The 140672-nt window shown below is 43.1% G+C and overlaps 11 protein-coding genes, 1 long non-coding RNA gene and 1 pseudogene across 23 annotated transcripts; 5 read left to right on the top strand and 8 right to left on the bottom strand.

Moving 5' to 3' along the window:
• Window positions 1–2602: 2602 nt before the first annotated feature.
• Window positions 2603–7318, bottom strand: LOC121560021 (keratinocyte differentiation factor 1). 3 transcript variants are annotated; one of them, XM_041873082.2, is made up of 4 exons: window positions 7247–7318; window positions 5392–6506; window positions 4945–5022; window positions 2603–3592 (listed from the first exon to the last, which is right to left on the bottom strand). In XM_041873082.2, the coding sequence occupies exons 2-4, from the start codon at window positions 6485–6487 to the stop codon at window positions 3501–3503; spliced, it is 1266 nt and encodes a 421-aa protein (XP_041729016.2). In that variant the 5' UTR covers window positions 6488–6506; window positions 7247–7318; the 3' UTR covers window positions 2603–3500. The 3 variants fall into 3 exon arrangements, with proteins under 3 accessions (XP_041729016.2, XP_041729014.2, XP_041729015.2); XM_041873080.2 differs by lacking the exon at window positions 7247–7318 and adding an exon at window positions 7045–7240; XM_041873081.2 differs by lacking the exon at window positions 7247–7318 and adding an exon at window positions 7066–7240.
• A 9112-nt stretch (window positions 7319–16430) lies between these two features.
• Window positions 16431–18386, bottom strand: LOC121560963 (trophoblast glycoprotein-like). The gene is made up of 2 exons (XM_041873717.2): window positions 18148–18386; window positions 16431–17445 (listed from the first exon to the last, which is right to left on the bottom strand). Exons 1-2 carry the CDS (start codon window positions 18384–18386, stop codon window positions 16431–16433), a joined length of 1254 nt encoding a protein of 417 aa, XP_041729651.2.
• Window positions 18387–19539: 1153 nt separating this feature from the next.
• Window positions 19540–22866, bottom strand: LOC121560612 (annotated as a pseudogene).
• A 4791-nt stretch (window positions 22867–27657) lies between these two features.
• On the bottom strand, window positions 27658–38528 carry LOC121560599 (WD and tetratricopeptide repeats protein 1). Of its 2 annotated transcripts, none has more exons than XM_045215357.1 (16): window positions 38208–38528; window positions 37661–37796; window positions 37297–37380; window positions 37153–37199; window positions 36941–37052; window positions 36646–36833; window positions 35631–35813; window positions 35187–35281; window positions 34828–34943; window positions 34507–34579; window positions 33991–34084; window positions 33645–33815; window positions 33129–33364; window positions 32695–32863; window positions 31356–31548; window positions 27658–29239 (listed from the first exon to the last, which is right to left on the bottom strand). In XM_045215357.1, exons 2-16 carry the CDS (start codon window positions 37724–37726, stop codon window positions 29036–29038), a joined length of 2031 nt encoding a protein of 676 aa, XP_045071292.1. In that variant the 5' UTR covers window positions 37727–37796; window positions 38208–38528; the 3' UTR covers window positions 27658–29035. The 2 variants fall into 2 exon arrangements, with proteins under 2 accessions (XP_045071292.1, XP_045071293.1); XM_045215358.1 differs by having other exon boundaries at window positions 37661–37736.
• Window positions 38529–41644: 3116 nt separating this feature from the next.
• LOC121560600 (centrosomal protein of 85 kDa-like) lies at window positions 41645–52947 on the top strand. Of its 5 annotated transcripts, none has more exons than XM_041873545.2 (13): window positions 41645–41775; window positions 42599–42715; window positions 45615–46426; window positions 47433–47566; window positions 47967–48084; window positions 48221–48406; window positions 48604–48756; window positions 49147–49301; window positions 49539–49656; window positions 49803–49853; window positions 49985–50092; window positions 50610–50853; window positions 51372–52947. In XM_041873545.2, the coding sequence occupies exons 2-13, from the start codon at window positions 42613–42615 to the stop codon at window positions 51533–51535; spliced, it is 2346 nt and encodes a 781-aa protein (XP_041729479.2). In that variant the 5' UTR covers window positions 41645–41775; window positions 42599–42612; the 3' UTR covers window positions 51536–52947. The 5 variants fall into 5 exon arrangements, with proteins under 5 accessions (XP_041729479.2, XP_041729477.2, XP_041729478.2 ...); XM_041873543.2 differs by having other exon boundaries at window positions 41645–41826; XM_041873544.2 differs by lacking the exon at window positions 41645–41775 and adding an exon at window positions 41989–42098.
• Window positions 52948–53175: 228 nt separating this feature from the next.
• Window positions 53176–68378, bottom strand: LOC121560610 (UBX domain-containing protein 11-like). Of its 4 annotated transcripts, none has more exons than XM_045215352.1 (15): window positions 68056–68378; window positions 67717–67807; window positions 67559–67606; window positions 66950–67072; window positions 66458–66558; window positions 59561–59615; window positions 59240–59319; window positions 58798–58923; window positions 58136–58356; window positions 57737–57814; window positions 57469–57616; window positions 57051–57154; window positions 56886–56959; window positions 56606–56740; window positions 53176–53793 (listed from the first exon to the last, which is right to left on the bottom strand). In XM_045215352.1, the coding sequence occupies exons 7-15, from the start codon at window positions 59274–59276 to the stop codon at window positions 53679–53681; spliced, it is 1038 nt and encodes a 345-aa protein (XP_045071287.1). In that variant the 5' UTR covers window positions 59277–59319; window positions 59561–59615; window positions 66458–66558; window positions 66950–67072; window positions 67559–67606; window positions 67717–67807; window positions 68056–68378; the 3' UTR covers window positions 53176–53678. The 4 variants fall into 4 exon arrangements, with proteins under 4 accessions (XP_045071287.1, XP_045071286.1, XP_045071288.1 ...); XM_045215351.1 differs by having other exon boundaries at window positions 67572–67606; XM_045215353.1 differs by lacking the exon at window positions 66950–67072 and having other exon boundaries at window positions 67572–67606.
• A 254-nt stretch (window positions 68379–68632) lies between these two features.
• On the top strand, window positions 68633–70444 carry LOC121560607. The gene is made up of 3 exons (XR_005999031.1): window positions 68633–68740; window positions 68945–68971; window positions 70142–70444. It is a non-coding gene; the product is annotated as an uncharacterized LOC121560607 (long non-coding RNA).
• A 4351-nt stretch (window positions 70445–74795) lies between these two features.
• On the top strand, window positions 74796–90392 carry LOC121560601 (lissencephaly-1 homolog). Its single transcript, XM_041873548.2, is given in 14 exon segments — window positions 74796–75158; window positions 76378–76496; window positions 77144–77388; window positions 81347–81470; window positions 81798–81919; window positions 82854–82940; window positions 84674–84763; window positions 85418–85506; window positions 86876–86912; window positions 86915–87094; window positions 87224–87346; window positions 87525–87690; window positions 89455–89543; window positions 90156–90392. Coding segments are annotated over 14 exon segments (1656 nt in total). The 5' UTR covers window positions 74796–75062; the 3' UTR covers window positions 90245–90392.
• Window positions 90387–96695, top strand: LOC121560603 (PILR alpha-associated neural protein-like). Of its 2 annotated transcripts, XM_041873552.2 has the most exons (6): window positions 90387–91015; window positions 91498–91556; window positions 91897–92312; window positions 92941–93019; window positions 95058–95201; window positions 95999–96695. In XM_041873552.2, exons 2-6 carry the CDS (start codon window positions 91546–91548, stop codon window positions 96018–96020), a joined length of 672 nt encoding a protein of 223 aa, XP_041729486.1. In that variant the 5' UTR covers window positions 90387–91015; window positions 91498–91545; the 3' UTR covers window positions 96021–96695. The 2 variants fall into 2 exon arrangements, with proteins under 2 accessions (XP_041729486.1, XP_041729487.1); XM_041873553.2 differs by lacking the exon at window positions 95058–95201 and having other exon boundaries at window positions 90387–91556.
• Window positions 96696–99462: 2767 nt separating this feature from the next.
• LOC121560602 (COP9 signalosome complex subunit 7a) lies at window positions 99463–112560 on the bottom strand. The gene is made up of 8 exons (XM_041873549.2): window positions 112453–112560; window positions 110777–110899; window positions 110528–110603; window positions 109448–109536; window positions 104134–104336; window positions 103596–103701; window positions 102605–102774; window positions 99463–100034 (listed from the first exon to the last, which is right to left on the bottom strand). Exons 2-8 carry the CDS (start codon window positions 110897–110899, stop codon window positions 99995–99997), a joined length of 807 nt encoding a protein of 268 aa, XP_041729483.1. The 5' UTR covers window positions 112453–112560; the 3' UTR covers window positions 99463–99994.
• A 4117-nt stretch (window positions 112561–116677) lies between these two features.
• LOC121560608 (C-type lectin domain family 4 member E-like) lies at window positions 116678–124007 on the bottom strand. The gene is made up of 7 exons (XM_045215348.1): window positions 123682–124007; window positions 120194–120203; window positions 119651–119743; window positions 118962–119093; window positions 118178–118329; window positions 117908–118029; window positions 116678–117515 (listed from the first exon to the last, which is right to left on the bottom strand). Exons 1-7 carry the CDS (start codon window positions 123775–123777, stop codon window positions 117359–117361), a joined length of 762 nt encoding a protein of 253 aa, XP_045071283.1. The 5' UTR covers window positions 123778–124007; the 3' UTR covers window positions 116678–117358.
• Window positions 124008–128910: 4903 nt separating this feature from the next.
• LOC121560604 (C-type lectin domain family 4 member E) lies at window positions 128911–131856 on the top strand. The gene is given in 5 exon segments (XM_045215356.1): window positions 128911–129014; window positions 129740–129985; window positions 130707–130858; window positions 130933–131054; window positions 131261–131856. Coding segments are annotated over 5 exon segments (714 nt in total). The 5' UTR covers window positions 128911–128989; the 3' UTR covers window positions 131430–131856.
• Window positions 131857–132763: 907 nt separating this feature from the next.
• On the bottom strand, window positions 132764–137642 carry LOC121560605. Its single transcript, XM_045215355.1, has 9 exons — window positions 137563–137642; window positions 137042–137194; window positions 136513–136665; window positions 135904–136167; window positions 135317–135715; window positions 134354–134611; window positions 133778–133884; window positions 133595–133644; window positions 132764–133145 (listed from the first exon to the last, which is right to left on the bottom strand). The coding sequence occupies exons 1-9, from the start codon at window positions 137618–137620 to the stop codon at window positions 133115–133117; spliced, it is 1473 nt and encodes a 490-aa protein (XP_045071290.1). The 5' UTR covers window positions 137621–137642; the 3' UTR covers window positions 132764–133114.
• Between the last annotated feature and the right edge of the window lie 3030 nt (window positions 137643–140672).

Below are 140672 nucleotides of genomic sequence, written 5' to 3'. Positions count from 1 at the left end.
CCCTGGCGTTACAAGTGCCATGCTCTACCAATTGAGCTACAGAGGACCACTCAGTTTCAAGGTTTCAGCTTAGAGAAGAAGCCTCGTGAGGTATTGGTCTGTCACATGCATGACCCAGTATTGGTCGGTCACATGAATGAAGCAAACGTTAATGAATTAATTATGAATAAGCTAAACCATGCAAATATGACTTGTCTGCAGTATATAAGAGAACTAACGGGACTGCCCCGAGAGAGCTCCTAACAGACGTTCACTATGGTGCATCAAGTTTGTTGGAACCTCTCCAGTTAACTGTTAATAAACAATGATTCATTTAAGATTTACTTCGAGTGTCCCTGTGTAAGAATTTCCACGACAGTACAGTGAAATCCTTAAGTGCCGAGCTCCAACAGTGCAGGTCAAAAAGAGAAGTGAATGAAACAATAATACAAATAATAATCATATATACACTGAGTATACCAAACATTAGGAACACCTTCCTAATATTGAGTTGCACTGAGTTGTGTCAGATATTACTGCCATTTGTATTTGTATTTATTATGGATCCCCATTAGTTCCTGCCAAAGCAGCAGATACTTTTCCTGGGGTCCATCAAAATTAAGGCAGTTATATACAATTAAAAACATTACATTATATTTCACAACACATTGGTAATAGAAGTGACTATGTGTGTATGTGTTCACCGAAACATGTATGGAGCCAGCACATGGAGACTTCCAAGATGAGTCCAGACTGACATACATGTACGGGCGAGACCTGGCACTCTGCATAAACATTTTACTAGACACAACTTTTAATTGTAGTCTTTTTTTATTATTGAATTTAATGGTATCAGTCAATATGGGGAGGGAGAAACCCTGTGTGTTCTGCACCAGGATCAGGAAACTCCTGTTGTATATGGAATACCACACAGGAAGATATAACCACTCCGACATGTTTGCCAAGGTAGCCCCATTACCACCACACAGAATTGTCGATAGGCACAGTACCAGTATCGGTTGGGAATGACAATGAAAGGTGCACATTGTTATATTAGCAGAACACTGCTTCTATGGTATTATGTAAAGGGTTGTTTATTCTACATGGACCTGTTACTACATTTGAAAGTTATCAAAACACATAGTTTAGAATATCTACATAAATTCAGCAATTGCATTCTTCTCATATTGCTCTGTAGGCTACTGACCTATTATTTAAAGCTTCCTCCGGCATCTTACCATACATCTGCCTGTAGTTATTAAACTCAACCTGCAGGAGGTTTGTTTGTGATTGAGTGGGGAGAAACAGCTGCGGGCAAGGTTCTGACAGATAGGTGTGTCTTGGTGTGTCAAGGACACACCCAAGAAACACCCATAATCAAACCACACACCCAAGCCAACCCAAAAACAAGGCCAAATCAGCAGGTGCAGTTCCCCTTTAAGCTGGAGCAGGTCAACAATTTTCAGTTATTGTGGTACGCTGCTCCCTCCTGTGGTCATTTAAACTGACACCAGGGCAAGAAGGGTTTGGATGTAACCTGCATTAGGTTAACGTTTTTAACACAATTCAATCCTTCCAAACATAATCATACATACATGAATCGAGACCATAAACTCAATGACACGTAAATCTGTTATCCACAGCAAACTTGGGGTCTTTGTATGCTTATTGAAATATGTCAACATCCAAGGAGAGAAGAGACATTCTCTGTGCCATTCGGTTTAGAGAAGGCATGTATACGGTCATGTGACCTCGCATGAGGTGTCAGTTGTGAAATAACTATAATTTACATGACACCTCACACAGGTAGAACTGGAATGGAGAGGGGGCAGATAGCCAGGGAAAACAGAAACGAACCACAACAGAGCTTCGGGACACATTTCTTCATAGTGCACCCCTCCTTTGCGATGAACTACTCAGGACAAACAGCATGATTTTATCTCCTCTTGTCAAAACCAGTCAAACGAGTTACTCCTTTTTCACTGAGGGCGGAAATAGACTGACGACACACTGACCTGGGGGGAGAAGGCTGACAACACAGTAATTTGAGAGACGGGGAGAAATACAGAGAGTGCTGAAAAAGTAGCCCAACAACATTGCACAAACATGTTGCTGTGACAGGGAGAGCAGGCAAAACAAGAATGCAGGAGTAGTTAGTGTTGAAAGAATATACAGCGATGCCCGTTAACACATTACATGGGAAGGAAAGAGTGAAATCTTGACAATAAAATACCAGTACAGGCTTCTTAGAAATGTAGTAGCCTACATTAGATCTTTCTTCTGCTGCATAGCTGACCGTTAACATACATCTGATCGAATGACAAATTAGAGACTAACCCAACATCAAATACACAAACTCCCAAGTCTTCCCCAATAATACATATCTGTGCATAAACAGAGTAATTCTCAAGACTCAATGGACTGAATCCATCCTTGAGATCTGTGTTTAACTCAAGTCAAGCATTGGTGTCAATGGAAATCTCATGAACAGATCTCAAGTTAGGATGCAGTCCAATGTGCATACCGAAACAATAAGCATACTCTATTAGATTTAAGTTAACTATAATATATATATATAAATAAATTATAGAACAGTTTATTAAACAGTAGCAAGATGGCATAAACAGGCAAGGGGATTCATTCCTTTTTTTATTTGGATAAAAATGTAACTATACATTGACTTTTCTTTTTTTTTAATTGATCCAATGCCCCATTTCCAAAATAGATGTTTAGACAAACCAAGAAGCAAAGTTTACTTGGAAAAAAGTTTTGTAAAAAAAGAACTCCTTTAGACACTGAATGTAAAGTATGAAGCTAAGCCTGCTACTGGGTCCAAATGGCAGGGTGTCAATCTGCCCTAACGCACTGTCACACACAGTCACGCACGCACACAGTCACGCACGCACACACAGTCACGCACGCACACACAGTCACACACACTAAAACAGGGACGGTTACGCATTATGGTCAGTCACTTTACTGAGGACTGAGTTAAAATGGCATGGAGTGATTTTAGTGTCTCTGCTTGGAGTGGCAAGGCAACAACATAACTGGTATAAAAACAACTTGCAACATAGCACGCAAATACACAATAAAAGTCCATCGTTTTCTTCCCCTGTAAAAAAAATAAAATAATCCCTTGTTTTTCCGATGTTCAGATATGTGCCAATTGGGCACCCGTAGAGTGGTGCCACCATTTCTCCCTTCCCCCTTGTAAGCAGGCCTGAGTCCCACTCACGGATGGTTCCATGGTGTGGAAGGACATGCTGATTCCACACCAGAGTGAGGAGATGGCTTCAATAGTCCAACACTTAAGATCCTCTCTGTCACTCTGTCCTTATATTACAGTTCCAGGGAAGCATGACAGTGTTGGAGGAATGACAGGAAAGCATGACAGTGTTGGAGGAACAATAGGCTGATGAACAAACATTTCCCACTATCACACAACAGCCAGCCCCAGTTCGGTTGAGGCCCTTGATAAATGTTGTGCCCTGGACGTTGTGTTGACCTTGTCATGACGTTCAGAGGACGTGCAGCAGTGGGGCCCCTGACGAGTCGGTCTCTGTGTCATGCTGGTTGGGAGAGTAGGCTGTAGCTGAGCTGGAGGAGTAGGCTAGGAGGCCAAGAATAGAGAGACATGTACCAGCCAGTATTGGAATGACAGGCAGACAGACTACAAGGTATAACAATATTTGAAGTCACCACTTTAAAATGATAACTGATTACTGACCCACACTATACCATATGGACCGGTTTCCTGGACACAGATTAATCCCAGTCCTGGATTTAAAAGCCATTTCAACAGATTCTCCATTGAGCAGTTTTAGATCCAGGACTAGGTTTAATCTGTGTCCAGGAAACCAGCCCTTTATCAAATAAAGATAGAAAATGACATTCTGACAGCTGCTTCTGATATCCTGGCACACTCCCACAGTGTGAAAACACCAATGTTCCTCCATTCAAAAGGCACTGTAACAAGACTCCCTTTCACCTTCCATTCTCACCACTGTACAACTAAAAAAAGCTGTAATCGGTGTTACTCCCCTTATTACATAATAAACCGTCGACCATTATGTGGCAGGTATTTAATGTGACCTGATACACTGCCGGAGGGGGGCGGTATGCACCCACACTACCACCTACCCTGAGCAAATAGGGAACCTGAGATGGGATGCAAGGGGTGTATAGGGTGGCAGAGGAGGAGGAGGAGGAGGAGGAGTAATAGCCAGGAGAAAACAGCACACAGAAAAAGAAGGAATGCGAAGGCTTTTATTCTCCAGGAGTCACATCAAAGCATGGTATGCCACTGGAGAACAGAGAAGCGGTTAGAAAACGCCTGCAGCTGCGTTGAACATAGAGCCCCTCAGCTACCATGACTTACAGGAACAGTCAGTCAGCCCAGAGGTTAAGCCTACTACCTCTGCTGCCCCATAGAACCCAGGGTTGTGTTCATTAGGGCACGCAGCTAGAAATGTTTTAAAACCTTTTTTTTTTTTTTAAGTCTAGCTAGTCCTTCCCTGTTCGTCAGTTTTCTTCCATTTGATGCCTAAATGAACATTGCCCAGGACAAGTAAATGTAACCATTCCATGAGCCACAACAAGGAAACAATGTGTTATTATTTGGAAAACATGTTTTATCGGATCAGATATGATAGAGTATTTCCAGCGTAGAACAATTACACAAATGCTACAGAACCCGCCATACTGTAAAGGCAATACTGTATATAGATGCTGGCTCAGATTCAATATATATCTTATACAGTATAACATATATGGTATGGGGAAGTACAGGGTCTTGATATAGTAGTAGAGACTAGGGCACGTTTTGAAAAAGCATCTCAGAGGAGTACTGATCTAGGATCAGGTACCATATAATCTCATTCATTATGATATAAAATACTAAACTGATCCTATATCAGCACTCGTACTGTGAGACTTTGTGAATTCAAGTCCAGAAGTACTTACTTCTTCCACTGTAGTGCCTCATCTTCCTGGCTAGTTCGTCCGACTGGGTCAGCTCCGACACTTTCACCTCAGGCTCCACTGTGGTAAAAACACAATGTAGAGTTACTCAAACATAGATGTATATGAATGAATAGAAAATGGAGACTCAATGATATCGAAGAGGTGAGACAACGAACACTAGCGAACCAAAAGCATTTCAGCAGAGTCATCTATGGGGATGTGACTGACTATATCATTTTGGTATGCAACAGAAACATGTGAAGCAAGAATAGGGGGGGAAGTGTGTGGTTAAAGGGGAAAGTCATGAGGAATAAAATTCATTGTTGGATTTTCTCACTTAAATTGAAAGACAAAACTTTGTGTCACCCTTATTCTAGCAAGACCCTCAATACCTGAAATGCACTAGTTATGTTGAATGTATACATGAATGTAGTAACCCTCTCTTACTCTCACTGCTGTTAAATGTGTATGTCATTGTTTCATTGCCACTGTCAGGAAGGAGGGTCCCTCTGTCGTTCCTCCCGTTTGCTCGCGGCTGCTGGTGCACTGGCTCCTGGGAGTTGGAGTTTTTGTTCTTCTTGGCTTTGCGTGTGCTGATGCGGATCACACCATGCACCAGCCTGCACTCTGCCTCCTGCTGCTCCAGGTTGTAGTCCTGAGCAATGCTGCTGATCAGCTCGCTGATCTCATTGGTCTTCCTTGAGAACGACGAGTCAGATGTGCACTTGGCCAGTTGGTCGATCTGGTGCAGCGCGTAGAGCTCTAGAAGTTTCTTAGTGATGAGCGAGTCGATGTCCGTGCCGCTGTCGCTCAGGTCGTCCAGATCCAGGTCCTCCCGGGAGTAGATGGTGCTGGTGTTGCTGACAGGACGCTGGCTGTCGCCCTTGCCGCCCGTACGCGTCCGTTTGGGGCCCGACAACGAGGTGGGATAGACCACCGTCTGGCCCCCGATGCGGACGTCCTTGTAGCGGAAGCTGTCACTGGGAGGCAGCTTGGAGGGCTGCTTGGAAGGCTTGATGCTGGGCTCCAGAGGGATGCCGCAGGTGGGGTTGGACACGGACATGCCGTTAGGGGGGTGGGGCTGCTCAGCATCGGCCTTGCTGGGGTGGTCCGTGGAGCTCTCGTTGTTGACAGGCAGACAGGGATCCTGGCTGCCATATAAGCCACAGGTGAAGATACAGCAGAGGAGAGTCTTGCAGCCGCTCCAGCCCATAGAGGCACAGGAGCCACATGCATTTGTGCTCTGGGGAGAGTCTGCTGAGCCAGGGATGAAGCCCAGTGTCTCTGACCCCCGCCCGTTGACGTGTCGTGTTGGGGGGGCTCCTCTGCGGCCTTGCTGGCCCTCAGAGTGACGGGAGTGGTCTCCATGGTACTGTTCCCTTGTGTTGTGGTCGGCATGGGGGTCCTTGTAGGACTCTTGGCTTGCGGTACTGTCTCTAGAGATGGTGCGGCCCTGCTTATAGCCGTCAGCCCTGGTGCTGTGTCCGCTGTGTTGTTTGTCGTGGCGGGACTTCTGGGGAGCCCCTGTGCTGTGGCCAGGCATGGCTCAAAGCGCCTGGGACCTTTCAATGTGATGGGAACAATGGAATATGAACACTTTATAATAGTCATATCTAAACACAGTAATTATGCTTACTAATCATCTCTCTTTTGTCAGTCACAGTCACATGAAACATTTCCTGTTGCAACAAGTAGACTATTGACGTCAAACATTGAACTAATACTGTATTTTGAGATACATCCCATAGTTTGTTATTGTAGGCTACTTTGCAGATAGATGTTTTAACAATTATGCAATGTGAGAGAATGCAATATGAAAATGTAATCCAATTCTGATAACTTTCAAGTGGAATTGTCACAATGACTTTGTTTTGGATACATTTTCCGTGCGTGCGGCCGGCCTATTTTGATCAGGTAGGCTACCTTTGTAGGGTAATAAAGACATTTGGAAGTTTGTTAAATATTAGTGTTTATAGAATATTTACAGAAAACACAAATAACATGTCGCCTATAAGATCATTTTATGTCGGGGTAGAGTCAAGCTTGTTCGAAATTAGGATAAGCTTATTCATACGGTGAACATTTGAGAAGTTAATTTACCGCATAAATCGCTTGGGTTACCTTTGGTAACTCTTGACGCCGATAAAATTACGGAAGTCCGTACGGAAAACGTTTTCTTTGGGTCGAGTTTGTGTGTATCGGTTTCTCAACTCTCCAAATGTGTTTTCTTCACAACAAAGTATACAGATTTCAAGACAAATAGCTCGCTACCGACCCTACCCACTGATGACTAAACTCTTACTGGTAAATTCCACAGTGTTATGTTCCTTCGTCTCCCCGTGTAGGTTATTACCTGCGGCTACAGGTAAATCCTAATTCTGCAACACCCACCCACAGGTAAAACGTAACCATCAGAAATGTTCAAAATAAAAGTCCCCCACTTAATAGTAGAAAAGTGTCAATAGCCTGTATTTAATCATAATATATGAAAAATAATTGTCAAAACATGAACAATATTCATATTTGTTCATATTTAAGTGTCATGTTCAATACATGTGGGTTTTAAAACATGTTCCAAGGTCAAAGAAATACCCCCAATGCAAATCACTGTATATTAAATATTATTGGTGTATAGAGCAAAAACTATTCTAGGTGCCACAGTAAAAAATAATGTAGGGAGTACTCAGTAGGGTCTGTAGAATGTATATTTGGTGTCATTTCATTGGGCTCTGAATAATACGGAGTGTTACTGGACTTTTACTCCACCCATTCTATTGCCCACAATGCGAATCACTCAAGCCCTTCAAACTCAACTCTGGACCTCGAAGCCAGTGCCACTGCTAGTTTTTATTGTTCCCCTCTAATCAGGGACCGATTTAGACCTGGCACAACAGGTGGGTGCAATTAATTATCAGGTAGAACAGAAAACCAGCAGGCTCCGGACCTCGTAGGGTAAGAGTTGAATACCCCTGAATGGAATACATATTGGCTTATAGAGCAAAAACTATTCTAGGTGTTGCAGTAAAAGTCTTGTAGGGAATATTTAGTAGGGTCGGTAGAATCAATATATGGTGTAATTTCATGGGCACAGGTGTTATGTATAATATGGAGTGTTGCTGACCTTTTACTCCACCAATTACATTGGCCACAATGCAAATCACCATATATGCATTACATAAGGGCTCATAGAGAAAAAAATGATTATTTGTGCCAATTTAAAAGTGGGGTGGGGAATACTCAGTAGGGTCTGTATAATCGATATATGGTGTCATTTCATGGGGCACTGAATAATATGGAGTGTTGCTGGACTTTTACTGTAGTCAAACATTTTAAAATGGGTTGCCTGGACACTACACGGTACAAATATATTATTTGTGCTGATGTTTCATTCTTAAGTTTTTCTTTCAGTAATTGTAATGACTTGATTCCACCAGAATGCATTGTTTAGATGTTATTTTTCTCAACACTGGTGTATCTACCACTTCTGTTCTGAGCGGCCAAACAGCGGAGGTCGGCATTGGCTATTAATTCCTTGTGCACCTTATATGCAGCAGTATTATGCAATGACAATGCAAGTTGCTCCCTCTCTGGAGCTAAAAAAAAAAAATGATATCCTTTTCTGAGTGACTAAAAATGTAAGATATCGAAAATGTACTACACAGTAAGGATTGTACTCTTTAATCTTTCCTGCAAATAGGCCTACCCATGAGAACGTTTTGAAATACCTACCACTTCTCTCCGAATGGACCCTCTCCCATTCATCACAAGTCAATATAAACACAACATTATCTGGAGTGGTATGCCTGAACCCTACAAAATTTGCCTCATCTGACAAAACACATTTCAGTGTATCCTCGCTTATTTCTAACGTCAACCTCTCCAGTTACATGCTGCTCATCTAATTATGTTTTGCCACAGAGCTTACAATTTCCTAATTTGATCAACCTCTACCACAACTTTCTGTCTCTAAGTGGTACTATCCATTCCCAATATCTTGGGTGTCTGAGATTTGATTGAGCTGCTCCACTGACACTTCCTCATACGAATTCGTGGCTACATCCGGATGAAAATCAGAAGCAAGTTCTTTATCTTCAAAAGTCTGTACACTTTGCATAGTAAGTTGGCTGTCTGAGGGTCTTCTCTGAGCAGTTGACATTCCCTCATTTAAACTCTCCACAGACAATAGGTTTTGAACCTGAGTCTCATTTACATTCTCTGTTTTTACCATTTTGTTTAATCTCACCTTGTTGTCACTAGCAATTGAATGTATAAATGTGTCACAGTTATACAGGTATGACAGCCCATTATTGTTGCAGTCTTTGAAGCAGTTGTCTTCTTAACTAATCACCTGCTAATAATCAGTATTTGGCACCACCATTAGTGCAAGGCAAGAGTGCATGAAAGTCATGAATGGAATGGTGTTTTATTTCACACTAGGGTAAGCAACAAAAAAAGTGTTAAGGGTTTTGTTTTTCCAACTGATATTCAACACAAAAAAAGTCAATTCATGTATTGTTTTGGAATTAATTTAACATGCAGGATTCAATATAGGCATTACAAGAAATACAGAGTAATAACCAGCAGGCTGTTTAACACAGCCCCCTGAAAAACAGAACATATTTGGTTAGTAGAACCCCAACTGAGTATTTTCCACCCCAGTTAATTCGAGACAGGTAGGAATGTTTTCTCTTTACCAGTGTGTGGTCTTACAATGACTAAAATATGAAATCACATTAATATGCTTTTGGGCCACATATTTGGCTGAAAGTGGCAACATAACGTTCTAAAAGGGTAGCTGTCCATGGTTCTGATATGCGTCTCACTGTTCAAATGTCAACATAAAGCTTCCTGTGACCTAGCTTTTAGTTCCAACTCACCTGTTTTGTATTCTAGGGACTCTAGTGAGTAGACTGGACCCTGGTTTTATGGTCACACAATCAATCATTTTTCCTGTACAGTGCTATATTTGTACCGTATAGTGTCCAGGCAATCCACTTTAAGCTGTTTGACCACAGTAAAAGTCCAGTAACACTCCGTATTATTCAGAGCTCATGAAATGTCACCATATATAGATTCTACTGACCCTGCTGAGTATTCCCTAAAGTGCTTTTACTGTGGCACCTAGAATAGTTTTTGCTCTATAAGCCAATATGTATTTCATGTACAGTGATTTGCATTGTGGCCAATGGACCAATCAATCGTTTTTTCTGTACAGTGCAATTTGTTTGTGCAATACAACAAAAATACAGTGACGTTTCTTAAACATCACATTTCAAAATTGCATTCTTCAACAATAGCACTAGTAAATAAACAAGAATCATACAATCAAAATTATGATATATTTATTTTTACCAGTTATTATGTTCTTGACAATAATTTACTTAAGCGCCAACCATTTCTCAAAGTGCTCCACCTTATAGTTTTCTTTATCTTATATAAAGTAGTAATTCTCTTTAGTTTAGATTTTCTCCCATGTAGTTATAATTTTAACATTATGCACAATGCAAAGCTGCAAAAAATATTGATTTCGTATCATAGCGTTTTACCGTGGACTTTTATTTTGAAAGCAAAATCCAAAAACCGGAAGTCTAAATGTGGATAGGCTCCAGCTAGTTTTGCTGCCATGACTCTAGTCACAGAGTTTCTAAACCCAGAGGTGCAACATCGCCAGACTACCGGGAACGTCTGCGAAACAGACCAAACAGACCAGGCCATTTGTGAAGTTAATGAGCGAAGTGAAAAATTATTCCTTAGTTTCTTGCAATCTAATGGCACAACCTAGATTCGAGCCAATGTTTGCAATAGTTGGACATGTTATTACTCCAACCTCGTGAAAGTGGCAAACTGACACGTTTGGATTTTTGTCAAAAACTACTTTATATTGTATCGTTCGGTGCCAGATGACCGTTAGACCGGATGACGTGTCTCTATGCATGAGCTTAGCTAGCCAACATTGCCATGACGTCGCCTACAAGTGTGATCAGAGATTTATATTGGAGAAGCAGTTTTAGCCTATCTTCATACTGTACTGTCTTTGCGCTAATGAGGTGAAGTCCACATTATGAGTCATAATACCCACAACACCTAGCGGTCAAACAGGGAAATGGTTTCAATTGTTTAGGAGGTTCTCACCCAAGATTTGACGGTACATGGCCCCATCCATCGGCCCTTTGATGCGGTGAAGTTGTCCTGTCCCCTTAGCAGAAAAACACCCCCAAAGCATAATGTTTCCACCTCCATGTTTGACGGTGGGGATGGTGTTCTTGGGGTCATAGGCAGTATTCCTCCTCCTCCAAACACGGCGAGTTGAGTTGATGCCAAAGAGCTCCATTTTGGTCTCATCTGACCACAACACTTTCACCCAGTTCTCCTCTGAATCATTCAGATGTTCATTGGCAAACTTCAGACAGCAATGTATATGTGCTTTCTTGAGCAGGGGGACCTTGCAGGTGCTGCAGGATTTCAGTCATTCACGGCGTAGTGTGTTACCAATAGTTTTCTTGGTGACTATGGTCCCAGCTACCTTGAGATCATTGACAAGATACTCCCGTGTAGTTCTAGGCTGATTCCTCACCGTTCTCATGATCATTGCAACTCGACGAGGTGAGATCTCGCATGGAGCCCCAGGCCGAGGGAGATTGACAGTTATTTTGTGTTTCTTCCATTTGCGAATAATCGCACCAACTGTTGTCACCTTCTCACCAAGCTGCTTGGCGATGGTCTTGTAGCCCATTCCAGCCTTGTGTAGGTCTACAATCTTGTCCCTGACATCCTTGGAGAGCTCTTTGGTCTTGGCCATGGTGGAGAGTTTGGAATTTGATTGATTGATTGCTTCTGTGTACAGGTGTCTTTTATACAGGTAACAAACTGAGATTAGGAGCACTCCCTTTAAGAGTGTGCTCCTAATCTCAGCTCGTTACCTGTATAAAAGACACCTGGGAGCCAGAAATCTTTCTGATTGAGAGGGGGTCAAATACTTATTTCCCTCATTAAAATGCAAATCAATTTATAACATTTTTGACATGCGTTTTTCTGGATTTTTTTGTTGTTATTCTGTCTCTCACTGTTCAAATAAACCTACCATTACAATTATAGACTGATCATTTCTTTGTCAGTGGGCAAACGTACAAAATCAGCAGGGGATCAAATACTTTTTTCCTTCACTGTAAACAAAGCTTTTTGTGCATATGGAACATTTCTGGGATCTTTTATTTCATCTCATGAAACATGGGACCAACCACTTTACATGTTGCGTTTATATTTTTGATACACTAAGTTGGACATACCTTGTTCACCCCCAAAATGCATTCCTATTAGATACGATGGAGTATCTGCAGCACTAGACACATTTTCCACAACAACTTTGCTCCCATTTTCATTCTTTTGGACAAAAGTCCACTCATCCTTTTTTCCACCGCCCTCGGATTCAAGCTCCACATCCGTTTCTGCCATTTCGCAATGTCTCGGCCACCAGGCGGATATGTATCCATATGATATCTTTATCATCGGCGCAATTTACAAAGTATCTGACCAGAGATCTACTGATATAAATAGCATCAGAGATATGGAATGCCCAGTGTCACTTGAAATAAATACCAGTCAATAAATAGAAATTGCAACGCATAAATAAATAAATAAATTCAGGAATATATATGGAAATAGATGGTTCAGTCATTGTATTAATGAGGTTTTCCTTAAACTATTCCAGTCATAATGCCTCAAACTATTTTAGTTTTTATAAGTAATTTAAAACCTAAAAAATGTAGCACACAAGTTAATGCAAACAAAAAGTATATTTTATTAGCAAAAGTTGTATTCAAAAATGTCAAATAAGAATTAATGATGCCCCATATTGGCAATCTGGATAAAACACTGTCTAGTATAAAAGGTCTTGAAATGCTGACCCTCAAAATCTAAGGGTTGTCAATCATCAGTAGGTTGGTGAGTGCCTCCCCTTCTTTGTAGAGCCCCTCTTCTTTGTGGAGCAATGGGAGGTTGATGCTGGTTTGACTTTCCACTCCCACTCAACTCTCTTCTGCTTCTCCTGTCCATCAAACTCTGACACATCCAATATCTTAAGAAGGGAAGAAAACGCATGGCTTATGTCTTGGTAGAAAACAAAGCTATATATAAAGTGCAGTTTTTCATTCATCTTGTTGCCTTCCCACTGGGCTCAGACGTCAATTCAATGTTGGTTCAACATAATCTCATTGAAATGACGTGGAAACAATGTTGATTCCACCAGTGTGTCCCCAGTGGGTTGCTACCAAAGTATTGTGCTATCTTATAGCCTTTCGAAGACTTCCTCATACCTCCAGTGCCCTTCACATCACTGTACCTGTAGAAGGCATCTGAAGCTGGTCAGGCCTATGCCACCCAACACACAGAAGCTCTGCCCAAGCGTATGAACAGAGAGGAACAGAGAGGCCCAAAATAACCATGTTTCAGCCTCCTTCCTTCTTTCAGCACTCCCATTGACCTCTCCAACCTTCCTCCTCAAGACAGGTCCGCTCGATCCTGCTCTCTCCCCACTCCCAAGCTCAGTTAGTCGGGTAAGAGGTTCTCCAAACATGGCTCCAAACCTGGGTGTATTAGCATCTCTGATGGTATGGTGAGATCTGTGTCCGGTGGTGGCCTGTGTCATTGTCCAGTGTTGGTAGAGATTTCTCAGAACTGTCTGTGTGTCTATGTTGATAGGAGGGGTGCTGGCCCATTGCTTCGGGATCAAGGGGGGCATCAGGGTATCTATCACAAACTGCCTCAACATCTGGAAGTCCAGTGTGTAAAGCAAAATCACCCACCCAGATATCAATTGTGACAAACTTTAATTTCAGAGTCAAACTTCAAATTCAAATGCAACCTTCCCTCAGGCAATTTGTGATGCTCGTTATGTTTGATTGGACTCTTGGAATTAGGTTGTTGTGGTACTGCAATACAGTGGCCTATGGTGTCACAGGAGGCAACATGTCATCCCTTTGTTAGATATGACCATAGAATTAGAGTGACCTACTTCTATGGTCATTTCTAACAGAGACAGTAGGCTCATGCCAGTAGAGGGCACCCTCACACATTTGACTGATTTGACCCAAATGGGTTGGTTCCCTGAAGAGTACATTTTTTAAACCCTGGCCTAAACCCCCTATAGGACCCAGTCACACAATAATAGCAATACCTCAGCCTAAAAGTGACATAACTTCTATATATTTTTCACTTTACTGCATGAAATGACTGATGTGAGTGGAGCTTGCTGGTGTAAAACAGCTGCCTGGCAAATGCAGTTGGTGTGGTGAGGTGATCTTATTCCTTGGTAAAAGGGTGAAAAGGAACTATTTAAACACATTCAATGTCTAAATCATAGATTTCTGTTTCCAATCAAAAGAAAGGTGCAATGCGCCTTCAGTAGCTGAAAAATTATAGGGCAAAACATGGGCTCATCAATCACGTAAAACCATTGAAACGCTTCCAGGTGTCGTTTGCTTCGAGCTTACAAACCTTTTACCTCCTCTCCTTTTTTGTGATGACTTTCTGTAGGTTACGCCCCATACTTCAGAGTTCCCCTCTCTTTCAACAAATAATGAGTGAGCCGGGAGGAATGCGCGGCCTCTGCTGCACCAAGTGCATGTAATTAGAGGACTGGCTTTGACCTTACTCAGTGCACGGGGAATCCCAGCCCATTTACTGTCTTCAGTAGATTGCATGTAGACCTTGCTGGGATTATTGATGATAGGCAGCGTTTCCAGGTGTTTTAGAAATCCTGCCAGTGCGTACCACTTCCTCCTTACACCTCCATCATTTTGACATCAACTGAGGCCTGTGTCACTAGTGTATCAGTGCAATACGTCACTTACCTTGGGTGACTTAGCATATGTACTTTTAGCTGAAGATGCCACTTAATGACAAATTGAAATATGGACTTGACAATCAATCTTTAAAACGATTTGCACTTTACATTACTGCAACAACATACCAGACATCATTTAGTGCTATATCATATAATAAGATCACTCAAATATGCATACTGAATAGATAAACTCACACACACCAGAGCCAGTAGCATTGTGATGGAGATTAACATCTACTGGCAGTGCTGCTTTGATCAATAGCGATCATTAGTTACAAAGTCCTGCAAATAAACTCACACACAGGATAGAGAGATGCACCACTATCTGCAGAGCCAGCAGGTGCAACTCTGACAGCATCCTTCATCTTGTCCCACTTTCCCCCTACAGACACACTTAATCATCCCCCTGTCCCCATCTGCGTTAAACAGGAGAATCACACTAGCCCTACACATAGTAACAGAAGAGGGCAATGGAGCAGTGTAATTTCAAGAGTTTCCTGTAGAGTTGTAAAGTTAATTTAAGACTAAATGGAAACTTACAGCAAATGTGATTTTGATTAACATTTTGAACATTTGTTTTATTGAGCAGCACAAACTGGTTTTTACGATTGTTTAATTTAAATGATCTTACATCCAACTGGTAACTTATGTACATGAGTTTATACACCACACCATATCATGCTTCATCCCTTCAATACCATATCACTTCTGCACTCTGAAAATATGTGCCCTTTCTTTCTTGCCCTGTCACGTCTGGTTACAAAGTCAGTTAAGGACAAAAAGATGACTTAGTGCAGTGTGGAATCATACAATCTTCTCAAAAGAGTAGACATTCAAGGTTAGTTTTGCAGTCAAGACCCTTCAGATATGCTATATTGCTTTGGTTCCATCTAGATGTGTCAATAAGACCCACGAAGTATAATATAATATTACATACAACACCAAAGACAGATAGCAACTTGGTTAAATCTATGCAAGTCAGTAAAAATGTGGCCACAGTAAGAGAGGCATGAAGGCTACATGCAGGTACAACGAGCCGGCTGTTCACACTTAAAATAGGCCCTCCATTAAATAGCATAATTACATCACTTATGTGAGCATAAACTGTAGAACTGTTCTACAGTTTTATGCTTACATAAGTGATGTAATTATATTCAACATAGTGCACAGAAATGTATGATACAGGTATGTCCCTAACAAATGTGAGCAGGGTTGGGCAGAAACTGATTACATGTAATCTGATTACCAAAAAAAACTGTAATTGTAATCGGATTACAGATGCTTTTGAAAAACTAGATTACTTCTTGGATTACTTTCAAATTCAGAAAGGATGTTTGCTGTTTTCTCAATGACATTTAATTCAGCATTGATAAAAGCACAGGTTTAAGTTTTTTCCACCTGAGTGAGTCTGACCACAAGTCAGAGACCACTATCATGACACACCAAATGTGTTCTATGGATCATTTTTGTCTACTTCTAATACCTCTTAAGGGGAAAGTTATAGTTTGGGTAATCCAAAAGTTACGTTACTGATTACAGTTTTGGACAGGTAACTAGTAACTGTAACAGATTACATTTAGAAAGTAACCTACCCAACCCTGAATGCAAGTTCACTCAGTCCAGTTCCATTCCAGGGAATGAGGAATCACAAATCCACCAAGAAGGAGCCTGGTTTGAGCTGTGTGTCTGAGGGGATCTGAACTAAACAGGTTTCAGTGGGTAGCTGTGATAAGCGGTTATCTGAGGGAGCCTGTCCAAAACGACCGTTTGTCGGTGGCTTCTCTTTGACTCTGACGTCTTTTGAAAGGTATTCCCGGCGTGGGTCAGTGTCGATCTCATAGCGGTGGTGATACCCCTCCAACACGTCATGGCAGGCATCTCGCCTCTCCACCACCCACTTTTTAATACCTTGCCGGTTGAGGTAGAGCACAAAGAGGAAGATAATGCCCACAAAGCCCAGCACCAGACCCAGGAGGACGTAGGAGGTCTGCAGGGAGAGGTCGCCCACCTCGTCTCTGATTCCGACCAGAGGTGGTGAAGTGACATGGCATCCGATAACTTGGACCCCGAGCCCCCGCAGGGGCCTGTTCTGAAACTCCCAGGGTGAGGCGCAGGTCAGGGCTTCTGCATCCCACACCTGAGCCTGGGAGCTCTTGAGCCACACGGCAAAGTCTCGGATCTCACATGTGCAGACATAGGGGTTGTGGCTCAGCAGGATGCGGGGGGCTTGCCCCAGCCTCTCCAGCTCCCCCAGAGCATCGCCTCGGAACGCCCTGAAAGAGTTGTGGGTCAGGTCAAGCAGCTCCAGGCGGAGCAGGCCAATGAAGGTGCCGTTGTAGACCGATGCTAGGGAGTTGTTACCCAGGAGGAGGTGCTGCAGGCTGGGGAGGTGGGAGAACATCCCTGGGGGTAGGAAGACCAGGCGGTTCCCGGAGAGGTCTAGGCTGAGCAGCCCTCCTAGGCCTCCCCAGCGCAGTGCGTTGGTGAGATCAGTCAGGGAGGTGTAATTATAGAGGGAGCGGCTGAGGTTGAGCTCCTTTAGAGGACTCCCTGGGATGTTGAGTGCTTCAGGGTGGATGAGAGCCAGATGGTTGCAGCTCATGTCCAGGGAGCGCAGGTAAGAAAGGGTAGAGAAACTGTGGGACGCAACCTCTGTGATCCTGGGAAGACAGATGGACCATGTTTACAGTCCCCAAACCACTTATTGGACTCGGAAGTAATGTTTGCTGAATGATTGTTATGCTCAAATAGGGTCTCTAAATATTTCATAAGTTGGTGTGATGGCATTCATGGAATAATCAGTTTGTTGTAGTTTAGAATCATAACTCAAAAAATATTCATTAATGTATAGGCTAGTAAATACACATGCATATGTCTCAATGGTTGAAAATGTGGAATCTCTGCAATGGCAAGAACACAATTCTCTTTAATTAAAAAAAATATATATATATATATATATATATATATATATATATTTGACTTTTTACCCCTTTTTCTCCCCAATTCCGTGATATCCAATTGGTAGTTACAGTCTTGTCCCATCGCTGCAACTCCCATACGGACTCGGGAGAGGCGAAGGTCGAGAGCCATGCATCCTCCAAAACACGACCCTGCCAAGCCGCACTGCTTCTTGACACACTGCTCGCTTAACCCGGAAGCCAGCCGCACGAGTGTGTCGGAGGAAACACCATACAACTGGCGGCCGAAGTCAGCTTGCAGGCGCCAGGCCCGCCACAAGGAGTCGCTAGAGCGCGATGGGACAAGGACATCCCAGCAGGCCAAACCCTCCCCTAACCCGGACAACGCTGGGCCAATTGTGACACCTCAGAACACAATTCTCTTTAATGAGAATATTAACTCACCTATTGTTGCTCAAAATGATGTTGGTGACATTTTTCAGTTCTTGAAATGTCTCTGATCCAATTCTGAATATATTATTTCCTGTGATGATCACATTCTTTGTGTATCCTGGAATATCTTGTGGTATGGCGCAAAGGTCCTTGGAAACACATTTCACTGTGCGCGTGTCAGCAAAGCATTGGCAGCCTGATGGGCACTCCAAACACTGGCGGGGCGCACAGAGTAGCGCACCAAAAAGCATAAGTATCACTAAATGATGCATAACTCAACAGAAAAGTTCTAAACTGACAAATACCAGAGTATACAGAAGGAGCAGGTGATAGTGAGTCCCATTACGCCGTATCATGCACATCAATGATGATATAACGGTATAATGAGGTGTTAGCCTTTCTTTGTAGCCCAATGGTTTGTGTCTGCATTGAGTGAGAGTGAGACGGATGTTTCATCTGCTGAGCAACAGGACCGGCGAATTGTTGGCTTGAGTTGAAATACCAGCGCAGAATCAAGGAGAGGAATAACAGTGAACGTTTTTTAAAGGCACAGACACGCATAATATTCTACTATCCACGCAGTACACAGTACAGTAGACCTCTGTGGTGTCTTTGTGTGATATGATTTAACAGTTTATAAACAGTGAACAAGTAGGCCATGCATATTATGTAAATTAATTTCCATTTCTTCAAATAAATAACAACAAAAAACATAAGTATTGCCTTTCCAATAAATAACAACAAAAAACAAAAGGTTGTCTGCACGGCCCAGTACATTTAATAATTTGGGCGGTGCTTATATTTGTCCTGTTACACACAAGTGTGTAATGGATGTTTTTGTTTTTGTTTTTTTTGCATATCCCAACTCCCCTGAGACACCTGCAGGGAGTGGGGTCACGGCCAGGGTCACCATTGTACAGAGCCCCTGGAGCAATTAGGGTTAAGTGCCTTGCTCAAAGGCACAGTGACAGATTTGTTTTTCACCTTGTGGCTCCGGTATTCGAACCCAACGCTCTAACCTCGAGGCTACGTGCTGCCCTCACTTGGGTCGAGCTCCCTGCCATCCAGGACCTCAATAACAGGTGTTTAAAGACTCCAGTCATCCAAGTCATAGATTGTTCTCTCTGCTACCATACGGCAAGCAGTACTGATGCACCAAGTCTGGAACCAACAGGACCCTGAACAGCTTCTACCCCCAAGCCATAAGACAGTTAAATAGTTTAGTTAAATAGTTAACCAAATAACTATCCAGACTATCTGCATTGACCCTTTTTGCACTAACTTTTTTGACTCATCACATACGCTGCTGCTACGGTTGATTTATCCTGTTGCCTAGTCACTTTATTCCTAGTTATATGTACATATCTACCTCAATTACCTCGTACCCCTGCACATCGACTCGGTACTGGTACCCCATGTATATATAGCAAGGTTAGCGTTACTCTGTGTATTTATTATTACTTTTCTATTATATCTCTATTTTCCTTCTCTCTTCATTGATGGGAAGCATCTCACTGTTAGTCTACACCAGTTTACGAAGCATGACAAATACAATTTGATTTGACTTTCCTAGCCTATATGGTATAGCCTATTTCCCACAATTTCTGTAATTCTATCGAATGCGTGGTCATGATTATGTACTACTGTACAGTATATTACCATTCCCAAGCATGTTGCTTCAGAGAACTTATTGCATGAAAAACGAATACTGTCTGATAAAATACAGTAAACAATTACAAAGTAAAATGATGAGCTGGTATTAGCTGGGGCATTTAGGATGAAGGTGACGAGGGCTCCAGTCAGCATGAGGAAGGGCAGCCAGGTCTTGAGGAACGCCACACAGCTGGGGAAGGACAGCGGGAGAGAGAGAGAGAGCAGTGAGAGTGGTAACCGCAGTCATTAAATCCTCACATTTCAGCAGTTGGTCAAAAACACATTCAAAAACACATACTCTAAGACATTTGTCATCTATACTGCCCTACAAAGGCAAAACACAGTAACTACACATTTTTGGTCAAAATTGAATTAAGACTGAAATCAGGCTTTGTAGTATCAGTTTTATCTTGTGACAAAGTGACCTGGTTCAATTATGTTCCGTTTCAGAGAAAGTTTGAGTTTGAAATTTGCAGCAACTACAAAATCCAAGTAAAAACCCAAGAAAACAGTAGTAACTGAAGTTACTGCACTTTGGCTTTGTTCCACCATGTTTTGACTGCAGTTACCAGCTCTGCAATATAAAGAGCAGTAACTATGCCAAAAAATGGCTTTTAAGTTTATTTGCTGTCCAGCCAAATATGTTGTAGGTAGATAAGTGATAATGCACTGATTTATTATCTTATTAGGAAGTAATGTTATATGCATATCAACAATGACCACTGATTTGACCAATGTCAAATAAATGACCATACAAAGTCAAACAGAAAAACAACAAGAGTGTTGGATAAACACATTTAGATTGTAGATTCTGCACAAAGTCAAGAAAATGTTTTTAGGTATAAACATTCTACGTGATGAAACAGTCCTTAGTTTATGGCGATAAAATGCTTGAGGGTTACCTTTGCCTTTGTAGGGCAGTACATAGGGACCGGTAAGGACGTGCAGTGGGTAAAATTTCCCCGAAGCCAGGGTAATTTACACAGGGCACTGAGGGCAGACCAACTCCCTTATCTCCCAGAGGTTTACCCAACTCCCTCCCCCTCACTCCCTCCACCCTCTCCTCCACCCCTGTCCCCCCCTGATCCAGTAGTGAGAGCCCCAGCAGAGAGTTGATGTGGTGATGAGGGGGCCACATCTGGCAATGATTAATTACATGGCGCCCCACTGTTTAAGGACGTGGTGCCCTCGGACGATAATGTGGAGGCTGCACAAAGCAGTGACGCCAGCTCCCTATGTGGGTCGGGGGAGAATAATGAGGGGGTTTCTCCACAGCATATATTTCCCAGTGTCTGGATCTCCTCTGTCCCTCCTGCAGGGGTGCATGCGTGCTTGTTCAGACTCAGTGATGCTTTGTTTTGTAATGCAGACAGGTGTTGAATAGTTTGCTTCTGCCCATTTCATCAGCATGTCTGATTCTAGTCCTTCCACACCAGTTAGTCAAATGATCCAGAGAAAACGCACATACACATAGAGGGATCGGTCAGTCAGAATAATAATATGCCATTTAGCAGACGCTTTTATCCAAAGCGACATACAGTCATGCGTGCATACATGTTTTGTGTATGGGTGGTCCCGGGGATCGAACCCACTACCTTGGCGTTACAAGTGCCGTGCTCTACCAGCTGAGCTACAGAGGACCAAGTATTGTTGTATAGAAGGTCCAGTGTTCGTGCCTAGGTTAGGACAGGAATGAGCATACTCTGTTACGTACAGTAGAGTACCTCTTCATTGCATGGTATCTCACCTGACATGCTTGCCATGGATAAGGGACTGCAGGCATAGGTTGACCATGTTCCAGGACGTTCTGTTGTCATAACGCATGAGGTTGAGGGCCAGGGCCACGTGGGAGTGGCAGTTATCACAGCAGAGGTTGTGCTACAAGAGACAGAGGAAGAAGGCTAGTCAGGTCTAACTCTAGGTGTTTTTGTCAATATCGCTACAATGGGCCTTTACAATCATTGTACGAAACATGTACATATAAATACCTTTACCCTTTACAATAGGCCTTTCCTGAAAACGTTCAATAGGTCTTTTTTGAAGGTGTTCAATAAACCTTTTTGATGGTGTTCAATAGGCCTGTTTTGAAGATGTTAAATAGGCCTTTTTTGAAGATGTTCAATAGGCCTTTTTTTTTAGATGTTCAATAGAACCTAGGATGGAAATATAATTCCACTACTAGACCCTCCTGTCTGTCTCATTATGACACTGTCAATGTTCATACCGGCCTGAATTTGTACCCCTCTGATGCATCGTGCACAGCCTTGTCCCAGGCAGCTGAGCCAGTGCCACGCACCTTATCAACATCAAGCTTCCAGTACCTGTTAAGAGACAAGCAATGTTGCAAATACCTTACTACATAACTGCAATGCCTGCATTTCAATTTTGAGCACTATATGCCAGGCCTAGCTCCAAGCATTGAACGAACAAAGCCAACTTACTTTGTTGGTCTTCCAAAGGCCATATTATCTTCCTGAAAGGAAATATGGGAAATGTTGAGGAACTATCACGAAACAGATGGTCCAATAATAACATTAGGCTTATGCACATAAAGCTGTAGGCCTACTGTCATAAATCAAGATCTGCATATACTCACAGACACAAAGTATGATCCAGCGAAGTCTCTTATCACGCCTGCAGAAGTACAGATCCCCATGTGACCAATGAAGGGGAGCAACCACCTGAACAAAACAGAGGTACAGCACTCTATTGGGGGGTCCTGGGAATAAAGAGTGCGCGCATATTATAGGGCATCTAACGGTATGGGCATTTTTAATTCCAGCCACATAGTATTTGGAAATTCACTAGTTATAATGCAAGCTAGTGATTTAAATGTCCACAAGATGTAATAGCCTACATGACCATTGATGTTTATCAACATGATCTGTCACGTAAATAGTGTCTCCATTTCAGATGATGAGCAAAAGAAAACAACCGGAAAAGTGGCGGTAAAACTCACGACAGTATTGGAATAGGTGTCCAAAGGATAACGGCTGTTTTTCCGGTCTATTTTTTCGTATCCCACGTTATAATTAATAATTATGTCTATTTCATCCGCCATCAGTAATTTTGACACTGTGACGCCGCCTATGGGCTGCTAAACTAACAGCGCAAAACTGCGTAGGCGCGTATGGCGGCCGCGTTCCAGACCGTCTGCAAAGCAGTCACGCATCAAATCTCAGAAGCCAGCCTGGATATTAATTAAAGGCCCAATGCAGCCGTTTTTTATCAATATCAAATAATTTCTGGTTAACAATTAAGTACCTTCGATTTCCATTAAAATGGGAAAATAGCTTTTTAGCAAAAAACGATTTATCAAAGGTCCAATGTGAAGAAGCCGGATGTGGTGGTCCTGGGCTGTCATGGTTACACATGGTCTACGGTTGTAAGGCCGGTTGGACATACTGCCAAATTCTCTAAAACGATGTTGGAGGCAGTTTATGGTAGCGAAATGAACATTCCAGAAGTCTGCATGCCAACTGCATGTTCCCTTAAAATTTTAGACATCCGTGGCATTGTGTTGTGTGACAGAACTGCACATTTTAGTTGCCTTTTATTGTCCCCAGCACAAGGTGGACCTGTGTAATGATCATGCTATTTAATCAGCTTCTTGATATGCCACACCTATCAGGTGAATGGATTATCTTGGCAAAGGAGAAATGCTCACTAACAGGGATGTAAACAAATTTGTGCACAACATTTGAGATAAATAATAGTGTTGTGCTTACGGAACATTTCTGGGATTATGAAACATGGCACCAACACTTTACATGTTGCGTTTATATTTTTGTTCAGTGTATCTAGGTCACCCTCATTAGTTTATGTAAGACAGGTGTTTCCAACACCCCTCTAACTCCCACCTCTCCTTGGCAGATGATGTATTATGCACATATTAAAAAGTCAGCAAAAGGTGAAACGCTAAAAGACATTTTTAAATGACAGGAAAGCTCCACTTTGTTCATCATATTGGAGTAGCCTAGATATTCAGGGACCTCACCTGCATCTTGCCAGGAGCAGAGATACTGAATGGATAGTTGTGGATCTGTGTGTAGCCTAGGAGTGTGCAGGTGGAAAACATTAGTAATACAATCCAAATCATCATTACCCTGGTTAAATACAGGTCGGAGGTGAAACACAAATTCGAGACAAGTGGTTCAACAATATTAGTCCTCTTTTATTTTTCTCTTGCAGCAAACTGTCATTGGATTTTTCCCAAAGAAAAATAAACAAATAAAACATTTCTTAAATTATTTTTTAACAAAGAAATTACACATGGAAGCCTAGTGTTCGAGGACTCCATCCTTAAGTTTTCTTTGAACCCACCTGTCATCAGTGAGCTGGAGGTTTGCTGGCCGGCCAGAGGACCGAGAGGCTCATTGTCCAAATTTGCCCTTTACAATCTCATATAACCTCATAAGCAGAACTCCAACTGCAGCAGAGGACTCATGCTGGGTCCAAAGCTACAGGAAGGGAAAAATCCCTATCCCAATCTTCCCCCAAAAAGGATCTCAAGAAGATATTTTCTGGGGAAAGCTGAAAGTGCTCGTGTGGGGACCCTGATCCCCAAAAGCCACCAAATGGATGGCCTCTATGCCATGCATGAGTGATATTAGGACTGGTGGTATTGCCCTAGGGTAGTGTAATACCCTTCTCTCTCCATCACTTTACCTCTCTCTGTTCAGAGCGTCAGTCCAACATAGGTTAACGTTCCCATAATTCCCAGGTTCCCAGAAATGCTGGTTGGAAGATTCCCGATTTCATGCTTATTCCATCCAGATCCCGGTAATCTACCAACCGGGATTTCTGGAAAAACTGGGAATTTTGTGGAAATTACCAGAATTTTGCAACCTTAGTACAACAAAGTTCGACAGATTTTCCGACCAATCAACACCTGACTATCAATGAAATCAAACCCCCTAAACTTAACCCCACAACCCTCCTTTAGAATTATCCGTCTCTACATCGTTATCAACAAATGACAGAGGAGCAAATGTCTAAGTGTTGGAGAAAATGTGAGGAGCTACTGCTTCAGTTTGACAGCTTTGTCTTAACCTACATAATAAAAGTAAAAGGGAAACATTTTGCATACCTGTCAATAAAATAGGCATATATAGCCACATGAATAACTTCTCAACGATAACAGACAAAGCAAATGCAACATGAATCCTTGGCCATTTTTACTTTCAAAACTTTTAACAAATGAAAAATCGAACAAGAGAAAAACTTGTTTTTTTGCCAAACCGTGTTTAAAAGAAACAAGGTGCACAATCCTATCAACACATTTAATTTGAGTTGGAGAAACACTTCAAGACTGGGTAACACTTAAAGGCAAGACTTCTTGTGCTCTCTTCCTGTTGACCAATATTCCAACGACTTTAAAAAATGATTGTAAATCGAAAACTTTAGGTAGAGACTTTCAGAGCTGGAGAGGGGCTGAGAGATACTCCATTTGAAAAGCCCACTAGAGATGAAACAAAGCAACTTCCTGTGGCCTCAAGTCTCATCCTCCAATGAGGACACTGACTATTGGGGCCTCGCTTTGACCTCGAACCTCTGAGCCGTCTGCAGGCTACACTACCAGAGGCCTGGGGCTTCTGCTTGTAGTGTTTCCCTCCAACGTGCTCCTTCTTGAAGAGGGTTTCGAAGTGGTTGACTCCTAGCTCATAGTGAGAGATTGGGGAGTGATGGAGTGCTCTCCTCTTCTTTACCGTATAGGCCCAGTCCCCCAGGCTTGGAGCAACGGAGGGAGAGGCCGAGGTGATGTCGTTGGTGTTCTTAAAGGGGTTAAAGGTCGTTGTTGTCACCCTCGTGGAATCCCCTCGCCAAACTGGTTTCCTCCAATCCTGTCTCGGGATGTGAAGGAGGAGGGCGGTGCATAGCGCAGAGCTGTGACATGACATTCACTCGATGTTGCCTTCGCTTTAGAGGGGTGAATGAAACATTGACAAACAGAATATCTATGGTGCTTTTTTCCCCTCCTCACAGACACACACACAGACGTACACACAGACAGCCTCAGGGTTTGGGAGGGGGTAGGGGAGGAGTGCCTTGCGTCCTGCTGCCTCCATATTGTATGCGGTGTTGGGCCTGCTAGTCTAGCTGGGCCGGCACTGCACCTGGCCGTCTGAGCTGTCCTCATCGTCTGAGCCCTCTGGCCCGCGGCCACTGAGGCCCGTGATGCGGTAACCCATGTTGAGCAGCATGACCTCCAGGGGGTCGGCGTTCATACGCCGCTGGTTGGCTGCAGCCGCGCCCTCCATGTCCTCCACCACGCGCCCGTTCCCACTCTCACTCTCCGTCTCATTTCTGCAAAGCAGTCACGCATCAAATCTCAGAAGCCAGCCTGGATATTAATTAAAGGCCCAATGCAGCCGTTTTTTATCAATATCAAATAATTTCTGGTTAACAATTAAGTACCTTCGATTTCCATTAAAATGGGAAAATAGCTTTTTAGCAAAAAACGATTTATCAAAGGTCCAATGTGAAGAAGCCGGATGTGGTGGTCCTGGGCTGTCATGGTTACACATGGTCTACGGTTGTAAGGCCGGTTGGACATACTGCCAAATTCTCTAAAACGATGTTGGAGGCAGTTTATGGTAGCGAAATGAACATTCCAGAAGTCTGCATGCCAACTGCATGTTCCCTTAAAATTTTAGACATCCGTGGCATTGTGTTGTGTGACAGAACTGCACATTTTAGTTGCCTTTTATTGTCCCCAGCACAAGGTGGACCTGTGTAATGATCATGCTATTTAATCAGCTTCTTGATATGCCACACCTATCAGGTGAATGGATTATCTTGGCAAAGGAGAAATGCTCACTAACAGGGATGTAAACAAATTTGTGCACAACATTTGAGATAAATAATAGTGTTGTGCTTACGGAACATTTCTGGGATTATGAAACATGGCACCAACACTTTACATGTTGCGTTTATATTTTTGTTCAGTGTATCTAGGTCACCCTCATTAGTTTATGTAAGACAGGTGTTTCCAACACCCCTCTAACTCCCACCTCTCCTTGGCAGATGATGTATTATGCACATATTAAAAAGTCAGCAAAAGGTGAAACGCTAAAAGACATTTTTAAATGACAGGAAAGCTCCACTTTGTTCATCATATTGGAGTAGCCTAGATATTCAGGGACCTCACCTGCATCTTGCCAGGAGCAGAGATACTGAATGGATAGTTGTGGATCTGTGTGTAGCCTAGGAGTGTGCAGGTGGAAAACATTAGTAATACAATCCAAATCATCATTACCCTGGTTAAATACAGGTCGGAGGTGAAACACAAATTCGAGACAAGTGGTTCAACAATATTAGTCCTCTTTTATTTTTCTCTTGCAGCAAACTGTCATTGGATTTTTCCCAAAGAAAAATAAACAAATAAAACATTTCTTAAATTATTTTTTAACAAAGAAATTACACATGGAAGCCTAGTGTTCGAGGACTCCATCCTTAAGTTTTCTTTGAACCCACCTGTCATCAGTGAGCTGGAGGTTTGCTGGCCGGCCAGAGGACCGAGAGGCTCATTGTCCAAATTTGCCCTTTACAATCTCATATAACCTCATAAGCAGAACTCCAACTGCAGCAGAGGACTCATGCTGGGTCCAAAGCTACAGGAAGGGAAAAATCCCTATCCCAATCTTCCCCCAAAAAGGATCTCAAGAAGATATTTTCTGGGGAAAGCTGAAAGTGCTCGTGTGGGGACCCTGATCCCCAAAAAGCCACCAAATGGATGGCCTCTATGCCATGCATGAGTGATATTAGGACTGGTGGTATTGCCCTAGGGTAGTGTAATACCCTTCTCTCTCCATCACTTTACCTCTCTCTGTTCAGAGCGTCAGTCCAACATAGGTTAACGTTCCATAATTCCCAGGTTCCCAGAAATGCTGGTTGGAAGATTCCCGATTTCATGCTTATTCCATCCAGATCCCGGTAATCTACCAACCGGGATTTCTGGAAAAACTGGGAATTTTGTGGAAATTACCAGAATTTTGCAACCTTAGTACAACAAAGTTCGACAGATTTTCCGACCAATCAACACCTGACTATCAATGAAATCAAACCCCCTAAACTTAACCCCACAACCCTCCTTTAGAATTATCCGTCTCTACATCGTTATCAACAAATGACAGAGGAGCAAATGTCTAAGTGTTGGAGAAAATGTGAGGAGCTACTGCTTCAGTTTGACAGCTTTGTCTTAACCTACATAATAAAAGTAAAAGGGAAACATTTTGCATACCTGTCAATAAAATAGGCATATATAGCCACATGAATAACTTCTCAACGATAACAGACAAAGCAAATGCAACATGAATCCTTGGCCATTTTTACTTTCAAAACTTTTAACAAATGAAAAATCGAACAAGAGAAAAACTTGTTTTTTTGCCAAACCGTGTTTAAAAGAAACAAGGTGCACAATCCTATCAACACATTTAATTTGAGTTGGAGAAACACTTCAAGACTGGGTAACACTTAAAGGCAAGACTTCTTGTGCTCTCTTCCTGTTGACCAATATTCCAACGACTTTAAAAAATGATTGTAAATCGAAAACTTTAGGTAGAGACTTTCAGAGCTGGAGAGGGGCTGAGAGATACTCCATTTGAAAAGCCCACTAGAGATGAAACAAAGCAACTTCCTGTGGCCTCAAGTCTCATCCTCCAATGAGGACACTGACTATTGGGGCCTCGCTTTGACCTCGAACCTCTGAGCCGTCTGCAGGCTACACTACCAGAGGCCTGGGGCTTCTGCTTGTAGTGTTTCCCTCCAACGTGCTCCTTCTTGAAGAGGGTTTCGAAGTGGTTGACTCCTAGCTCATAGTGAGAGATTGGGGAGTGATGGAGTGCTCTCCTCTTCTTTACCGTATAGGCCCAGTCCCCCAGGCTTGGAGCAACGGAGGGAGAGGCCGAGGTGATGTCGTTGGTGTTCTTAAAGGGGTTAAAGGTCGTTGTTGTCACCCTCGTGGAATCCCCTCGCCAAACTGGTTTCCTCCAATCCTGTCTCGGGATGTGAAGGAGGAGGGCGGTGCATAGCGCAGAGCTGTGACATGACATTCACTCGATGTTGCCTTCGCTTTAGAGGGTGAATGAAACATTGACAAACAGAATATCTATGGTGCTTTTTTCCCCTCCTCACAGACACACACACAGACGTACACACAGACAGCCTCAGGGTTTGGGAGGGGGTAGGGGAGGAGTGCCTTGCGTCCTGCTGCCTCCATATTGTATGCGGTGTTGGGCCTGCTAGTCTAGCTGGGCCGGCACTGCACCTGGCCGTCTGAGCTGTCCTCATCGTCTGAGCCCTCTGGCCCGCGGCCACTGAGGCCCGTGATGCGGTAACCCATGTTGAGCAGCATGACCTCCAGGGGGTCGGCGTTCATACGCCGCTGGTTGGCTGCAGCCGCGCCCTCCATGTCCTCCACCACGCGCCCGTTCCCACTCTCACTCTCCGTCTGGATGGAGGGAAAAGGATGGAGAGAAAGAAAGGTAAGAAAAGGGTTTACTTCTGGTGTATTGTAAAGTCAGCCTTTTTTACATCAGACTACTACAAAGGAGGCCATAGGAAAGGATAGATCATAGTGCAGCCTTAATTGTGACAATCCAATAATCAGATGTACTATTGTGTTTATTTATTTATTGCGCAATCCTTGATCATTTTTAATGCATGTATTGGCAGTTCTTGGCTGTAAATGTATTTTTTTTATCATCAAATACATTCTATCAAAGAATCAATCATGTTGGTGATTGAATGGATTGCTTTTTAAATGCATCTACTCTATACAGTGGCTTGCGAAAGTATTCACCCCCCTTGGCATTTTTCCTGTTTGTTGCCTTACATCCTGGAATTAAAATTGATTTTTTGGGGGGTTTGTATCATTTGATTTACACAACATGCCTACCACTTTGAGGATCCAAAATATTTTTTATTGTGAAACAAACAAGAAATAAGACAAAGAAAACAGAAAACTTGAGCGTGCATTACTAGTCACCCCCCCAAAGTCAATACTTTGTAGAGCCACCTTTTGCAGCCATTACAGCTGCAAGTCTCTTGGGGTATGTCTCTATAAGCTTGGCACATCTAGCCACTGGGATTTTTGCCCATTCTTCAAGGCAAAACTGCTCCAGCTCCTTCAAGTTGGATGGGTTCTGCTGGTGTACAGCAATCTTTAAGTCATACCACAGATTCTCAATTGGATTGAGGTATGGGCTTTGACTAGGCCATTCCAAAACATTGAAATGTTTCCCCTTAAACCACTCAAGTGTTGCTTTAGCAGTATGCTTAGGGTCATTGTCCTGCTGGAAGGTGAACCTCCGTCCCAGTCTCAAATCTCTGGAAGACTGAAACAGGTTTCCCTCAAGAATTTCCCTGTATTTAGCGCCATCCATCATTCCTTCAATTCTGACCAGTTTCCCAGTCCCTGCCGATGAAAAACATCCCCACAGCATGATGCTGCCACCACCATGCTTCACTGTGGGGATGGTGTTCTCGGGGTGATGAGAGGTGTTGGGTTTGCGCCAGACATAGCGTTTTCCTTGATGGCCAAATAGCTCAATTTTAGTCTCATCTGACCAGAGTGCCTTCTTCCATATGTTTGGGGAGTCTCCCACATGCCTTTTGGCGAACACCAAACGTGTTTGCTTAAAGAAAAAAATAAGCTATGGCTTTTTTCTGGCCACACTTCCGTAAAGCCCAGCTCTGTGGAGTGTACGGCTTAAAGTGGTCCTATGGACAGATACTCCAATCTCCGCTGTGGAGCTTTGCAGCTCCTTTAGGGTTATTTTTGGTCTCTTTGTTGCCTCTGATTAATGCCCTCCTTGCCTGGTCCGTGAGTTTTGTTGGGCGGCCCTCTCTTGGCAGGTTTGTTGTGGTGCCATATTCTTTCCATTTTTTAATAATGGATTTAATGGTGCTCCGTGGGATGTTCAAAGTTTCTGATATTTTTTTATAACCCAACCCTGATCTGTACTTCTCCACAACTTTGTCGCTGACCTGTTTGGAGAGCTCCTTGGTCTTCATGGTGCCGCTTGCTTGGTGGTGCCCCTTGCTTAGTGGTGTTGCAGACTCTGGGGCCTTTCAGAACAGGTGTATATATATACTGAGATCCTGTGACACTTCGATTGCAAACAGATGGACTTTATTTAACTAATTATGTGACTTCTGAAGGTAATTGGTTGCACCAGATCTTATTTAGGGGCTTCATAGCAAAGGGGGTGAATACATACGCACACAGCACTTTTCCATTATTTATATTTTAGACTTTTTTGAAACAAGTCATTTTTTTCATTTCACTTCACCAATTTGGACTATTTTGTGTATGTCCATTACATGAAAGCCAAATAAAAATCCATTTAAATTACAAGTTGTAATGCAACAAAATAGGAAAAATGCCAAGGGGGATGAATACTTTTTGCAAGGCACTGTATATAGTGTCCTTGGTGCTGATGTGTTTTATACATCCCGTATCTTGCTGTATGTAGCCTACCATTCCACACAAAATAAGTTTGCTCATGGGGGAAATTAAATTATTTGAATTTAATTTAATATAATTGAATAATGTTGTTAATGACCTCTGGCCTTGGGTTCCAGAGCCGCACCACAGGGTCGATGCCGCTGGTAGCCAGGAAGCAGTAACTGGGGTGAGGCTGCAGGCAGTTGACTATGGATTCGTCCCCCTGGAGGATCCGCACCAGGTTAGCAGTCTCCTTCTCCCAGATGAAGAAGGAGCCGTCGTCGGAGCCGCTCACAATGTACTGGCCTTTACTGGGGGGTGACGAGAGATTATATATACACCAAACAGAAATAAAACGCAACATGTAACTATTTCAAAGATTTTACTGAGTTACAGTTCATATAAGGAAAATCAGTCAATTTAAATAAATAAATTAGGCCCTTATCTATAGATTTCAAATGACTGGGAATACAGATATGCATCTGTTGGTCACAGATCAATTTTTTTTAAAGTAGGGGCGTGGATCAGAAAAACAGTCAGTATCTGGTGTGACCACCATTTGCCTCATGCAGTGGTACACATCTCCTTCGTATAGAGTTGATCAGGCTGTTGATTGTGGCCTGTGGAATGTTGTCCCACTCTGTTCACAACATTGACATCAGCAGCTGTGGTCTGCGGCTGTGAGGCGGCTTATGGTAGAGAAATTAACATTCAATTCTCAGGCAACAGCTCTGGTGGACATTCCTGCAGTCAGCATGCCAATTGCATGCTCCCTCAAAACTTGAGACATCTGTGGCATTGTGTTGTGACAAAACTGCACATTTTAGAGCAGCCTTTTACAGCACAATGATCATCCTGTTTAATCAGATTCTTGATATGCCACACCTGTCAGATGGATGGATTATCTTGGCAAAGGAGAAATGCTCACTAACAGGGATGTAAACAAATTTGGGATCTTTTATTTCAGCTCATGAAACATAGGACCAACACTTTACATGTTGCGTTTATATTTTTTTTGAGCGAGAGAACTGTTAGACCTTGTCATTGTTTGACACGGCACACAGGTGGCAGAGACATTTCGGACTTCATAATGCATTCTTGATCAAAACAAGGCATTCAAAACAAGGCATTCATAAGCAGTACATGAGCATTATTTCATTCTTATGTCAACTACCGCAATTTGATAACTTATGAACTGCTCATGAATCCGTTATGAAGTTCTTAAGGAGGCAACGAAGTTTCTATAGAACAGCATCATGTGTTTCTTTTTTAAAAGGGCTGAAAATAATGTTGCACACTATTATATATGTTCCCAAAAATTGAATTAGTAAACATAACGTTAGTCAGCACCTCTACAAAAAATGTGTGCGTCAGCGCATGCTTCTTACTTTTCTTTACATGTCAACAACTAATATTAACATATAGAGTGGTTTTAGTGTCTAAAATGCTCCACTGACCTGCCAAAGAAGTTGGCCTCCTTGATGTCTGTGGTGGTGTTGCAATGACCACAGTAGCGGTGTTTGTAGTCGTAGCTGCGCTCTCTCAAGACGACCTCGTCTTCCGGGATGGGCTCCTTCCTGCTAAACGTGTGGAAACGGATCGAGCTGTTGCCCTTTTTGTCCTCAGCTATGAACAGACACGACATGGAAATAAACAAAAACAAACAAATAAACAACGCATTATATCAAATCAAATCCGTACACTAACTAACACTGTATTAATTTGCACAATTGCCTTTGTGGTATACATAAGGTATTTTGAATTGAAGCAACATATCAACACATAAAAAAACATATTGTAAGTCAATGTGGGAAAGGTCAGCCAAAATCACACTTTATTTGTGGGGGGAAATGATTACCCAACCCAGCATCACCATTTAACCCCTTCTCACCAGAGTCCATCTTGGAGAAGAGGGCGGCCTTGATGTCCTTATCCAGGGCGTCGCAGGCGCTGCTGTGGGCTTGCTCGGGGAACTTGCCCTTGAAGTCATCCAGGCACTCCAGAGCCTCAGCCACGTACTTCAGCTCAAAGAGGCAGCGCGCCAGCCGGAAGTGGGCCTTCAGGTGCCCAGGGTTGAGGGACAGGGCCTTCAGACAATCCCTCAGCGCATCGTAGTGGTCACCGTCCCTGGGGGGAGAGAGAGAACACATCACACACACACAACTGTAAATACCACACAGTCACACACACAATGTGTGTACCAGCATAGTGGTAAACCGTTTTAAACGTGGTGAAACAGGGACGTTATACCTGAACTCATCATTTTTTGGGGGGGTTTTACGTTGTAAAACATTTCGCTACAGTATGCCCTACTGAACATGACCATGTTCTGTAATAGGAGAAACACAGAAGGAGAGTAGATGAGGCTAGGGGTCAGCTAGGGGTCAAGATTGAAAAAGCCTCCTACCACTTGCGCTTCATGTAGGCGGCAGCACGGTTCCCGTACAGCATGGCGTTGTGGCTGGCCTCGTGGATGCCCAGACTGTACAGCTGGATGGCCTGAGTCCACTGCTGCCGCGCAAACGCGTCGTTGGCTTGCTGCTTTATCCGCTCCAAGTGAGGCGGCAGATCACCAGAACTAGGGAAGAAAGATGAGAGGAGGACGAGATGAGAGAGTGATAAGAGAGAAACTAGGGATGTCACCTCCCATAGCGTAGTGTTTCTATAAATACACTAGGGCTAAGCTATCTGTTGCTGAATGTAATATGTGGGTGAAAATTAAAGATTAAAATCAAACGTGAGAAAAAGGTTACCCAGAGAAGACTTTGCTTTCTGCGAATCGAAGTCGGCTGGCTGGCAAGTGAATTCCATTTGACACACCGTTGGTTGTCTTTCCATTCTGAACATCTGTTGGGATATCAAGATTTTAGAAATCCCCATATAGTTCTGGGCATTACAAAGTTACAAAGTACTGCAGCACAGTAAAGAACATTTGCCGCAAAGTAACTGCACTGTCAGGGACATTTTTAAAAATGCATTTCATTCCATGGGTTATTGTCAAGTGATTGATAATGACCTTGGTGGTTGTCACCCTGCGAGAGAGTAGTTTGTCACATTGACAATGTACCTTGACATACATTGCTGCTGCAAGGCATTTTGAAGAATTCACTTTTTAATGCCCAGATCTGTATATAAACTATGGGCAGACCTTCAGCGAGCAACTACACCCCTCCATATAACTCATTGGTCATAAATAATGCATACTGTAGATGTCATTTTAATGGCCAAATACTGTAGTAAGCTTTGGGCTATTTCCATAGTCATAATACCTGTTAATTGGCACTTTTTCGGAAGCAGATAGGTGTACGGTTTCTGTTTGAACGTCAAGTCAAATAGATACACCTGCAGACAAGAGAAAATACATTCCCGGCAAAGTTACCCTTCTGACCCAACCACATGTAAATCAACAAATTGAATGATTTGGTTTGAGAGTTAAAGTAGTATGCTTGTTGGAATTCAAACCTGACAATCTGAGAAAGAGATGGATTTTTGCCTAGTGGGCTGACCTGGAGGTTTGACCTGAAATAAGAGTTTAACTTCTAGGACGTTTCCTATTCTAGGATGTTTCCACTTCTAGGAAGCAGCCTTACCTGTTCTCCTCCCATGTTAACTAGCAGCTCGGTGCCGTCGGGGCTGAAGGTGACGTAGGTGGCCACCAGGACCCTCAGGCGGTTATTGTAGTCAGGGAGCTTCACTGGCAGGTGCCCTGAGGTGATGGAACAAGGAGAAGAAGTTGGGTGAGAGGCATACAGAATCACTTTACCTGTCACACTAGTTTAATTCCATATATTGCAAATGACTGAGTTATAACTCACACATTGAACATGTGTTTTTTTACTGTTTATAATGCATTGTAGATACTGTATGGGCTTCATAGAAAGTGTTCACAGCTGTTTTTTATTAATACATTTTGTGCAATAAGCCAAACCATACGATCACACACACACACCTGCGACATAATACTGCCCCGCTCCGTCTGGGATGGGCTTCTGCCTGTCGCAGAATGTGTGCACTCCTGCCGATGTGCTCTGACTCGCAGACTTCCTGTGAATGGGAGTGGAGAAACATAAATGATTACCAAATCATGCTCCATCTGTGTATATAAAAACTCTCAAAGCTGAGAAAAGAACATTGGTATGACTGATGATAGCCCAGAGTAGTAGGGAGACATATTAAACGTTCTATCCAATAGTCGTGCATATTCCTTATGAGATATGAAATTTAAAACTATTCAATTAAAAACTCAAATTTGACAGTCAAGCAGTGAGAGCTAAATCCTAACTTCAGATATGAGATGACTTGGACTTTCACGTAAATTATGTATTGATTTCAATGGAAACTTGAGTCACATGCATCGATCTCAAGTTAGGATTCGGGCCTGTCTACTCCTCACCTGTGGTTGTGGATCATGCGCATGTCGTAGAGGCGTACAAAGGGCCCGTTGGCGCCCACTGCTAGGTAGTTATTATTTTGCGGGTTGACAGCCAAACACTTAGCCTCCACCAGCTGACCACAGTATTCCGTCAGGTCGATGAGCACCTCCGAACGCTTACTGCTCTCCCTCAGGTCATATTGCCTAAAGTATTAGTAGAAGAAAGCACATCATGATGACATCAATCATCTCCAGAGAGTCAGAGCTAAGCTCTTTAAAAATATTGTTTGTTTTGAATTCTATCAAATACTAGACTTTTGCAAGGTTTAAATTGCATGTAAGTTGTTGCAAAACCGCAATTTGTGTCCAAAGCCAGCTTGCTCAAAAACAAACAACTAACTACTATACTCTGTACGTGGGAGCCATATTTTGAGGTTGTAGACTACTGATTGGGTTAGTCAAAAAACAAAAACATAAGCCATCATTGCAACATTGGCCCTTTGAGTCATAAGCAAGGGGGCAGACAGGCAGTGAAGTACAGGGGAAAGTCAGGCAGTGATGTACTGTAGACACAGTAGGATACTAAAGCCCCCCCCCATCATTCACTACCTGTGTCTGAGCTGACCCCCCTATGGGAACCATAGCCTGAAGCCAACCACGCATCTGCAGTAGTCCACAATGCCAACTGCACACCTGAGCTTTCAAGGATACTTAAAGGGTATTGTCTGGAGATACATTAATCTCCAAGACAGTGTGTGATGGAAGTGCTGCTGGAGGCATGTGGCCACAGAGTCCCAGAGAAGTCCCTGGGAGAGCCAAGGAACTGGTAGGGAACGGCTTGAGGTAAGGAAGGGGCCCACGGCATAACACTTCCATTCCAACCTTACTGTTTCATGTCATCTTTGCACCTTCGACATTCTACTACAAGCCAGTAGAAATAACATGATGCATCCGACAATTTATCTGACACAGTGTCACCTTAACCAATGAACATATTTGGATGCTCCAATGGTTAGCTAGCTACAGGGGCTCTGACCTGATGATGCCGTCCTCCGCAGCGCTCCAGAAGGTGTTAGGCCACATGGGGGCCGTAGCGATGCGCTTGACACGGTTGGTGTGGTCGGAGAACATGTGGATGGTCTCCTTGACTGACACATCATGCACGTGAACCTTGGTGTCTGCTGCACCCGTCACTAGGATACGGTCACCTGAGTGAGGGAGAAACTGCAAAGGGGGGGACGGGAAAAAAACGAGAATAAAATAAGAAACAATAAGAAAGAAGCTTCATTTCTACACACAGACTTTCCCCATCAAGCAGTTTATGTTTTTACCTTCACAGAGAAGATGTTTGCTGCATGCCCTGTGTGCATAGTGGTGAGCTTCTTGTGTTTGAAGGGGTCCCAGATTATGCAATGTTGGTCATCTGAGCCCGATGCCAGCAGACTGCATAGAACAAGAGCAAACATTACAGATAGGCCAACATAAATGTAGACGTGGTAAATATGGTCAGTAAATAGAACCCTGGTTTCAGCTCAGGACCTACTCTCCCCGTTCATTCCATTCTAGGCAGTTGACACACCCAGTGTGGCCCTGTTGACACAACAGATACAGTCAGATTGGCAAAGATGTTAATGCTGAATGTGTGCAGAAACACACACACACACACACACACACACAAACAAATCACCTGCAGCTCTGCCTCCAGTCCAAGTCTATTGATGAAGGGGTCCGTGACATGATACTGCCTTTGGAAGCCCAATGCTCTCTTGTCCTGCAGACATTAAGGCAAAACATCACCTGTCTCCCCCCAAAATCTCCTGTCTCACTCTGTCCAACATAATTAAAGCATTTCAGTGTACTAGTGTTCATTACTGAATAGATTGCAATGCAGATTGCATTTGAGGGTTGTTGATTTTTTTATCCAGAAAACGAAATATGAAAATTCAGGTCAAAGTCAAATTTTAAATTCTGTGGGAATTAGCTAGGTCGGTTTGTTTGGGTAAAATAGTACAGTATTTCATAAAAACAGGGGCTTAAAACGTTGGACTCACCCTGATCTGCCTGTGCAGGATGTCTCTGGTGATGTTCACAGCAGACATGGCCTCACAGCAAGTCATTGAGCACGGACTAGAGGTGCAGTGTCAAAGGTCAGATGGCATCTGCACAGTCTCTAGGAATGGGCTGCAACTTGAGAAATTGAATAGAACGGACATCAATGGACACTGGAGTAATTTACACCTCCTAAATAGATGAGGGGTTCCCAAGTGTTTTGAGGTTTAAATACTGAAACATAACTGTTAGCTAACTAGAACGTCAACTGGTTATATCTCAGCTAGCCAAGTGGCGGTCTTCAGATAGCTATGTACACACAATTCCTTCCTAATACTAGCCATTGCGACTGATGTTTACATTAGCCAACTAACGGTAGCTAGCTGGATTAGCTGCTGGGAGGCTAGCTACCAATAGGCAATAATAACAAGCCGTAAACGCACACAATGACAGCAGGCTGGGTTGGCCTCCCAAAAACACAGACATACAGATACAGCCCCGTCACCGTAACTAGATATTTCTGGCATTCCCTAAAAAAAAGCGTTGTACCTGTGTCGTCTGGCCTTCACCTCGAAATCGTTCCCAATCTTTGCCCAAGTTTCCAGATAACGATAGAGCCAGCTATCCAGCCAGCTAAGTTCCTGAGCTACAGTAGCTAGCTAGCTAAGCTAACGTGAGATGATTTACGGGGAATTCTCAATGCACTAGTTCTCTATCTATCTAGCACTTTAGCTACTCCTTACCAATGAAAGTCAAACTGTAGCAAGAGCGCTTCATATTCAATATTTTGCTAAGAATTTACAAGTGTTGACTGTCACTACTTACATTGGTTTCTCAACTGACTGAACCCTCCCACTACCCTTACGTGAACAAGCTGACGTGAACTATGCTTTGTATACGAAGTTTAGGAAGAAAATTATGAGTACACCACTCTGTGAATTGCACCGCTGTTTTCTTTTTCGTCGCACGACTGTACTGTTGAGTGACAGGTCAATTCCACAAATGAAAAAGTTGCAAAGATCCTTCGCATGTTTTTATTTTATTTTTCCAGTGGTGTAAAGTATTTAAATAAAAATACTTTAAAGTACTACTTAAGTATTTTTTGGGGGATATCTGTACTTTACTTTAATATTTATATTTTTGACAGCTTTTACTTTTACTTCACTACATTCCTAAAGAAAATTATGTACTTTTTACTCGATACATTTTCCCTGTCAAGCAAAAGTACTCGTTACATTTTGAATGCTTAGCAGGACAGAAAAACATCCCTGGTCATCCCTACTGCCTCTGATCTGGCAGACTCGCTAAACACAAATGCTTAATTTGTAAATTATGTCTAAGTGTTTGAGTGCCCCTGTCTATCCGTAAAGAAAAAAATAATGAACATTATACGTCTGATTTGCTTAATATAAGGAATTTGACATTATTTATGATTAAGTATATTTTAGCAATTACATTTACTTTTGATACTTAAGTATATTTAAAACCAAATACTTTTAGACTTTTACTCAAGTAGTATTTTACTGGGTGACATACTTTTTAATAGAGTAATTTTCTATGAAGGTATCTTTACTTTTACTCAAGTATGAAAATGTGATACTTTTTCCACATCTATATTTTTCAACTTATTAACCTAATGCAATATGAGATCAGCAATGGCATTCAGCACTGTTTTCCTGTTGAGATGTATGAAGGAGTGTGGCTTGTGGGACAAAATAACGAATTAATAATAAATAATAATAATAATAAATGAATCCTGAAATCATTTATAAAATAATAGATATATCCTGATACATATGTAAATGGTCTTCCATTACTCTTAATCATGATTTTACTGCATGTCAGTGAGACTGGCCAGTGGCATGGACAATCGTCTCAAAAAGTAGAAAGCACCTGTAGACATTCACCAGTGCTCACCGTTGTATCTACATTATGATATCAGATCAGTGCAGATGAGGAGAGGAAGCTGCTTTAGAGTATTGACTTTTTTAAATAGAGAAGCACAGAACTCAGCTCAGTGGAAGTCACAGGTGAACCTTGCTGCTGTGCAATTAACATAACAACCAAAGAGGTAGTGCTGAATTTCCCCAAACTTCATTGCAGCTTCTATTTATTACAACTGGTGGTCTGTCTTGGTGAGGCAAAGGGTTCAGTTCACAAGCTGGAGACAGGCATCTAAGGGTAAGCACCCATTCTATGGATGCTCAACTTCTTTCTTAGAGAAATTCTGAATGTGTTATTTAACCCTTGGCAAAGCTTGGCACAGAGGCTTCTTCTACACACTCTGAAGAAGGCATAGCAGCCGAAACACGTACGCATGTGGTTTTAATTATCCTTGTGGACATGACAAGATCATAAAGGCATTAATTTGCAACAAAAATGAAGAGTGACATGGTATTTCTTCAAATATGAACATTTTATCATTAATCATACAAAGACCACCTTCAAAATGTTTTGTACTCCTGTTTTCACACAGGCAGCTCTCCTGCCTCTGCCTCTAATTCTAATTCTATGATCGATTTGTTGTGCCATAAACTGAAACTAAGTATGCTTTTTTTTCTTCTTCTGTGTATGTCAGGAAGTCAATGCCATGGTTCTGGAGATTGTGTGGAGACTATTGTCACCAGTGCAGTGGAGTCTGTGTCTTTTATCCCTTCTCCTGCTTCCCATAGTAACAATTATATGTGCGATCCGTTCAAAAAGGTAATACTTATTCCTGTATTATGGCCCTTTATAAGCATTTTTTAGGTATTGCTGACATCCTGTCTGCATTTTTCCATTAGTAGAAAGACGTCCAGGTTGTCATTGGCCGAAATGGGACAGATCTCTGGTGAAAGGGTCAGTGTACAAAATTACCTGGGAATGTACCATTCACCTTACCAATTCATTTACATTACCATTGACTGTTGTTTGTGGATGTCCTGCTCCAGAAAATAGTACAACTTAATGTAAAGCTGGCATTCAAATGCATGGAATAATACTTATATATATGATTGCTCACTGCAGCGCCCAGATTCAATTGAGGTCACGACCTCAGAACTAAGGAAGAACATCATTGGACCAGCATCCTCAAAAAGAAAGTCAACCCAGTCCCAAAGAGAACACAGAGGTCAGAGTCAGTTGTGCATCACACTTGCAGTTGGACATGTTTCCCCACATCACACTCAGCTCACTGTTTATGTGTTTATGTTTCACTCTGTGCAGGGTCTTTCCCAGGGCAGGACACCCCAAGGCCGGTGAAGGCTTTGAGGCAGTTGCCTCCCTTACCTGAGCTGGAGAAGAGCAGTGTCCGACGACACAGCAGCTACACTGGGTCAGTAGTGTACGACGTTGTGGCCACAGAGGTCGGTAATCCATGGCCCACTACAGACAACAAGGCTTCTCAACAACAGGCAGCAGACGGCAGCAACCACCTGGAGGAGGTAGATGAAAAGGGTGAAGTGCCGTTCCCGGTCTATGCCAAAGTCAAGAAAACCAAAGACTGCTCCAACTCATCAAGACGTTCACCACTGTATGCCAAAGTGAACAAGACTAGCTCCCGGACTGTGAAATCTGAACTACTGTACTGCAGTGACTGATAATAAGTCAACACTGTGACTGACTTCTTCCTCCAAATGCTAAATAGTCTACAATGTTTTATGACAAAAGCTTATTTGAGATCATTGCTTCAAATGCCAATCTGATTTGTGTAAACGTAATCCAATAGGTAGCAAGAGTAAAAAGTTAAACTCACAAACAAGCATTAAGTTGTTTTATTCTTTCTTAAATGTTTATATGCGTATGTATTCATGTTGTTTCTCAGGCCCACAATGCTACAAAAGACACAGAAATATGGACTTCTGTTGTAATTTACTTGAGTCTCAAGACAACAAATTAAGTTTGTTTGCTCTATGTTAATTCATTCTACTGCACAATCTACCAATTATATCATAATCAGATCAGAGGACTAGGCCAGACAAATGGAACGTTCCCATGTTTCCCTTTGTTTTAAAATGGGCGGGACTCTGAAGTTGCTAAAAGCTTGTAGTGTTGTTTGAGTCAAATCAGAAACGGTTAGCTAGCTAAATTCTACAACGGGCGGAGGAGAACGAATTATTGAGAGCGACCGAAATTACAGGTGCTAATCTCGGCATACTCAAAGAGTTAATTTGCAAGTATTGCAGAAAAGGTAGGTTTAGGTGAATACATTCTGTTACGCTGTCCCAATTTGTTGCTAACGTTTCTGATAGCTATGTCAACAACGCAACTTTGTTACCTAGCTACGTTAGCTAGCTAACGTTGTTGTTCTTTGTATTGAGCTAGCTAGCTAATAGGTAGGCAGCCGACTAGTTTAGTAAGCTAGCAAACTAGCTAACAAAGTTAAATAGCTAGGTTGTTTAATAAAAAGCTAACAAACACAATTGACATGTAGCTAGCCATCGACTTTATATTATAGTTACGGTAGGTAGCTAGTTAGCTAACGTTAACTATCAAGCTAGTTCAAGTTAGGGTCCGAGCTATTCTTTCCCCCCCATATTGAAGTTAACATTTAAAATGGTTAAGATAAGGGTTAGGGTAGGGGTTACTAGGGTTTAGTATAGGCACGTCCCAAGGATCCCGGATAGCACTGATGGTGTAGATAACCAATAGACCAATAGCTAACGTTAACTGGCATAAGTTATATCTAGGTAGAAAGAAAGCGAGATCTGTGTAGCTAACTAACTTAATCAGAGCGAGAATCATCGGTTTTCCAGTCCTTTGGACTAACTTCTACTGGAATATGGGACCTTCAGCTGATGTTGACATTGAGTGTTTCTGAGACAACTGTGTAACATTCCCCTTGCCCCTTGGCTCTTAAATTCAGCTTAGACTCTCTCACAGCCCTCCATTAAAGTGAAGCGTTATTAGTGTCACCTTGTGGATGTTGGCTGTGCTTTTCACACATCATGTATGCGTTTCAGCTGGGTTTCCTGACATGGAGTGGCAGACGCCAGCTGTGTCTGAGAAGTTCCAGAGCCACTTTGGCCGCCGGCCTGGGACAACAGACAGTGGGGACACAGAGCTAGGCAGCACAGAAGGTGAGAACGTTCCCCCTGCTCTGACTTCCTGTACTACCACAACACCCATGCTTATTCTGCAACATGTCATATAGCTCAGTTCTGAAACACATTTACATTACATTTTAGTCATTTAGCAGACGCTCTTATCCAGAGCGACTTACAGTTAGTGAGTGCATATAGATTGTTTTTTTCTTTTCTTCCATTGTTCTTTTTCTTTTTTTCATACTGGCCCCCCCGTGGGAAACGAGCCCACAACCCTGGCATTGCATGCGCAATGCTCTACCAACTGAGCAACACGGGACCAAACACCCTCCACACAGCTGTACACACTGTTCTCTATGTTCACCGTGGTGAATAATGTTAGTTACAATGCTGATGGCTGACTAGCTCACATGTTAAAATCTCAAGGTATGTGTGACTCGCTGGACTTACATTTGTCATTTAGCAGACGCTCTTATCCAGAGCGATTTACAGGAACAATTTGGCTGGGGGATTCGAACCAGTGACCTTCAGGTTACTGGCCCAACGCTCTTAACTGCTAGGCTACCTGACGCCCTACCTACCTTATCGACTTGAGAGCAGTCGATGTGAATGAAAGGAGAAATCCACAGCAGCTTGCTGTTTCTCTCTGCGACTATGTTTGGAACAAGGGGTTGGAGGTCAGCATCCTCTGTTGTTGAATACAGCCTATTTATAGGCAGGGTGATGTGCTCATGATCCTTGGATGCTCAGGAGATTTACAGGGGTAGTTTATATTCCCTACCGGTGGCTCGGCCTACCTAATTGGGGGGTGGATTGCTTGGACTGGACAGCTAAATGGAAACTCTGAACCCTTGCCCCCTTCTTCTTTGCTGAGTGATGCATGTAATGCTCACAGATTAGATGCACCCGATGGGGTTTAAATGAGAACATCATTTGGGAAGTACTAGGACTGGAGGTGTATGTACTATCCGTATGCCCTGCTGAAGGTGAGACTGGAGTGCTTTAGTATTAGTAGTCTGTGTGTTTGCCTGTGGTAAGCCTATTTGTGATTCTATCGTTTTTTCTAGTAGTTGGGTGTGAGTCCATTGAAAATCATTGTAATCGCGCCATGCCATCTGCATTCACAATTGAAGACTAAAAGGAGAATTGCAGTTAACGAGACACTTCTATTTGGGCCCAACTGTCAAGCAAGCTAGTGCCACTGATACACCGGCGCTGTAACTGATAATAGTGCTTAGCAACATGAGTCCTGACTCCTTCAACTCCCTTACTCCAGTCTAAACTGTCAAAGGCGAGGGTCAGGGTGGACATGGTGTAGTGTCAGAGAGTTCAAAGGTCAGTCTGACAGGTCATCCTTCATAGGCACTGATGTGTTGTTGTTTTTGGGGCCCTGGATGAAGTTGTTTGGTCTTTGAACACACCTTATTGTATCCTACTTTCCAATTGTGTATTTTTATTTGTGATATATTTATGTTTCGGTCACAGTTAGTCTGGTACTGCTGGAGTAGCATTTTATATTACATCTTTGCCAAATTAGGTTTTGAGTGAGCTTACAAACCATTACCTGCTGGAGAATTAACTCTTAACTTCAATTCCACATAAGCCTAGTTTGTTCTCCCTCAGAGCATCAGAGCAGTTTGGACTTGTCCTAGCCAAACATACTCATGAATCAGTTGAGCCTCAAGGTCACCTGAACATTTAATTTGAAGAATGTTTTCACTGGAAGAGCCTCTGTCTTTGCCAGTTCCTTCCTGTTGTGTGCTCACTAATTCTTAGTTTCCCCTGCCGTTGCTAAGCACGGCTCTGTCCAAAATAGACGTCTCATTTTGGCGGAGGTTTTTAGTCTCGCTTTTGGGGTGTACGCGTGTGACGTGCGCGGGACTGTGGGAGAGGGCTAGGTGTTTAAATAAGCAGCCGGCACAGATCACTCTGTAACCTGAGTGGGGCTATAAATACCCCTACCCTTTCCTGCCTGTGTCTGTCTGTGTGTGGTTGCTCCGAGCGCTGTACAGGGCGGCCTGGCTTGGTTATTCTCTAGGACAATACTCCCTGCTGTACAAGGCCTTCTTGTCCGCGACACTACACTGCTGTCAGCCTAGAACCTTCGAGCCTCCAGAAAAATGCATTGGAAGGAATTCGGCATCAGCATTAAACATCTTGCTGCTGCAGCTCACCCCTTCCGCTGGGCTGTTAAAAAATGTCACGGCTAATAACACGTTTCTCCCAGTGTCGGAGTGAGTGCCAGGTGAGCAGGGCTCTGTCTGTTTCTCTTTAAATAGCTGTTATGAAATAGGGCTTGTGTATGGGGTCTGCTGTTAGCTGTCACACAGGCCTAGTTGTTGTTTTTACTAGTTTCCAGTGCTTTAAACGCAGAGGTTTCTTCATTTGAAAACTGATGTGTCTAACTGTTTCCATTTCAAAATATAGCTTAGTAGCCATTATGACACAATCAAAATGGGGTGCTTCTTTGGTGTGTAGTCTCATGATTTGAGGTTAGTCTATTTGCCTGTCTGTTCTTGCATGTGTTAAGGGTTTCTTGGTCTGTGAATGAATGGTCTTTCTGTTGGAAATGAATAAAAGCACTTACTAGGTCAGTCAGTACTAGTGGTGTTACCTGACAGGCAAAGTGGGCCACCCACTGACCCCAGTCATGGTGTGTGGTATGCTTCACATCACCACCTGAAAATAGTGTGGATGGTAGTGTGGTACGTACAGCATACCAACTCTCTGTAAAGGAATCTTAAGCCAGAGATTGTTTGGAGAAAGGAAGAGTTATACTCTGTTTTCAAGGCCATTCACTGAATTCAATGCCACCCGAGTGGCAGTTTTGTTCACCACTTCCCAGTGAAAGCAAAGTATATTTTATTGTTACTCAATGGATGCTGCTTCAAATTCTTACCCAAATCTAACGGTTCCTTTCTCTTACCCCCTCCAGATTTCTGCAGTTCCAGCAGCAGCCCCATGTTCCAGCCCATCCGCAGTCAGATTCCCATCCCCACTGCCCATGTCATGCCGTCCACGGCCGGACCACCGGCCTCCAAGCCCCAGCCCCGTTCCCAAGACGATTCCCAGGCTTCTGCCGAGGCACACAGGCCGCCCTCGGGCTCCCGAACCTCCAGTGGAACCTCCAGCTCTAAATCGTCCTCCCTCTCCAAGTCAGCCTCTTCCCCCAACCTGGACATGGCACAAGGCGGCATGGGGGGAGCCGACCCCGCCGGGCCCAAGACAGACTGCCTGAGCCGCTACCGCAGCCTCGTGAACGGACTAGACCATTCGCTGTTCCCCTCTGGGGACCAGTCTTGCATGGATGAGGGCCAGAGGTTCGACATGCCCACCATGGAGCCCACAATGAACCAATCTGCTCTGCTAGCGGGCTACTGCCCCGACGTCCGACTCAGGCTCCAGATGACCAGCCTGGGGGAGACTCCCGAGTGCAGCGGGGAGGCCTACAGGGTAGCCATGGCAGCCATGGAGCACTCGTACAAGGCTCTCCCCGAGGCCAGGCCGGGGGTCCCCGGAGCTCCAGACCCCTATAGCCAGAGGAGCAGCCAGCCCGGTGGAACTGGGGCTGGGTCAGCCGGTGTGTACCCCAGCTCTCTGTATCTGCAGACCCAGGCTCTGTTGAGGGAGGCCAAGGCCTATGAGCCCATGCTGCAGGAGAGATGCAGAGAGCTGCCCAGCTGGCAGCAGCAACAGCAGCACAAGCAGCAGCTGGAGAGTCTCCGCATGCAAGTGGAGCAGATGCAGGTGAGCTGAGCATTTAGACCTGAGAACAGCTAGCGTAAGACTGACCCATTTTATACACATGTATACTGAATAAAAATATAAACGCAACAATTTCAACGGTTTTACTGAGTTACAGTTCATATAAGGAAATCAGTCAATTTAAATTAATTAATTAGGCCCTAATCTATGGATTTCACATGACTGGGCAGGGGCGCAGCCATGGGTGGGCCTGGGAGGGCATAGGCCCACCCACTTGGGAGCCAGGCTCAGCCAATCGGAATGAGTTTTCCCCCACAAAAGGGCTTTATTACAGACAGAAATACTCCTCAGTTTCATCAGCTGTCCGGGTGGCTGGTCTCAGGTGAAGAAGCCGGATGTGGAGGTCCTGGGCTGGCGTGGTTACACTTTGTCTGCGGTTGTGAGGCCGGTTGGACATACTCCCAAATTCTCTAAAATTACGTTGTGGTAGAGAAATGAACATACAATTCTCTGCCAAAAGCTCTGGTGGACATTCCTGCAGTCAGCATGCCAATTGCCCACTCCCTCAAAACTTGAGACATCTGTGGCATTGTGTTGTATGACAAAACTGCACATTTTAGTGGCCTTTTATTGTCCCCAACACAAGGTGTACCTGTGTAATGATCATGGCGTTTTAATCAGCTTCTTGATATGCCACACCTGTCAGGTGGATGGATTATCTTGTATAGGAGAAATGCTCACTAACAGGGATGTAAACACATTTTTGCCCAACATTTGAGAGAAATTAGCTTTCTGTGCATATGGAACATTTCTGGGATCTTTTATTTCAGCTCATGAAACATGGGACCAACACTTTATATGTTGCGTTTATATTTTTGTTCAGTATAGTTCTCAAAATGCCCATATTAGGACAACAAATGTTTTTGAGTGAGGAAAGTGGTTGCCAAAGTTAGAGAAGATGGCCTCTTTGGTTATAAGGCTGTTAGGTATTCTTTATAGTTGAGTCAGACATGTCCAATACGTCCTCTGTGTGTGTGTGTGTATGCAGATGATTACTGCTGGAGTGGGCCAGTACTCCGCTCTCTACTCCACCCCCTCCATGCCACCAGAGACCAGTAAATGGGACGCGGTGATCAAAGCCAACGAGAGCATTCTGAAGGAGAAGGAGCTCGTCATAGAGAGGTACACAGCTATTACTTCAGATTGAAAGGCTAACCAAACTCAACAAAAAAAAATCTGGTGATCGACTGAGGGATAATCCCAAAAAAAACGTATCCTTGTGACTATCCAGGAATATAAGGAAAAAGGAGTACCCAGTGCCTGCATAGATCTGTGTTTCTTTGGGACAAACAGGCTTACGTTCTGGCATAGCACGCCTTTATCAGAGCCTTGGCTAGGCTGAAAATAAACTCTGATCCATGCAGACACTGAGTGTTCCTTTAAAGTGTCCTGGGGTAAGGAATATCTATTGCCCTACCTGAAAAACAAAATCTTCTCTATACGCTTATAGCAGGATGTATTAGGGGAAGTGTGTGGTATCTGACCTTGTCACTGGTGTTTACTCTGGGTTGTATTGTTGTAGACAGAAGCAGCAGATGTCTCAGCTGGAGCAGCGGCTGCGGGAGAGCGAGCTGCAGGTCCACGGAGCCCTGCTCGGCCGCGGTGCTCCGTACGGCGACGTGTGTCTGCTCCGGCTGCAGGTGAGCTGGACACGCTCGCACATTCTTTCACATTTGTCATTTAGCAGACTCTCTTATCCAGAGCCACACACCCACTCGATGAGCTGAAACTGCACGACCACGGATGACGTCGAAGTCTTTCCCGTGTGTCTTCCAGGAGGCTCAGAGGGAGAATGCCTTCCTGCGGGCCCAGTTTGCAGAGCGCGGTGACTGCGCCGCCCAGGAGAAGGCGGAGGCAGAGCGCCGCCTCGGTGCCGTGGAGGCGGAGACGCGGCGTCTGAACGATACGCTGAGGGAGACCAGCGAGAGGCACGCCGAGGAGATGAAGAAGCAGGAGGAGAGGGTGAGAAGCTGAGCGTCGGGCCGTCTGCCACAACATCACACTGCTACATTGATAGTCCAGTTGCTAATTATATAAACTGATTCACTTTTCGAATGACATAAAGTGACAGTTATTTCACGTGATTGGCGTTGCAGTCAGGAATTTTTCTATTCATAAAAAGTGACCGTTATTCCATACTTAACGTTGTGTGTGTGTAGATTCGCAGCCGGGACAAGCACATCAACAGCCTGAAGAAGAAGTGCCAGAAGGAGGCAGAGCAGAACCGAGAGAAGCAGCAGCGCATCGAGACTCTGGAGCGCTACCTAGCTGACCTGCCCACTATGGACGACTACCAGGGCCAGAGCAAACAGGTCAAAACCAGCACAGACTGCATTACACACACACACCTTACCCAAGTGAAACTGTCTTGGGATCAGTGTCCAGGGGCAACTGTATCGAGTGAGATTCTTAATTCTGTAAGTATATATTGAATATATTCACGGATCGTGGTTTATATATAGAATTAAGTGTAATCTCACTCAATACAACTACGTCCTACCTCATCAAAATGACTCTGGGTGTTACTATGGTCACGTTCCAGGCAGTCTTTTTATTGCTGTCTGGTGATGTGTTTGTTCACTCTCTCAGGAATCACATTAATAAGATGTATACATCTTCTGATATGCGCAGCGCCACCACAAATGCGACACACGAGCGGGCCCTGAGTTTAGTGCTGACGTACGTGTGTTGTGTGTTTTTAGCTGTTGGAGGTGGAGCAGCGGGCGTCCCAGCTGCAGGGCCGGGTCCGAGAGCTGGAGGTGTGTCTGCAGGAGGCTCGCTCACTCACCAGGGAGAAGGACACCCAGCTGGAGGAGCAGAGACGCAGGGAGAGGGAGCTGCTCACCACTGTCACCAGGTACACACACACCAATCAAAGCTCGACGCTGTGGTTAGAAAAGAGCAGATGCTCTGAGCTATCCAACCAGGACCAATTATTTTACTACTACACACACACAGCTATACACTCATTCTGACATGATCGCATACCAGGTGTGCACGCGCACACACAGTCATTTTAACATGCATGCATACTCGTATAACCTATATTGTTTGTGTAATGACCTGTTTGTTAATTAGTTTTGTTGTGTGTCAGTTTACAAGAGCGGGTGCAGGAGGGCCTGGAGGACGGGGCAAGGTTACCCTCCCTGGATGTGGAGAAACTCAGAGGGGAGAACAGCAGCCTGAGAGAGGAACAACAGAGACTGAAAAAGGTCAGTCTTTTCATCTTGTTCCGTTCTTGGCCTACTTCAGCTTTTACATTGACATTTCACCTGTACATTCCATTCTGGAATGTTGCTCTGCTTTTTGTCGTCTAGTGCTGGTTCTAAAACGTTCCGCTCTTGTCTTTTTTCTCCAGGTCGTGGAGAAGCAACTGAGGATGATGGAGCAACTGGGCACCCAGATCGGGGTACGTGATACTTATTTAATCTGTTTACACCTTGGATGATATCTCTGAGGAACCTATATGGACTTACTAGCCATGCCTAACCCATATCCAACCTCTGACCTGTGTGTATTTGTGTTTCTCTCTGTGTGTAGACCCTGGAGGAGCAGGTGTCTCAGGAGGAGAGCAGCTCCCATGCTCTGAGAGAGGAAGTGTGTTCTAAAGAGCAGGGGCTGCTACAGCTCCGCACAGCAATGAAGGAGGTGAGATGGTAGGACAGGACAACACCACTACTGGAAATAATGCTCTGTTCCATGTTCTGATAGGAGTCATCTTGAGAACCTCAGAGCTCATGTTCTGTCCTAATGCATAAAATGACGAACTGGACAGCAGGTTACATTTCAATACTTATTCATTAACCATGCACATACGTATTGAAATTGTGCTGTAACTGTCCATTTTCTTTTACATGGAGTATCTATGAGGCGGCAGGTAGCTTAGTGGTTAAGAGCGTTGTGCCAGTAACCGAAAGGTCGCTGGTTCTAATCCCCGAGCCGACTAGGTGAAAAACCTGTCGATGTGCCCTTGAGCAAGGCACTTAACCCTAATTGCTCCTGTAAGTCGCTCTGGATAAGAGCGTCTGCTAAATGACCAATTTATTATTATTTATTATGACTATTCTCCACCACCCAACTATTTTAGTTGTAGAAGAACTTTGAGTTGAATATGTTGTCTATTATTTCTGTAATTCCTAATGGTGTGTTTTCTGTGTATTCCCAGCTGTCGGCCCAGAACCAGGAACTAATGGAGCAGAACTTGACCCTCCATGAGCGTCTGGAGGACTCGGAGAGGGTGAACCTGGACCGGACGTCGTCCTCGCTGCGGCCTGCAGGGGCCCGCCTCACCCAGCATCTCCACGGGGAGATGGCCTCATGCCTCTGCGACCTGCGCTCCCTCTGCAACGTCCTGACCCAGCGGTCACAGGGCCGAGACCCCAACCTCTCGCTGCTGCTTGGCATTACATGTGAGGGATGACCACTGCCGCTACAGGATTTAGTAGCATTAGCATAAAGGCTGCTGCAATTTTTCACTTCATCCTGAAACACTTTTAGAATCAGTTATAGCTTGAGTGATGGTAAAAGTCAAAGATGAATGTTTGATCAATTGAAGTGTTGTAGCCACAGAATACTTCCATCTATATACAAGTGTTGTAATACGTTGTCGTCATACTTCCAGGTCCTGTCACCTAATCCTTTGAATGAGCTTGACGATTATGTCATCAAATTCCTGAAAATGTTGGGTTATTTAAGATGTGTGTGTGTGTGTATATATACATATATATATATATATATATATATATAATTTTTTTGTGGATGAATTTACTTCTGCCAGATGCCTTTTTATGTTTTTGTGCTGAAAACCATTTGCGCTACATTTTAGCCCATTGAACTTTTGTAGGCTTTTTGAATGGTCTTCAAAAACGACAAGGCTACAAAAATCACTTTCATAGTGTGTAGTAACTGTGTTTCTTCTTCTCCCCAGCTCCCCCACCCATGGCAGAGCAGGTGGAGGACTGGCTGAGTCCTGAGGTCCTCCAGAGGAAGTTGACTGAAGCCCAGCAGCTGCGTCGTGACGTGGAGGAGCTCCGCACCACCGTCTCAGACCGCTACGCCCAGGACATGGGAGAGAACTGCATTACCCAGTAGCCCCAGCTGCTAGCCTCTCTAAAACAGACTGAACCTGAGACCGACTCGTCATTGGTCAAGCAGTAACCCCATCAGGCTAATGGGGGTAAGGCTTCCATATTGGCCTTGCTTCTTCCACTCTCTCCATTGAGTATGAACTGGAATCTCATGTTGAATCTCATGTTGGCCCGTTGGGGAAGGAATCCTTGATCGGGTCATGCATTTCAGTCAAAGGGCTTACGGTGAAAGAACTGTTCTTAAGCCAGTGTGTATTTTGTTTTTATAAATGTTTTACTGATACATTTGTGTGTCAGAGGCCCTCCCCTCTTTTTATGACACATGGATGGGGTTGTGTTATCTTTTTTTCAATAAATAACATTCTTATTATTTAAATCTTCCCTCTGGGGAAAAATGTTGGATGTGGTTGACAATCAACTGAAAATATTTCAATCTGTTTTTGAGTGATTCAACCGGGAATGTTACTAACCCACCATTATTTAAAATGGTACATTTGTAGCATTGGACTCTAGCGTGTGGGTGGCTTTTAACAGTGGTAGGGCTAATACTGAAAATATATTCTGTCAGCATTATAACTGAGATATTATTCACAGAGACATCCGTCCCGTCTGTACAATTGCACAGTTAAAAAACATTTTTTGCAGATATTTCTCTCAGGTAGTGGGCTTGCTTTGATGTTCAATTGTGCCTTTCTGTGCTTTTGCTGTCGTCACCACGCAAGCCAATATACTACCAGGCACATTTTCTAGTGGCTTTCTTTCTCAACTTTAACTCTTTTGTTGTTTCAGCCAACAGAGCAACTCCATACATTCCTTAAACATTGCTTCATGGGTTGTCCTCTAAGAAGACGATATGTCAGTCACAGCTAGTTATGGGATAACGGTCTGTGACGATGTGAACTGAAGCCATTTTACACACTCCTTAACTGTATTTGTGGGACTGGTTGTTGTAAAGGGTCTGTTCAGTCTTGCAGAGCAACATACTGTAATCTAACATGCGAGTCCCTGTGCCTACTTTGTCCTTAACATGTGTGTACTAGCAAAATGTCTCTGCCATCTGTATTGATAGTATTATTTTCTTTCCATCCTCTAATAGCAAGACATGTTTGGTTTCAAATTAATAACTCATGGATGTCAGTATTTTGTCATTTAAAAATGTGCGACATGACGACACTAACTTTAATTTTTTTATTTTCAGTGTTTGAAGAGCAAAAAACTGGTTTAATTTATTGATGGATGTCACATCAAATGCTATCCTTCAGTTGATGAACATCATGACACTAAGTGGGGACAGACATTTGGATGTCTAACATTGTCTAGATGAGACTAATGTGAGTCCTCATTTGAGCTTTAACAAAGTTAGACAAACTTGCCTTATGTCAAATCCTTTGCGAAAATTAAAATGTTTATTTAATATATTTGTATCCTTAATTGTGTTTACATATTTTTTTCCCCCATATGTTGAATTGTAATTTACTTTGTTTGAAAAAACAGACATAGCTGCACAAAGCAAACCGCATAGTGCAGGGTTCTTCAATTCCGGTCCTGGAGGGCCGAAACACCTCTTTCATCCTCTCCTTCTAATCAGGGGCTAATTCAGACCTGGGACACCAGGTGAGTGCAATTAACTACCAGGTAGAAATAAAAAACAGAAGTGTTTCGGCCCTCCAGGACCGGAATTGAAGAACCCTGGCATAGTGGGTCAATGTTCCGCAACAGCTAAGAGCATTGAAGCGCGAGGCTAAACGGCTCTGCTGTTTTGGTCCCTTGGCTACCACGTTGTAAGAGCGTGAAGCGAACCCGTGCCCATGTGCAGATACTGAGTGTGACTGAGACCAAGTCTTTCTCATCGCAATATCTGCGGTGCTGCTCATGCAACGTTATTTTGCTAACTCTACCTTTTTAAGCAGTCATGGTTCAAGGTGAATTGTCTGCATCAGCATCAATAATTATGCAAGTTATTGTATTCCAATGGAATTTAGGATTTTCCAATGTCATGATGATCCTGAAAAAAAGTTTTGTAAGTGTTGGCGCCCTCCAGTGCCACATCCCTATCAGATCTGAATATACATGTTTATGAAAGTAAATATTTTATAACCATGAGGAGCGTGACAAGGCGATTGTTCTCTCATTGAGGTGGGCTTGGCCTAGTCCTGAGCAGCATTGGGAGTGAGCCCGCAGGAGAGGAGTGTCTGGGAATCCTCACTGTAGCAGCGCTGTGGGAACGCACTGATGATGTCATATGCTGGGGCATTTGTCCATCTGAAATTGAGAGGGAGGGAGAGAGAGTTGATAGGGATGGCATTGCACAGGACTGGGCTTTCATTACATGTCAACAGACTGGGATGCGGCTTTGTTCTGGTACGCAGATTTTTCGTCACTGATCATTTGGACAAATCATGATTCCGCAGATAGGATCATTTGGCCCATAGACTTGCCCAAAACTAACAGAGTTTCCATTTAGAGGAGTGGACACTTGGCTAGTCTCGTTAGTACATTTTCTAGCACGTCTCCCCCCAGAACTTAATTGAGCATGAGGCAATTATGCCAGATTATTATTTATTTAAAAAATAGGGGGGTGGATCAGCTTTAATATTGCATAAAGATTGTGGCTCCTATCAATGTAATTGTCTGCATCACTTCCAATCCCCCATATATATTTTATATGAATGTATATTATCTTAGGTTTGGACACACCTACTCATTCAAGGATTTTTCTTGATTTTTTTATCGCTGCAGAATGCTGTGGTAGCCATGCTGGTTAAGTGTACCTTGAATTCTAACTAAATCACAGACGGTGTCACCAGCAAAGCACCCACACACCATACACCTCCTCCATGCTTTACGGTGGAAAATACACATGCACATGTCTCTCAAAGACACAGCGGTTGAAACCAAAAATCTCAAATTTGAACTCGTGATTCTTGGCCCAAGCAAGTCTTCTTATTATTGGTGTCCTTTAGTAGTGGTTTCTTTGCAGCAATTCGACCATGAAGGCCTGATTCACAGTTGATGTTGAGATGTGTCTGTTACTTGAACTCTGTGAAGCATTTATTTGGACTGCAATTTCTGAGGCTGGTAACTCTAATGAACTTATCCTCTGCAGCAGAGGTAACTCTGGGTCTTCCATTCCTGTGGCGGTCCTCATGAGAGCCAGTTTCATTATAGCGCTTGATGGTTTTTGTGACCCCCCTACCTTGTCACAACAACTGATTGGCTCAAACACATTAAGAAGGAAAGAAATTCCACAAATTAACTTTTAAGAAGGCACACCTGTTAATTTAACTTGGGTCAAACATTTCGGGTAGCCTTCCACAAGCTTACTACAATAAGTTGGGTGAATTTTGGCCCATTCCTCCTGACAGAGCTGGTGTAACTGAGTCAGGTTTGTAGGCCTCCTTGCTCGCATACGCTTTTTCAGTTCTGCCCACAAATGTTCTATAGGATTGAGGTCAGGGCTTTGTGATGGCCACTCCAATACCTTGACTTTGTCGTTTAGCCATTTTGCCACAACTTTGGAAATATGCTTGGGGTCATTGTCCATTTGGAAGACCCATTTGCGACCAAGCTTTAACTTCCTGACTGATGTCTTGAGATTTCGCTTTTGATATATCCACATAATCTTCCTTCTTCATGATGCCATCTATTTTTTGAAGTGCACCAGTCCCTCCTGCAGCAAAGCACCCCCACAGCATGATGCTGCCACCCCCGTGCTTCACAGTTGGGATGGTGTTCTTCGGCTTGCAAGCCACCCCCTTTTTCCTCCATACATAACGATGGTCATTATGGCCAACCAGTTATATTTTTGTTTCATCAGACCAGAGTACATTTCTCCAAAAAGTACGATCTTTGTCCCCATGTGCAGTTGCAAACCGTAGTCTGGCTTTTTTTATGGCGGTTTTGGAGCAATGGCTTCTTCCTTGCTGAGCGGCCTTTCAGGTTGTCGATATAGGACTTGTTTTACTGTGTATATAGATACTTTTGTACCTGTTTCCTCCAGCATCTTCACAAGGTCCTTTGCTGTTGTTCTGGGATTGATTTGCACTTTTTGCACCAAAGTACGTTCATCTCTAGGAGACAGAACGCGTCTCCTTCCTGAGCGGTATGACGGCTGCGTGGTCCCATGGTGTTTATACTTGCGTACTATTGTTTGTACTGATGAACGTGGTACCTTCAGGCTTTTGGAAATTGCTCCCAAGGATGAACCAGACTTATGGAGGTCTACAATTTTTTTTCTGAGGTCTTGGCTGATTTCTTTTGATTTTCCCATGATGTCAAGCAAAGAGGCACTGAGTTTGAAGGTAGGCCTTGAAATACATCCAATTGACTCAAATGATGTCAATTAGCCTATCAGAAGCTTCTAAAGCCATGACATCATTTTCTGGAATTGTCCAAGCTGTTTAAAGGCACAGTCAACTTAGTGTATGTAAACTTCTGACCCACTGGAATTGTGATACAGTGAAATAATCCGTCTAAACAATTGTTGGAAAAATTACTTGTGTCATGCACAAAGTAGATGTCATAACTTACTTGCCAAAACTATAGTTTGTTAACAAGAAATTTGTGGAGTGCTTGAAAAACAAGTTTTAATGACTCCAACCTAAGTGTATGTAAACTTCCGACTTCAACTGTATATATAACATACTGTTAGTTGCAAGAATTTTGTATAATAATTTAAATGATAAAAGTTTTGAATCTGGCGTTTTGTCTATCAGTTCATAAACCATGTGCCATGGAATCGGTACATTGAGAATTTCTTCCCAACTATTTTGCAATCTGTATGGCACAGCTGTCACTTTTTTGGTCTTTAAATGAAACTAGTATACTTTTCTATTTATCACAATTTTCTTTAAACAATTTTGGTCTTGAATGCAGGGCTGACAGACAAGATCCTTATTTTCTCCCCCTTCCACTTGCCTCTTCCATTTTTGCAGTATGCAAGATTTTAGTTCTGGGTGTCCGAGATTAACATGACCCAAAAGTCACTGTGACTGAGATTAAGTACTGTGAACCTGATGGACTTCCTGGGCAAAATACTCTGCACAGCATTTTGTGGTAATGGCTCCCAACCCACCTGTGCTTGTCCAGATACTGGCGCAGGTGACCTATGGTCTCAGAGAAGCGCATTTTCATGATGTAGGTGTGCTCGCCATCCTCTGACTTCACCCTCAGTGTGGTGACATCACGGGCCGTCTCATGCCACTCCAACCTGAGTTAGAGAACAGGTTAATAACCCACATTGGCAAATGTGTGTCCCTCTTCCTGGGTCTCCTCTGTCACCAGGGCCCACAAGGCCCCCTAGTGGTGGAAGTGAAAGAGTTTTGTGAATAGTTCTAGATAGTGTACCTGCATACCTCTCTTTCATGGCCTGTAGCACTGGTGTGTCTATGAGGGTCACAGCATGGCTGTTTGGAGCATCAGAAGAGCCCTAAACTCAAGACACAGACATTTACTAACATATAGTACTCATGTCCATCATCTTCAGGTACAAGCAGAAACATGCAAAAGATCGGTCTCACCTGTAGACTGGCTTTCAGTGAGTCCCTGATGTCAATCACTCTACCAGCCTTCACTACCACCTTGGGAAGCCTGTTCAGGAACTGGTCCATTGTCAGTTTTCTGTCTGTGGGCAAATCAATGTTCAAATCAGAGCAAAGGAGGCTTGGGGTGAATCTCAAGTGATACACGTATAGTTGAACCAACTTCAAATGTGAATTTCAATTGTATTTCTTTGATTCCTTGTGTTCTCTCTCCTCAAAACACATTGGAGAAGATCCAAGGTTCCTCGCCATCTCATGCATTTTCAGGAGGAGGAGAGAGGACTCGAGGAATCCAATAAATACTATTGAGATTCCACCTTTGAAGTTGGTTCAACTAGTTTGTGAAGTGTAGCACATGTTTTGGGGAACAAATTGAAGTGATACTGAGAGGACCGACCGGGTATCTGAGAGAGTGTACAGTAGGCGTGTCCTAAGCTCTCTGTTGATTTCTCCCCCTCTGTGCCTCCAACAACAGCCTGCCCCTTCCCAGGGAACTCTGCCCACGGTCGCCTCTCTTTGAACTCCTCCTCTCGCCTGTCATGAACCTGTGAACACCAAAAGAGGAAGTCCCACTACTCACCACAAAACAAACAGGAAATATGTTGTCCATGTCGTCAGTTTTCTTACCGTAAGCACATTTGAAATTCACGCATGCACACACACACCTGAAAGGGCACCCCATCTGCAAACCTGTCCTGTAGCTCAGAAGGGAAGTATTCGTCCATCAGGTCTTGCATGCACTGCTGTTAAAGTCATTAGCGGCTGGGTGTCAGACACATTGGACAGATACAAACTGAGCTTTCTGTTCATAGTTATTCTGTCTGCTACAATCTGAGAGAGAGTCAATATATGGAAACATTGAAATCAAATAATCTTCAGTGAATATGTATCTAAAGTCATGCCTGGTTTAAATATCTAGTCTAAGTTTCAGTGCCTGGTCTAGGTGTGTTGTACTCTCTCGTAATAGCCTTAACAGTAGCTGATTTGGTTCTGGGTGCTGAGATTATGTACTGACTAGCCAGTCAGAGTGTAGCGAGTATTCCCTATATAGTCTCTGTCTGTACCTGTGTGCTGGCTTCCTGGTAAGAGCGGAAGGGCCCATTGAACATGAAGATGCCATTGCTGTAGAGCTGTAGTGGGATGAGGTGCTGCTGGGCCAGCTGTGCCCCTCTGGACGTGGCCCTGATGTAGGACTCTCCTTCTCCAGCCAGGATGTTCAACTGCTGGATGTTCTGGAGCACCAGGTCAAAGTTCATCTGGAAGTTCCTCCTGGCCACAGAGGTCTCTGCAAAAACACAGGTCACCATAATAAGTGAATGCATAATTAAAGATTTTCTGTTTGAAAACTATCCAGGCATCACATGAGCACAGCTCTTTGAAACTTTACTGGTGCATTGAAACAACAAAGTCATGAAAGAAACCTCTTCTTTGTTGTTTGGCAGCTGCTTTGTACTGTTGGAAATGACAGTTTGAAAATGTGATTTGATTAGGTTTTACTTCAAGTGTAAATTGAAAGTCAGGCCTATGGTGAGGATTAGAGGGTCACTGAATACTGGGGCTACCTGTTAAGGAAGGTGTACTGTTACAGCATGTTCAGATAGAAATGTATCATGTAGAAAGAATATGATTGTCTGTCAGATAGAATAGGGAATCTTAGCAGCTCTATTAATAATATTTATATCTGCAACATAAGGTTCAGCACTTAATACCTCCCTGGTTCCTTTACCTGGCTGCCACACCCCTCTCTCGGAGCTCTGGGTCTGCTCAGCTTCCTCTACTTCCTGTTGACTGGCTGTGTCGCACTCCTCTCTACGTTCCCCACCCAGATCATGCCGTAGTAGTTCAGAAACCGCTGTGTGGTTAAAAAAACCCCACAGAGTTTAAAGAAGAAAAACTTTGCAGTGACATTAGTTAAAGAGGTGAACTAAACTATTTAGAACAGACTTAGAGATGACTCAACCACCACAACTCAACTTCTCTGTTGTACTGTATGTAGTAAAGTTCAAGTCTAAATTGGACATGCACTGACTTCATAAGATATATTGTAAATCACACAGTGCGGTCCATCCATGTCTGTGCAATGTACCAAAATGATAGCCGAGGACCCAAAAAAAACATTGCAACAAAAACATTGCACCGTTGTATCACCATGGTGATGATGGTCTTACCTCCATCTCCAATACCTGGCCCTGAAGCCTGTGGCATGTTCTTATGAGATCATCCTCTCTGCTCCTATCACTGTTTTTCTCTAAAAACCACAGAAACAGAATGGTCTTGGTTAACCAAACACGACTTGTTCCATACTCTTAATATATTTTATTTTCACTTAACAGAGATGAGAGGGAGATGACAGAGAGGTAGAGTACACTGTATAGGCCTATATGGGGCTGTATTTCTATAAAGACATGAATACTAGGCCTACATGTGTTGTGACTGGAGCTCTGTGGTTCCAGAGCTGTATGAGATGTACGGTAGGCTGAAATAACTACCTTTTGACTTCTGAAGAAGCTTCACTTTCTCCTCCAGAACTGTAATAATTTTCTCCTTCAAATAGAAAATAACTAAATTAACAAAGATATGTTGTCAAGTCAAGAGCTTGGTCTGGATGTATATCAATGTTTGGGCATGTACTTCATGGATAGAATACTAGTCGGATGTGTATAGACCACTACTGCCTTTAGTCTCTGTTTTCAGTGTTGGGGAAGCTACTATGAAAATATAGTTTACCAAGCTACCAATTACTTCACACTGGATGAATTTGAGCTACAGCAAAGCTACCCTTAAGAGAAATATAGTTTGTTTAACTAAAGCTACTTTGAAAAAGTAGTTCACCACATCAAAACTGCCTTGTAAAAAGGTATTATATCTAAGTCTGAAAAGTCATAAATTGTACTGGTTTTAAAAATATATACAGTGCATGCGGAAAGTATTCAGTCACCTTGCCTTTTCCACATTTTGTAACGTTACAGCCTTATTCTAAATTTGATTTAATTGTTTTTCCCCCCATCAAACTACATACAATACCCCATAATAATAAATCAAAAACAGGTTTTTAGAAATTGTAGAAAATTTATGAAAAATACAAAAACTGAAATATCACATTTACATAAGTATTCAGACCCTTTACTCAGTACGTTGTTGAAGCACCTTTGGCAGCGATTACAGCCTCAAGTCTTCTTGGGTATGACACTACAAGCTTGGCACACCTGTATTTGGGGAGTTTCTCCCATTCTTCTCTGCAGATCCTCTCAAGCTCTGTCAGGTTGGATGGGGAGCGTCGCTGCACAGCTATTTTCAGGTCTCTCCAGAGATGTTCGATCGGGTTCAAGTCCGGGCGCTCAAGGACATTCAGAGACTTGTCCCGAAGCCACTCCTGCGTTGTCTTGGCTGTGTGCTTAGAGTTGTTGTCCTGTTGGAAGGTGAACCTTTGCCCCAGTTTGAGGTCCTGAGCGCTCTGGAGCAGGTTTTCATCCAGGATCTCTCTGCACTTTGCTCCATTCATCTATCCCTCGATCCTGTCTAGTCACCCAGTCACTGCCGCTGAAAAACATCCCCACAATATGATGCTGCCATCACCGTGGTTCACCGTAGGGATGGTGCCAGGTTTCCTCCAGACGTGACGCTTGGCATTCAGGCCAAAGAGTCTTGTTTCTCATGGTCTGAGAGTCCTTTAGGTGCCTTTTGGCAAACTCCAAGCGGGCTGTCATGTGCCTTTTACTGAGGAGTGGCTTCCGTCTGGCCACTCTGCCATAAAGGCCTGATTGGTGGAGTGCTGCAGCGATGGTTGTCCTTCTGGAAGGTTCTCCCATCTCCACAGAGGAACTCTGGAGCTCTGTCAGAGTGATCATAGGGTTCTTGGTCAGCTCCCTGACCAAGGCACTTCTCCCCCGATTGCTCAGTTTGGCCGGGCGGCCAGCTCTAGGAAGAGTCTTTGTGGTTCCAAACTTCTTCCATTTAAGAATAATGGAGGCCACTGTGTTCTTGGGGACCTTCAATGCTGCAGACATTTTTTGGTACCCTTCCCCAGATCTGTGCCTCGAAACAATCCTGTCTCTGAGTTCTAAGGACAATTCCTTCAACCTCATGACTTGGTTTTTGCTCTGACATGCACTGTCAACTGTGGGACCTTATATAGACAGGTGTGTGAAATTCCAAATCATGTCCAATCAATTGAATTTACCACAGGTGGACTCCAATCAAGTTGTAGAAACATCTCAAGGATGATCAATGGAAACAGGATGCACCTGAGCTCAACTTCGAGTCTCATAGCAAAGGGTCTGAATACTTACAGTACCAGTCAAAAGTTTGGACACACCTACTCATTCAAGGGTTTTTCTTTATTTTTACTATTTTCTACATTGTAGAATAATAGTGACAATATCAAAACTATGAATATATATATATATATAATATATTTTATATTTGAGATTCTTCAAACAGCCACCCTTTGCCTTGATGACAGCTTTGCATTCTCTCAACCAGCTTCACCTGTAATGCTTTTCCAACAGTCTTGAAGGAGTTCCCACATATGCTGAGCACCTGTTGGCTGCTTTTCCTTCACTCTGCGGTCCGACTCGTCCCAAACCATCTCAATTGGGTTGAGGTCGGACGATTGTGGAGCCCAGGTCATCTGATGCAGCACTCCATCACTCTCCTTCTTGGTAAAATAGCCCTTACACAGCCTGGAGGTGTGTTGGGTCAATGTCCTGTTGAAAAACAAATGATAGTCCCACTAAGTCCAAACCAGATGGGATGGCGTATCGCTGCAGAATGCTTTGGTAGCCATGCTGGTTAAGTGTGCCTTGAATTCTAAATAAATCACAGACAGTGTCACCAGCAAAGCACCCCCACACCATAACACCTCCTCCTCCATGCTTTACGGTGGGAACTACACAAGCGGAGATCATCCGTTCACCCACACCGCACAAAGACACGGCAGTTGGAACCAAAAATCCAAACGACACATTTCCACCGGTCTAATGTCCATTGCTCGTCTTTCTTGGCCCAAGCAGGTCTCTTCTTCTTATTGGTGTCCTTTAGTAGTGGTTTCTTTGCAGCAATTCGACCATGAAGGCCTGATTCCCCTCTGAACAGTTGATGTTGAGATGTGTCTGTGACTTGAACTCTGTGAAGCATTTATTTGGGCTGCAATTTCTGAGGCTGGTAACTCTAATGAACTTATCCTCTGCAGCAGAGGTAACCCTGGGTCTTCCATTCCTGGGGTGGTCCTCATGAAAGCCAGTTTCATCATAGCGCTTGATGGTTTTTGCGCCCCCCCCCCCACTATCATTTGATTTACACAACATGCCTACCACTTTGAAGATGCAAAATATTTTTTATTGTGACACAAACAAGAAATAAGACAAAAAAACAGAACTTGAGCGTGCATAACTATTCATCCCCCCAAAGTCAATACTTTGTAGAGATACCTTTTGCTGCAATTACAGCTGCAAGTCTCTTGGAGTATGTCTCTATAAGCTTAGCACATCTAGCCACTGGGATTTTTGCCCATTCAAGGCAAAACTGCTCCAGCTCCTTCAAGTTGGATGGGTTCTGCTGGTGTACAGCAATCTTTAAGTCATACCACATCTTCTCAATTGGATTGAGGTCTGGGCTTTGACTAGGCCATTCCAAGACATTTAAATGTTTCCCCTTAAACCACTCGAGTGTTGCTTTAGCAGTATGCTTAGGGTCATTGTCCTGCTGGAAGGTGAATCTCCGTCCCAGTCTCAAATCTCTGGAAGACTGAAACAGTATCTGCCTGTATTTAGCGCCATCCATCATTCCTTCAATTCTGACCAGTTTCCCAGTCCCTGCCGATGAAAAACATCCCCACAGCATGATGCTGCCACCACCATGCTTCACTGTGGGGATGGTGTTCTCGGGGTGATGAGAGGTGTTGGGTTTGCGCCAGACATAGCGTTTTCCTTGATTGCCAAAAAGCTAAATTTTAGTCTCATCTGACCAGAGTACCTTCTCCCACATGCCTTTTGGACAGATACTCCAATCTCCGCTGTGGAGCTTTGCAGCTCCTTTAGAGTTATCTTTGGTCTCTTTGTTGCCTCTGATTAATGCCCTCCTTGCCTGGTCCGTGAGTTTTGGTGGGCAGCCCTCTCTTGGCAGGTTTGTTGTGGTGCCATATTATTTCCATTTTTTAATAATGGATTTAATGGTGCTCCGTGGGATGTTCAAAGTTTTGGATATTTTTTTATAACCCAACCCTGATCTGTACTTCTCCACAACTTTGTCCCTGACCTGTTTGGAGAGCTCCTTGGTCTTCATGGTGCCGCTTGCTTGGTGGTGCCCCTTGCTTGGTGGTGCCCCTTGCTTAGTGGTGTTGTAGACTCTTGGGCCTTTCAGAACAGGTGTATATACAGCTGTGGAAAAAATTAAGAGACCACTGCAAATTTTTCTTAAATCAGCACCTCTACATGTATGACAGCCATTCCATTCCAGTGTCTGTTGAATTCCAACACAGGCACACCACATTCTACTGAATTAGGTACTGATTAGGTAATCACATTAACCAAATCTTATTTAACGAGGAAAAATATAAAAACCACTGCTGTGGTCATCACTATCCTCTTGCAATAGGACCAACTGGATGGCAAAAACAGTGCTAATAGTACCTCAAAAGTAATATTAATCTAAAAATAACTATTGACCATGCCAAAAGAGTTAAAAAGGAAAGTTTTGAGTGAGGAAAAGAAGGGTTCAATTCTGGCTTTACTGGCAGAGGGATACAGTGAGCGTCAGGTTGCTTCCATCATTAAAATTTCAAAGACGGCAGTTCATAAGAACAAGGTCAAGCAGCAGACATTGGGGACAACAAAGCTACAGACCGGCAGAGGGCGAAAACGACTCTCTACTGACCGGGATGACCGCCAACTCATTCGAATTTCACTCAACAACTGTAGGATGACATCAAGTGACCTACAAAAATAATGGCAAACGGCAGCTGGGGTGAAGTGCACGGCGAGGACGGTTCGAAACAGGCTCCTAGGGGCAGGGCTGAAGTTGTGCAAAGCTAGAAAAAAGCCCTTAATCAATGAGAAGCAAAGAAGAGCCAGGCTGAGGTTTGCAAAAGACCATAAGGATTGGACCGTAGAGGACTGGAGTAAGGTCATCTTCTCTGATGAGTCCAATTTTCAGCTTTTCCCAACACCTGGTTGTCTAATGGTTAGACGGAGACCTGGAGAGGCCTACAAGCCACAGTGTCTCGCACCCACTGTGAAATTTGGTGGAGGATCGGTGATGATCTGGGGGTGCTTCAGCAAGGCATGAATCAAGCCACGTACAAGGTTGTCCTGGATGAAAACTTGCTTCCTTTTGCTCTGACATTGTTCCCCAACTCTGAGGATTGGTTTTTCCAGCAGGACAATGTGCCATGCCACACAGCCAGGTCAATCAAGGTGTGGATGGAGGACCACCAGATCAAGACCCTGTCATGGCCAGCCCAATCTCCAGACCTGAGCCCCATTGAAAACTTCTGGAATGTGATCAAGAGGAAGATGGATGGTCACAAGCCATCAAACAAAGACGAGCTGCTTGAATTTTTGGGCCAGGAGTGGCATAAAGTCACCCAACATCAATGTGAAAGACTGGTGGAGAGCATACCAAGATGCATGAAAGCTGTGATTGAAAATCAGGGTTATTCCACCAAATATTGATTTCTGAACTCTTCCTAAGTTAAAACATTACTATTGTGTTGTTTAAAAATGAACATGAACTTATTTTCTTTGCATTATTCGAGGTCTGACAACACTGCATATTTTTTGTTATTTTGACCAGTTGTCATTTTCTGCAAATAAATGCTCTAAATGACAATATTTTTATTTGGAATTTGGGAGAAATGTCAGTAGTTTATAGAATAAAACAAAAATGTTATTTTTACCCAAATACATACCTATAAATAGTAAAACCAGAGAAACTGATAATTTTGCAGTGGTCTCTTATTTTTTTCCGCAGCTGTATACTGAGATCATGTGACAGATCATGTGACACTTAGATTGCACACAGGTGGACTTTATTTAACTAATTATGTGACTTCTGAAGGTAATTGGTTGCACCAGATCTTATTTAGGGGCTTCATAGCAAAGGGGGTGAATACATATGCACGCACCACTTTTCCATAATTTATTTTTAAATTTTTTTGAAACAAGTTATTTTTTTAATTTCACTTCACCAATTTGGACTATTTTGTGTATGTCCATTACATGAAATCCAAATAAAAATCAATTTAAATTACAACAAAATAGGAAAAACTCCAAGGGGGATTAATACTTTGCAAGGCAAAAAAAGTAATTAACTACTGAAAAACCTATGAAGATTTGAATTTCAGTAAACTACCACCAAGCTACTGCAAAATGTAGGTATATTACTATTTCAATTACATAGTGGAACTACTCCCAAACACTGTCTGTTTTCAACTCGACAGCACAACTTTGGAAAATATGTTGCTGCTTGAGGAGGTCTCTTATTACCTCATCATACAAACTATAATAAGTGTCTTGTCATACAAAATAAGAGAAGTGTCTTATACAAACTATAGTATAAGGAGTTTCTTGTCATACAAATAAGGAGTCTATTGTCATGCACACTATAAAGAAACAAAGGTCAACTACAGAATACTGGTGCAACATTCACACATTTGTGCAGACTTAACACTTGTGTGACAGGCATCCTGTTTGTGCAACTTCATCAGCATTCTGTGGCTGAGCATTCCTTTAAAATACATGCTTTTGATTGGGTGTTGCGGAGGATCACAGAGGTGGATGTGGTTGAGGTCGATTTCAGATCTAACCAAAACACTGTCTTGCTGGAGGTGTTCACAGAAACTAGATGCAGAGTTGTTAACAGTTTTTCCATTGATTGCACTGGAAGTCGCTCTGGATAAGTGTGTGCTAAATGACTCAAATGTAATGTACAATGTAATTTATTTGTTGTCACGACTTCCGCCGAGGCTGCCTCCCCTGCTTGTTCAGGCAGGTTTCGGTGTTCGGCGTCACCGGCTTACTAGCTACTGCCGATTCATTTATCATCACTCCATTTGTCTTGTCTTCAATCACACACACCTGGTCCTTATTCCCTCATTAATCATTGTATAAGTGTTCCCTCTGCTTCCTCGTCTGTGTGGGTGATTGTTTATTGTGGAGGTTAGTGAAGCTCGGTGGAGCTCGTGTATTTTGTATCGACGGGAGTATTTCCCGTGTGCTTTATATTTTCCAGTGCGCCTGTTTTGTGCCCTGGAGTGTGTTTGACGCATTTCTGCGTAAACCTGTACTTTGTGGATTAAAGCCTGTTATTCTGTGATTTACCTTCCTGCGCCTGACTCCTTCAACACCACCTCATCACATTTGTCTGAAGGTGTGTGGTCCTTGGCTCACCTTGTGGTCAATGTCCAGGGCTTGGGTCTTCACCTTGGTCTCCAGCAGGTTCAGCCTCTGCATCATGGAGGACATCAGCTCAAAATCACTAGGGGGTGCACCTGTGGGGTTCAGTCAGCGTTCACTAGATCAGGAAGGGCAATACCTTTATAATAAAGGCTACTGTATGACACTCAGCAGACGCTTTTGTCCAAAGCGTCTTACGGTACAGTGATGCATACATTTTTACTGATTCTGATAACCCTCTGTTCCAATGTTACAGAATATCATCAGAAAACCAAACCCACATTTTTATGACCATAGTGCTGTATTAGGTAATTGAGACACTAATTTGTGGTCAATGCACACCACAAACTAATCTAACAACCGTACAGTGTTGTCGAAAATTGTATGTGTTCACAGCACTTATTTTGAACATGACAGATGTGACGTTGGTTGTGGTTGTGGATATTTCAGCACAGGGCAAGTTGCAAGGACATCAAACAAACATACAACAGCTGTTGCTTTTCCTTTGTGTGCCCTTTGATTTGGAAGGACAGGCAATATCAGTGGCTTGAGCTTGAGGCGTAGGGTGATTCAAAGTAGATACATCATTCAGCAGAGTAGCTTCATATTCTAAAGAAAAATATGGAAAAAACACAACCAGAATGACCCCAGGTTTTTAAAGAGCTAAATTCAGAGGCAGTACAGGTTTCAAATAATGTGATATATCATAGTTAGACAACAGCAGGGTTTCCCCAACTGGCAGCCCCCCTCCCAAATTTGGCCCTTGGGTGATTTTATTTGGCCATCCATGTTTTATGAGCAAAAAATAATACTAAAAAGTTTTAATTTTTTATTGTTGGTCGTAAAAGACTGTAAAAACACCAGCAAATCAGCTCCAAGTTATTTTAATTTTGGAAATCTGTTCCAAAGTATTCCCACGCACACTTGAGAGATTTGTGATCATATACAAATGCACGCAATGTTTGAAATTATAATGATTTAGTTAAATATTATATATATTTGGGCTTCTTGTGGTCAATTTGCAGTCTACAAATTACTTGTAATTATGTTCTGCCCCCTGACCATCTGCTCAATAAAAAATTGGCTTTGAAATACCTTAATTCCATACCTGCAAATGGATTCTCCTTCAAAGGCACTCTTCTCCTATTTGAGCAAAATTGGCAATCATTAGTAATGCAAATGAATGGGAAATCCATCTAATTGCAATACTTCTTGTCTAGGAAAAGATCAACTTTGTTTTCTCTTGAACATACCCTTGCTGGTTCATGGGCCCAGGAAGATGAACCCGTCGGTTTTTCCCCAACATTGAAAGTGGTGAGCTCATCTCCTCACATTCATAAAACACTTGGGGTCGATAGGATGCACAAATGATTAGCAGAGTAGTGTACAGAGGTAATTTTGTGATTAAACAATGAATGTAAAAAATACAATATTTATGAGCACCTGGCTGACATTGACATGGTTGACATGCAAGCACATAGCAGCTAAAAACGCTAAATAAATGTCCTGAAAGTCTACACTTGGTTCAATTATTAGGCTTAGTAACAAAAGTAACTTTTATTTGTCATGCTATGAATTTATATATTACTTACAAGCGAATGACTCTAGATTCTGTAGGTTCGAATATTATGCTTGCTCTTCTTTTACATACAGAGGACTGTTTGGAGTTCGTTGCCATTGGTAACGTGGATCGTGACATTTCATTGGCTCGTTGCTGGTTCCAGAATTCAATACACCCTCCTTCCCACGGTGAAGAACCTGCCAAAGGTATACGTTGTAATCATCCATCGACAAACCTTGATATAAATTGAATGATGTACCCAAACACTAGTCTACTTTTATTTCAAAAGTTGTCACACACCTAGCCCTAGATCAGAACACATACCATGCATGCTATACAAAACATAACAATACAATACAATGCAATACAATACAATGCAAATAATCTGTAGGCCCTATTAAAGTTAATTTACACTGCTCATGACTGTAAAACAGATGTATGTATGAAAAATGGATGCACTCACTAACTGTAAGTCGCTCTGGATAAGAGCGTCTGCTAAATGACTAAAATGTAAAATGTCGGTCCTTGCGCACATGCGGTCATGGTGCACACACCCCTTTCAGACCCACCCTCTTCTAGCTGAAATAGACACAGATACACTTTTGCTGTTCAGAGACTCAACCCTCTTCAACATGAACAAAACTCTGGTCTGTGCTGTCTTCATCCTGCTGGTGCTTTCTGTGTTCATAGAGGCCAAGGTGGGCATAGAGGCCAAGGTAAGAACCAACATATCAGTATTAGTAAAGTATTAAGTAGAGATTAACCATATTAATTGTAGAGTTCAGCAATGTAGAGGTCAGCAATTGTAGACATATCATCAATAGCACTTAGTTGTGGTGATTCGTTTCCAGGTATTGTGGTAATGTTCAAGTAACAGCCTAAAGTGTTGTGAAAATGTTCCTATTTCCTTTGTCTTTCAGAATAATGGAACCAAAACCTCAAACAAGGTATTTTTTATAAATTGATTGAGCTAATCAATGAATTGGAGATTGTAAACCCTAGATGACTTAGAAAGAAGAAAGTGTCTATAGGCCTGCCACAAGGGTTCTTGAATTGCAGTGGCATTTGAGCGTGGCATTTTGGAAAAAATTAACTTAATTTTTCTCAATTTCTTTTAATTAAAATGCATTGGGTACATCTTCCCATTCTAAATTAACTAATATGGTAGCTTAATTACTTTAAATAGTGTTTTACTATTATGATAACATTGTGCCACCAGCAGGAGTAGTTACACCAATGATTGTAACTCCAATGACAACATTTTGGTAATTGAGGGTTTTCTTAAATGGAGGACACAGATGCTCGAATCTAAGGTCATTAACCCTTTAAAAATAATTTACTAAAGTGATATGATTCATAATTGTGCTCACAGTGTAATTTCCCTTCATTTAAAATATGTAACACCAATGACACTATTTAGACACACCAAATGATCAATGGAATCCTCAAATGTATGAGATACTAAAATGGTGTGATTAGCTAATCATTGTATTTAATATAGACACCTCCAGTGCAACAGTTTGCCACTGGAGGGAATGCGAGGTCCTTGTATGTCTTTTTATTTTTATTTTTTTTATTTTTTTTGTAATGAGTGATTTTCAAGATGGTTACACCAACGGCAAAAAACATGTCACTACAACTGTACTGGGTCACTACTGGGACAAGCCAATTTGCTTGGCCTAAGTACTTTAAACAATGCATAAACATAACGTTTTGCAGTATAAAACACTTGCAGTCTATTTTATGATTGATAAACAGTTCAATTTAAACAAAAAACATGTATGATGTGTAACAATTTGTCATTTTGAAGTGTTTTTCGTGGATGTAAATCCCACCACAAGAATGACCCATAAAGGGTTATTCGGCTGTCTGTCCCAGAGAACCCTGTTTGGTTCCAGGTAGAATCTTATCACCAAAGGGTTCTTAAATGGTTATACGATGGTTAGTTGGGTAAGTTGGGTTCTACATCTGTTCTACGTGGAGCCAAAAAGGGTTCTCGGGGACAGCAGAAGAACCCTTGATGGTTCTAGGTTGCCCCTTTTCTAAGAGTGTAGAAATTCAGTTATCTCTCTCTGTCTCTCTCTCTCTCTCTCTCTCTCTCTCTCTCTTCTCTGTAGGCATCAGGGGCAAGCACCCTGACTCTTCCGTTTCTGCTGCAGTTGGGACTGATGGTTGCACCTGCCTTACTTCAAACTCTGCTGTAGCACTTGCTATGCTCTCATTGCACAAGACTCTGCAGAACTTCTGCAACAATGGTCGCCGCAACTTAACAATAGCTTCAATGACTAGGCCTACTATATTTACCTGTACTGTATTGTAGACCTAGCTGACCCATTTCCATGATTGAACACCATGAAAGACTTAACCCAAATGATCTTGTAATACTCATACGGATACAGAAATAAAGTTGTGTATATATACTCTTCTTGATATTTTCTTTCTCTGTCTGATAGATGGAGCCACATGCAGACTATGCCTATGACATATTGTGGGCTAGAGATAAGCTAGCCATTAGCCTAGGAAAAATTACAAAACGTTGATTGTGCTGGAAAACGCACAGCAGGACATAGAAGAGACAAGATGTCGAATGAAAAGCAATACCTCCAACTGGTTTAAAAAATGCTTTCACACATACAATGCCTATAGAAAGTCTATACCCCCTTGACATTTTTTGCCATTGATCTACACAAAATACTCCATGATGTCAAAGTGAAAAGAAAATTCTACACATTTGTACAACTTAATTAAAAAATGTATAACTAAACTATAGTTGTCGCATAAGTATTTACCCCCTTTGTTTAGGCAATCCTAAATTAGTTTAGAAGTCAAATGTGGGTCTACTCCCGAGAGCGCAGTGGTCTAAGGCACTGCATCGCAGTGCTTGAGGCATCACTACAGACCCGGGTTTGATCCCAGGCTGTGTCACAACCGGCCGTGAACTGGAGTCCCATAGGGCGGCGCACATTTGGCCCAGCGTTGTCCGGGTTAGGGGAGGGTTTGGCCGGGGGGCTTTACTTGGCTCATTGCACTCTAGCGACTTCTTGTGGTGGGCCGGGCGCTTGCAGGCTGACTTCGGTCACCAGTTGAACGGTGTTTCCTCTGACACATTGGTACGGCTGGCTTCTGGGTTAAGCAGGCGGGTGTTAAGGAGCACGGTTTGGCGGGTCATGTTTCAGAGGACACATGACTTGACCTTCGCCTCTCCCGAGCCCATTGGGGAGTTGCAATGATGAGATAAGATTGTAATTGGATATGACGAAATTGGGGAGAAAAGGGTGGGTAAAATACAAAAAGATGAAGTAAAAATTTAACAAATCACATAAGTTATATGGACTCACTCTGTGTGAAATAATAGGGGTTGACATAATTTTTGTATGACTACCCCTTCCTCTGTCCCCCATACATACAACATCTATAAGGTCCCTCAGTCAAGTATTGAATTTCAAGCACAGATTTAACTAAAAAGACCAGGGAGCTTTTCGAAAGCCTCATAAAGAAGAGCAGTGATTGGTAGATGGGTAACAATAACAAATCAGACAGTAAATATATCTTTAAGCATGGTCCAGTTAATAATTATGCTGTGGATGATGTATTAAACCACTTAGACACATCAAAGATGCAGTCTTCCTTCTGAACTAAGCTATAGGAAAGGAAATAAACTGCTTAGGGATGTCACTATGAGGCCATTGGTGACTTTAAAACAGCTACAGAGTTCAATGGCTGTGATGGTAGAAAACTGAGGATGGATCAACACCATTGTAGTGACCTAAATGTCAGAGTGAAAATAATAATACAAATATACAGAAAAAAATTACTAAAGTAATACTGGAAGAAAAAAAACACTGCAAAGGAATAAACATTTTGGCCTAAATGCAAAGCCTTATGTTGGAGGTAAATCCAACACAACACATCACTCAGTAACTGCCTCCTTATTTTCAAGCATGGTGGTGGCTGCATCATGGTATGTGTATGCTTGACATCGGCAAAGACTGGATAGTTTTTCAGAATGAAAATAAATGTGATGGAGCTAAACACAGGCAAACTCCTAGAGAAAAACCTGCTTCAGTCTGCTTTACACCAGACTGGGAAAGTAATTCACCTTTCAACAGGACAATAACCTTCAACACAATGCCAAATCTACACTGGAGTTGCTTACCAAGAAGACAGTGAATGTTCCTGAGTGGCCAAGTTACAGTTTGGACTTAAATCTGCTTGGCAAGACTTGAAAATTGCTGTCTAGCTATGATCTCCAACACCTTAACTAAGCTTGAAGAATTTTGAAAAGAATAATGGCCAAATATTTCACAATACAGGTGTGCAAAGCTCTTATGAGACTTACCTAAGAAGACTCACAGCTGTAATAGCTGCCAAAGGTGTTTCTAACATGCATTGACTCTGGGGGGTGAATACTTACAGTGAGGGAAAAAGGTATTTGATCCCCTGCTGATTTTGTACATTTGCCCACTGACAAAGAAATGATCAGTCTATAATTTTAATGGTAGGTTTATTTGAAAAGTGAGAGACAGAATAACAACAACAAAATCCAGAAAAACACATGTCAAAAATGTTATAAATTGATTTGCATTTTAATGAGGGAAATAAGTATTTGACCCCCTCTCAGTCAGAAAGATTTCTGGCTCCCAGGTGTCTTTTATACAGGTAACGAGCTGAGATTAGGAACACACTTAAAGGGAGTGCTCCTAATCTCAGCTTGTTACCTGTATAAAAGACAACTGTCCACAGAAGCAATCAATCAGATTCCAAACTCTCCACCATGGCCAAGACCAAAGAGCTCTCCAAGGATGTCAGGGACAAGATTGTAGACCTACACAAGGCTGGAATGGGCTACAAGACCATCGCCAAGCAGCTTGGTGAGAAGGTGACAACAGTTGGTGTGATTATTCGCAAATGGAAGAAACACAAAAGACTGTCAATCTCCCTCGGCCTGGGGCTCCATGCAAGATCTCACCTCGTGGAGTTGCAATGATCATGAGAACGGTGAGGAATCAACCCAGAACTACACGGGAGGATCTTGTCAATGATCTCAAGGCAGCTGGGACCATAGTCACCAAGAAAACAATTGGTAACACACTACGCCGTGAAGGACTGAAATCCTGCGGCGCCCGCAAGGTCCCCCTGCTCAAGAAAGCACATATACAGGCTTGTCTGAAGTTTGCCAATGAACATCTGAATGATTCAGAGGAGAACTGGGTGAAAGTGTTGTGGTCAGATGAGACCAAAATCGAGCTCTTTGGCATCAACTCAACTCGCTGTGTTTGGAGGAGGAGGAATGCTGCCTATGACCCCAAGAACACCATCCCCACCATCAAACATGGAGGTGGAAACATTATGCTTTGGGGATGTTTTTCTGGGCATTGAAAATGGGTCGTGGATGTGTATTCCAGTATGACAATGCCCCAAAACACACGGCCAAGGCAACAAAGGAGTGGCTCAAGAAGAAGCACATTAAGGTCCTGGAGTGGCCTAGCCAGTCTCCAGACCTTAATGCCAGAGAAAATCTGTGGAGGGAGCTGAAGGTTTGAGTTGCCAAACGTCAGCCTCGAAACCTTAATGACTTGGAGAAGATCTGCAAAGAGGAGTGGGACAAAATTCCTCCTGAGATGTGTGCAAACCTGGTGGCCAACTACAAGAAACGTCTGACCTCTGTGATTGCCAACAAGGGTTTTGCCACCAAGTACTAAGTCATGTTTTGCAGAGGGGTCAAATACTTATTTCCCTCATTAAAATGCAAATCAATTTATAACATTTTTGACATGAGTTTTTCTGGATTTGTTTGTTGTTATTCTGTCTCTCACTGTTCAAATAAACCTACCATTAAAATTATAGACTGATCATTTCTTTGTCAGTGGGCAAACGTACAAAATCAGCAGGGGATCAAATACTTTTTTCCCTCACTGTATCTAATCGAGGTATATTAGTGTTTTATTTTTCATTCATCTTAAAAAATATATCACATTTTTCTTACTCTTTCACATTATAGAGTATTTCATGTAGATAGTTGACAAAAAATGACAACTAGCCTAAATCTATTTTAATCCTACTTTGTAACACAATAAATGTGAAGAAATCCAAGTCGGGTGTAGACTTTCTATAGGCACTAGACATATAAATCATTTTTACTATGGAAGTTTAAAGTTATTACAACTTATTATAACAAAAGGTGCGTTATGATTGAGCACTTATTTGTTATTGAATTAAATGGCTATTTAAATGCTTTATTACATTTACATTTTAGTCATTTAGCAGACGCTCTTATCCAGAGCGACTTACAGTTAGTGAGTGCATACATTTTATTTTTTTTATACTGGAATCGAACCCACACTCCTGGCATTACAAATGCCATGCTCTACCAACTGAGCTACATATCTCACAAACTGAATTATTGAAGACCAAGTCCCATTCGCATACACTGAATATAAATAATTATTAAGTTATAACACCAAACATTGTTAGGCTATAACAAAAGGCACATATTGGCACAAAAATGCAATCTTATCAAATCAGGTAGTGGAGGGGAGAAGTGAACGAGGGCAGAAATGAGGGAGCACATTTTATTCAAATTAAACGCTGCCTTGGTTTTTGGATTTAGTCAATTAAGTTCCTCTCCCTTCCACCTAGTGTCACTGTAAACCAGAGCAATGGATGTAACTGTCCGGAAGACCAGAGAAGAAGTTACTAAAGCGCCTGTGTTTGAGATCTACTACATTGCAGTCGGACTGCGCAGAATCACTGATCTACACAAATCTCCTTGTGTTCGAAAAACTACTCATTGCTTGATGAAGATTAGCGAATCTGCGCACATCCTTGGTCAAATGTATCCCCTCGAACAGGCTATCCACCATTGTTGCCATCAGCGATGAGACACGTCTATGGAAACAATTGACTGTAAAGAGAGCGGACAGAAAACTAGTGAAACGGTAGAAACACTTGAATGCTGCATGGCCCACACGCCTAGTGAAACGTTGTATACAGAATAATCTGGAACAGTTGTTGGTGCTTGTAGAATAGGGGTTTCAGATGGGGGAGGTGAGAAAGCTCCAGAAGAAACTGAGACAGATTGAGAATCTGGAGATCAAAATTTCTCAATCTCTCACTCCAGAAGAAAGAGTAAAGGTACAGAACACGACTTCACTTCTAATCTTCATCCATAGTTTTAATATCAGTCGTGTCATGAGCGCACCGGCGCTTATTCCACAATCCTGAATATATTTCCCTTGGTACTAATACTCCCGGATATGACTGTACTCACTCCCAGGAGAGATCTTGATGTAGCACCTTAATCCTCCAATACAATCTTGCAGGTTACATTTTACATTATTACACTCTCGATGGCGAGGGAGTTCAATTGAGGCCACCCTCAAACACTGCAACCTAGCTGGACCACAGAACAGCTGATCATTAAATCATTTCACCCATGTGAGATAGAGAATTGGCTCGCTAGATCATAATCTTTAGAAATATAGAGGTAAACAACTTGCATTCTCATTGGGTTTTGACAGAGTTTTAGATGTGGTTTTAGATCAACCTCATCTACACTGGCACTAATTGAATATATCAAATGTAAGCATAACATGATACCCTGCTCTTGTGTCTAAATGTATCACGCCTTTATCATCTTGATTTGCGTTTATGAACCCTGGATTGCTGATGCTATGAGAGGCTTTGAAGCCACCGGTCGGCCATATTGGCACTCCCTAGCAGGAGACCTCCATTAAAAGGAATGGAATTCTACAGTATTTTAATTAAGGACAACATTACATGTATTTAAGTATTTTTGTTGTAGTGGGGACAATAACATTAGTACTCGCAAAAAAAAATACTTTGTAGATCTTTTCAATTTTAAAATGTTTATGTTAAGCTCACATAATATAATTTGAAAGTATACATTAAGGTGCCTGTAATATAATAAACATGTCAAAAACGAATGTAGACATTAACAAATGCATTTCTATAGCTTCCAAAATATTATTTACAATCGAGGAGGAGTACCAAGATGGCTGCGCGGTGGCTTCAATACAGCGCCCCCTGTCAGCCATTCAGGGTTTATACACATCGTTGGGGGGCACATATCAATAGTCTACAGTGGTAATTTTGTCTCCTTTCCTTAAACTGCTCTGATCTGGAAACATTGGACAGGTGACAGTACTATAATGGATGGATGTCTACTCACTGTCTTTTATCAGTCCATCTCTTCTCAGATCAGTGCAGATGAAGGAGGAGCGACGTTAGACTATTGAGACGGACCCAGGGAGATTTCTACAGTCATCCATGTTTTGTTAACCTAAATGATGTTCAAACAAACAAATCTCCCCCCACACACACACATCTTCAGATCTCCAGGAAGGCGGAGCTCCGCACCAGATTGGCTGAACTTCTGCTGCAGCTTTCTGGCCCCGAGCAAACTCCGGGGATTGTGGGAGAAGGAAAACAGGAGAAGATGAAAAGACAGGTGTAAGGAGAGATAGAGAGAGGGGAGGGAGGGAGAGAGAGAGGGGGGAGGGAGGGAGGGAGAGAGAGAGAGAGAGAGAGAGAGAGAGAGGGAGGGAGGGAGAGAGAGAGAGAGAGAGAGAGAGGGAGGGAGGGAGGGAGGGAGAGAGAGAGAGAGGGGAGGGAGGGAGGGAGAGAGAGAGAGAGAGAGAGAGGAGGGAGGGAGAGAGAGAGAGAGAGAGAGAGGAGATAAACATCCCTGTTCACAAGCTGTAACATTCACTTTTATGCTTTTGATCTGGCGTGAGTCTAGCCGACATAGGTCAAAGTCAGTCAGTCATTCTTTCAAGGCATCCTAATGTATTGGCGTAGTAGAGGGGATAGTACGTCATGTAGCCATCACTTAGGGATTCCTTCCACAGAGTCACAACTGGGCACACTCTCCCAGGGAACACCAGGGGAAATGTATTTATCACAAAGTAATATAAAGACATGATGAGATTATACTAGAATTTAAGAAATTCTTATCATTATTTGTAAGCTTGCTTGTGTGTCTATGGCTTAGCCTATGTACTGTACTGTATGTCTGTGCACATAATGTTTTCCTATATGTGACTGCACTGTCAATTCACTCTCTTGGTATTTTTTTATTTTTTTTTGCTCGGGTACAGTGAAGCCACCTCTGAGGTGCTTCCATCACACAGCCCCTCTGCTACCAAGATCCCCAAAATCCCTAAGGGAGAAGCAGAGCTGACAGGCCGACAGAAGAAGACAGACAGTCAGAAGGAGACGGTAACGAGGGGAGAGACAGGAAGAAAGGAGGAGACGGGAGGACGGAGAGAGACAGGAGCAGGGGGAGAGCAGTCAGAGACATGTCTAGCTGTGACCGACACGAGCCCCAAGGACAACCAGGAAGGTGGGGTTATCTGTGAACTAGGGTTTTGTAGTTTGATAGATTATGTAGACACATTCTCATACTCATTGGTATCTCACAAATGTACTGTGATTGAAGGAAAGAAAATGTATGCACACTGCTTGGTAGGCTCCCAGAAATTATATCTTAAATAGTCAACGTTTTGATCTGTCCTTCCCACCTGGGTTGTGTTCATTAGGGTCCACTGTGGGCACACTGTAGCAAACCGCTTTACAACGACAAACCAAAACAACCATTTCATAAATTCAGATCGTACCTACCTGAACACGAGCTGATCTGTCTGTACTGTTTGTTTCCTAGAAACAGAATTAGTTGCATGCTCTAGAGCTGACAAATACGTGTATAGTAATTATTGATCAATTAAGGTTAGAGAAGTGATGAGTCAACCATGGCTATTATAGTCACTCCCAACATCCATTATCAGGCCGGAGGCCTGTCTCACAATAGGAGTGCTGATCTAGGATTAGTTTAACCTTTTAGGTCATACTGAATAAGATTGTATGGACAGATCCTAGATCAGCACCTACTCTGAGACGCTTTGTGGATACTTGCCCAGGTCCCTCCCTGTCTTATACATTATGATCTTAAAGGCAAAACGGATCCTAGATCAGCACTCCTACTCTGAGACTCTTTGGGGGGAATTCCGACCCAAGAATAAGTGTGCGTAAATGGAACGTAAATCTCTTTTTATGCACTTTTCTCTCTACACGTATTCTGACCTTAAACTTAAGCATGAGAATACCATGCTATTCACTCGCTATTCGTTTGGGGTGGAGATTAAATAAATTAAGGTGTGGTGGAGGTGTGTCTACCTTGACTTAATTCCCTCATAATTCCACCACCTTCACGCGCGATGAAACGATGAATAAGGTCGAGCAACCTGTCAGTTCCAATTGGAACAACATCTTCTTTATTTTTTCCGATAGAAATAACACCATTCTCCGTGCACTGTAATTTACAAATTGATAAGAGCTATTGATAAGCTCTAGGTAAAGTAAGCCATTTGGATAAGGGGATTGTAAATATGAATGACAATTGTTTTAGATCTATTTTAACTTATGATCGCTGGAGACAAATGTGAAACCAGTCATATGGCAGCACAATACAGCATATCAACATATCAACTTTCCCACAGTCACGTTTATAATATACAGTAATAATATATATATATATATAATAGCCTTATAACTTGCAAGGATGACATTTGGAGACCCAAGCTTCTGTAGCCATGCGCAAATTAGAGTATAGCGCCAAACCTAGAGAGTTGATTTATGGTTTCTAGAATGTTTTAATTATATGCACAGACTTTTCACTGTATTCTGTACAATTTGTATCGTGTTAAATATTAGCCACTGTCAGTTATACCCACATACATTTATAACGGTCACTTTAGTGTTCGTTTCCTTACATTTTGCATCATTCCATTCCATAGTTAGTTTACCTTTCTTTCCTCTGTCACGTTCATGTGGTGGTCCTGAGGATTGCTAGCAATAGTGGATCATATTAGGCTAACGTATTACAAGTTGTGCAATAATTTGCGACATGTAGCCTATTTGAATCATTATGGACTGCAGACCATACATACAGTGCCTTGCAAAAGTATTCATCCCCCTTGGCGTTTTTCCTATTTTGTTGTTTTACAACCTGTAATTTAAGTAGATTTTTATTTGGATTTAATGTAATGGACATACACAAAATAGTCCAAATTGGTGAAGTGGAATTAAAAAAATGACTTGTTTCAAAAAATTCTAGAAAATAAATAACGGAAAAGTGGTACGTGCATATGTATTCACCCCCTTTGCTATGAAGTCCCTAAATAAGATATGGTGCAACCAATTACCTTCAGAAGTCACATAATTAGTTAAATAAAGTCCACCTGTGTGCAATCTAAGTGTTGCGTGATCTCAGTATATATACACCTGTTCTGAAAGGCCCCAGAGTCTGCAACACTACTAAGCAAGGGGCACCACCAAGCAAGCGGCACCATGAAGACCAAGGAGCTCTACAAACAGTTCAGGGACAAAGTTGTGGAGAAGTATAGATCAGGGTTGGGTTATAAAAAAATATCAGAAACTTTGAACAGCCCACGGAGCACCATTCAATCCATTATAAAAAAATGGAAAGAATATGGCACCACAACAAACCTGCCAAGAGAGGGCCGCCCACCAAAACCCACAGACCAGGCAAGGAGGGCATTAATCAGAGAGGCAACAAAGAGACCAAAGATAACCCTGAAGGAGCTGCAAAGCTCCACAGTGGAGATTGGAGTATCTGTCCATAGGACCACTTTAAGATGTAGACTCCACAGAGCTGGGCTTTACGGAAGAGTGGCCAGAAAAAAGCCATTGCTTAAAGACAAAAATAAGCAAACACATTTGGTGTTCGCCAAAAGGCATGTGGGAGACTCCCCAAACATATGGAAGAAGGTACTCTGGTCAGATGAGACAAAAATTTAGCTTTTTGGCAATCAAGGAAAACGCTATGTCTGGCGCAAACCCAACACCTCTCATCACCCCGAGAACACCATCCCCACAATGAAGCATGGTGGTGGCAGCATCATGCTATGGGGATATTTTTCATCGGCAGGGACTGTGAAACTGGTCAGAATTGAAGGAATGATGAATGGCGCTAAATACAGGGAAATTCTTGAGGGAAACCTGTTTCAGTCTTCCAGAGATTTGAGACTGGGACAGAGGTTCACCTTCCAGCAGGACAATGACCCTAAGCATACTGCTAAAGCAACACTCGAGTGGTTTAAGGGGAAACATTTAAATGTCTTGGAGTGGCCTAGTCAAAGCCCAGACCTCAATCCAATTGAGAATCTGTGGTATGACATAAAGATTGCTGTACACCAGCGGAACCCATCCAACTTGGAAGGAGCTGGAGCAGTTTTGCCTTGACTGGCATAAGCTTGGCTAGATGTGCCAAGCTTATAGAGACATACCCCAAGAGACTTGTAGCTGTAACTTCTGCAAAAGGTGGCATACAAAGTATTGATTTTTGGGGGGGTGAATAGTTATGCATGCTCAAGTTTTCTGTTTTTTTGTCTTATTTCTTGTTTGTTTCACCCAACAACAAAAAAATTAGCATCTTCAAAGTGGTAGGCATGTTGTGTAAATCAAATCATACAAACCCCACAAAAATTCAAATCAATTTTAATTCCAGGTTGTAAGGCAACAAAATAGGAAAAATTCCAAGGGGGGTGAATACTTTCGCAAGCCACTGTAGTAGTTTAAACCTGGAGCCTGGCACACGGTTCACGACGACTGTACCGTTGTCATCACTATTCCATGATTAGTGAGGATTATTAGGGTAGATTTATAGGACTACTGTTCAACCCCTATTGTACACTTTTCTCACCTTTCAATATTTCATGGATTTATTAATTGAATATGGAAATGTTCAGGATGAATCAAACAACTATATTTTTGATTCACCAATATATTTTGTGCGTAAAGGCTCTCCAAACCTGTTTTTTTATTATTCATAAATGCTTTCCTAACCCTAAAAAGATCAGAGTATTTTTAAATCGACCAATAGGTGCTGAAAAGGAGACGAATATGTGTGTATTTACATGGCTTTCTTTAATTGATCCCTAATATTCTGAACCACTCTCCATATATTCTAATTAAAGGAACACCACATTTAAAGGGATGGCTTTAGATAAATGTACTAAAAACCCTATTGAATGATAACTCCAGGGGAAATATTTTGGCCATCAAGTGGAAGGGTTTTCAGCGGTTGAATTAAATGTATTCAGCACACGCAAGGGAACCACGCCTGCAAACCCCGTTACGCACCTGCACAAAGCCTGAATACCAACTACTGAGATGTGCATAGGAAAGGCGTACAGTCTGAATCGGGCCCTTTGTAAAGAAGTTCACGCAAGACTTGGGTTCTGTGTTCATGGTGATTATGATGGGTCCCTTTTTTTTTTCAGATGCAGAGTTTACATCTCTCAAAGCATCATGGGGGAAAGCCAAGTTTCGCTTGACGTCACTGGAGGGTCACAGTGACATCATCACCTGTGTGGTTGCCGTTGACAACCTGGTGATCTCCGGCAGGTAAGTGAGTCATTCTCTGATTTAATAATAGATCTCATAACTGTGAATAATTCAATTAATTTCTCTCTTTCTTTCTCTCTTTTTTCTTTCTTTTTTTCTTTTTTTCTCTTTCATTCATTCTTTCTTTCTTTCTCCCTCCTCCTCTCTCTGTAACCCTGACATGCTAACTTTCTCCTCCTACACCAAGAGAGCCATTCTCGACTGAGCAGTGTTAGCAGTGTTATTCAAGTACTTGAACCGTGTCTGCTCTCACACTCTCTGTCTCACACTGACTTAATCTCTCTCTGTTGTTCTCTCCGTCTCTCTCTCTATTTCTCTCTCTCTCAGTCGAGACACAACAGTAAAGGTGTGGCACGTTCCTACGGCAACAGAGCAGCGGAATCTGGGAGGTCACACTGGTGGGGTCACCTGTCTGTCTGCCCTGCCGCCTGAATACTGTAGGGGACTAGGTAGGGAATGGACACGCACACACGCACACACACACACACACACACACACACACACACAGCTATGTCTTACTATACTAACCCTAACCCTAACCCCTAACCCGAATCCTAACCCCTAATTCTAACCCTAACTCCTAACCCTAAACCCTACCCCTAATTCTAACTCTAAACCTAACCACTAACCCCTAATTCTAACCCTAACCCTAAACCTAACCCCTAAGCCTAAAATAGACTTTATACAAGTGAGGACAGGTTTACTATTCGTGTGAAGACTTCTGGTACCTACAAGTATAGTAAAACGTGTACACGCGCGCGCACGCACACACACACACACACACACACACACACACACACCCCTACACCCTTATTCTCAGTCAGGCATCCTGATTTCAGGCAGTGTAATTATAGTTTTAGTTCATCAGGTCAAATCCATGGAGAGAACTAGCAGCAGCAGTCACTCTGGGTTACCTCATACTGACTGAAGGAGGGATCGTTACACTGCTTGAACTTCTCTGCCCTTTCTGTCTCCTCCCACGCTCCCCCTCTCCATATCTCTATCTCTCTCTCCAGGTTTTTTCTCTGATTCCATGAGCTTCTTTGGCATAAGTCAGGCTTACATTGCCAAGACGAGAACTCTGGAATATATCATATTAAATCAATAACATCATGGATGATAATTATATGCATACTGACTATGAACTGTACAATGATAACAAATAATTATAAGTTTCTCCCCCACACTTCTCTCCATCTCTTTCTTCCGTTCAACCCTCACTTGTCTCTTCCCCTCCATTCCCCCCTCTACTCCCTACTGTAAATCTCTCTCTCTCTCTCTCTCTCTCTCTCTCTCTCTCTCTCTCTCTCTCTCTCTCTCTCTCTCTCTCTCTCTCTCTCTCTCTCTCTCTTTCTCTCTTTCTCTCTCTCTCTCTTTCTCTAGCCTGGGATCTGTCTCTGGGAGACAAGGAGAAGTTCATCCTGAGTGGCTCAGCAGACTGCTGTGTGAGGATCTGGGCTTTAAGCACTGGTGAGTTCACTACACACAGACACACACAAAAGTATTCATCCCTCTTGGCGTTTTTCCTATTTTGTTGCATTACAACCTGTAATTTAAATGGATTTTTATTTGGATTTCATGTAATGGACATACACAAAATAGTCCAAATTGGTGAAGTGAAATGAAAAAAATAACTTGTTTCAAGAAATCCAATAATAAATAACGGAAAAGTGGTGCGTGCATATGTATTCACCCCCTTTGCTATGAAGCCCCTAAATAAGATCTGATGCAACCAATTACCTTCAGAAGTCAAGATAAAGTCCACCTGTGTGCAATCTAAGTGTCACATGATCTGTCACATGATCTCAGAATATATACACCTGTTCTAAAAGGTCCCAGAGTCTGCAACACCACTAAGCAAGGGGCACCACCAAGCAAGCGGCACCATGAAGACCAAGGAGCTCTCCAAACAGGTCAGGGACAAAGTTGTGGAGAAGTACAGATCAGGGTTGGGTTATTAAAAAATATCCGAAACTTTGAACATCACACGGAGCACCATTAAATCCATTATTAAACATTTTAAAGAATATGGCATCACAACAAACCTGCCAAGAGAGGGCCGCCCACCAAAACTCATGGACCAGGCAAGGAGGGCATTAATCAGAGAGGCAACAAAGAGACCAATGATAACCCTGAAGGAGCTGCAAAGCTCCACAGTGGAGATTGGAGTATCTGTCCATAGGACCACTTTAAGCCGTACACTCCACAGAGCTGGGCTTTACGTAAGAGTGGCCAGAAAAAGCCATTGCTTAAAGAATAAAATAAGCAAACACGTTTGGTGTTCCCCAAAAGGCATGTGGGAGACTCCCCAAACATATGGAAGAAGGTACTCTGGTCAGATGAGACTAAAATTGAGCTTTTTGGCCATCAAGGAAAATGTCTGGCGCAAACCCAACACCTCTCATCACCCCGAGAACCCCGAGAACACCATCATGCTGTGGGGATGTTTTTCATCGGCAGTGGTGGGAAACTGGTCAGAATTGAAGGAATGATGAATGCCTCTAAATACAGGTCTTCCAGAGATTTGAGACTGGGACGGAGGTTCACCTTCCAGCAGGACAATGAGCCTTAGCATACTGCTAAAGCAACACTCGAGTGGTTTAAGGGGAAACATTTAAATGTCTTGGAATGGCTTAGTCAAAGCCCAGACCTCAATCCAATTGAGAATCTGTGGTATGACTTAAAGATTGATGTACACCAGCGGAACCCATCCAACTTGAAGGAGCTGGAGCAGTTTTGCATTGAAGAATGTGCAAGAATCCCAGTGGCTAGATGTGCCAAGTTTATAGAGACATACCCCAAGAGACTTGCAGCTGTAATTGCTGCAAAAGGTGGCTCTACAAAGTATTGACTTTGGGGGGGTAAATAGTTATGCACGCTCAAGTTGTCTGTTTTTTTGTCTTATTTCTTGTTTGTTTCACAATAAAAAATATTTTGCATTTTCAAAGTGGTAGGCATGTTGTGTAAATCAAATGATACAAACCCCCAAAAATCAATTTTAATTCCAGGTTGTAAGGCAACTAAATAGGAAAAATGCCAAGGGGGGTGAATACTTTCGCAAGCCACTGTACACACACAGTCTGAGCCCTACAGCTTTGTCTGGGTGAGTTCTTGTGTGCGTCTATGTGGTGTGTTTGCGTGTGCCTGCGCAATTGCATGTGGGTGTTGTGGACAATTAAATCAGTGTTCCCCTCTCCATCCAGGCCAGTGTGTAAAGTCCATCTACACCTTTAATGCGGTGACTGCTCTCTGCTTCGTGCCTGAAGGTGATGGCTACATCATCACTGGATCAGGTCTGTGTGGATGCAGTTTCTGTGGGTGTGTGTGTATTTATGTTTGTGTGTCTGTGACTGTCTATGAGAGACTCAGTAGACCAGGGGTAGGCAACCCTGTTCCTGGGGTGCCGCAGGATTGTGTTCCAACTAGGCACCACACCTGACCAACTGAGCTAATTGGTCAGTTCAGTGATTGCCAAAATTCAACACACCTGGTCTTCCAGGTTGGTTAAATCAAAAACATGAAGTGCCTGCGGCACTCCAGGACCAGGGTTGCCTACCCCTGCAGTAGACAGTAAGTGTAGTCAGACTGATAGAGGCAGACAAGTGAGGAGACTCAGGCTCACAGGTATTTATGCAAGCCATCAGTAATATCTGCCAGCAATTGTCAGGCCTAGTTAACCTCTCGTTCTCTCCCTGTCTCTCTCTTTCTCTCTCTCTCTTTCTTGCTCTTTACCATCCCTCCCCTCTCTCTTTTCCTGTACTCTCTCTCTCCATCCATCTCTCTCTCTCTCTCTCTCTCTCTCTTCTCCCATCCATCTCTCTCTCTCTCTCTCTCTCTCTCTCTCTCTCTCCTTCTCCCTTCACCCCCTCTCTCTCTCTCTTTCTATCTACCTCTCTCCCGCTCCCTCACTCTGTATTTATCCCCTCCCTCTCTCCCTCTGTCTGCAGATGGGGGTAAAGTTCAGGCCTGGAGCTGGCAAACCATGGACAACTGTCAATCAATCAATGCCCATGAGGAGGCTGTCACCTCCCTACAGGTGGCTGCCATAATCAAGAGCCAATAGTGTCACATTCTAGACTTTTAAGCTATAGTGTTCAAACTGAAGAAAATGGACTGAAACTGGTCCAATAACAAACAATCATTTTCGTTTTCTGTTGTGCGCCCTAATGAACATGAACTTGTGTTTTCATCAAGGCCTTGCTGAAATTAAAGCAAATATTTCTGCACCATTGCCAGGTCTGTGTGTGCTTTAGCCAACTTAGTTGTTGTTGCCATGCCAGACAAATTGGCTGAGGCAGAAACAAAAATGGCTGCCTGAAGGACCGAATATCTTATAGGCTACACACTTGTAGGCAGTGTGGAAATATATTATTATTTAAGATAAATTATTAAGAAGATATATAGATTCCAAAGAGGTTCAAAAGAGTATTCAGTGCTCTTTTCCTCGTTTTTTGTTACTTTAAAAAATAAAGAAGTTATATTTGCTAGGAGTATAGAGCAGCGTTTCTCCAACTTTTCCAGCTCGAGGCCCAAATCGTCCTCCAACGACCCAAATTAAGAAGAAATAGTGTGTGATTATAGATGTGTTCTTATAACTCGGGACCCAACTCTGTCATGCCCAGGGCCCACTTTGGGTCCCGACCCGTAGAGTAAGAAACCCTGGTATAGAGGATCAGAAATGGACTATACATGTTTGGCTAAAAGACTTTGTAAGGTTCCTTGGGGGCGTAAGCTGTTCAAATACATAGTTTAAAGGTCCAATGTAGCTGTTTTGATCTCAATATCAAATATTTCTTGGGAACAATTAAGTACCTCACTGTGATTGTTTTCAATTAAAATGGTCAAAGAGAAATAGAAATTGCTTCTTAGCAAAGAGCCAATTCTGTCAGGGAGTGTTCTGAGTGGGGAGGGGAAAACTGAAAACTAGCTGTTATTGGCAGAGAGGTTTGGAACTGTCTTTCTTATTGGTCTATAAACTAATTTGTCACCAGGCAGGCCGAAACGATAATCCCACCAAAACAGGCTGATATTTTCAGCGGCCTTTTCAAACAGCTCTTACACTAAAAGGGCATTATTATAATTTTTGCAATTTCAAAATATTATTCCAACATCATAGTGTGGAAATATATATAAAACACAAGAAAATCAAGTTTTTGATTGCACTGGGCCTTTAAGACTTACATTCATGTAGCGTTACATGCTCAACACATTTAAGCCAAAGCAGTGAAAGCACCATCCCCACCTTCTTTGTTAATTAATCATGCAAAGCCATGTGAGACCACGCACACAAGTATGCATGCACGCACAGACAAATACATGCACACACACACACCTTTATCCATGCATTGTATTCAGCCGCTGCATTCAGTCTCCATGACAACTGCCCCCTTCTCTATCTTCCACAGTCCCAGGGTCCCCTTGTGTTCAGCAGCTCAGCAGAGGGGGGGTTTCTGTGTGGGAGGGGCTCTGCACCAACCGTGACCCCCTGCGGCTGTTACATCACTGGGATGCCAAGGTAACAGGCTGCGGGAGTCAGGGAGGTCGTCTGACCCTCAGTCCTCGTGGCGACAGGCTCTTCGTTGCCTATGGCAGAGCCAACCTCAGGATCCTCAACTGGAGGACAGGTGAGAAGCAGTGTGTGTGAGTGAATGCGTGCACGATATAGAAGAGCCAGCTTTAATACGGTGCATTGCTAGACCTTACCGATCTGTGTACTATCTGATGTTTACCCTTCCTCTCTCCAATCACCACAGGCACCGTGTGCAGGCTAACCAATCACAGCAGCATCGCTGGAGTAACAGATTGTGTACATCAGACAGGGGGACTCCTCATTGGCTCATGCTACGATTTGGCGAATGGGGAAAGCACCCTGAACTGTGAGTAAAGCTAACACAACTAGTTGTTCATTGAATATTATGGTACTATTGCCAACTTATAGAGCCACGCTGTTCATAGAATGCATTGTTACCGCAATCTATTTTGGTTTTCATCAACTTTTTCTCTCTCCTTCTCCCCCTCTCTCTCTCCCTCCTATTCTCCTTCCATCTCTCCCAGTGTTCTCTCTACCTCAGTGCAGGTACCTGGCCTCGCTGACCTGTGCGAATGCTCCGAGAATCCTTTGCTTTGCGGCGTGGCTCACGGGCAGTGGGGGTCACCGCTGGGTCACCGGGGGTCGTGACCTTACGGTGTGGGAGCAGCTCCCCAGCTCCGGGAAGCAGAGGTGGGCTCAACACCTTTCTGTCAGTACTCATCTAGATCAATGAATACTGATCTGATGATTTAATGATTAGTTTAATAGAACTCAGAAGTTCTTTATGGGTGCACCTGACAAAAAGTTAACTATTACTCATATGTCCCTATCCTCAGTTCTTCATGTGCTCTACACTAAACCAATGTCAGTTGGATAATATTTGTTTTTATTTTTTGTAAAGGAGAGGGGTCTCCCTTCTCTTGTTTTATTTTAATTTTTGTACATATAGGACAGTGTAGAATGACAGGGAAGAGAGAAGAGAGTTTCTTCCGAACTAGCGATGGAACTGGGACTTGATCCCATGCATGTAGGCTACTGACATATGAGGACCACAATGGAAATAAGCCTTCAGGCTTTATTGTGTTTTAATCTGGCATAATGTTTTATGTACAGTGCATTTGGAAAATATTCAGAGCCATTGACTTTTTCCACATTTTGTTACGTTACAGCCTTATTCTAAAATTGATTAAATTGTTTTTTTCCCTCATCAATCTACACACAATACCCCATAATGACAAAGCATTTTCTTTGGGTGCAAATTATTATTTTTAAACAGAAATAAAACATTTACATAAGTATTCAGACCCTTTGTTGAAGCACCTTTGGCAGCGATTAAAGCCTTGATTCTTCTTGGGTATGACGCTATAAGCTTGGCACACCTGAGCTGGTCGCCCGGCCAAACTGAGCAATCGGGGGAGAAGGGTCTTGGTCAGGGAGGTGACCAAGAACCCGATAGTCACTCAAACAGAGCTCCAGAGTTCCTCTGTGGAGATGGGAGAACCTTCCAGAAGGACAACCATCTCTGCAGCACTCCACCAATCAGGCTTTTATGGTAGAGTGGCCAGACGGAAGCCTCCTCAGTAAAAGGTACATGACAGCCCGCTTGGAGTTTGCCAAAAGGCACCTAAAGACTCTCAGACCATGAGAAACAAGATTCCTGGTCTGATGAAACCAAGATTGAACTCTTTGGCCTGAATGCCAAGTGTCACGTCTGGAGGAAACCTGGCACCATCCCTACGGTGAAGCATGGTGGTGGCAGCATCATGCTGTGGGGATGTTTTTCAGCGGCAGGGACTCGGAAACTAGTCAGGATCGAGGGAAAGATGAACGGAGCAAAGTACAGAGATATCCTTGATGAAAACCTGCTCCAGAGTGCTCAGAACCTCAGACTGGGGCGAAGGTTCACCTTCCAGCAGGACAACGACCCTAAGCACACAGTCAAGACAATGCAGGAGTGGCTTCGGGACAAGTCTCTGAATGTCCTTGAGTGGCCCAGCCAGGACCCAATCGAACATCTCTGGAGAGACCTGAAAATAGCTGTGCAGCGACGCTCCCCATCCAACCTGACAAAGCTTGAGAGGATCTGCAGAGAAGAATGGAAGAAACTCCCCAAATACAGTTGTGCCAAACTTGTAGCGTCATACCCAAGAAGACTCAAGGCTGTAATCACTGCCAAAGGTGCTTCAACAAAGTACGGAGTAAAGGGTCTGAATACTTGTGTAAATGTGATATTTCCGGGGGGCTTTGTAATACATTTGCTACAATTTCTAAAAACCTGTTTTTGCTTTGTCATTATGGAGTATTGTGTGTAGATTGGTGAGGGGGATTTTTTATTTTTTTACGTGTAACGTAACAAAATGTGGAAAAAGTCAAGGAGTCTGAATACTTTCCGAATGCACACAGTATAACAAGAACAATATGGACTGTCGGTGTCTAATGGTGATGTTGTCACAGGGGTGATGTCACAACGAAGCGAGACAGTCGATTGGACGCCTCCCTGATGGAATCAGAGGGAGATTCCGAGGACGAGGAGGACGGTGATGGTGAGGAGGGGGGTAACAGCAGGCTAAAACACACACACCAATAATATACATAGATCAGAAAAACTCAAAGCAACACGTCGCAAAGTGTTTCTACGGCAAGAAGCCATTTGTTCAAAGTGTCTTCTTTAGCTCCAGCTGTAGACAAATCTATATAAATCACATCCAAAAAAGTAGCTGTAAGAATATATCTTAAGTAACTTCAAGATTGATAGCTTTGATAAAGACTATGGGCTCGATTCAATCCGTAGCGCTGAAGACCTGCGCTACAGAGCGGTATAAACTTTAAAGCAGAACATTGCGTTCGCGGAGAATGCATTCACGGCAAACGCTGCATATGTCGGCTCAATCGGAAATGACCTACAGCGAAGATCATCAGCGCTACGGTTTGAATCGAGCCCTAAAGCGCATTTACTGAAAAATGATAGTTTTGGTCCATTGTTGGCTGTTGCTGTTTTCTTTTCTCTAAGGAAATAATCACTATCAACAGGTTCCTACTGTATTCCTAATAATCTATATCAATTTATATCTATATAAATCACAAATCCATTATTCATCCACTATTACATCCACTATTAGACACACGTTGAACTATGACTCCCGACGTTACTGTAGATTACGATGATGACAAAGAAGAGGACTACACATCCCAAGACGCATCAGAGTCTGGCTCGACATCGTGGCTTCGCTGTGTTCTCCAGTGAGAGCCAGTTTCACGCCACCCGCCGCCACCAAGCCCAAGACGCTGCGCCTCACAGCATGAAGAGCAACTAAGGCGAGAGGGAGGGAGTGAGGGGGACAGAGGAGAAGGAGAGAGAGGGGGGGAGTGAAGTGTGACAGATTGAGAGAGTGGCGGAGGTGGAGATAGAGCATACGGAGAGAGAGAGAGAGAGCGTGAGTGAGTGCGAGCGAGCGAGAGACAGATCATTTTCTATGTAAATTTTGTTGTTTCATGTATGCAATAAAGCTGTCACACTGTGACCTTCCTGCCTCCAAATATTTTTCCTACATATTGTGTACCCCTGCGGTGTCCCTGTTTATTATGAACACCAGTTATTCTGTTCATCACCCCACTCAACCCTGTCCTAGTGTAAATTAATGTATATTGATTTTCCTCCACCTCTCCGTCTCACCACTCTCTCTCCCTCTGGCTTGTCTCAGTTTTTTCTAAACATAACAGAATACTTTTTTCTTCTGCCCCCAAAATTAGAATATTATTATCTGTATCTTCATTATTTCCGTCTTCAAATCCATTTCATTTTTTTGCTGTCCATTTAATTGAACGAGTTAAAAGCATAATTAATATTTCAATCTCTTTCCTACAGTCTCCCTCCATCCTCCTCCCTCCCTCTCTCTCTCTTTCTCTCAGACTCTACATGTCTCTGTCGCTAAGGCAACCAATGCCTTTTCCCACTTGCTCTCTATATCTCCCCCTTTCTCGCTGTCTCTCTCATTCCCTCTCTCTTCAGCCAGAGGTAGGCATGTTAACTGATATCTGTCTGAGTGAATGTGGTGTGCGTGCTTGTGTGACAGTGAGTTGTCTGCTTGTGTGTGTGTGTGTGTTAGGGTGTGTGTGAGGGGGAGAGAGAGCGCGATAGAGAGTGTGTGCCAGCGGTAGTAGATATGAAGTCAATCTTTCTAGAGCTAAAAGTAGCACCATGTGGGATATTGGCTCCATGCATGCGTATGATGAATGTTTTGTGCACAGGTGTGTGTGTGTGTGTGTGTGCGTGCGTGTCTGATGCGCGAACTGTATAAGCATGTGGCATAATTAAGCGCTCATTTTGGACAGCCAGGAGTGCCACTGCCCAGGAGAGAGAGGGATGTGTGTATTCCTGTACTGCTGTCTATGAGTGTCTGTTTACATTTTCAATATCAGTCTGTCAGAAGAGCAGTGAACCCTGCCTCTCTCTCTCTTTCGCTCTTCCTCTCTTTTCTTTTTCTTCTTTCCTCTCAGAGAGAGAGATGATCGGAGGAGTGGGGGCTCAGTGAACAGAACGAAGCGATGGAGAGATGGTAAGATGGAGAGAGTGAAAGGATGTTTAGACAGACACAGAGTCAGACCATCTGGTTGTATGCATGTTGCATGAGGAGTCCAGTTAGACAGTGGACAATGCATTTGTAATGTTAATCGTGCTCTAATTCTCTTTCTGTCTCCCTCCTTTTCTCTCCCACCTCTTTCTGCTTCTCTTTATTTCTCCCTCCGTCTCTCTCTTCTTTTCTCTCTCCTTCCTTCCTTCCTTCCTTCCTTCCTTCCTTCCTTCCTTCCTTCCTTCCTTCCTTCCTTCCTTCCTTCCTTCCTTCCTTCCTTCCTTCCTTCCTTCCTTCCTTCCTTCCCTCTATCTCTCTCTCTCAGCTCCATCTCTCCTGTCAAACGACTGACCGCCCTCCGCTGCCTTTTCTTCCTCCTGGTTGCCGCGGTGACGCGACCCTCAACCTGTAACCGTGACGACGAGGGCGAGGGGCAGGTGGAGGCCCTCTCGGCCCAGCTGTCCGTCGCAGGACAGGTCACACCCACCCCTATTTGGTCTGTGGACTGGGGCCCCACACTGCCCCTGGAGGACGAGACGCATCACATCCTGTCCAGCCAGGAAGCGGACCTGCATCACCATGGGCATGAAGTCCCCACGACAACCGTCGAGGCCTGGCCGCATCATCAGAGTGCACCGGGCAGCGCTTTGCCCCAGGAGCCCCTGGACCTGCTGGAGGCCCCGGACGCAGAGGGAGTGGAAGATGGAAGAAGTGAGGCGGAGGAGAGAGAGCCTGAGGAAGGTGGGCACCGTAGAAATTAGTAAAGGTTTTAAAAATAAAGGATTTGTATTGGTGGGCATGAGAACAGAGTGTTTTGGAACAAAGACATCAGAAGAACTCGGGCATCAGGGAGTAACTTCAATTCCCACTGGGCTGGCTTTGTGTGGATGGATGGCTGCGTCTTGGTGGTGGAGAATACTTAATAGAGTTTTCTGAACTCACAAAAACACACATAAAGGAAATGGGTGACATCACACACCAAGCGATGGAATGGATGACTTCATCGGCTCATTCTCTTTTGAGTTGCTGTACTGACAGTATGGGCACTCTCTAAAAGCAGAGTTGTGATTTTTTTCTTGCATCATTGCAGTTGACCTGGGTTATTCATAAGGCTCCAAACGGAAGAAAAATGACTGAAACAGGGACGGTCTACCTGGTCCAATAAGAAACGCTCATTTTTGTTTTCAGTTGCAAAACATTTCAAAGCATTTTCCATTGCATGCTATAATGCACATGACCCTGGTTTTCTTCTATTGTGCTGATTTGATTGTTCCTTCTATTGTGCTGATTTCCAACCATGTGAAAGGTAACTCCTCTGTGTGTGTGTGTGTGTGTGTGTGTGTGTGTGTGTGTGTGTGTCCTCCTCCAGTGGACCCTCAGTTCTACGTCACTGTGACCATCTCCTCTCTGCTCATCCTGACTGCTGTCATCATTACAGCCAAACTCTGGTAAGAATCCTCCCCCCCCCCTTCTTTCTCTTTCTACCCCTTCTCTGAAACATATTTTTTATGTACATCAGGGCACTTCAACAGTGTTATTTGTTTGAACATGGGAATGGTAAAACTCGGCTCTAGATAGCGGATGAAAATACCTTCCCAATGTTTAGAGGCTTTCAGAGGTTTAAGGTGGCGCAATTTCAACCACTTCGGGTCTTGATATCCATGACGCTGTGTTGCTACATGCTGGTAAGCATCTAAACAGTTTGTGGGTTTTCTCTTTTGCTTTCATATGATGTTTGATGTACCGTTCACCTTTAAAATCAGCTGGGTGTGTGTTGTGCGTACTCAAATGAAGACTGGTCTCTGGAATGTAGAGCAGGGCTCGTGCTAATCGCTTCATTTATTTGGAGGCCTCTTTTTTTCCCACCTACTCTCACTATTTCACTCTCTTTCACTCCTATTCTCCCATTTGTCTCTCAATCGCTCTTTTTCTCTCTTTCCCCTGCTCAATTTTTCTTACCTTCTGTCACTCTGTGGTCCTCTGTAGCTCAGCTGGTAGAGCACGGCGCTTGTAACGCCAAGGTAGTGGGTTCGATCCCCGGGACCACCCATACACAAAAATGTATGCACGCATGACTGTAAGTCGCTTTGGATAAAAGCGTCTGCTAAATGGCATATTATTATTATTATTATTATTATTATTATTATTATTACTCTTAATTTCTCTCCCCTCTCTCTTTTCAACCCCCCCTCTCTCTTTCTCTCTCGTTCGCACTCTCTTTCTCATCCCCATTCTTCATCCTTTACTTTAATTTAGCTTCATCACCTTTCAGTAATACTGGGTTCTGGTTGATCCTTGATCATCACATAGTATTCTTATCTTCTTCCCTCCCAGCGCTGCCCGGGCCAGCTCCAGATCGTCAGATAATCCCTCTGCTCACTGTGTGCCGATATACGATCAACTCCATCTCTCTCTGTCTCGCTCTCTCGCTCTCTCTGAAACCTGCTCTAAGTGTTTCTGTGTTCAGCTAACTTAATTATCCTCCACTGTAGGCTGGTTGAAAGTGCGTGTGCTGACTTTACAGTGTGTGTGCTGGAAACAAGTGTTGTTGGTGTGCTTAATTGGAGCAACAGTATCTCTCTCTCTCTGTGTTGTGTATGTGTGGGCTTATGTTGCAGTTTCAGTATGACTGTAAATATACCTAGGGGGTAAATTGTGGTGAGGAATGGAGGGCAGGTTTTTGATGGGTAACAGTAGAGGATTGAATAGAGGAGAGACAGTATAGCATTGAATATAATTAAATTGAATAGAATTCTGTTGATTGTGATAATCGAAAAGCAATCGATGTTGGAGAACGTTTCACCATCTGGTATGAATCCTGGTGAATATCTTGTGTGTGTGTGTGTGTGTGTGTGTGTGTGTGTGTGTGTGTATATACATGTAATGTGGATAGTTTGCCTGACTGAAACTGCGTGTCTGTGATCTACAGTGTGTGACTGTGAAAAAGGCTTTGTTGTGTGTGAGTGCTCTAAAGAGCTGTGTATATACTGTACCTGTGACTCTCACTGTGCCAACAACATCATAACTCATACACGTAATTGGAATAATGTTTCCCCACATCAGCCCTGTATCCCCTTCCTCTCTCTCTCGTTTCATCTCTCTCCCTCTCCCCTTTCTCTATTTCTTTTCATTTCTCCCCCTCTCTTTACCTTCTCTCACACCCTCTGTTTCCTTCACCTCTTTACCCTCTTTCTTTCTTTCTTTCTTTCTTTCTTTCTTTCTTTCTTTCTTTCTTTCTACCCGCTATTTCAACCTCGACCACCACACTCCCTTTCTCTCTCTCCCTCCCTTTCTCTCAACCTCTCTGCTCTTCTCCCTCTCCTCTGATAGTGCTTTAATGAGTCAAATGAGTGCATTAACTCTCTCTTAGAGGCAGTGTAATGTGTTCGCCGCTGCTAAATGGCTCTGTCATTCCCTCTTTTCCTCTCACTCAGTCTCGCTCTCCGTCTCTCTCTCTTACTCCGTCTCTCTCTCTCTCTCTGCCAGTTACGACCGCAGCTGTTCCCAGCACCCACCCCCGCTTTCCCGTGGCGTGGCCCCCCCCCTCTCTCTCGCCCTCCCTCGTTCTCTGGCTCTGGAGGACAGCCGGCAGACGCTGCACGGCACCCCCTCCTTTACCGACAGGGAGAGGTAATGAGTCGCCTCACCAGCTCACTGGAGAGAGAGGGAGAGTGTGTATTTGTGTGGAGTTGTTAGTACATTGATTTGTGTGTGTGTGTGCGCGCGTTTGTGTCTGACTCTGAATCAATTTATGTCTGCGAATGTCTGCATGCGTGGATGCATGTGTGTGTTTGTTTGTCAGTGAGTGGATGGTGTGTCAAGGAATGGTTGGTCCCTCTCCCTGTGTGGTGTATGAGCATCATAACAGTACATGTGCATAGTTAGGCAATAGTGTACACAGGCCTGAAGTGTTAGGGCTATGAGATGTATGTGTGTTTTAGAACTTCCTCTCCTATGAGTCATACAGCTCTGGAAGCAATGAGCGCACAATCCATGAAATGATGCTTTTATAGCCGGGGATTTAAAGTTAATTTCAATCAGGATAATTGGACTCTACTCCAGTTCTCCTAGTTTCTCCTCTCCTCCTCCCCCCATCAAGTTCTCCTTCTTGTCCTTTCTATCCCCCCCCTCTTCCTTTCCCCTACTCTAGTTTTCATACTTTTCTTTCACCTACTCCAAATTCTCCCTACTCTAGTGTTATATAATACTAATAACGTATTATGTTCTAATTCTCTAAGTGTTCTTTTCCCCCTCTCCCCTTTTCCAGTTCTATCCTTCTCCTGTACCTTAACCCTTTTCCTCTGCCCATCTCTATCTCTATTCCCCTTCTTCTAGTTCGGCTCATCTCATCTCATCTCATCTCTCTCTCTATTCCCCTTACTCTAGTTCGGCACATACGATATCATCTCTCTCTCTCTCTCCGTCAGGATCCCCGTGGTGAACCTCTAAGGCGACCGTTTTCGATTTGATACTCATTTCTACGGGATGCGACGGAGAACATCAACACCGCCAGAGGGTGTGCCCACCGCGGCCCACCGCCGTCTTCTATTTATCTTTGACTGTGAAAATGAAAATCAGGAAACCAGGTATCCAGCCATGGCAAACCCTATTTTTCCCCCCATCCCTTCCTCCCGAAGGAGGTCTAGAAAAGCCCAATCACATCCCTTCCTTCCTGCTGCCATCCTCCTGTGCCTCTGTGCTTTGCTGTTAAATCTCTTTTCTCCAGTTTTCTATGGCTCTCTGTCTCTGTAGACTGACCAAACCATCCGCTGTTTTATATTCCTCTGTCTGTACTGCCCCAGGCTGTAGCAGCAACACACGTACAGCTCCCTCCGCTTTACCTAATTCACAAGCAAACAGTGTTAGATATCGATAGAACGTTTTATTCCCGCTGGTGCCAAAACCGCATTGCTATATGGGGCTATTTGTAATATTTCATACAGCTATATTGTGTAGCTGAACCTTGTAATATGACTAAATAGTGGACTTGGTTGTTGAAACTTGGTTGAAAGTGAAATATGTGTGTTATCTGAAACTGAAATATAGGTGTTCGGCAGGTAGTTTAGTGGTTAAGAGCGTTGTGCCAGTAACTGAAAGGTCGCTGGTTCTAATCCCCGAGCCGACTAGGTGAAAAATCTGTCGATGTGCCCTTGAGCAAGGCACTTAACCCTAATTGCTCCTGTAAGTCGCTCTGGATAAGAGCGTCTGCTAAATGACTAAAATGTAAATATGTTCAGCTAGCTGGTGAAGGGTTAAAACAATCCCTGTTTCCTAGGACTGAAGGGGGTATTTCACAAAGCTGTTTGGCAAGGTTGTCGCCAGCAGCCAATGTACTTAACACGACACGGTCCAAAAATCGCTGTTTACTCCCGCTTGGAAGCTTGGAATGCAAATAGACCCACTGCAGCTACCACATTCGCAATGTATTTTCTGGGTGTTTTTTTATTCCCTAAATTATTCTCTTCATTTGTTCCTTTAATTTTCTCACTTCTTTGCCGCCTGTCTTTGTTGTGCCTTTGTGAGCAAGTTATTTTCTCTCTGGAGTATGGGGATGAGCTGGGTTTATATAATACTGTTCTATATAGGGTTGTGAAATTCTGTAATTTTCCCAAGAGTCCCGGGTTTTCCAGAAATCCCAGTTGGAAGATTCCTGGAATTAGGAGGGAAGGAAATACAGGAATGTTCCAACAGGGATTTCTGGAAAACCACGGAATTTGTGGAAAGTTAACCTTGTTGTATATGAAAAGAGTGGTGCAAACAGAGTGCAATACATTTGCATATATTGCAATCAGTACAATCAAACGATACATGTGGTACAATCAATGGTGGTGGCAGGTAAACACAATGGGTATAAATGATACAGTCCAGAGTTGAGTCATTTTACCATCACCTGTTGTTTCTATTGAAATTCTGCTCCGACGTCAAAGCTTACACTAGTGTGTACTGTAGGATATTAGGGTAATGTACCTGTCCAACTCTTCCACCAGCTTTGAGAAATGACCCTCTGGACTTCCACTACACTAGTACAGATAGTGTTGTGACATCATACGTGACTCGTGTCGTTCTGCAGTCTAGTGTTCCTTGGTTCTCAGTAGCATTCCTGTAGACGTGTGGTTCCACTGTATGATGGAAAAACAATAAAAACTCAACACTGGTGTTTTAGCACTGTATCTGACTGGACTTTACTGGCCAGTGGCCTTGGGACAAGATATAGAATTGATCATGTGCGACGGCCAGCCTTACAGGAGAACAGTGGATGTATCTCAACTGTCTAAACTGGCCTGAGTTGCCTCCTTTCCTTCATCCGTCCTAGGTTGAAGATACCCAGGTTAGGACAACCTAATCATTCCATGAGGAAGCTTTTGAAAATGAACAGATTCATGGGACCAGTGCTGTTTCTAACTAGCATCGCTGGTCCCTTTGTTTAGAATTCTTCCTCATTTATGCAAAGACATATGGGATATTATCATTATTTTGTCTTAACCTTTATCTCCAACCTAGCATCTGTCCTAAACTTTAGGATGAGAAGGAGAAGAGAGATGATGTCATAAAAGAGAGCAGGAAATACACATGGGAGCCATGTGTTCTAATTGTGTCATTCAAATCCATTAACTGAGAGGTCCATTTGGCTTCTAGTGCAGATCAGAGCCATATATTTAGATAATATCAGAGCCATGTATTAAAATATAAATATGGCTCTGGTGCAAATATACTTCCTGATTATGACATCATCCGTCTTCTCCTTCTCTGTCATCCTAGGTCAGGTGATGCTCGTCAGGTCAACACTACATCATCCTAAACGTTAATGTGTTTTCATATCTGTAATAAGATACAGGAGAGGAAACCACTTTTAGACTATTGAGACGTACCCATAGAAAATCCTAAATTTACTGGAAGTATTAGAAGCTGCGGTGTGAGAGACACCAGACAGAGAAAGACAGTGTCTGCTGTTGCTTTTTTATTTCCTCTGGGCATTTTAATGATCAATCAAAGTAATTGATTGGCTGAAGTCCACTCCAAAGTTAACTACTGGCTGATTGTGAGTCCAACCAGCAGACACTGTAGCACTCCATAGTCTGTGTGTTCAAGGAAGGACACACACACACACAGTTAGGTATACACATACAAAGTCACATCTGAAGTTTTACGCACACACCTAGGTGTACAGCTGCTAGAATTCACAGCTCCCATCTGGTAGGAACAGAGCAAATTGAGAAACTGTAAAGCTCAATCACACTGACTGAAATTAACACGCCTATTTATAGAGGGGGAGAACGAGAGACAGAAAGGGGGAGAAAATAGGTGGGAAGAGGGAGGAAATTGGGTTAAAACGGAATAGGATAATTTCCCTGTCTCTCTATCCCTTTTCTCTCTCTCTGTGGGTGCCATGGGAGTTAATAGCTACCATTAACGTCATGCAGGATAGGGGGAGAGGGTTTTTAGAGAAAACAGAGGGAGACTGAGGAGAGAGAATGAAAGAGTGAGCGAGCAAGAGAGATGGAAAGGATGAACGTGAAAAAGGAAATTTGGAGCGTGTGATTGTGGGGGGACGAGGGAGGGAGTGCAGACAATTCCGACAGGCAATTTTAACGGTGAAATAGAAGCTTTGGCCAAAATATACCAATATCAAATATGAATGCCCTGTGTGTGTCTGTCTAATGTGTGTATGTGACACAGAAAATGAAGTGTGTGTATGTGTATATAACCAAGCCGACTGATCACAGGGTAGTTCCAGTGCTCTAATATATTAGTCTCTTTGGGAATAACCTAATTAAGGGTCTGACCTAACACATATAGCCCCCTTCTGTGAGTTAACATTTAGCTAGTAATGCAACCTCGAGTTGCACTTTGAAGTATGCACAAAAAAACAGTAAGAGAGACAGAGACTAAATTGATAGAGGGGTTCAATTTAATACCAACAATTAATTAATATCCTGATTTTATACATGTCTTAACTCAATCCTCAGCAGAAAAAAATATAAACAAACAAAAAGTGTAACACAATAAAATACACACATTCGGTTTCACTGCTTGTGGCTCTGCTTCTCCTGACAAGACCGACAGCAGCAAAGCTTTGCCCAGTGCAGATTATACTCTGTCTCTGTGTACATGTTAGAATGGGTTTGGGTCTGTGTATATATACACAGTGCAGATAGTCCGTCTGTCTGTCTGGTTGTGTGTGTACACACACCTATCAGAATGGGTGTCAGTCTGTCTGACTCAGTGTATATATTTGTGTGTGTGTGTTTGCGTGCATGTGTGAATGTACACGATGTGTGTAAATATGAGTGTCTGTCTGTCTGTGCATTGATCACATTATCAGTCTGTGTGAGTCTACGTGTCTGTCAACCTGTGTGTCAGTCCGTCCATCTGTCAGTGGATCAGTGGGGGTGTTCCGGGTCTCTCTCTCTGCGTCTCTGCCTTCAGTTGGACTTGGACCAGATCTTCCCACTTCCGCGGAGCCTTAGACAGAAAACAAACAACAGTTATTACATGACCCTAAAAAGATGTCTCCAACAAGCGTCCGTCTCTTATAAAGGGCGGGTTTAGCTTCACATTGTAGCAAATAAACGCCGGTATCTAACAGACGGGTATCAAAGTGTAATTTCTCGTGAAGGCAGATTGGCGCTCTGCTCCGAGGTAATTTCACACTCTGCACCTCGCGCTAGATCAGTGTTTCCCAAACTCATCAGTAAGCGTTGATTATTTGAATCAGCTGTGTAGTGCTAGGGCAAAAACCAAAACATGCACCCTTTGGGAGTCCCCAGGACCGAGCTTGGGAAACAATGTGCTAGATGATTGATCCCTGCATGTCAAGTGAGAATGTCAATGTGAGAAAAAAAAGGCCCCTAAAGGGCAGGTAGACAAAAATTAATCACAAAATATTTTTCTGCAAATATGTGTGCCTGAGGCTGGTCTAGTGTGTAAGGCCACTGCCTGCAGCACACATATACCAACCCCACGTGGGTATGAATCCCGACTCCACCGTTAATCTTAATCTCCTCCCCGTCTCTGTATCCCCACTCATTTCATGCTGTCTGAATAAAATGAAAATATTTTTTTTAATAAATAGATCTACAGGTAGGAGCAGATCAGCATATTATATACGAGGTAATGCATGTCCACACTTCAAACGACATTAAAGGCTTAAATCCAATACACGCCTGTCTTCAATAAACAGAAGAGGGGTTTGAGGAAGAAACGTCAGTCAACTGTTAGCATCCTGTTCATGTCGCACTTCGCTAGTCGAACGGCAAACTCTTCACTAAGACAATGCTGAAACATTCATCCATGGGCGAGTCAGTGTCTCACTTTCCTTTGTGCCGAAATCAGAATGAAAGAAAAGTTATCTTGCAAATTCAGCAGGCTATGGTGTGAAACAGGCTGTTAGAAGTGCCGTCTTTCTTTTATTACGTATCGTAATGCCATCTTTGGCGTGCCTATCAATGCACAAGCACCTTTTAACCACTACTATCGATAACATTCCAAATGTTTTACTGTGCGTGAAGTTTCAAATGCATTCTGTCATTACTAAATGTGTAAAAGGTATTTTAGCATTTTTTTAAATGTACACAAAAAATACATTTGATTAATAAAGTATTGAATCAGTTGTCTTTCTCAAATGAAGGGGATGATGACAGTCTTTGCGAGGGAGGGAATATGATTTAATTGGTCCTCAACTTGCGGCTCAGACACTTCATTCAGAATAAAAAGAGTTAGCCCTGAGTTAGTCTGCCCCAGAGCAGGTTAGTTCTGAAGGATTCTTTGCTATAGAAATATAGCCACATTCGTGTCACCGGTTATCCCGAGTTGAACTCAGAGTTGACCAAAGTTAACTCGCTAATTCCTCAAACCAGATTCATAGTATAGGGCTCTGGATTAATGGGTTAGCCAGCTAACTTGCCTAAATATTCTGAAAAAGAAAGCTGGCTTTAGCTGGCTAGCTCATTGCTCCTGCTTTGTAGTATACCCCCCTGGGCAATTTCTCAATTCAAGCAAATAAGTTCCTGTCTGTTTAGTTCAAGTTTTACGATAGTTATAACACAGTTATGAACAAGGTCTGTTTATGATGGCTTTTGTCACCTTTGGTCCAACTCATTACGCCACATATTATTGTAGGGATGTTATGATTACAATGTTGGCAAACAAATTACTATATTACTGTATTACTCCTACCATGAGAAGGTGGTTTACAGTAAATACTATGAATGCTTTTCATGTGAGGCAATCCAAATCTCCAGTAAATAAAGTCCCATGCCACCGAGTATGTTAAATCATCTCTACATTTTTCTTTCACTGCCAAAATGTCACCCAGTAAGTGAATTATAATCACTCCTTTAACTGGAACAGAAAAACTCATCCTGTCATGTAATAAAAAATAAATAAACATTTCCTTTCAGCACCTGAAGCTATTTTTTTAAATTAACTTTACTGACATTTTTTTAAAACCGATGACAGATGAGGAATTGGTGTTGTAATTGGCCAAGAAGAGAGAGAGGGCCCCAGGTAGCCCTGTGAGTACCGCCACAAAGCACAGCCTCTCTGGCTAATGAAGATACACTATGCAGACACACACACAGTCACTATTTCCACTTCCACTGGCAGCTGGCGTTTAAATGGATGTTTGTTGTACAAACAACCAAAATATTACTGTGTTCGAGTGGAAGACGCTGCAAAATGACATGAAACACAGTGGCTGCATAATCTATTCCGTGCCGTTTGAATTCTTCTGAAGCTATTGGAATGTTTTTGCGACACACAAATGTTTCTTCTAGCCTCGGCTTGAACCACATCTCTGCCGTGACCCTGGAAGGACGAGGTCATGTTCATAAGGCACCTAGGACAAACAGCTATTACCTGGACTTATTTTTCTTGTTTGTTGCGAAATGTTTAAAAATGGTTTCTGTTGCTTGCCCTAATGAACATGACGCTGAGGATAGCCACCAACACCAAATGGTAACCCCTATAAAAAAATAACAGATACACAAACAATGAAAATATGGAATTGACCTAAGGAACATCTCCTTACTTACCCCTTGACCTTTGAACTCTTCTTGCCCGGTTGCCGTGGTTCCTGAGAGGAGGCGGGGTCTCGTGGCTCTGCCGGCTGGTCTGCATCCTGATTGGATGCGGCTCCCGCGGCGGCGGGGCCGGACGACGGGGAGGCGGAGCTGGCCTTTAGCGTTTTCTGGAGGTTTGACACCTGAGAGAGAGGGATGGAGAGAGAGAGAAGGAAAGGTAAACTAATGAAGTTTAGGACAGAACAGAAGTGCCTGATTCAAACTAAGGCCGATTCAGAATGTACTGGGCTGGCTCTGATATTTTTCTCCTCACAAAGTCCTTTCCAGCAGCTATGGTGGATGCGTAACCAGGCCAGCCCAATACAGCTTGGCACTGGTTTGGCTCAGTAGTGTGAAAAGCTTATGGTGTTGTTATTATTTCTACATTTCTAATAAGAAGAGGTTAGAGAGTAACTTCTACCTCAAGCTGGAGAAGACTCAGAGGACAGAAAAGCCACATGTGGCCTACAGCCTAAATAAAGGCACTGGACAGAGCTCTAAATTGGACACTGAATTAGGTCATTGAGTAATGAGTATAAGTTTTGCTTATGGTTTCACCTCTACCAGAGAGGAAGAGGAGAAGCGAGAGGGTTTACTCTGGCCAAAACATGTCCACGAAAATAAGACCAAAAAGTGAGGAATTTTTGTATTGAGGTTAATGAGTGTCAAATTTGGTCAACAAAACATTGAATTGCTAATTTGCTATCGTAATGGTTAAGTTGTTATGAATGCACTGATATAAGTGGATGCACGTGGCATTTTGACACGTGGCAAAACGACTTTATAACGGAGTTGTGCCTGTTGTTGATACTCGTATCTGCCCTCTCATTAGCTAGAATGGACCCACCTGCCTTCCATCTTTGAGGACATGGATTTCCATTGTTAGAGCAGTCACTCGACTATCTTGTCAATATAATAGATAATCTTTGACTCTACCCAGAGAAAAGTGGCTACTGGTACTAACCTCTGTCTCCACCTGAACTTTGATCTTCAGCTGGCTCTCTCTGTATTGATTGGCTCTGGTTACCTGCTCCTCGATCCCACACAGGACCGCCTCACACCCTGCACACCTGAGAGAGAGAGAGACAGATAATTATTTAGACACTGATATGACTGATCATACTATCTATTTCATCCCATTCTTATTTATTGTATCTATCATGTCCACTGTTATTTTATTGTTTTACTATTTTTGTCTCATTTAGAAAGCGTATTGTGCATTATTATGCATCCACTGTAACGAACGTGTTCTATAAATAAAGTTTGATTTGATTTGATGACTGCAGGGCGGCACAGTAACCAAACATTGAGGACCTCATAACCTCATCCTACACACCAGGGTTGGGGTCACTTCCATTTAATTCATGAAGTAAACTGAAATTGCAATTTCATTTCCATATTTGAGGGAGGGGGGGTTCAGTTTACTTCCTGAATTTAAATGGAATTGACTCAAAACCCTGGCACATGCACGGCTCTCTCTCACACACATATCACCAACTCACCACTCCTGCAGTGTGTTGGCTATGTTGGGCAGCTCGTTGGGCCCCAGGTCTCGGCCCACGCTGCAGTCCACCTCCACCTGCTGGTTCCTCTGGTCCAGCTTGCCCTGAATGATGTCACAGTAGACCGCCTCGATCAGCAGGTCCTCCAGCTCCCGCACGTTCTTCAGCTCCAGCTGCTGCAGGAGCAGGGAGTAGGGCAGGCACTGGGGGAAGAGGGAGACAGAGAATGTCAAATTCTATTATGTTGGGTCAACAGAAGTTACCTGGCACAGACAGGGAGAGAGAAAGATGTTGAATTTGAGATGCTCTTTATTACTTCAGTGAGGAGATAGAAGAGATGATGTAAGAGTGAGGAATGGAAAGGTAAGAGCGAGGGGTAGAGGAAGGGAGGGTCAATATAAATGTACAAAACCATTCCATCAAAATAGCTACCAGAGAGAGAGGAGGGGAGTTTGGAGTTTTAAAGCGGCAGTGCAGTAAAACATTGGATGTAACTTTTTATTTATTTATATATTTTCACACTATGAGGTCAGAAATTCAGAAATTGTGAAAATTATGATAATGCCCTTTTTGTGTAAAAGCTGTTTGAAAAAAATGCCTGGAATTTCAGCCTGTTCAGGTGTGGTGGAACTTTTGGCCAACATGATGTCACAATGTGATATGATTATAATAGACCAATGACTGTTCATCTGGGTAAGGGTTGGGCTTTAGACCATCCTATCAGCCAATCAGGGCTGTTTATGTAAATATCTTAAAATGTGTTCCCTAACGTCCACACAATAAAACTGAGCATTTCTAGGGCCAAAGGAGGCTCGGGGAAATAAATTATACAAATATATATTTTGTAGTTATTTTCATTAAATAAACAGTGATTTATTAGACATACAGTGATGATTTAAAAATAAAATTACAAAGACTGCATGGGGGCTTTAACAAGTCTTTATTAGCCAATTGCAGTGCCTTGAAAAAGTATTCATCCCCCTTCGCGTTTTTCCTAGTTTGTTGCATTACAACCTGTAATTTAAATGGATTTTTATTTGGATTTCATGTAATGGACACACACAAAATAGTCAAAATTGGTGAAGTGAAAAAAATAACTTGCTTCAAAGAATTCTAAAAAATAAATAACGGAAAAGTGGTGCGTGCATATGTATTCACCCCCTTTGCTATGAAGCCCCTAAATAAGATCTGGTGCAACCAATTACCTTCAGAAGTCACATAATTAGTTACATTGCACACAGGTGGACTATATTTAAGTGTCTCATGATCTCAGTATATACAGTTGAAGTCGGAAGTTTACATACACCTTAGCCAAATACATTTAAACTCGGTTTTTCACAATTCCTGACATTTAATCCTAGTAAAAATTCCCTGTTTTAGGGCAGTTAGGATCACCACTTTATTTTAAGAATGTGAAATGTCAGAATAATAGTAGATAATTATTTATTTCAGCTTTTATTATTTCATCACATCCCCAGTGGGTCAGGAGTTTACATACACTCAATTAGTATTTGGTAGCATTGCCTTTAAAATTGTTTAACTTGGGTCAAACGTTTCGGGTATCCTTCCACAAGCTTCCCACAATAAGTTGGGTGAATTTTGGCCCATTCCTCCTGACAGAGCTGGTGTAACTGAGTCAGGTTTGTAGGCCTCCTTGCTCGCACACACTTTTTCAGTTCTGCCCACACATTTTCTATAGGATTGAGGTCAGGGCTTTGTGATGCCCACTCCAATACCTTGACTTTATTGTCCTTAAGCCATTTTGCCACAACTTTGGAAGTATGCTTGGGGTCATTGTCCATTTGGAAGACCCATTTGCGACCAAGCTTTAACTTCCTGACTGATGTCTTGAGATGTTGCTTTAATATATCCACATAATTTTCCTTCCTCATGATGCCATCTATTTTGTGAAGTGCACCAGTCCCTCCTGCAGCAAAGCACCCCCACAGCATGATGCTGCCACCCCCGTGCTTCACAGTTGGGATGGTGATCTTCAGCTTGCAAGCCACCCCCTTTTTCCTCCAAACATAACAGTGGTCATAATGGACAAACATTTATATTTTTGTTTCATCAGACCAGAGGACATTTCTCCAAAAAGTACGATCTTTGTCCCCATGTGCAGTTGCAAACCGTAGTCTGGCTTTTTTTATGGCGGTTTTGGAGCAGTGGCTTCTTCCTTGCTGAGTGGCCTTTCAGGTTATGTCGATATAGGACTCGTTTTACTGTGGATATAGATACTTTTGTACCTGTTTCCTCCAGCATCTTCACAAGATCCTTTGCTGTTGTTCTGGGATTGATTTGCACTTTTCGTACCAAAGTACGTTCATCTCTAGGAGACAGAACGCGTCTCCTTCCTGAGCGGTATGACGGTTGCGTGGTCCCATGGTGTTTATACTTGCGTACTATTGTTTGTACAGATGAACGTGGTACCTTCAGGCGTTTGGAAATTGCTCCCAAGGATGAACCAGACTTGTGGAGGTCTACAATTGTTTTTCTGAGGTCTTGGCTGATTTCTTTTGATTTTCCCATGATGTCAAGCAAAGAGGCACTGAGTTTGAAGGTAAGCCTTGAAATACATCCACAGGTACACCTCCAATTGACTCAAATGATGTCAATTAGCCTATCAGAAGCTTCTAAAGCCATGACATCATTTTCTGGAATTTTCCAAGCTGTTTAAAGGCACAATCAACTTAGTGTATGTAAACTTCTGACCCACTGGAATTGTGATACAGTGAATTATAAGTGAAATAATGTATCTAAACGATTGTTGGAAAAATTACTTGTGTCATGCACAAAGTAGATGTCCTAACCGACTTGCCAAAACTATAGTTTGTTAACAAGAAATTTGTGGAGTGGTTGAAAAACAAGTTTTAATGACTCCAACCTAAGTGTATGTAAACGTCTGACTTCAACTGTATACACCTGTTCTGAAAGGCCCAAGAGTCTGCAACACCACTAAGCAAGGGGCACCACCAAGCAAGTGGCACCATGAAGACCAAGGAGCTCTCCAAACAAGTCAAGGATAAAGTTGTGGAGAAGTACAGATCAGGGTTGGGTTATAAAACAATATCAGAAACTTTGAACATCCCACGGAGCACCATTAAATCCATTCTTAAAAAATTGAAAGAATATGACACCACATCAAACCTGCCAAGAGAGGGCCGCCCACCAAAACTCAAAGACCAGGCAAGGAGGGTATTAATCAGAGGCAACAAAGAGACCAAAGATAACCATGAAGGAGCTGCAAAGCTCCACAGCAGAGATTGGAGTATCTGTCCATAGGACCCCTTTAAGCCGTACACTCCACAGAGCTGGGCTTTACGGAACAGTGGCCAGAAAAAAGCCATTGCTTAAAGAAAAAATAAGCAAACACATTTGGTGTTCGCCAAAAGGCATGTGGGAGACTCCCCAAACATATGGAAGAAGGTAGTCTGGTCAGATGAGACTAAAATTGAGCTTTTTGGCCATCAAGGAAAACGCTATGGCTGGCGCAAACCCAACAACTATCATCACCATCCCCACAGTGAAGCATGGTGGTGGCAGCATCATGCTGTGGGGATGTTTTTCCATCGGCAGGGACTGGGAAACTGGTCAGAATTTCAAGGAATTATGGATGGCCCTAATACAGGGAAATTCTTGAGGGAAACCTGTTTCAGTCTTCCAGAGATTTGAGACTGGGAAGGAGGTTCACCTTCCAGCAGGACAATGACCCTAAGCATACTGCTAAAGCAACACTCGAGTGGTTTATGGGGAAACATTTAAATGTCTTGGAATGGCCTAGTCAAAGCTCAGACCTCAATCAAATTGAGAATCTGTGGTATGACTTAAAGATTGCTGTACACCAGCGGAACCCATCCAACTTGAAGGAGCTGGAGCAGTTTTGCCTTGAAGAATGGGCAAAAATCCCAGTGGCTAGATGTGCTAAGCTTATAGAGACATACCCCAAGAGACTTGCAGCTGTAATTGCTGCAAACGGTGGCTCTACAAAGTATTGACTTTGGAGGGATGAATAGTTATGCACGCTCAAGTTCAGTTTTTTCGTCTTATTTCTTGTTTGTTTCACACATTTTTTTATTTTGCATCTTCAAAGTGGTAGGCATGTTGTGTAAATCAAATTATACAAACCCCATTTTAATTCCTGGTTGTAAGGCAACAAAATAGGAAAAATGCCAAGGGGGGTGAATACTTTCACAAGCCACTAAAGGATAGCGTCACCCATTTTGAATGTTTTTGTGCATCTCTGAGCGATGTTCTGTCGATTCCAGGGGTCCTTTCATGTTTTCATGTGTATCTGAGTTATTCGCCATTAAAGCAGGCAGAAATACAGCCAGCCAGCCAATAGCCCAGATACACATGAAAACATGAAATGACCCCGGGAATCGATAGAACATTGCTCAGAGATATAACAATATAACATTCAAAATGGGTGAATCTTTGCATTAAGGTGTCCCATACAGATTCAATGCGGCATACTTATTCTATGAAAATATAAGAAATAAGACGGGAAGAAAAAGACGAGAAATGGGGGAGGGAGGGAGATTAATAGAGAAAGGGAGAAATGAATGAATCAATTATTTATTGGGGAGAGTGGATAGAATGAGAGATGGATGAAAGCAAGTAAAGAAAGAGAGATAGGAGAGGGAGAAAAAATATGAAATGGGGATGGGGTCAAAATGAGGTAGAGAGAGAGCCAATCTTAATGGAGAGTTCGATGGATAGACAACAGAGAGCAACAAATAAATAAAGAGACAGAGAGCGCAAAGAAGAAAGGACAGGATACTTAACACAGTATCTAGCCAGTATCTCATGATGATCTAAATCTCAGCTGCTATCATTCTCATATATGTGATATAAATAAAGTTAGATCACATCACAGACAGGCTCTTAATAAAGTCCTTCACAACACAGAGTTATCTTGTTAATGTGTCAGAGTTACAAAGCAAGTTGTCTCATAACCACACTTGAGCATATAATTAAAATCAAAAGTTGAGCGAATGACTTGCTATTTTAGGTACGAAGCTTGCTGAGTATTGTTAGGACTACAATTGTAGGTAGGCTATTAGAGTCCATGGAAATACTGCACAAAATTAGTTTTTGATCTGCAGTCCTTTAATAACAAACTAAACAGAAGAACTAGATAAGATAAATCCAGAGAGCGTTACCTTCAGATTAAATGGCAAACGAATGATGGCTATCATTATTTTACATATTTTTATAAACTATTTCTATAATTATAATGTGAGTGACCCACATTAAGTGGACTAAAGCTAGCAGAGTATGGTATTTAAGACCAGATGAATGGGTGGTATTCTACCTTGAGATTGGATGCCAGACTGATGATGGAGAGGTGACGCAGTTTGTTCCTCTGGGCTGGGGTCAACTCTGGGAGAGAGGCTGCCCTCTCTAAAAGAACAACATACCACAAACAGACAAGGAAGAGGGGGGAAAGAAACAGACAGCCAGAGAGCAAAAGAAAGGGACACATCATGACAGGGACACAGCATTACAAACACAGGGGTGCAGGCCAGTGCTATTATTCCTTTAGTCAGACAGTACAGAGCAGGGAAACAGGTATCCTCCACAGGTTCTCTCCAGGCTGAAACTGCTGCTGCCTGCTGAATTCCACGAGGAAATACAATGAAAAATAATTTGTGTGTGTGTGCGGATGCTCAAAAAAAACTTGAGTATTGACAGTTTTTCTCAGTGCTCCATTTTGCAATTCTAAAAAGCACTATGAATGCGAAAACGATATGTGTTGACATAAGATTAGTATTTCTCTCTTCCGTTTTGCTGGTCTCTTATTAAGTCCTGTTACTAAATGTGTTGCTAAAGAATGACAAGTCCTTTACATATTCAGGTATTTTAAAGGGTATTCAGGATTTAATTTGGCAGTTTGTGACAATGCAACAAATTACAACTAATATGAATGTCTAACAAAACACCTGGGAGAAGTCTGTCCCTGGTTGAGTCCCAATTATCTCTCCTTCCTCCTGAAGTGTGCACTTGTTCACTACTCCCCACAAAAGCATTGGATTGGTGTAGGCAGGGGCTAGAGCAGTCGTAGTCAAACTGTTTCAGCAGGGACCCCATGTTTTCCGCCAGAATTTCTGGGGACCCCATTTTTTCACCAGGAATGCTAGAGGGAGTTTCCATATACCAGTTATTTACTTCCAAATCCACGAAGGGAAGTGAACAAGTGCACACTTCTAGAGAAAAGAGAGGTTATTGGGACGCAACCTCTGCCGTGCCAGGGGGCTGTGACAACCTATGACAGTGATGAGTTGCCTAGCCTGCAGGGCCGACGGGCAGAGAGAGAAATACTGCTAATAATAAAACAGCTCCAGCGTTACTACATGACTTATTTACACTGCAGCGCTGCCTGCCACTGTCGTACCTTTATAGTCACAGTAGGTTCCATAGGCGAAGAGGTTGAGTAGCTGATACACTGGTGCGTGCGGGCCTGTCTCCAGCTTGGGGTAGAGTAGAAGAAGGTGGGTGTGGGGACAGATAGAGGGGGCTTGTTAGGGTCTCTAGCTATACCTCCTCCAGTGAGAGCTGTGACTTGAGAATGGCTGTGACTATGTGAGTGTCAGTGTGTGTGCGCTTACATGTGAGTGTGCTTACATGTGAGTGTGTGTGTTACCTCTCTGACGTTGGGCAGCTCAAGGATGTCTGAGAACACGTAGAGGCCTGGTGTCTCCAGCAGAGAACTTACAGCCTGGGCCAACGCCGGGCCTGAGAGAGAGAGGAGCTGCTCTACCTCCATCTGAAAGAGAGAGAGACAGAGTGAGAGAGACAGAGTGAGAGAGAGAGACAGTGAGAGAGACAGAGTGAGAGAATCAGAGTGAGAGAGAGAGACAGAGTGAGAGAGAGAGACAGTGAGAGAGAGACAGAGTGAGAGAGACAGAGTGAGAGAGAGAGACAGAGTGAGAGAGAGAGACAGTGAGAGAGACAGAGTGAGAGCGAGAGACAGAGTGAGAGAGAGAGAGAGTGAGAGAGAGTGTGCAAGAGAGAGAAGGAGCGAAAAAGACAGAAGGCAAACAGAAGTGAGACGAAAAGAGAAATAATGACAGATAAGGCAAGAGAATGAGAGAAAGGGGAAAGAGAGGGGAGGGGAGAGAGGAAAGGAAACAAGTGAAGAGACAGAATGACTTGAATAAAATGGTTGGCCTTCAATTAACCGTTAATACTGCATTTCTTACATTTAAGAGGCTGATCAGCTTTTTTTAATAGCAAGACAACTTGAATACTTTGCTAATGTATGCCCGTAGCTCTGTCTAACCAAAACAATCATACGAATAGCCCTTGTGGCAAGACTCCAAGTCAGTAATTCAATTTTCACTCTCATAAGCTAATGTGTAGGCAAGTGTTTTGAAAAACACAGACACTTATTATTATTTTACATAATTAAATGGGACTTGTCCTGCTGAATATGAAATTGGCCCTACTAAAAGCACAGATAATGTATTATTTGAGGTCTATCCTATTTGTATATGATATACTGTGCTATTTGGTGAGAATAATAGAGAGACACAACAGTACTTACAAATAGCCTAGCTAGCTACATAGTAGTAACCTTCCTAGGCTGGGCACTATGACACTCCATGCCATTGTCAGATAATCATGACTTTGGACACTTAGCTACTACTTCACAATGTAACTATTTAGGTAGCCTATTAAACTCAACTAGTCGGCTACTATAGGCTAACCTGGGCACATTCAGTAGGGCACAATGTTGTTGAAAATATCGTCTGACATGTAAAATAAGGAATCATGTCAGATCAATTCTATCTGCATCGTTCGACCTACTAAACGTGGCCCTAGTGTGGAGTGTTTTGAGTCAAGTTCATTCAATGCTGAGTGGCCAAGCAGGGACCAATTTTCTGACTAGTACTAACGTTAGCTAGCCAGCTAACGCCAGACATAGTCATAAACAACTGATTGCATGCTAGCCTAGAAGCGAGCTAGTTCACTAGCTCTTTATGGTATATTTTCAAATGCTACTTAAAAACGGACCCAAAAGGAGCACAAACTAAAAGGATTGCTAAAGTTTGACCAAATGATGTAGCAAAAATAGCACATATGCGCTAGCTAGCTTACTACATCAGTATGACTATGAGGAGTCATGCTAGCTGCTGCTGCTACCACAGCTCGAGGCATGACTGTAAAGCGGTAACGTTAGGCCTCTTCCTGTTTTTTTCGGTTGTCTCCCGACTCAACTCTAACGTAGATAAATGGTGCAAGGGCAACCGTGCGATTATCTTTTAATAAAAAGCAGTTTACAAATATTTTCAAAGAAAATAAAAACAAACACATTACCTTATTGGTAAGCTAACTCAAGTTGATAGCCTGTCCCCGGAATCGCTCAGCTCTGCCGTCAGTGCACGTTTGACAACAAAGGAGAACATCACTGCTCATTGGACGAAACGTGAAAAGGAGGAGGGGAGTGTTTGTCTTGACTGATAAGGTCCTGAGTGGACCAGAGGGTTGCTTTTAAAATAGTGCCATCTTGTGGCAAAATATTATCTTCTTCGGTTTATCGGCGTTTGGCATCCAACGTCATGGTGCATTACGGCCACCTACTGTACTTGAGTGTGGGCCAGAGACAGGGAGAAACGGAATCCTACCTGCCAGCCACGTTGCTCTTTAAAACAATTACCAATTATTTGAGACTATATCTAATGACGTTCTACTCAATATGCTTTTAAAACTAATTTTCTGTATCCCCTTCTCCCTCATACTAGATCTCAGCCTCTCTCTTTCCCTCTGATACTGCCCACACTGTAGCGATACATGCTCCACGGTCTCTGTTTCATGGCAATAATCACACTTTCCTGTTGGATGCTTTCCTATCACATTTATGGTCTTATTTAACCTGCTGTGTCCCACCCTTAATCTTGTAAAAATAGCCTCCTCTCTCCTGTCCCTTCCTGCCGTCCTCCCCTCCCTGACTTTCCTCTGTACCTGAAATAAATGCCTGCCCTTAGTATCTCTATTCCACTGCTCCTGCCATCTCTGCACCATCACTGTCCATATCAGGCTTTTTGCCTCTGCCTTGCTCATTGAAACTCCAACATCAACATCCCCACTACTAAGTGCTTATTTAGCCAGTACATCAACTGCCTTGTTCCCCTCCACCCCCACATGGGCTGGGACCCATGTAAGTCTTCTCTGTTTACCCATTTGTCTAATCCTGCCATGGGTTTGTAGTACCTCATAAAGCAGGGTTTGTCTGCTACGTGAGCTAAAGGACTGGAGACTCATCAACAATGAACATGAATCAGAGCAAATAATTACTCTGTCTGACTTGACTTCCTCCACCCACTGCAAGGCCAACAGTATGGCCATCAGCTCCGCCGTATATACAGCCAGATGATCTGTAATATGTTTCCTGACTGCCACCCCACATTCCTGCACTACAAATGCTGACCCAGTACGTCCTGTCCCTGGATCTTTTGAACCATCTGTGTAAATAGCCACAAAATCCTTATACACAGTATCCATACGTCTCTTAAACAAATCAGATGGATCAACACCCTCCCTATCTTTCTGTAGTCTCTCCAACACTTCTAGATCAACTACTGGAGGCGGGAGTAGCCATGGTGGATTTACAGGAACAGCTACCGTTGGACTAAACTCCCTTCCATACAGTCCCATCTCCTTCGCCTGGGTATTACCAACCCACCCAAGGCTCGTGTTCTGTCTTTGCTCATGTACCAGCATGCCTGTAAAATCCCTTTCGCAGGATGAGACACCCCATGTCCCTATAGGTTGAGCCAATAATTCATTGCCAGCAGCTGTCTCCTAATCTGCAATGGCATACCCCCCATCTCCACCTGTAGTGCAGCCACTGGGGAGGTCCGAAACGCGCCACTACATATTCTGAGTCCTTGTCCCTGTATGACATCTAGCCTTTCCAATGAGGTCCGGGATGCCGAACCATACGCTATAATGCCATAGTCTATTACAGATCGGATCAATGCAACATACAGTACCAGTCAAAAGTTTGGACACACTTACTCATTCAAGGGTTTTTCTTTATTTTTACAATTTTCTACATTGTAGAATAATAGTGAAGACATCAAAACTATGAAATAACACATAAGGAATAATTTAGTAACCAACAAAGTGTCAGTTGTGTTGTGACAAGGTAGGGGTGGTATACAGAAGATAGCCCTATTTGGTAAAAGACCAAGTCCATATTATGGCAAGAACAGCTAAAATAAGCAAAGATAAATGACAGTCCATCATTACTTTAAGACATGAAGGTCAGTCAATACGGAACATTTCAAGAACTTGGAAAGTTTCTTCAAGTGCAGTCTCAAAAACCATCAAAGCGCTATGATGAAACTGGCTCTCATGAGGACCGCCAGAGGAAAGGAAGACCCAGAGTTACATCTGCTCCAGAGGATAAGTTCATTAGAGTTACCAGCCTCAGAATTTACAGCCCAAATATATGCAAGAAACAGACACATCTCAACATCAACTGTTCTGTTCTGAGGAGACTGCGTGAATCAGGCCTTCATGGTCGAATTGCTGCAAAGAAACCACTACTAAAGGACACCAATAATAAGAAGAGACTTGCTTGGGCCAAGAAACACGAGCAATGGACATTAGACCGGTGGAAATCCGTCCTTTGGTCTGATGAGTCCAAATTTGAGATTTTTGGTTACAACCGCCGTGTCTTTGTGAGACGCAGAGTAGGTGAACGGATGATCTTCGCATGTGTGGTTCCCACCGTGAAGCATGGAGGAGGAGGTGTGGGGGTGCTTTGCTGGTGACACTGTCAGTGATTTATTTAGAATTCAAGGCACACTTAACCAGCATGGCTACCACAGTATTCTGCAGTGATATGCCATCCCATCTGGTTTGCACTTAGTGGGACTATCATTTGTTTTTCAACAGGACAATGACCCAACACACCTCCAGGCTGTGTAAGGGCTATTTGACCAAGAAGGAGAGTGATGGAGTGCTACAATCACCCGACCTCAACCCAATTGAGATGGTTTGGGATGAGTTGGACCACAGAGTGAAGGAAAAGCAGCCAATAAATGCTCAGCATATGTGGGAACTCCTTCAAGACTGTTGGAAAAGCATTCCAGGTGAAGCTGGGTGAGAGAATGCCAAGAGTGTGCAAAGCTGTCATTAAGGCAAAGGGTGGCTTCTTTGAAGAATCGCAAATATATAATATATTTGTTTAACACTTTTTTGGTTACTACATGTTTCCATATGTGTTATTTCATAGTTTTGATGTCTTCACTATTATTCTACAATGTAGAAAATAGTAAAAATAAAGAAAAACCCTTGAATGAGTAGGTGTGTCCAAACTTTTGACTGGTACTGTAAATGGTCCTCAATGAGGAACGCCCCCGACTCCTTCCCATCAGACAGCGCATCACATTTAGCACCTTCTTACACTTTCCCACCACTCTCTCAATGTATTCTACCCAGGTCAGTCTAGTGTCAAAGTATACCCCAAGGAACCTGAAGGCCACCACCCTCTCCAAGTTTCTCCCATATAACCTCAAGCATACCTCATCTCCCACCTTCCTCCTGGTAAAGAACACTGTCAGAGTTTTCTCTACAGAGAACCTGAATCCCCACATTAATGCCCACCACTCTACCTCATCAATTGCTTCCTGTACCTTCCTGACTATGTATGGCACATTTCTTCCCCTCTTCCATAAGGCCCTATCATCTGCAAATAACGACCTCCCAATATCCGGCCGTACCTAAGAGTAAACATCATTGATCATGATTGAAAACAACAGAGGACTTATCACGCTCCCCTGCGGTGTACCGTTATCCACCAGGTAGCTGACTGATAGAGACTTCCCCACCCTCACCAAACAGGAAATCCTTTATCCAGTTGTACGTTCTTCCGCCTACCCCCATAATATAAAGCTTGATTAACAACCCCTCCTTCCACATCATATCATACGCCTCCTCCACCTAAAAAAAGACAGCTACAACAGTCTCCTTGTTCACCTGAGCCTTCCTGACCTCTGCTTCTAAGCAGAGCAGTGGGTCCATAGTTCCCCTACCCTTCCTGAACCCACTCTGATGTGGCGTTAATAGCCCCCTGCTCTCCGGGAGGTAAGTTAGCCTTTCTGCAATCATACGTTCCATAATCTTACATACATGTGATGTTAAAGCTATTGGCCGATAGCTTGTTGGCCTAGTTGGGTCCTTCCCGGGCTTTCGGATTGGTACCACTACTGCCTCCTTCCAGCTGCCTGGTAGTTTTCCCTCCTCCCACACTCTGTTGTACAACACCAAGGCAAAATATTATTTAAGAAACAATATTGTCTTAAAGAAATTAAAATATGATTTTAGATTAGAAACAAAGATTAAAAACATATTTTCAGCAAATAAATGTGTTTAAATGTGTAAAAAACAACGTGAAAATGCATTCAACGACACAGCAGAAAGCAACAGATGTTCGCCTAAGTCAATTCAAACATTTGTTTAATTCCAGTAAAATCAAACATGAACAGGAAAAAACCCAAACCCAAACCTGAAAGAAATATCAGAGGAAGAATCATTGATTCGAAAATAGTTTTATTGACACATTAACTCTCAGGAATTCCTTTTCATGGTTAGTGCAGCAATACAGAATATGTCTGGGATTTATGTACAGGTCACACACATAACAAAAAGCACACAGATTGCTCAAAAGTATCACAGCAATCAATTTGGCAATCAGCGGAGTTGATTAGAGCATCTACCTCCTTGATTAGAGTAACTGATTTACTAAATTGAATGCATTCATTTAAATTCTCCTTGCAGAAGGTGCAAGATTTGCTAGATTTTTGCATCTGTTATTTTCAGTAGGGAATGGACATTTCATGAAATTAGCTATACCATAAAACTGTCTTTATCTCCTCTTGCCTTTCTATATCTTAGTCCTTCTCTTAATCTTTCCTGTCCCCATTTGTTTTATGGTTTCTGAAAAATGCAAAGTAATATGCACAATCGGCAGTGTTGTTGAGTAAATCTGACCAATAACCTAGTTTAGTTTCCTGTAGTTTTTCCAGTTCCGATGTTTCCAGTAAGAAGAAGAATTTCACTTTTATAGAGCTTTTCATTGCACAAAAACATCACAAATAATTTAAAAGACTAAAAAAGGACAAGCTACTTAAGAAAACATTGCCATCATTCATGAATAAATGGATGGTAGATCTATATGATTGGGAAGTTCATGGCTTAGTTTTAGTCCTGTGATTCAGTCTAGCCGGATGGCATCCATCTGACAAATGCGTTTGTAGATATAGTCACACGGTACGTCAAACCAGGTCTGTGAGTGGCTGTCCAGGGTGGCACAGTCATCCTCATGTATTCCTCCTGCCTGACAGTTCTCAGAGCTATCAACATTCCAATAGCTGAAAGAAAGAAAGAGAGAGAGAGAGAGAGAGAGAGAGAGAGAGAGAGAGAGAGAGAGAGAGAGAGAGAGAGAGAGAGAGAGAGAGAGAGAGAGAGAGAGAGAGAGAGAGAGAGAGAGAGAGAGAGAGAGAGAGAGAGAGAGAGAGAGAGAGAGAGAGAGAGAGAGAGAGAAATAGAAAGGCAGAAAACAAAAGTAGGGAGGCAGTTAGGGAAAAGAGGTAGAAAAAGATGGAACCAGATAATAGAATGAAATAAGAGGGAGAAGGGAAGCAAAATGGAGGGAGATACAGAAAGGGAGCAGAGGAGTGAGACAGTGTAGAAAAGTAACTATTTGCCTCCCTCTAATTATAACACATGTGATATTGGATTATTTAGAATGGGCTTCACATACTCATTTTTCAGTGTTGTGTTGTCCACCCATCTCCAATCTCCTTCATTCTCTATATCTGTTAGGCCAATCCAGTAGTGGTAGTCAAACCCGCCAATCCTCCGGGCCTCTTTTTCCAGAGCGTCCTACAAACAAACACAGTTATGGTTACAATGAGGGGAATAAACACACACGCACGCACGCACACACACAAACACACACACACACACAGACACACACACACACACACACACACAGACACACACACACACACACACACATACACTATCTTACATGCTGTTCCTTGCTGTGCAGGATGGTAAGGTGGCTGCCCAGGGAAGTACAACTGTCTCTGCTGCTCAGCCAGTCCATCTTGTCATTACTGAAGGAGTAACATTTCTCATCTACATGAATCCAGCCCTCAGGACACTCCCTACACTTCCTTACTGTGAGAAGAGGAGAGGAGAAAGAGAAGAGGAGGAGAACAGGAATAGAGAGGTAGAAGAGGATGATAAGAAGTTGAAGAGGTGAAGATGAAGAGGAGAGACAGATGTGTGAATATGCATGGGTAATTAATGTCTTATGTATACTGTATAGTGTACACTGTAAAGTTAAACTGTAATTTATATGGTCATTTTCTGTATTATCAACAATAAAATACTGTGGAATGTTTTACTGCAGCATTCTGTAAATTATGGTGCATTGTGGGAACATTTTGTAGGCGGGGAAATAATTGCTGTATTTTGAATGATCCTGTAATTCCATCCCACAGAATACAGTACTGTACCGTATTTTTGGAGCACCAAAAACCTTTTGACCACTAGTGAGTGCATATTATTGTTGTTTCTGGCTCTATTTTTGTTGCACCCGTTAGTGAGAGTGCTGTACCAACTTAACTGGTATGTAGTAGTAGTGGTGCATCAATTTAAAATATATAGTTGACAGATGCCTGTAAGTTACTGTCAAATTTACGGCAACCCCTTTACAGTGTTCTATTTCTTTCGTGAAATAATGTAATAGTGACTGACAGTTGTCTAAAGTATGTATCCACTCTGAATTACACTTAGCCCTCCTTTACCTGTCTTGGAGCAGCTCTGGCCCAGTTTGGAGTAGTCATCACAGAGAAGGACATAACGTCCTCGAACTGAGTTCAGCTTCAGGGTCAGAGCTGCTGTCTCCAGTGGAACACTAGGTAAAGGCCTGCTAAACACTGAGAGAGAGAGAGAGAGAGAGAGAGAGAGAGAGAGAGAGAGAGAGAGAGAGAGAGAGAGAGAGAGAGAGAGAGAGAGAGAGAGAGAGAGAGAGAGAGAGAGAAAAAAAAAAAGAGAGAAAAAAAAAAAAAAAAAAAAAAAAAAAAAAAAAAAAAAAAAAAAAAAAAAAAGAGAGAGAGAGAGAGAGAGAGAGAGAGAGAGAGAGAGAGAGAGAGAGAGAGAGAGAGAGAGAGAGAGAGAGAGAGAAAGACTAATAGAAATATGATTGAGACACATTGTGGTAGTGAATGTTCTCAGTGTGTTATAACTACTGAACAGCCTGGGCTGCCAGAGACTGAAAGTCCTGGGATGGAGCACATTTCACAATTATGGACTTTTGTTCCTTTTGGATTGCGCAACCACCACAACTATGGTTACCGTTCTGCATGCCAAAGAAGGCATGCCGAGGAGGAGTGAGGGAGAGGGGTGGTGCGGGGTTGGAGAGAGAGAAAAAGAGACGGACAGACAGAGAGAGAGAGAGAGAGAGAGAGAGAGAGAGAAAATTATGTTTACTCACAGAGCACGCTCAGAGCGATGTTGGCGCAGATGGAGGCCAATAGACCAATCAGCACAAAGAGGGCGGTCTGACCTCCTAGACACTCTTCAGCCCCTGGGCACCTGATTGGACAGATTACAGTTCAATGCAAAGAGTGACACATTTACTTTACATTTACATTGGAGTCATTTAGCATTTAACTATAGGTAAACATAACCACAAATAACAGTCATTGCAAGTCAAACCTTCTTCTAAATAGCATTAATCTGTAAAATCCATGCCAGTAAGAAAAGACATGCAGAGTGAGTGCACTTTTTTTTTCACCTGTCATTCACCTTTTCATGCTTCAGAAGTTTTTTCTGCCCAGACAAGTCCTTTGACCATGAACAATACCCCCATAATCTATCTGTAACTGCCTACAATTTTACAGTGGTCTAACATGGAACCATAACATTGTAAAAAGGTGACAATCACTTCAAAAATATTTAAAATGATTATTTCTAAAGGATTCCAAAGGAATTGATGATAGCCAATAAAATGACAGACTAGCTGTAAAACTCACACTGACTATTCCCTAAAGAGATACCATGTCCTTAGAGTTATGGTCAATCTCACACTTATGCACATACGTATTGTGACGTCACGAGAGGCTACACAGCTTTCAGCGGGATTGCTCAAGTAGTGCAAGGAGACAAGGTTCAAACAAAACAAGGATTTTATTATAGGTCTTGGGAAATTAACGAAAATATAACAAAATTCTGTTCTCTTGTGGCTCTTTAAGGGTTAACAGTTCAGGGATGTCTCTTCCACATCCAAAATCATAATTCTCACTCGCTCAGATAACTTTTCCCCAGCCTTACTGTAGTCCACGTTGCAGCTAGTGGCCAACCCAGCAAAAAGTCCTTCCAAATGTCTCTCACGTATTTCCACAGGTGCATATATCCAAAGGTGAGTATTTCCCAAAGGTAATATCTCCAAATCCTTATATTCCTCATGGAAGTGGACGGCAGCACTCTTGTCCTCCAGAGAGCCCAGGTTGGAGACTGTGTCTCTTCCCTCCCCCACACACTCCCTCAGTGTGTCTCTTCCCTTCCCACAAACCCTTCAGCTCATCAGCTCCTGATTTGTTTCAGCTGCGTGGGAAGATTGGCCATAGAGGGTGGAGTTCCCGACCATACCAGCAGATGGAGCCATAGCTGTCTGGGTTTGCAGCCACCTCAGGGGGATGTAACGTCCCTCCAGGACACAGCCTCTCGTGACATCACACATCCCCCTCTCGGGACCGACGTCCTCGTCGGGGTAAAGGCAGCGAAGAAGGCATCACGCCGGGAGAGAGCGTCCGCATTGCCGTGGTGCTTGCCAGACTGCTCTCTCTTCAACTCCTCCAACTCTAGGACCAGGGACTCAGCCTCTGTTGTCTCTCCTTGAGTTTCTTACTGATGAACGCATCAGCCTTGGTTTTTTAGCAGAGTTTAGCTTCTGTTGAGCAGCTTTCAGTTCCTTCTCTCTCTCTGCCTCCGCATTCTTCATCTTGTTCTCCAACACCTTGTACTTCTCCTCTGCCTTCTTCTGGACCTCCTTACTACTGCGCAGGGTCTCCTCACACTCCTCGATGGTCCTGCGCAGCCTCTCCAGCTCCTCCTGTTGCTTATGGAAGGAGCTCTGTTGGAGTTTAGCCTGGAGGATATCTAACTCTTCTGTCTTCATGTCTAACTGTTGCTTTAACAAACGATACCTCTCAGCGGTCCCCTTCAGACCAGACAGTTCTTTGTCCAGATTCTGTAGCTCCGTCTCTGTGTCGGTCTGGGCACCTGCCATCCTATCAGAGCCCGGGCGGGAGTGAGTAATTCGGAGGATTGCACCGGAGCCTTCCCAGGATGGAGTCTTGCCTCTCCGTTTCCGAGGTACTCGGGTTATCCTCTCCTGAGACTCTCTCCAGAGTGGGTAAAAGGCTGGGCAGTCTCGTCCAATTAGGACAGGGACGGGGAGGAATCAACCACCCCCCGCCGTCGTGTGTATGGTTCCCCGTGTGCTGGTCATTGTAAGTTCAGTAATGGGGTATTCTCTGGTGTCCCCATGGACACAGGAAACTGGGAGGACTTTCCCGGGGTCAGACACGTTGGGCCCACCAAATCCTTACGCACCAGGGTGGCCCGGCTACCAGAATCCAGTAAGGCCTCCACATCATGGTGATTCACAGTTACCGGGCAGGTGGGGGTCGATCTGGGCCGCCATCTACGACTCCCAAGAGCGAGGCAAAACGGTGTGTGGGTGCTGAGCTGGAGGACTCGCAGTGGGCATAGGTTCATCGGCTGGTTTCCCACGCACTGCCAGGAGATATGTCCCATCTCCCCCACACCGTAACACTGTCGAGTTTCCCCCTCCTGGTGTACTCTTCTTGGACCCGCCTGGTTTCTGGCTCCCCCTGGAGCCGGGATAAGTCCCGGGACGTGGCTGGGTTCGAGACCTTGGGGTCCTTTGGACGGGTTTTCCCCATTTGTGGTGGGGCCGCACTCCTGGGGTCTTTCGGGAAGCATTCAGCATCTCCGCTGTGGCCTGGTACTTTTCCACAGCTTCCACGGTCAGATCAGCCGTGGTCAAGGCCTGTTGACTGATGAACCGTTTTGCCTCATAAGGCAGGGCGCGTAGGTACCGATCCACCACAACGGCCTCCACCACCGCCGCTGCTGTAATTCCTCTGCGGATCAGCCATTTCCTTGCGATTCGGACAAGTTCATGCATCTGCGCCCGAGGAGGTTGGTCTGGTTGGAAGGTCCAGCTGTGAAAGCGCTGGGCCATACCAAACTTTGTGAGTCCATATCTGCTGAGGATCTCAGACTTCAGGGCATCATAGTCAGTAACCTGGTCAGGGCCCAGGTCCCGGACAGCATTCAGCGATTCCCCGGTTAGAAAGGGGGCTAACAGACCAACCCACTGTTGCTTGGGCCAGGCTTCCCTAGTGGCCGTGGCCTCAAATGCATGCAGGTATGCCTCAATGTCATCGGTAGCTCCCATCTTCAGATATAAAGTCACTTGCCTTTATTGGGCGGGTATTTTGGACCACCCTCTGTCTCTGCAACTGCAATTCCTCTGCCTTCAGAAGGTTGGCTTTCTTTTGCTCCTCCAAGAGAGCCACGTTTGCTTGCATCTGGGCTTGCTGGCCAGCAACAAGGGGCTTTCAATATGTCCTCCATTTCAGTCGGGCGGGGAGCCTACGGCCAACTTGGGAAAACTGGGTGATCAAACCTTCGGTATCCTCCTCTGACATGCACTATTAACGGCTTGAGCGTGCCCGTATTCTCCACCATCTGTGACGTCACGAGAGGCTACACAGCTTTCAGCGGGATTGCTCAAGTAGTGCAAGGAGACAAGGTTCAAACAAAACAAGGATTTTATTATAGGTCTTGGGAAATTAACGAAAATATAACAAAATTCTGTTCTCTTGTGGCTCTTTAAGGGTTAACAGTTCAGGGATGTCTCTTCCACATCCAAAATCATAATTCTCACTCGCTCAGATAACTTTTCCCCAGCCTTACTGTAGTCCACGTTGCAGCTAGTGGCCAACCCAGCAAAAAGTCCTTCCAAATGTCTCTCACGTATTTCCACAGGTGCATATATCCAAAGGTGAGTATTTCCCAAAGGTAAGTATCTCCAAATCCTTATATTCCTCATGGAAGTGGACGTGCAGCACTCTTGTCCTCCAGAGAGCCCAGGTTGGAGACTGTGTCTCTTCCCTCCCCCCACACACTCCCTCAGTGTGTCTCTTCCCTTCCACAAACCTTCAGCTCATCAGCTCCTGATTTGTTTCAGCTGCGTGGGAAGATTGGCCATAGAGGGGTGGAGTTCCCGACCATACCAGCAGATGGAGCCATAGCTGTCTGGGTTTGCAGCCACCTCAGGGGGATGTAACGTCCCTCCAGGACACAGCCTCTCGTGACATCACAGTATACACATGCACGCGCACACACACACACACACACACACACACACACACACACACACACACACACACACACACACACACACACACACACACACACACACACACACACACACTTACCGTGGTTGTTTAGGATAGGCTTGTTTCCTCTGGAGGATCCATCCTCAGTAAACTCCTGTAGACTGGTATAGTTATCTTCCTCCTCCATGATTGAAGTTTCAGTTCTTCCCCAGCTCTTCACAGAATCACCCAACTTTGTAACTAACTGTAAATAAAGTTGCCGCTGGGAAATAAAGTGTCTAATTCCAAACAGCTGTAGTGGGAGTTCAGCAATATTTATTGTTGTTCCTCCAGAAATTCACTGGCAGTTATTTTAGTATTGCATCAAACATGCTTACTCTTGCTCACGCTCTGGCTCTGTCTGTCTCACTGACTCACTCTCTAACTTTCATGCTCTCTCTCTCTCTCTCTCTCTCTCTCTCTCTCTCTCTCTCAATTCAATTTCAATTCAATTCAATTCAATTCAATTCAATTTAAGGGCTTTATTGGCATGGGAAACGTGTGTTAACATTGCCAAAGCAAGTGAAGTAGATAGTAAACAAAAGTGAAATAAACAATAAATATTAACAGTAAACATTACACTCAGAAGTTTCAAAAGAATAAAGACATTTCAAATGTCATATTATGTACAGTGGGGAAAAAAAGTATTTAGTCCCACTTAAAAAGATGAGAGAGGCCTGTAATTTTCATCATAGGTACACGTCAACTATGACAGACAAAATCCAGAAAATCCAGAAAATCACATTGTAGGATTTTTAATGAATTTATTTGCAAATTATGGTGGAAAATAAGTATTTGGTCAATAACAGAAGTTTCTCAATACTTTATTATATACCCTTTGTTGGCAATGACACAGGTCAAACGTTTTCTGTAAGTCTTCACAAGGTTTTCACACACTGTTGCTGGTATTTTGGCCCATTCCTCCATGCAGATCTCCTCTAGAGCAGTGATGTTTTGGGGCTGTCGCTGGGCAACACGGACTTTCAACTCCCCTCCAAAGATTTTCTATGGGGTTGAGATCTGGAGACTGGCTAGGCCACTCCAGGACCTTGAAATGCTTCTTACGAAGCCACTCCTTCGTTGCCCGGGCGGTGTGTTTGGGATCATTGTCATGCTGAAAGACCCAGCCACGTTTCATCTTCAATGCCCTTGCTGATGGAAGGAGGTTTTTCACTCAAAATCTCACGATACATGGCCCCATTCATTCTTGCCTTTACACGGATCAGTCGTCCTGGTCCCTTTGCAGAAAAAACAGCCCCAAAGCATGATGTTTCCACCCCCATGCTTCACAGTAGGTATGGTGTTCTTTGGATGCAACTCAGCATTCTTTGTCCTCCAAACACGGCGAGTTGAGTTTTTACCAAAAGTTATATTTTGGTTTCATCTGACCATATGACATTCTCCCAATCCTCTTCTGGATCATCCAAATGCACTCTAGCAAACTTCAGACGGGCCTGGACATGTACTGGCTTAAGCAGGGGGACACGTCTGGCACTGCAGGATTTGAGTCCCTGGCGGCGTAGTGTGTTACTGATGGTAGGCTTTGTTACTTTGGTCCCAGCTCTCTGCAGGTCATTCACTAGGTCCCCCTGTGTGGTTCTGGGATTTTTGCTCACCGTTCTTGTGATCATTTTGACCCCACGGGGTGAGATCTTGCGTGGAGCCCCCAGATCGAGGGGAGATTATCAGTGGTCTTGTATGTCTTCTATTTCCTAATAATTGCTCCCCACAGTTGATTTCTTCAAACCAAGCTGCTTACCTATTGCAGATTCAGTCTTCCCAGCCTGGTGCAGGTCTACAATTTTGTTTCTGGTGTCCTTTGACAGCTCTTTGGTCTTGGCCATAATGGAGTTTGGAGTGTGACTGTTTGAGGTTGTGGACAGGTGTCTTTTATACTGATAACAAGTTCAAACAGGTGCCATTAATACAGGTAACAGTGGAGGACAGAGGAGCCTCTTAAAGAAGAAGTTACAGGTCTGTGAGAGCCAGAAATCTTGCTTGTTTGTAGGTGACCAAATACTTATTTTCCACCATAATTTGCAAATAAATTCATAAAAAATCCTACAATGTGATTTTCTGGATTATTTTCCTGAATTTGTCTGTCATAGTTGACGTGTATCTATGATGAAAATTACAGGCCTCTCTCATCTTTTTAAGTGGGAGAACTTGCACAATTGGTGGCTGACTAAATACTTTTTTCCCCCACTGTATATATACAGTGTTGTAACAATGTGCAAATAGTTAAAGTACAAATGGGAAAATAAATAAACATAAATATGGGTTGTATTTACAATGGTGTTTGTTCTTCACTGGTTGCCCTTTTCTTGTGGCAACAGGTCACAAATATTGCAGCTGTGATGGCACACTGTGGTTTTTCACCCAGTAGATAAGGGAGTTTATCAAAATTGGGTTTGTTTTCGAATTCTTTGTGGATCGCTGTAATCTGAGGGAAATATGTGTCTCTAATATGGTCATACATTTGGCAGGAGGTTAGGAAGTGCAGCTCAGTTTCCACCTCATTTTGTGGGCAGTGTGCACATAGCCTGTCTTCTCTTGAGAGCCAGGTCTGCCTACGGCGGCCTTTCTCAATAGCAAGGCTATGCTCACTGAGTCTGTACATAGTCAAAGCTTTCCTTAAGTTTGGGTCAGTCACAGTGGTCAGGTATTCTACCACTGTGTACTCTCTGTTTAGGGGCCAAATAGCATTCTAGTTTGCTCTGTTTATTTGTTTGTTCTTTCCAATGTGTCAAGTAATTCTCTTTTTGTTTTCTCATGATTTGGTTGGGTCTAATTGTGTTGTTGTTGTTGTTGTTGTCCTGGGGCTGTGTGGGGTCTGTTTGTGTTTGTGAACAGAGCCCCAGGACAAGCTTACTTAGGGGACTCTTCTCCAAGTTCATCTCTCTGTAGGTGATGGCTTTGTTATGGAAGGTTTGGGAATCGCTTCCTTTTAAGTGGTTATAGAATTTAACGGCTCTTTTCTGGATTTTGATAATTAGCGGGTATTGGCCTAATTCTGCTCTGCATGCATTATTTTGTGTTTTACGTTGTACACGGAGGATGTTTTTGCAGAATTCTGCATGCAGAGTCTGAATTTGGTGTTTGTCCCATTTTGTGAATTCTTGGTTGGTGAGCGGACCCCAGACCTCAGAACCATAAAGGGCAATGGGTTCTATAACTGATTCAAGTATTTTTAGCCAGATCCTAATTGGAATGTCAAATTTTATGTTCCTTTTGATGGCATAGAAGGCCCTTCTTGCCTTGTCTCTCAGATCGTTCCACAGCTTTGTGGAAGTTACCTGTGGCGCTGATGTTTAGGCCGAGGTATGTATAGTTTTTTGTGTGCTCTAGGACAACGTGTGTCTAGATGGAATTTGTATTTGTGGTCCTGGCAACTGGACCTTTTTTGGGAACACCATTATTTTTGTCTTACTGAGATTTACTGTCAGGGCCCAGGTCTGACAGAATCTGTGCAGAAGATCTAGGTGCTGCTGTAGGCCCTCCTTGGTTGGTGACAGAAGCACCAGATCATCAGCAAACAGAAGACATTTGACTTCAGATTCTAGTAGGGTGAGGCCGGGCGCTGCAGACTGTTCTAGTGCCCTCGCCAATTCGTTGATATATATGTTGAAGAGGGTGGGGCTTAAATTGCATCCCTGTCTCACCCCACGGCCCTGTGGAAAGAAATGTGTGTGTTTTTTGCCAATTTTAACCGCACACTTGTTGTTTGTGTACATGGATTTTATAATGTCGTATGATTTTCCCCCAACCCCACTTTCCATCAATTTGTATAGCAGACCCTCATGCCAAATTGAGTCAAAGCTTTTTTTGAAATCAACAAAGCATGAGAAGACTTTGCCTTTGTTTTGTTTTATTTGTTTGTCAATTAGGGTGTGCAGGGTGAATACGTGGTCTGTCGTACGGTAATTTGGTAAAAAGCCAATTTGACATTTGCTCAGTACATTGTTTTCACTGAGGAAATGAACTAGTCTGCTGTTAATGATAATGCAGAGGATTTTCCCAAGGTTGCTGTTGACGCATATTCCACGGTAGTTATTGGGGTCAAATTTGTCTCCACTTTTGTGGATTGGGGTGATCAGTCCTTGGTTCCAAATATTGGGGAAGATGCCAGAGCTAAGGATGATGTTAAAGAGTTTAAGTACAGCTAATTGAAATTTGTGGTCTGTATATTTTATCATTTCATTGAGGATACCATCAACACCACAGGACTTTTTGGGTTGGAGGGTTTGTATTTTGTCCTGTAGTTCATTCAATGTAATTGGAGAATCCAGTGGGTTCTGGTAGTCTTTAATAGTTGATTCTAAGATTTGCTCTCTCTCTCTCTCTCTCTCTCTCTCTCTCTCTCTCTCTCTCTCTCTCTCTCTCTCTCTCTCTCTCTCTCTCTCTCTCTCTCTCTCTCTCTCTCTCTCTATCTCTCTCTCTCTCTCTCTCTCTCTCTCTCTCTCTCTCTCTCCTTTTGCTCTCTCTCTCTCTTTGTTTGGATGAAGTGCTAAAACTGGCAAGGAGGACTGTATGATGATAGGGGAATGAGGCAGGAGAGTGTGTGTGTGTGTATTTGAAAAAAATCTTAAGAAATTGGAACTGAGAGAATAGTCTGGCGGCAACTGGAAGGAGGGTCCATCATACTGTGTGTGTTCGTATGGATAGTACTGGATTTAGGAAATAAGAAAATCATGCTGTGAAGTAACATCTTTGTCTCTGTTTCTCTATGTGATTTGGTGTGTTAGAATCTGGCCAAAATGACTATGTAAGGTACTAGAGTACTGGAGCCTGGGGAGAAGTGAGGATGCCAAGAGTCTTACGGGAAGAGGTTGGGCAGCATCCTGTGTATGTGTGTGTGTGTGTGTGTGTGTGTGTGGTGCATGTACATGTGGAATTCATGCAGCTGCTCATTTGTGAAAACAAAACAAGTAAACCCATGCTGTTACACAGCGTTCGGCTTAAAGTGCAATGTCATGCTTTTGCAGTAAACCTCTCTGTGATCTCATGAAACTGCACTGTCATGTTTAGTGGCAGAGAGAGAACTTTGATCGCTCAGACCATTGGCAAATAATGTTAAAACTCCACTTCATTTGGTAGCATTTGTTTGTTCATTGAGACTATTGATCCAACTCTGCATGACCAGCTGGGCTTAATTCCTTGACAGAGTTTCTGTTATTACACCACTTTCCTATCTTCCAGTTGAAATCTGTCTCAGGTCCAGCATAATGTTATTTCCACAATTTGTACTTTCCAACCAATTGCCTACAAACACCACGTTGGTATATAACTCAAACTGAGTGAAAAGAGAGACACATTCGATTTCTGAACTAAACAGGTACCAGTGATATTACACAGAGAACATGGAGAACTACCAACGTAAACAAGGTCAAATTAACTTTTGTGTCTACATCACCGTGTGTGTGTGGGCGTGTTTAACTATTCTTGTGGGGACCAGAAATCCCCACAAGAATAGTAAACAAACAAATACTTGACCAACTGGGGACATTTTGTTAGTCCCCACGAGGTCAAATGCTATTTCTAGGGGGTTTAGGGTTAAGGTCAGAATTAGTGTTATGGTTAGAATTACGTTAAGGGTTAGGGTTAGGAGCTAGGGTTAGTTTTAGGGTTAGGGTTAGGAGCTAGGGTTACGTTTAGGGTTAGGGTTAAGGTTAGGTTTTTGGGTTAAGGTTAAGGTTAGGGTTAGGGTTAGGGTTAGGGTTAGGGTTAAGGTTAGGGTTAGGGTAAGGGTAAGAGTACGGGTTAGGGTTAGGTTTAGGGTTAGGAGTTAGGGAAAATAGGAATTTGAATGGGACTGAATTGTGTGTCCCCAAAAGGTTAGCTGTATAAAACTGTGTGTGTGTGTGTGTGTGTGTGTGTGTGTGTGTGTGTGTGTTAAGTGAGTGTCTGTGTGTATTTGTGTGTATCAAGTTTGGGCAAGTCACTTTGTTACAATATTTAGGTTAATTTAAATGGCTCATAAAAAGACATCCTGTATGTGGAATATGAATCGTCATCTCAATTCTAGTTGGGTTAAACTCTCATCTGATTAACAGGTATACTGCATAATACAACTCTGTGAGTTGAGCTCTCTGTTTGATCAATCCAATCAGGTTCCCAGGGTGTGAAGAAGTGGGCTGGGCTTCTGACGTGTCAGACCATCTTCCTTGTGCTGATTGGCCTGGTATCCATCAGCACCAATCAGGCAGTTGCAGAGCCCCTGTCAAATGCCACTCAACCTGGGGAGACCCCTGAGGAAGAGTTGGCCTCCCTGAAGTTGAAGCTGAGTTCTGTGCTGCGTCGCTACAGCCGTCTGTGTAATGACTATGCCAGCCTGGCACACAACTGCTCTGCCACAGGTGGGTACTAGCCAGCAACCACTATGTACGTGTTTGAGATTAACTCCATTGCCACCAGACGGCACAGAATTACTGATGGACAAATCACTGATCTCCTAAATAACTGCTCATTATGTGATCATGAGTAGTGCTTCTTGTTTAAACGTATCCCCATCAAATATGCTGTTTACTGTATGTTCCCAGATGGTTAGGACAGGGCCAGGAGGTCACATGGTCAGGGTCATTTGATTAGTGGCCCTAATTAACATTCACCAATCTATGGCTCTACATTCCCCTACATCTTCTATCAAGTTCTCATAATATTTCCAGAATGTATTGCAGCAACATTTTCATAAATCTAGGGACATTCCACATTTGACACAGAAGACATGAACCCACAGCTGGGTATAGTAAATACTATCATACTGTACAAAGGTTGAATTATATCCAAATCTTTCTTTCTTGCTCTTTCTTTCTTTCTTTCTTTCTTTCTTTCTTTCTTTCTTTCTTTCTTTCTTTCTTTCTTTCTTTCTTTCTTTCTTTCTTTCTTTCTTTCTCTCTTTCTTCTCTCTCTCTCTCTCTCTCTCTCTCTCTCTCTCTCTCTCTCTCTCTCTCTCTCTCTCTCTCTCTCTCTCTCTCTCTCTCTCTCTCTCTCTCTCTCTCTCTCTCTCTCTCTCTCTCTCTCTCTCTCTCTCTCTCTCTCTCTCTCTCTCTCTCTCTCTCTCTCTCTCTCCGTTTACAGTGTTGAATTTCACATAGTGTCCTGATGGGTGGCTTCATGTAGATGAAAAATGTCACTACTTCAGTAACGACACGATGGACTGGCCGAGCAGCAGAGACAGTTGTACGTCTATCGGCAGCCACCTTACCATCCTGCACAGCACGAAACAGCATGTATGAAAGTGTGTGTGTGTGTGTGTGTGTGTGTGTGTGTGTTCTTCTCATCGTAACCATGTGTTTGTTTATAGGAAGCCCTGGGAAAAGAGGTCAGTAGGATTGGAGGGGTTAATAGCTACTTCTGGATCGGCTTATCAGACAGAGAGATAGAGGGGGACTGGAGATGGGTGGACAACACAACGCTCACAAACAAGTATGTACTGTCTGCAACCCTTTCAACAATCTCAACATGACACGTACAACGTTGACTCAAAATAGTTGCTCAGTCCTGTCTTTTTTTCTCCGATATTTGTCCTCTCCTTTTTTCTTTATTTTCTGTCTTACCTCTCTCCCTCTCTGTGACTTCAATTCCATCCTGCCCATCATATTTTCTCTCTCCCTACCTCCCTTTCCATATAGGTTCTGGAACCATTGGAGCTCGGAGCCTGATAACAACCTCTCCGGTGGGGTTGAAGGTGAGGACTGTGTGGTCCTGGAGAGTAACACTCAGACCTGGTCCGACGTGCCCTGTGTCTTCAGCTACCACCGCATCTGTCAAATGGATGCTACCCCCATTACCTGCCATTGAATCAGCGGGTGAAAGACACCACTGACCATGAAATAAGCTTAGAGTGGCAGGGATTCAATACAAGGCGCATTGTAGGTTGCCAGGTCGCAGTTGTAAATGAGAACTTGTTCTCAACTGGTTTACCTGGTTAAATAAAGGTGAAATAAATAAATAAATAAAAAAAGTAGGGAAGCGCGTTGCACTGTTGACAATGTGCCTTTTAAAGGCAATTTTCCCGACGTTCGCGGAGATCGAATTCAGTGTAAACGCAGCAGTAATCAAGTGTAAATTCCCTTCAAAAGTCAAATGGTCTGATTGTCTGATTGAATCCCAGTCACAGTATGTATAATTAGCCAAAACAAATTAAGAAGTGCCAGTTGGTATCGACTTGTGTTGGTGTCTGTCTACCCACCACTGAAGGTATTTCAATAAAGCTATCAATCAGTCACCCCTCAGCACTGCTGTTTTTTTTTTATTCAAGAATTTCAATACAATCTAACACTTTAATTACAGTCTTATAACACAACAACAATAAACCCTGTATTTACTCTGTTACTTATTTCAAACAATTCAACAACACTTTGTGGCCTCCTGAATCCTAGCCTGGTGGAATGAGCCTGATCGCACAGCTGAAACCGTAAGAAACTATAGTATTAAGATGTTATTCTGTTTTCTTAAGAAAATATTTTGTAAATAATGGACTCAAAAAAAAGTGCTATGTAATATCCACTGAGTATACCAAACACCTTCTTAATATTGATAAATATAGATTCATTCTCTGATCCTTTGATTGGGCGGACAACATGTCAGTTCATGCTGGAAGAGCTCTGATAGGTTGGAGGACATCCTCTGGATGTTGTCATAATTACTGTGTAAGTCTATCGAAAGGGATGAGAGCCATGAGCCTCCTCGGTTTTGTATTGAAGTCAATACAAAAACTGAGGCTACTGTAGACCTTCCTTGCAAAACAGTGTGTTTTAATTAACTATTTGGTGACATTCATATATTTAGTAGAGTTTTATCTAAAAAGGATAACTTTTTTAATGTTTCACAATTTTTATTTTTATCAAATTCACTCAGGAGGATGGTCCTCCCCTTCCTCCTCTGAGGAGCCTCCACTGCGATACACACAGGAAACTGTTGAGCGTTAAAAACCCAGTAGCATTGCAGTTCTTAACACAAACCGGTGCGCCTGGCACCTACTACCATACCCCGTTCAAAGGCACTTACATTTTATGTCTTTCCCATTCACTCACTGAATGGCACACATACACAACCCATGTCTCAATTGTCTCAAGGCTTAGAAATCCTTCTTTAACCTGTCTCCTCCCCTTCGTCTACAATGATTGAAGTGACATCAATAAGGGATCATAGCTTTCACCTGGATTAACCTGGTCAGTCTATGTCATGGAAAGAGCAGGTGTTTTTAACGGTTTGTATACTCAGCGTACAGTAATACAAAAGCGACAGTAGCTATACATATTTATATACAGAATTTCTTCAATTATAGCTCAATTATAGGTCATAAAGCATGATAATAAACACTTGTGAAATGGAATCAATTCTAGTATCAAACATCACATGAAAAACATATTTCTTGCTTCTTTTGTCCTTTGTTTTTTCTTTCTATCAGAATAGAATAGCTAAGACGAAATAGCAGAGACATTGTCCTGAATTTGACAGGGATTCTGGTCTGTATAATATCTCTAGTTTTTGTGGAATCCTTTTGGTTTGGGGCTGTAACAGAGAAAAACAGAATGGTTAGCACTGTAAATAACCATTCTCACACAGTATTTCTCAAATATGGGAGGTGCAACAGATAACCCAAGGCAACAAAAATCGTGTTTTACTCTGAATTTAGTTGGCAAGAGAGAGAGAAAGGTTTAGGCTTCTACCTTGAACACACGTCACCTTGAACAACTCTGCACATTCAAGGCCATAACAAATACTTTTTAGCCCTCAATCTAACCAAACTTGAGGGTCTGAGTGTGTGTGTGTGTGTGTGTGTGTGTGTGTGTGTGTGTGTGTGTGTGTGTGTGTGTGTGTGTGTGTGTGTGTGTGTGTGTGTGTGTGTGTGTGTGTGTGTGTGTGTGCGTGTGCGTGTGCGTGTGCGTGTGCGTGTGCGTGTGTGTGTGTGTGTGTGTGTTTGTTTGTATGTGTGTGCGTGTGCAGGAAATTACACTCACTCTTTGCAGTGGCAGAATCTGCGTTTGCCACGTCTGGGCATCATCACCCGCTGAAAACCGACATAAACACACACACACACAGGAAACCTCAGTAACAGTACCAACAAGACAAAGCAACATTTAAGAGATAGTGAGTACATTTTTAAGCTAAAATAAATATCTGATGAAATCACCAAAGTGTACCTGTCTGTGGCGTCGGATGAGGATGACAGTGAGGATGAGGAGGAGGATGAAGATGACGGCTGCGGCACAGATGGTGACCAACAGCCACACGTCCATGGGGACTCGCTCTGTCCATCAGAACAACATCAAGAGAGACAGAATCAGTATGCAAGTTCTACATTCATAACTTTACATTGTTTCCAGCCTATCAAATCAATAAAGATCTATTAACTTCTGACAGTATCTGGTTATCAATAATAGTATTATAATTTTTTTAAAGTGATATACTGTATTTCTGGGTAGGCATTACTGAAATTAGGCTTCTTTACTCATAACCACACACTGAATAACATACCCGGAAGGTAGGTGTGCAAGAACACATCAGAGCTTCCTTCTTTACAGGCTTATAGTACTGTCTGCTATAAGTACATTGTACTTAATTATTGTAGTAGTACTGTGGTACTATACTATTTAAAGTGCTGCAGTAAGCGTGGCCACTGGCTAGTGAGGGTAATTACACCCTAATCTCTACACACACACTGACCACGCACCCTAACCACATCCTGACCATGTCACTTCCTGTTTCTCCTTTCTCACCGATCTTCAGTGTGATATCCACTGACGTCAGCAGGATGTCGTTCCTTTTCAGTTGACACCTCCACCTCCCACTATCTCCATCCCTTGCTTCCGGGATGGTGAGAAGGGCAGGGTGGGGGGAGGAGCCTAAAGTGAGGAGGGAGGAGTGGGGTGGTTTGATCCATTTCACTTCCAGGTCAGAGTTCAGAGGGTGGCCCAGGGTGCAGGTGAGGTTGACCTCCTGACCTACAAAGGCCACTGGACCTGAAGAGGAAAACACTGGACAGCGAGAGAGAGAGGGAGAGAGAGAGAGAGAGAGAGAGAGAGAGAGAGAGAGAGAGAGAGAGAGAGAGAGAGAGAGAGAGAGAGAGAGAGAGAGAGAGAGAGAGAGAGAGAGAGAGAGAGAGAGAGAGAGAGAGAGAGAGAGAGAGAGAGAGAGAGAGAGCAGAGAGAGAGAGAGAGAGAGAGAGAAGATTACCAGTTTGATGTGACAAAGGCGGAGACAGACTAAAATAAAATAAAATTTAATAAACATGGAGAAACAAAATAAATTGATTAGTATTCATTCAGCTGGCATATTATCCTGGCAGAGAGAAACCTCATTACACCCTATTAAAACAAGTGGAGCCAGACAAGTGTATTACCCACTGAATTAGACACAGGACACAATACACCGGGGACAGAATGTTCCCATTGAACGACAGAAGGAGATGAGAAAACTGGCTGGGTGCAATAAACAGAAGCAGAGAAAGGAGGAATAGCATTGCCATGACGATGGTCTGACAAGGGTTTGAATGACAATGTAGGGAGAAAGAGGGACAGACGCCAGGAGGTACTCACTCCTCACTTTGTAAGCAGAAAAAAGGGGGTCAATAAATAAGGGGAGGGTTAAAGGAGGGAGGAAGGAAGCGAAGTCAGGAAGTAAAGAGGGCAGGAAGGAAGGAGAAGGACATTTTTTCAGGACTGCCACAAAGCTTAACTTACCCTGTAGCACCTCCACACGCATTGATCTCTTCAGGGTGATGTCCCCCTGGAACTCCACAGCGCAGGTGTACTCGCCCCTGTCCTCCTCTGTCACCCCTTTCTTCAACAGGGTGAGGTTCAGATTGTTCCTCGGCAGGGCTGAGACATCCAGCCCTTTGTTCTGAAGGACCACCCAGGCTGATGGAGGCCCCAGGGAGAGGTTGACGAGGGTCTGGACAACCCCAGTGAAGGAGCCTGCCACTGGGCTTGGGGTAAAGGTCCAGTGGCCTCCACGGATGCCCTTAGCCTGGAGGTCTGACCAGGACAGATGAGGAGGAATGGAAAAGGAACATGGAAGATGGAGACGAGAGAGGGAGGAGACAGAGGTGTAGACAGGCTGTGGAGGAGCAGGGGAGAGGTCTGAGGAGGGAAGAGAGTGAGAGAGAGAGGGTGAGAGAGAGAGGGGGGAGGGGGGAGAAAATGAGAGACAGAGATAGGAAAGGGACAGTTTAATCTCAGTCTGAAGACATTTGACCTCTTATTCAATCTTGAGGGGAAATGATTTAATGTAGAAGACCATAAACCACTTTATCTAAATGAACACTCACCCATTACAGTAACAGGGGTGTTGGCATGGGCTTCCCTGCCCTGGTATGTCACCACACAGGTCCACTCTCCATGGTGTTGGTCAGTGACATTCGTTACTGTCAGGTGGACGTCATTTGTGATCTGGGCACGCTTGTCCTCTTTCAGGTCCTGTTTCTGGGGACTAAGCCATTTTATCTGTGTACCCTCAAATATTTCCTCTATGTCACACTTCAGAGTAAGATTCTCCCCAGGCAACAGGGGAGAGTCTGGCCGTTTTACACTCACTGAGAGAGGAGAGATGGAGATGGAGAGAGAGAGGGAGAGAAAGAGATATAAATAGAGAGAGAGAGAGAGAAACAGAGAGAGAGTGAAACAGAGAGAGACTTGCTTTGGCAATGTTAACATACGTTTCCCATGCCAATAAAGCCCTTAAATTAAAATTGAATTGAATTGAATTGAGAGAGAGAGAGAGAGAGAGAAGGTACATTTGTATAGATTTGTGTGTGTGTGCAGTACTTGTTTACCCCACATGATGGTGACTGAACACAATGTCCCATTTCCTTCCTCATCTTTCTCATAACACTGACATAAGACATAGAAATCCCCTCTCTCTTTCACTCTGCACTTACCATGGGACAGTCTGAATTTGGTGACATTGATAGAAGGTGGCAGGAAATCTTTCAGTTCACATTTGAAGGATTTGAACTCCTCTAATCTGATGTTGTTGATGATCAGGGAGAAGTCAGTCTTTGACAGAGACACCCTGTCTTTCCATGATTCATCTGCATGTTAATAATCAAGTGATTAATACAGAGTAGTAGTAGTGTGAATCAGAAATGTGTCTTTTTGCTGTCTTATGTTATTCCCAACCCACCTGGACACCACACAAACATATAAGAATTTGGAAGAAGCACAGGGCCACCTGCAGAGGCAGAGCAGTAACCCTGAGCAGAACAGGGGTTAAGTGCTCAGGAGCACTACAGCAGTAGGCACCTGAGATTCTGATGCCAGCAACCCTCAAATTGTAAGCTAGTCAAAATCAGGTAAAAAAAGAACCAGCTGCCAACTACCGAATACTGTTTTGCTCAATATGTTTATGGCTCAAAAAAGGTCACGCTCTATTAAAGATGGATACCCTCTAACACTAATCTCACTCACGTATTTGCTCTCGACCATGGGAGTTGCGGGATATCACAGCTTGTGGGTCCGTCCCAAAGTACCAATATACCACCACCTTTTCTGAACCCCACTTCAATCTGGGGAATGTGACCGTCCCTCCCACTTGACCATACACCATCACATCTTCAGCCCCTGAGAGAGAACGCAGAAGACAATATATATATATAAGTCCAATAGTAAGTTACCTTTACAGAAATGTATGTGTTGCTATGTAATTAAGCAATAAGGCCAGAGGGGGTGTGGTATATGGCCAATATACCACGGCTAAGGTATGTTCTTATGCACGATTCAACGCGGAACGCGGAATACAGCCCTTAGCCGAGGTGCCTTATTGCTATTATAAACTGGTTACCAACGTAATTAGAGCAGTAAAAATAAATGTTTTGTCATATCCGTGGTATACTGTACCACGGCTTTCGGACAATCAGTATTCAGGGCTCGAACCACCCAGTTTATAATATAATATAGAGCATATATAATTTCTGAAAATTCTCTCTTACCTGTTGAAGAGATGAACAAAGCAATAAGGATGGAAAGGAATCCAGAAACACACTTCATTTTGTACTTTCTCCTGAAAACAAAGAGCAACAAAAGCTGATTATGACGGCTTGCTATAGTCATGTATTTCCTGTCACCCAAGACCTGTCACCCAAGATCAAATACTGTGGAATATAAAAGATAAAACAATAACATATAGCTATACTTTTTATTTCCTACAGTATCACAGTATTTCGATTTTCTGTTCAATAAAGTCAGCAAAAACTTTAACTGAAGAGACCCAATTTCTGTTTCTCCCATTTGTTATGTACTGTAAATGCCTTCTTTAACCCATTTAAAACACATGTATTTAGATATATTCACTGATTCACATTAAAGTAATGTAATTTACTTGACTGAAATTTGAGTAAATGAACCCTGACTGATTCCCATTCACATGACAGTGATTCTTGTTGTGTGATACATCATCAGAGTAAAAAAAAGAGAAAGGAAGGGGTTTGTGGTGGTCTCTGATTTAGAGAAGTTGAGAGACAGATAAAAAGAAGAGGAAGAATGAAGAACGGTGGAGGGAGAGAACCAGTAGCTTTGTGGTGGGCTTTGGTTGAGACACACACAAAAGAGAGAGGGATGGGGGAGGAGAGAGAGGGGGCGAATGCTGAGGCTGTGGTGGGCCCTGATTTCACGAGGTGTAGATTCATATCCCTATCCTCCTCTCCTCCCCTCTCACCCCCTCCCTTCCTCCTCTATTCCACGAAAGGCGGATTTCTCCACGCTTGATGAAAGAAAAAAAAGACCACAATGGCAGTCGTACGCCGGGAGTGTGGTCTATGGTAGTTTTTAAATTCTGTTTTCTGTGTTGTGTGTGCATGTGTGTGTGTACATGCATGTGTGTACGTGTGTGAATGTGTGTGTGTGTGTGTGTGTGTGTGTGTGTGTGTGGCGTGCGTGCATGCGTTTTAGGTGTGTTGTGGGTACTTTCAGAATTTTTGTCTGAAGCATTTTGCACCTTTTAATCTCTTTTCATTTTAAGACAATTCTCAATGTTTTAACCTGTGTGTGAACAGAGTACAGTCAGCTACTGATAAATGTAACAGCTTCGGGCTGTCGTGATAGGGATGTGCACTTAAAGGTAGCATAGAGTTATCAGGAGCAATTTAAAGAATGTAATATAATCAGGCCTGAAAAACTTTAGTCCACATCCAAAGTGCTCTTCAGGTTTCAACCGTACAGTTCTGTCAACTAGGCTGCAAACAATTTCCCCTTAGGGGATGATCATGATCTACTGAATTTAACATTTTAGAATTACTCCACCAAACTACGAATATGTGCATTAATTAAACACAGTTATACCTGCCATGAGCTGGCATGTTATCCAACATGATCCTGTAGAAGACAGAAGGGTACGGGGGAGTACTATACAACAATACACTAGTAGTAGATTGTTATCTTGGTAAAATAAAAATCAAGGACCAAGGTAATCTTCATAGTGTGTTAGAAGGTGAACTTGATACCAGGGTAAGTGCTACCATATGGGCGTCAGGTAGCCTAGCCCTAAGAGCGTTAGGCCAGTAGCTGAAATATTGCTAGTTTGAATCCTTGAGCCGAAAAGGTGAAAAATCTGTCGATGTGCCCTTAAGCAAGGCAATTAACCCTATTTGCTCCAGGGTAGCTGTTGATAATGGCTGGCCGTGACCCCACTCTCTGAGGGTGTCTCTTGGGAAGTTGGGATATGCAAAAAAAATATTCACACGTGTATAATACACACTTGTACATGTGTGAAATAGGACAAATATAAGCGGCCACATAATTATTACATGGGGGAAAATATATATCCAGTCTTTATGGACCCAGATGAAATCAAATCAAATCAAATTTTATTGGCCACATGCGCCGAATACAACAGGTGCAGACATTACAGTGAAATGCTTACTTACAGCCCTTAACCAACAGTGCATTTCTTTTAACAAAAAAAGTAAAAAATAAAACAACAACAAAAAAAAGTGTTGAGGAAAAAAGAGCAGAAGTAAAATAAAATAACAGTAGGGAGGCTATATATACAGGGGGGTATCGGTGCAGAGTCAATGTGCGGGGGCACCGGCTAGTTGAGGTAGTTGAAGTAATATGTACATGTGGGTAGAGTTAAAGTGACTATGCATAAATAATTAACAGAGTAGCAGCAGCGTAAAAGGATAGGGTGGGGGGGCAGTGCAAATAGTCCGGGTAGCCATGATTAGCTGTTCAGGAGTCTTATGGCTTGGGGGTAGAAGCTGTTGAGAAGAGAACTCTTTTTTTTGAAGGTCTATTGAGACCAATTTTTATTTTATTTATCAGCAGTGTGCTAGAGTTTTCCTTTTTATTTACTAGCCTGACTCTTCATAATATGAACATGCCTTTATTGAAGTGGCATAAACAGATTCTAAAAAGATTGGAGGCATTTCGTCAAGATGCCGAAAGTCATCTTGGCCTTCGTCGTTCCTATCTCTTCTCATGACAACCTCACCTCACCATTCTACTTCATCTCCTGCTACTAAAGGAGAGGGGAATGTGTCTACCTTCGCCTTTCCCTTTATAAAACGTACTTCACATGTTTTTAAGATCAAAGTTAGGTAGAGATATCAGGCGGTAGTTTGTGTAACTAACATTTTATTTAATTCAGGTCAGCTGTTAGACCTATGTTAATTGTTGTAGTACAATACATTATATGATGAGAGAAAATATGTTTTGAGAAATGTTTTGAAGTATTTGTATAGGCCATTCCTCACTTCTAGACTTTGTAAGACACGTATCTATCTGTTGAGGTTGGTAACAGCAGTGGGAGATGGGAGAAGCAAAAAGAGACCTGTAGTGAGGTGCCAGAGGAAGGGGATAGAGAGAGAGGAAGAGCGAGAGACAGAGAGAGAGATCGCACCTGAACAGCTAACCCAGAAAAGCAGATGATCGTGTCTGTGGTCAGGGCGGAGGTTAAACAGCAAACAGAGGGAGGGGGGAAGGGAGGGAGAAGGGAGGGGGAAGGGAGGGAGGGAGGGAGGGAGGGAGGGAGGGAGGGAGGGAGGGAGGGAGGGAGGGAGGGAGGGAGGGAGGGAGGGAGGGATCAGTGTATGTAAAAAGGTGA

The sequence above is a fragment of the Coregonus clupeaformis genome, unplaced genomic scaffold (genome assembly GCF_020615455.1).
Source record: "Coregonus clupeaformis isolate EN_2021a unplaced genomic scaffold, ASM2061545v1 scaf0427, whole genome shotgun sequence".
In the NCBI taxonomy this organism is placed as follows: Eukaryota; Metazoa; Chordata; class Actinopteri; order Salmoniformes; family Salmonidae; genus Coregonus; species Coregonus clupeaformis.
Note: the sequence above shows the minus strand (reverse complement) of the source record. Positions and strands in the feature narration are given on the sequence as shown.

Coding starts and splice junctions, on each gene's coding strand:
- LOC121560021 (XM_041873082.2), bottom strand. CDS start 6,487: ATGCCTGGCCACAGCACAGGGGCTCCCCAGAAGTCCCGCCACGACAAA. Junction 5,023..5,391: donor CACATTTAACAGCAGTGAGA/GTAAGAGAGGGT, acceptor TTTTTACCACAG/TGGAGCCTGAGGTGAAAGTG. Junction 3,593..4,944: donor GAGGCACTACAGTGGAAGAA/GTAAGTACTTCT, acceptor TTGGCCTCCTAG/CCTACTCCTCCAGCTCAGCT.
- LOC121560963 (XM_041873717.2), bottom strand. CDS start 18,386: ATGCTTTTTGGTGCGCTACTCTGTGCGCCCCGCCAGTGTTTGGAGTGC. Junction 17,446..18,147: donor ATCATTTTGAGCAACAATAG/GTGAGTTAATAT, acceptor CTGTCTTCCCAG/GATCACAGAGGTTGCGTCCC.
- LOC121560599 (XM_045215357.1), bottom strand. CDS start 37,726: ATGACTTGCTGTGAGGCCATGTCTGCTGTGAACATCACCAGAGACATC. Junction 37,381..37,660: donor TCCTGCACAGGCAGATCAGG/GTGAGTCCAACG, acceptor TAATGTCTGCAG/GACAAGAGAGCATTGGGCTT. Junction 33,816..33,990: donor GAAAGCAAAGTCTTCTCTGG/GTAACCTTTTTC, acceptor TTTCTTCCCTAG/TTCTGGTGATCTGCCGCCTC.
- LOC121560600 (XM_041873545.2), top strand. CDS start 42,613: ATGGAGTGGCAGACGCCAGCTGTGTCTGAGAAGTTCCAGAGCCACTTT. Junction 48,757..49,146: donor ACCAGGGCCAGAGCAAACAG/GTCAAAACCAGC, acceptor GTGTGTTTTTAG/CTGTTGGAGGTGGAGCAGCG. Junction 50,854..51,371: donor GCTGCTGCTTGGCATTACAT/GTGAGGGATGAC, acceptor TCTTCTCCCCAG/CTCCCCCACCCATGGCAGAG.
- LOC121560610 (XM_045215352.1), bottom strand. CDS start 59,276: ATGCCACAGGCTTCAGGGCCAGGTATTGGAGATGGAG. Junction 56,960..57,050: donor CACTGAAAGCCAGTCTACAG/GTGAGACCGATC, acceptor TCTTGAGTTTAG/GGCTCTTCTGATGCTCCAAA. Junction 53,794..56,605: donor CAGTATCTGGACAAGCACAG/GTGGGTTGGGAG, acceptor TCTCAATTTCAG/ATGGACAAATGCCCCAGCAT.
- LOC121560603 (XM_041873552.2), top strand. Junction 93,020..95,057: donor ATCATTACAGCCAAACTCTG/GTAAGAATCCTC, acceptor TCTCTCTGCCAG/TTACGACCGCAGCTGTTCCC. Junction 95,202..95,998: donor TCCTTTACCGACAGGGAGAG/GTAATGAGTCGC, acceptor TCTCTCCGTCAG/GATCCCCGTGGTGAACCTCT.
- LOC121560602 (XM_041873549.2), bottom strand. CDS start 110,899: ATGGAGGTAGAGCAGCTCCTCTCTCTCTCAGGCCCGGCGTTGGCCCAG. Junction 109,537..110,527: donor AACCTACTGTGACTATAAAG/GTACGACAGTGG, acceptor TTGTTCTTTTAG/AGAGGGCAGCCTCTCTCCCA. Junction 102,775..103,595: donor AAGTTCAGGTGGAGACAGAG/GTTAGTACCAGT, acceptor CCTCTCTCTCAG/GTGTCAAACCTCCAGAAAAC.
- LOC121560608 (XM_045215348.1), bottom strand. CDS start 123,777: ATGGAGGAGGAAGATAACTATACCAGTCTACAGGAGTTTACTGAGGAT. Junction 119,094..119,650: donor CATCGCTCTGAGCGTGCTCT/GTGAGTAAACAT, acceptor TCTCTCTCTCAG/TGTTTAGCAGGCCTTTACCT. Junction 118,030..118,177: donor TGCACAGCAAGGAACAGCAT/GTAAGATAGTGT, acceptor GTTTGTTTGTAG/GACGCTCTGGAAAAAGAGGC.
- LOC121560605 (XM_045215355.1), bottom strand. CDS start 137,620: ATGAAGTGTGTTTCTGGATTCCTTTCCATCCTTATTGCTTTGTTCATC. Junction 136,666..137,041: donor CCATGGTCGAGAGCAAATAC/GTGAGTGAGATT, acceptor ATTAACATGCAG/ATGAATCATGGAAAGACAGG. Junction 136,168..136,512: donor CAAATTCAGACTGTCCCATG/GTAAGTGCAGAG, acceptor CTCCTCTCTCAG/TGAGTGTAAAACGGCCAGAC.